General features: G+C 27.5%; 1 protein-coding gene across 1 annotated transcript; it reads right to left on the reverse strand.

Annotated features, from left to right (window-relative positions):
* Positions 1–30025: 30025 nt before the first annotated feature.
* Positions 30026–118226, reverse strand: LOC136985009 (uncharacterized). The gene is made up of 8 exons (XM_067282176.1): positions 118111–118226; positions 52208–52413; positions 51984–52119; positions 37249–37382; positions 36744–36957; positions 36519–36658; positions 34968–35199; positions 30026–31129 (listed from the first exon to the last, which is right to left on the reverse strand). The coding sequence occupies exons 1-8, from the start codon at positions 118145–118147 to the stop codon at positions 31041–31043; spliced, it is 1188 nt and encodes a 395-aa protein (XP_067138277.1). The 5' UTR covers positions 118148–118226; the 3' UTR covers positions 30026–31040.
* Positions 118227–135051: the final 16825 nt, after the last annotated feature.

Genomic DNA, 135051 nt, shown 5'->3' on the forward strand with positions numbered 1-135051 from the left:
TCTCTTACCCCCCTCTTGCAGCTCTTAAGATGATATTCTGTTAAATTTCTCTGATGTATAGTTTTTAGGTTTATGGAGAAAAGGTAGAGAGATAAGGAGATTGTAAAGTAGACTTTGAAAGCAAAATTCAATTCGAAAATTGAAAATTCTCCTGTAATAGGAATGCGTTTGAAGTCAACACTGTAAAATTACTGTTTGAAATTGGCCGAAAGACTAAACAAATTACAGAAACTACAAATTATAGAAAGGTAGATACTCCCATGATTTTAAATATTAAAGTGAAAACTCTTAAGTCTTTTATATATATATATATATAGTTTTTTTCCTTGCTGCTTTTTCTTACCTTATTTTTTCCCCTTCTTTCTCCTTTTAAACTGGCAACATCAACTCTTACAACTGTTTATCACTGATACAATTCTAGTTTAAGAGAAAAAGAAAAAAATTCTATAAATGGAAGACGCTTTCGTGGATTAAAATCATTACTCATAAAGACAAATGCTTTCATTTTCGGTGTTTTATATATTATTATTTCGTTAAAAATAATTATTCTCATTCTCTTTTCTGCTGTAAAAAATAGTTTAAAATTTTCGTAACCCTCTTACTGCCTTTGTAGTTAGCCGTACACGTATATTGTCTACTTGCATGCATTATTTAGTTATACATACAAGAGAGGGGCCCAGAAGGCCCGAGAACCCTTACGTTTGTAAATAAATAAAAAAATAAAAACAGCAAAAATCATTGTGACATCGTCACAGTGCCAGGCTGCAATTTTAATCTTATATGCTCTCGATCTCAAATTAGTAGTGTCTTGCCCCTGTACATCACACTTTTCCTGATAACAACAGAGTAATGCCGGTCATCTAAGTAACTGTTTTTGGGAACATTTTTGAATTTAAATTACGTTCGTATATAATAAATCAGGCCTCTTGTTTCTAAGCTTTCCATACCTGGTCTCGATTTTCATCTATCTACACCATTCTCGAGATTCATTCAGGAATTCAGGAAGGATAGACAGACTGTTCTTCCTGAATTCCTGAATCTCGAGACTTATAAATTCCTGTTCAGGAAGGACAGACAGACTGTTGTCTGTCTATCCTTCCTGAACAGGAATTTATAAGTCTACATTTTTTTTTTCAAATTGCATCCCAACAATCATGCAAATTCAAGAGTTTACCCTTTATCCACGGTGCATCAGTGGTGGATGCAGATTCGCACGTTTCAACTCTGACCCCATGTTATATATTAGTATCACCTACTATATTATAAATATAGCTATTATTCTGTATTATACTAATTATAAACTAAATAAATAACTAATTTACATTATCAGGTATGGCTTGATATAACCTATCTGATATAATGTGCAGAGTGTTTCTATAGAATATATGATGTAGATACTACTCCAGGTCTTGAAAAAGAGATGGGCTTATATCTCAGCTCTAAGATATAATATATAACAGGCCTTTCCCCTCTACCAATTCATGATACATGTAAGAATATAAGGCCCTAAGCTACACATTCGAAACAAGAGACCTTTGGTTGCAGTTTGTAAGCTTTCAGTCGCTAGCAGATATTAAAATTAATTTTTTGTATCTTTTTTTTAGCGTATAATCCATAATTTAATTATATATTAATTTATTCTGTTGATTTTGAATTATTTGCTTTGTATACTGTATATAATACCTAAGCGTATATATATATATACGCTTAGGTATATATAATATTAATATATATATATAAATTAATATATTAATATTAATATATATTAAGAAAATAAATCAAAGAGATGTAATTCTTCAAATATTTTTAATAAAGTTATAAATGTAATGCATAAAAGAAGAAGGGGGAAAGTCAAATAAAGTTGTAAACATCAAGATTACTTTAAAAAATTACAAGAAAAAACACTTACAAACAACAATAATATTACTAGCACTTTTGATATTATTTTTAAATTATTATTATTTTTATATTGTATAAAATATTAAAAATGCCATTTCAATGCAATCTTGAAATATCACAATAAAAATTGTAAACATCAAAATTTTATTTTCGGGTGATTCTTCTTCCTTGTACGACGTTTCATCTGGAAAGAATATACTTTATCAACACGTAATTCGCATCTGGATGTGACAGAATATTGAGCATTTGGTAATATATATATATATCACTAGAAAGTCTGGCCGTAAGAAAAATAGCAAAAATTATCAATAGAAAATCTATAAAGCGAAGAAAATATTGAAGTTTATTCGATTTTGATTCCGTCGTACAAAAATTTCATTTATTTCTACGTAAAATTGAATGGAGTACACACCTCAATTGCCCCTTATACGCTGTTTTTAACTTTATTTTTACATTTGTTAAGGCCCTTGTAAATGTTACGTTCAATGTAAATTGCGTAATTCTTACGTCAAAATTTTCGTAATATTTTGATTTTTTTATTTTGTTATAAATTTTCTTTATTCGGTTAATTTCAACCATCTTTACACATAAATTTATTTACTGTATTTAAATAATATTAAGTAATATGCAGCGCATCATTCGGGTGTTGTGCTGTACAGTACGTTAATTAATGAACACTAATCGTGGGTTCGTACCTCGCCAATGTGGATTTTTTCGAGTTTTCTTCATGTGTTTAACATTTAAATAGGGAACATTTTTCCATGAAAAGTCCTCCCGTAATGCACTCTCATTGGCAGATCGCTCACGTGTTGTCTTGTATCTCGTTAAATCGAGGTCCGTTAAGTCGAGGGTTTAACGTAAATTAAAATTTTACTAAAGTTTTAATTTAAAATATATAAATCTTAATTAAATCTCTTCCCTTTTGCACCTCAGGATTGGATAATGTATTCCTCCTCAGACTACATTATCCAATCCTCAGGTGTGAAAGGGAACAAATTAGCACTCTAATTTAGTGTTTCCTTTGAACTTTTGAATTTTAATTTACGTAAATTTTGATAAAGAATATATTTTTCCGGTTTAATTCAACAAATTATTGCTATTTTTTAAATGAAATTCCAATAAGCAATCGTATAATCATGCGCTATTTTTAAGCAAAGTCTGCATTAAACTGATTAATTCATTATCTTATGCATATTATCATTTGCTTTACATCTTTTATTCATCTCATGTTATCAGTTATATTCTTTAGAAGTAATTTTAGATATATTGCACCCTGTCATAGAACCCTATAATGCATTTTCCGCTATATAAAAGTACAATGAGACTATACATCACGATATAATCATAGATCTATGGCGAAATGGATTTCGTTATATTAAAAAAATATAAAAATAATATTATCTAATTCACTTTAGAATATTAGTATATAAGCTTATAAAGTTATTTTATATTGAATTTTTAATTTAAAACGAAATAAACCTCTTAAAAGAGGCCGTTAACGTGAAAAATGGTCGTTGTTTAGTGGTTATTGGGTTGCAATTTGAAAAAATTGTAGACCTATAAAATCCCACTGTTGTCCGTCTGTTTGTCCGTCTGTTTGTCTGTCTGTCCTTCCTTAATCTCATAAATTTTCTTCAGAAAGAAGTTACATAGTTGACCAGCACGATTCTATTGCTATCAGGAAAAGTATGATGTACAGGGGCAAATCACTAATTTGAGATCGAGAGCATATATTTTAAATTAAATAAATTAAGCATATGATTAAAATTTTTGCATTTTTGTATGCAATTTCATATCAGAATCTCCTTAAAAATGGCCGCTGTATAGAGGTGTCCGGGTATCTTAGTCACATCAAAAACCTTTATACAGTGTAAACTTTACTGTACAGTACTTTATGTTCTTTTAAATTACATCCTGTTTTACGTTCTTAACCTTTTATAAATTATTTAAAATTATATTTACCTATAATTATCACCTCATTTCTTTCCAAAAACCCCTTTTAAGAGTGGAGGTGCGCATTATAAATTCCAATTAATACGGTATACGTAATTACTGTATTATACTGCATATATTTTAAATAAAAATTTCGAGATAACATAATTATTTTATTATACATGTCTAAAGAAAATTCATCATTATTATGAATTTTCCTTTTGACAAGTTATAAAATAAAGGACCTGACATCTATATATCACCATGATGTTAGTAACAAGACATCAGGTGTGTGTTGTGTGACGAGATGCAGGAAGCACACGTCAAAATATCTCATTTAATATTTTTATATCAGGATTTTAACAATTTAAAATGTATTTTTAAGTACAAAAAACATATTTTAAATACATTTTAACGTGTCAAATTATCTACACGACATCAGAAAATATTTTGATAATTAAACTTTACACGAATATGCAATTTAAAGTTTTATAAAGGTTTATTTTTTATATATATTTTTTTTTTGCTTATACATAAAATATATTAATAAATATAAATATGTATGTATTTCGTTTATTCTTTTATACAGTAAAACCTGTCTAAACCGGAATATTTTTCCTGGTTGACAGGTTTCCGCCTTAAACAGGTTTTTAAACAAAGAACATCGCCCAGTTTCGAAGAATTTTTTTTTCGTTTAGGCAAGTTTCTTTTTAATTCGGATTCCGTTTTAGACAGGTTTTTCTGTCCATATAATATTAAATGTATTAATATTATTATTTTTATAAAGAAAATACGAATAAAATAATTTAATATATCAAATTGAATGCGACACAGATAAAGTAAGTGTTTAAATGTAAACATTATATTAGCGAATTATATATAAGTGTGGGTATGAGCGCGTGCGCGCGTGTGTTTGTGTATTGTATCTGTGTATAGAGAAAGAGGGCTAAAGTTATTGAAGAGTTCTTATTCCATTTTGGATCAACATGACAAATAAAATACATCATCTGTCCAAAGCCTTGTGCCTTGTCACCTCAGAAGAGATGTTTACAAAGTCCACAAACGTGTCTTTCTTCTAGCTTTGCCTTGAGTGATGGCATCATAAAAGTACTATATGCTTCGCTTAAGTTCCCCTGAGTAGTAAATTTTTGCTTTATTTTCTATCTTTTGTACTTTTATGTACTGTTTATACTTTTGTATAAATGATTAAAACTTTAATAGAATTCTCTTCTTCCATATCTCTGATGAAAGCCAAGAAAAATAAATATATTATTTTTTGTATTTCTTTTTCTTTTATTTAATTCGACTAAATAAAAATTAAATTGATTTATTTTTTTAAAATAAGTTCAAAATTAATTTACAGTTCTTAATGACTGTTAAAATATGCCCGGAGCCAAAGGAAGACAGTAGAATTTTTCAGGGGGGTTCAGTCTCAGATATAAATACTAGAAATATTTGGGAGTGGTCGGTCTTAGATACAAAAACACTAGAAATTTTTTGGGGGTGGTCAGTGTCAGGTGAGTTCCAAAACCCACTCGCCTTTTTGTGAGGTATGTTGGGCCTAAAACGGTCTTCTTAGCGCCCACACGTAAAAAAGTAAAATTGTTTTAAAATTAAAATTCCCTTTCAATGTTTAAATTTTGATTAAAAGAATATTTTGTGAAAAAGTTTGACTTTAAAAAAAGTACAATTTTTACTGAAGGGATTTTTTTATATAAGCGAATCTTTTATTTGGAAATTTAAAAAAATAAAAGCGGAGTTGAAGTAGATTTCTTTATTTTGCATGTAATAAAAATAGATGAAGGAATCAATAATCTTCGCATTTTTAGAGTTGAATTGTTCATTGATTTCTTGTAGTGTAACAAAGAAGAAAAACATTTAAAAAGAAGCTACAGTTGTCACAACTAGTGGTTTATTGCATGATTTCGCAAAGAAAATGAGCTTATTGATTGTAGTTTAAACGTCTCATTTCTATCCACCAACCTTTGTATCACGCTGAATAATTTTTAAAATTAATAAATTTCCAATAACTCTATTAACAGATAATTAAAAAAATGAGTCTAAAATATAAATAATATTTAACAAAAATTATTGTGACGTCGTCGTAATGCCGGGTTGCAAGTTTTAATCATATTTTTAATTTGCTTAATTTAAAATATATGCTCTCCATCTCAAATCATCAGTGTCTCGCCCCTGTAAATCATACTCTTCCTGATAACAGTAAAATCATGCCGGTCATCTATGCAACTCCGTCTTAGAAAAATTTTTGAATTGAAATCACGTCATTTCCGATCTATACGAAAGTTCGTATCTAGTTAATCGGGGCCTCCTGCCTTTCCATATCTGGTCTCCAAAAAAGCTTGATATATTATTTTAAATATTTAATAAAATTAGAATGCTCTGAAGAGATTAATTGATACCATTATTTTGTATGGGCATAAAGGCCTTTCTGCACTATACAAAATAATATTTACAGAGTCCAGAAAGATGCAGAAAGGTCTTTCTGGGCTTTGTAAATATCTACGTAATTTGACACTGAAATAAATAAATAAATTTCATCGTACACTCTCCTAATCGTTGATAGGATCCATTTTACAGGCTTCCTTACAAACAAAAATATACAGAATTATAAACAATGCATTTTTAAAAGTCATTTATAAACTAAAAAACTATATAGAAAAATATGTATTATATAATATATAACAAAAGCCAGCAGTTTAACTAGGAGCGATATTTAAGGAAGACCGTGTTAGAACGTGCAAGTGTGGATTTATCTATTAATGCTGTTGGTGAAGAGTAAACTCTTAGATATTGTATAAGTATGCTACATTAAAATCTTTATTGTATTTATTTAATTATTTACAAAGGTGAGGAAGTGCGGACCTTCTTCCATTACTCTACTGACACGAAATATAGAGAAGCAAGTGTAAAATATACAATTATTTCGTGCATATTATTTATATCTTCCATGCCTTTAAAACGTAATTATTTTACTTACTTTATATAGCAGCATACTAAATTATTGTAATGTATTATTTAGTTAAAAATATTAAACAAAAGAATTTAATATAAAATAAATCAGTTTAATAGAAAATAAGAATAGAACTTGACATATAAAAGCCATTAATTAATGCATCAGTGTCTGTCTTATGCATAGATAATAAGTAAAAATCCATAAATAAAATAAGCTTCAGTTATTAATTAACAATATTTACACCTTTAATTTGTTAAATAGTTTATTTAGTATTTAATTAAGCGATATTATATATTTTAAAATTTTATTTTACATTTTAAAGTATAAACTAAGAGAAGAACGAATGAAAATCGTTCTTTTATTTTAGTACTAAACCGTGAATGTAAATTCGATCTACAGATTTTTCAATTACTTTTTATTCAATTTCGGGCAGAAAGATGAATAAAAGATGTCTTTAGTTTTATTTTAAAGTAATTAAAATTTAATATAACATTAAATAAAATCACTAAAAATATTTTTATAATAAAATTATTAGAATCAAGCATCTGTCTCCGTATTAAAAGATACTCGAATTCACTGGATGAGATTGTATATTATTAATACTAAAATATAATATGATGTATACATTTCTCTTTTAACACTTTCATAGGCTTCTCTTAATCCATACATTCTTCCATAAACGTCTCTTAATTCATCCACATAAAGCATTTTTAATGCGTTGTATAAATGTTTTATATAAAGCTTTACATACTTAAACATATTTTACAGATGCTTTACATACATATTTTGCAGCCATTCAGATATTGGCTGAATGACTGCAAAATATTTTCCTACTGAATCCTATCTGGATTCTCCAGATATTTCATGGAGTTAGGATTGTCATTCCCCATGCTGGTCTGTTCGATGGCTTGACCTGTCACATACATGTCATCCACTACCTTGCTAGCTCTTTCATTAAATTCTCATTCGTGTTTGTTCGCAGATTGCAAAGTCGAAGAAAATTTTATTAAATATTTATCATTGATGTGTTATTTTAACTGTTAATATTGTTTAAAGTGTTTAACAAATTTACGAAAGAAATTTAATTTATTTTACTAGGATCACGTTGTTTTTTAATGAACTCTCTCTCCATCAAATCGACACGCCAGTTGCAAACATTAAAGTCAAAAAGTTTAGGAGTTAACAAGGAATGAAATCAGGGTGGACGTCCGGTTGACCTATACTTTCCTTTGTTTCTAGAAAATAACTGTAAAAATGTGGTTCAAACCTGTCAAAGGATTCAAGAATTAAGAGGAGAATGAAATAAGGAGTTTATGAGTTAGGAGTATCCAGGTCTCAGGGTAGCCTAGACTCTCTATAATATGTATGGTAGCTAGTTACTGTCTAGAATCTTCAGAAATACACAGGGATCTATATCGTTGGCTCTGTATACCAGGGCTTGATATAGCGCCTAGGTCCTTTTTGCTCCTGGCCACTTTGACTTTTTTTGAACAAATAAAATATGTAGAATGTTCCTTTATTACTAACTAGAAGTCTTGGAGATTTCACTTTTTATTAATAAAAATTAAACGAATTTATGGAGATATAAACCACTACGATCCCCAAATTTTCCCCCGCTTCGTGGGAAAATCTATACTCGATTTCAGAGTGAGAACGAAAACTTTGGCGCTGAACGATCAAAAAGTTTAGAAGTGTATAGAGAACAGACAGACAGACAGACAAATATTCAACAAGAAATAATTGGAAAGAAGATCTGACTAAATTGAAGTAATTTTTGATTAAAATTTGAGATGAAAGACCTCATAAAACGGTATTTTGTTGATTTTTAGTCGTCAGAGAAGTAAACAAATATTCTTTAAACATAAACATTAGTCATTAAATAAGTAAATTGATCTTCTCTTCAATTTTCTTGATAATTAATTTCTTAAATAAGTAAATAAAGCGGCTCTGCTATTCATATATAAACCTAAATATATAAAATGAATGAGTTGATAATTTTACTTTAATATTAAGAGAAATTACAACCTGCTGATTAATTTACATTCTTGTAAATATAATCATCCAGTTTCAAAGTAACGATAATAAAAATCTTGGATACAGAATTGTTTTTATGAATATTTGTCAGAAAACAAATAATAATAAAAAAATAACAGAAGAATTTTCAATTATTTTAATTTCCTGGCCAATTTTCATTAAGAAAAATTATATCTTCAGCCATTTTTTTTGTATGTGTGTAATTTAATTCAATTGTAACATTTTTGTTTACGTTACAGCTTATTTTATGTCTTACAAAAGTAAGGTGAGACCAGCAATTCAGAAACAATATAAAAATATACAAAATCGTTAAAACAAATAGAAAGATTGTATTTTAACCATTTATTATATGAAATTTTATTATTTTCATATCATGTTTCTTACATAAAACACTAAACTTTGGGGTCTTTCTGTGTTTAGGAATTGGACCAAATAAAACAACAAACACTAAACTTTGGGGTTACTCTATATTAAGGTCCTGAACAAACCGTTAGTAAAACCAAAGGGGTTCTACTAACCCCCTTTTTTCTAAAATAAAAGTTTTTTTTTATTTTTACTTTAGTGAATTACAGTATTGACTGAAAAATCAAACACAATAAATAAATCAAAAGGACATTTGTATCAAAGAGTAAATGTTAGAACAGATCTCATGCAAGCTCTACAAAAATATGTCAATACGTAATTCCATACTCAATCATTATATTTTGACAGGTATTTATAGAATCATCCTTTTTACGAATTTAAATTTGATCAATAACATGATTTAATAATAAACTTTGTGCAAAAAATTCCTTTAGTAATTCGTTTTGAATTGCTAAAACAAGATTTTTAAGCTACAATTTGTAATATTTGAAAATTTTCTATTTATTTTATGCGAAAATTATTATATTTAAGAGTAGTTTTCTTATAGAATTGCTTGATATTTTCAATGATTAATTATATATTTATTTTTACTCTTTTCTCTTTGTGGTCACTAAAAGGGCCTATCTTGGATTCTGCCAGGCTCACAATGGGGGAGCATGAAGTGAGGACCAATAACATAAACTACAATTATTAAAATTTTGGGCCTCTGTATTCAGGACCTGGATCAACTACAAACACTAAGCATTGGAGTCTCTAAGTTTAAGACCAACACCAACTACAAATACTAAAAACACTAAATTTTTGGGGCTTATCTGTATTTAGGACCTGAATCAACTATATATACTACAACATTAAAGCGGGCCTGTCTATATTTAAGGCCTAGACAAACTATAAATACTAAGCTTTGGGGTTTTTCTCTATATTTAGTGGGCCTAGACCAACAGTAAAAATACTACAAACACAAAACCAGTGGGTGGTTTGACCCAAAATGTCTTCTCAAAAAATTACTGATGGTTTTCTGACCGCTCATATTCGAACCCGGGTCCCCCCAGAGCAGCAGGCAGACTCGGAATAACGTGTACACTTTATAATTGAGCTATTTCGAGAGCAAGCTGTCGCACGACATCACATAATTATTATATCACATATCAAATAATTTCGACTAATTAGAACATACTTCAGAAATAATTATCTAACTTTTTTGCATAAATATCTTCACATTTATGGAACGGAAACCGCTAATATTCTATAATTATTGGAATTTTACGTGCCAGATCTACTCAGGTTATCGTTTATTCCCCCCTTCCCTTCACTTTTACTTCCTTCCCCTCCAAAAAATGGTGTCAGCGGGTCGTCGAAAATTACTTTCGAATGATAATACACACAGAAATTCACCATAGAAATCGATAATTACTTTAAAAATAATATAATTTTTCCGTGTTTTCGAGTGTACAACAAATATTTAACGTGTTTACGAACGATTCTAACACATAAAATATATCAGATATATTTTCTACTGTATATTACATATGTAAACTATATAAACATATCTGACATGTTTTCGTATATTCCAATTTTTTTCTCTTATTTTTCTTGTTATAGCTTCCAGATAAATAATGTTTACAACAGAAATATGATACAGTCTTCACTCGGAAAAACTTATTACATCTTCCGATACTGTATCTTTAAAGTAATATTACTCCAAAACCATTTTAAGACTTCTCAGCGTGCTGTCGTTAGTCCAGTTTTCCTAGATATTAACGTAAATTATTCCTACGTAGCCTAGTCTATACGATTCTTAATTATATTAATTAATTATTTAAGGGTAATTTCATTTATCAATGCTTCTTATAATTGGCGAAAAGATAGAACGTAGAGAGCTCGGAGGCGAGACTTATTATTATTTTTTTTTTTAATCAAAATTAACTTAAAATTTTAGTTTATTTATTATTTTATTCATTTATAATTCAGTTTGTTTATTGTTAAGGGTATATTTACGATAAATTTATTTATTAAAACTGTAAAATAATGCTTCAAATTAATGGAAGTCTAATGGGGTAGAAGCGATAGTTTGGGAGTAGCATTTATGGGGTAGAAGCGATAGTTTTTATGCAAAATTAAGTTAAAATTCGAGTTTATTTACTAATTTATCAATTTATAATGTAGTTTACTTATTATAAAAGATAATTATACGTTAAATTTATTTATTAAAACTCTAAAATAGCGCTTTAAATCGATAAAATTATAACATTTTGGAGTGCAGAAGTAATACTTTTTTACATGAAATTAACCTAAATTTTTACTGTATTTTTAACAAATTTTTTTAAAAAAAATATGTGCAATTTTAAATATTTTAAATCGTAAAAAAAATTCGCTGGTAATATTTAAAATTAGCGAATTACTTATGGCAGGAGTGAATGAAGACGATAGCGATTTTTAACTTTTAAATGGCTTCATTATCTATTAATCTTCGGAAAAATCGAATCAACGTAGAAGAATTAATTCACCAAGCATCTTTATTATTTATTATTTTTTAATTAGGGGTCGATAATGAACTATTAAAATCATAATTGACGATAAAAGCTTAATTAAATTGAAAAGCGAAGTTCATTTCGATAATCTTCTGAAACTATTGATCTGAATTAAACATTTAATATTCAGATTTAAAAAATAAATAAATAATAATAATAAATTTCCTACAATTTAATAACATTTTTAAAAGAATAAATTTCCTTTTCTTATATTATTATTTTTTTTAATAGAATTTTTTTAAAAGTAAAATCAAGTCGACCCGATACATAAAACATTACACACAGAAATGATTAATGCAAGTTTTGTTAGATTTATGACAGGAAAAAGCTTGTGCAGATGATCATTTTAGCTGTGGTAGACCATTACTGGTAAATTATTGTAACTTGGAATAAGCAGAAATCTTTAACTATATTAAAAAAAAGGAAAGAAATTTATATATTGATTATTCAGGTATTTCTGATAACTTTACATTACTTTCTAACGTGTTTCTTAGTAGAAGGGAATTGCTATTTTTCATAGAAATTAAATCATCTGTAGAAAATATTATTTTTTGTTATTTATTTTATTTTTTTCTTCCTCTTCTTCTCGTGTCTGAAATTTTATGTATAAATGCACTTTCTTTACATTGGCAATAAAGAAAAAAAACTGGAAAAAGTTGGCATATTGAGTGCAGCTTTTGAAGATTGACAACGACTGGTGAAATCGTCTCTCTTAAAAATTCAAAATGACTGAAATACTGTAAAGCACAAATTGTTTTTTTTTATTTTTTTCTCCTTTCTTCCTCTTCTTCTTCTACCCCATTTTAGCCATTTTGATCCATTCTGGTTGAAGACCAATTTTTAAAGATTTTTTTTCCTCTCCCCCTTCGAACTTTACGTAAGAGGCCAAACTAGAAAGATTTTTCTTTCCTACTCGATTAGAAATGGAATTCCTCTGACATTTACTTTCCATATGCTTCTAGGATTTGTAAAATATTTGTTTTACTGTCTGGAGACAATTGACACTTTAATATCTTGTGTTAAACGTATGAAGAAGAAGGAGGAGAGGAAATTAAAGAAATTCGCTTTGATTTGAAGAATACTCTTCAGATTTTGTAGTTTTGTTGGAGGTCATAGGTCATACACACCGTATTGACAACGTGGTATTGATAAAAGTCGCTGTCATGCCCATAAGAGATCCAGTTAGGAGAATTATTTCAGCTGGTTGCTCCTTCTATCTGTACTTGACACAAGACCACATTTCTCCAATTCTGGTCAACAGTTGTTTGTATTTCCTCTTTCCTTTCCCTGTTTTTTTTTCTATCTCCAAATTTAATATATTCATATCTAAAGATCTCAATAATATCTGTTAATTGAGATGATGAAACGATTCGATTTCAAATTAATTTTGTACAATTTTCTATTCACTATAACCTAATTAACATGTGTAATTGGATATTTATGGCGTAAGTCAATTTAAATTTAAATTATTTTCCGACATTTTCGACATTAATTCGTCGAATTTTAATGGATAATCCGACGATAAAACGAAAGTTTAGGAAGCATCAAAGATCCGAAAAAAAGAAAGACAAGTATAAAAAAATAATAATAACAGGGGGAAACGGAGGAGACGATACATCAGAAATGGTGGAAAATGTGAAGATGTACTTCTTTATTTCATTTTTAAGATGAAAAGCAGGAAATTACTCCCATCTATTTGACATGTAAGTCTGGCTCAATGACATCTCTCTGCTTGCAGCCAGGATGAAGTAAATCCCATTGGGAATCAGGTGAAAGACAATGTCAAGATTTTCTTGGATTAAGAGTTGGAAAGAACGATTGTCATCTTCTATACACATTTATCTATCGAAGAAAGCTAACCACTTTTTACTCCTTAAGCTATAATAGGTGGAGTGCAGGTGAGAATAATGCTTTACTACATTTATCTCTCACACACTATTTTGTAGAAGAATAATTCGGTTTTCTTAAGATTCTAAGAGGAGGTAGGTGTTAAAATAGATTATTTTAATTGGCACTATCCAATAAGGGATTAACGTGATAAAGAACTCTTTTTTTTTCCATTGATAAACAGTGAAATTAATTAAATATCTTGCTTAAATTTAAATAATGATAAACTAATTTTAATTAAAAAAACAAATTAGTATAAATAAATAAATGTAGAGAGACGACGGTAAAATGAAAACGTTAACAGTGTCAACAGAAGATGTTTATTGATTCAACTTTGTGAAATAATGTTTAGTGAGCTTTCAGAATGGAAAAAGAAGAAGAAGAAGAAGAAGAAACTGCATAAAATTCTTCCTCGCTGTCACAGAATATCATTCAAAATACATATGCAAAATAATCATTCAAATATGTTATTATTAAACAAAAAAATTTCTTATAAAGTCGAAAGAAGGAAACAACCTTAAGGCTATATTTATATATATATATTGTAGCTTTCTTTTTTCGATAGATTTGATCCGATTCTATTGAATTCTTTGTAAACAACCAAGGGAAAAAATATAAGGAAAAAAGTCAATGAAACTAAATTAAAATGAAACTCCATTGGGAAAGTTTATAGTTGAGCTCTTATAACAAAATGTTTATAACGAAACTTCTAACCAAAGAATCTACTCACGTATAAGATATATGGCACAGAAATAAAATCGTATATTTTATCTTGTTATGGTTGTAAGGGCTTACGATAAAATTTGTTACAAACCACTATATATGTTTATTACTATGCGGTTATACCCCAAACTTTCGTTTGTATACAGTAAGCTTATTCGTTACTCTTGTTATTAATACACTCGGATGGGGTATCCTCTAGGGTATAATTACGGTGTCTTTAGTGAAAATGCTCTTATTGGCAAGTCTCAAATTGTGTAAAAACGTAATTAATGATGTTTTTTTATCATCATCTCGCTCAAATGATTACCCTCTTTTAAAAAAAAGTCACCTTTATTACCATGGTAATAACCACGAAGCGGCTATTTAGGTGTACAGACGTAAATTATGTGTATAATCCAGTATACAAATACATAAAATTGTGTAAAATTTACGCTATAATTCTTAATTTATAAACGGAATTAAATATCAGAAGAAAATTGAAAATTTTACTTAATTATATTAGATAAATTGACATGTAATATTAATTTTAATTATTGGACAAGTTATTACTATTTAAATTTGTCACATAAAACAGATAAATAAAAAAATTCACAAAAAAACCCAACGTCTATAAATGCAAAAACGTTGGGCTTTTTTTTTTTTTTTTTTTTATTATGTATGAATGTTAGTGTGTGGGAGTTTCACCCAATTTAAAGCTTAATAACTCCTGTGTCCCTTGTCGAAAATTTCTAAAATTTAGCAGAGAATTTTGTATATTAGGGAAAAATATTTCTAGAAATTTTCAGGAAAATCGAACTATTGATTCGGGAGATATGGCCCCCAACCTTTTAATATCCCACAACCAATCTGAAGACTTAAAGGTAATGGTAATAATTATTAGAAATGAATTATGTTATTAGTAATAAATTATGTTAATTAATAATTGTTACAAAAGTATGTTTTATGTAATTTTATCATGTAAATTAATTCTTTGTGTAATACTTGTATTTGTACCACCCCCTTAGAGGGAAATTTTCCCTTTGCAAATAAATGATGATGATTATTAGAAATTAAAACAAAGAAAGAATGCCGTTTCCAGCTTGTTTTTTTTTTACATAAACCATAAAATTTTATAATTACTTTATCAATATTTAATAAAGAAATTTAATAAAATGACTTCAATTTATTATCGAAAACGGTTCTGGAGTACGTTTATAACATTACGTGAGTGATAGTTGGAAATAGAAGTACAAGAAATGACCCATTAGGATAGACTACTCGTCTCGACAGATATGACACGGGGTGGGACAATTTTCAACTGTTTCAATAACAGCAGTTAGCAGCTCAATAGTATCCACGGAACTAACACAAGGACATTGACTTCTATTGTTGGATATTCTCCCCTCCTTTTTTTTTCATCTATGAATTATTTAGATGTAACGTCTAAGCAAGCTACTTCACTTCACACATGTTTTTTCAGAAGTTCCGTCAATTATATTTTATTATTAATCTTTAACTACTCGACATATATATTATTCATACTAACAGCATCATACATTTAAAGCAATTAAAATTTTATTAACCTATAAAATAAAGTGTGTGTGTGTATATATATCAGTTAAAAAGGTGAAATTTTATCAAATACTTTAATTATTTTTGCAAAATGTGCAACGAATCATTAAAAAAACAACACTTAAGATCATTTTCTAATGCAGTTTTAAATATTCATCAGGTAGGAAAAAAAGTGTAGGAGTTTTATTAATGCAAGGTTAAAATCCTTGTTGCTTTGCCTTTTTTTTTAAAAAAAAAGTGTTTTTCTTTAATTTCATCTCATTAATTTCTTGTTCAAAATGCCATAAAGCGATTGCTATTTTATTACAAAAGCACAATTTAAAAATCTATAGATACGTCATATCAAATATTTATAATTTGACGTTTATTAATGCACCCTCCTTTGACAATTATCAAGCGTGAAAACCAAGTAAAATTGATTAAGGAAACCCCCCAAAAAAGATTTATTTTTAATTTATTTCATGGAATAAAGAATGGATTTAGAAGAAATTATTCTTCTGTCTTCTCTGATATAATAATATAATCGACGAATTGAAGTATATTAAATTTTTATAATATTAAAAAAAACCTTCGTAAATTATAAAAGAACTGAAATTATTATTAATTTTCGACAAATTATTTTCTGAGAATGTAGAACAAAAATATAAAAATTTATTGATTGATATAACTTGTTTTTTAATATATTACTAGAAGAGAAATTCTACAATAATAAATTATAAAATTATTAAATATATATATATATTCAATAAAGTAATTTTCAATAAATCAGAGAGTATACAGGATCAGATTTAAATTAAATAAATGTATTTTTTAACTCTTCTGTAGGCACTAAGAGGGCCTTTTTTTTCTTTCCTACCATGTATTTCTCTAGGCCCACAATGGGGACTGAACGGCAATGAAGGATAGAGCCCGACAGATAGCAACCTGGAAAAATTCCTAGGTGTTTCAACCTCCCGGATTCGAATCCGGATCCCCAGAGCGATAGGTTTAAACTTTAATCGCTTTAATTAAATATATTAAAAAGTAAAGAATATAACGTCAATAGAAGAAGAGACAATGGCCCGTCATACCTTTATGGGATCCCAAATGAATATTAATTAAGGAGCTCCCTGTACAGTATTGACTTCAGACATCTTTTGAAGAGGGCCTTAAACCAATCTTATATAAGATTGGTTTTAAGGCCCTCTGTTTGTGGGCCGCATACAAATATTTTCCTTTTACCCATTAGATAAAGAGCCACTGAGAGGATGAATAATATTCAGTAAAATCTGTCTATTTTTTTTCGTTTTAGACAGGTTTTACTGTAAATAAATTTTAAAATAATTAAATAATAATAATAATAATAATAATAATTTTTAAATTATAAAACATACAGACAAATAGAATTTTATTAAATTATAATTTCAGAAAATACAGAAAATTCAGATAATATTATATAAATCGTAATAACATCAACTTCTATAATAATAAATAATAATAATAATAATAATAATAATAATTTTTAAATTATAAAACATACATACAAATAATTTTATTATTTAACTTTCATAAAATAAAAGATTAAAATAATACTTTTAAAAATTTATATAGAATCAAAACAACTTAAAATAATCATTTTTAATAAATTATACAAAGAAATAATATTTTATATAAGTTAAACAATAAAATAATCTTAGTAACTTGCATAAAAATAATATTTAATGTCGTTATAACAATTTTTATTATATATAAAATATATATTCCATTTATTAAATTATATATAAACAGAGTATTACAAAATTATACTTTTTAACGAATTAAATTCTTAAATTTTGTTTTTTAAAAAATAAATAAATTTATATAAATTTTTGAAGATTAAATAACGTAACAATTCAATGTTTTTATAATAAATTACTTAAAAAATCTAAAAGAAAAAAAAAGAAATGGAAATTTCAATAATAAAATAATAGAAAAGGCCGAAGAGTTTTCGGTGATTTAGATATAAAAAATAAATAAAAATTATAAAAATATAACTTTATTACAAATCAATTTTCCGAATAAATAAATAATAAGAAGAAAAATTTACTTTTTATAATTAAAAATATCTTATTGATAAAATAATACGTTACAGTAAAACCTGCTTAAACCGGACAATCACGGTTTTAAAGAGGTTTTAATGTATTGGGTACTGCGCCGTTCCGGTTTAGACAGGTTTCGCCGTACAAACAGTTTTGCTACCCGATAAAAAGTATATATTATTAAGCAGTAAATGAGCGAAATTAAATTTTAAAAAATAAAATTGTGTTTTAGTAAATTTAATAAGTTCATAAAACGAATTAGTCGCCAGGACAGTAGTAAATAAAGGTGCATTTACATTATTAGAAATTCATAAGGACTCACTCTGCCACGTTTAATAGCTCTTTAATCATGCGAAACATGATTCCGTCCAGAAAAGAAGAAAAAAAATGGAGGGGAGGGCAATAAAAAATAATAATACGAAACTTATATGACAAAATAAGGTTAATAAAAATGACATATTTTTATTCTTAGATAAGGGGATTCTGCTACATTATTTATAATCATTTTACGAGCCTTATCCATGAATTTAAAGACGACACTTTGGGGAAAACGGTTCTTAAGAGCATAAAACCATCTACTCTTTGGCATACTCCGAGAATCACACCTCTCCATTTCCTATACGCTACTTACTACATTTATTATTTCCCTTGTGTATTCCCTTTCGTGTAATCGAATGCAAGGAACAGTAGCCTGTCATCTATCACGTGACCCGTTTATTGCCCGCTAGAGATTCTCAACTTGCAATGTCTGACTCAAAGCAGGTGTTAGTACAGCTGCCAGTTGTATTCATTCATGCCAAATGGATATAATGAGACTTTGAAACAAAGGTATCCATTTCCCAAAAGTCACTTTATACTGATTTGATACGTACCGGGTCTGTTCTTTTTAACATTTCCAATATAAACTTAGGAAAAGAGTTGGAGGTGTAGAGTGCATTTCAATATCCAATGTTCCAAAACTATATATCTTCATCTGCAATTGGACTTGATCGAACAGTAAAATCGTTTCCTATCCTCTTTTGCTATTTGACAATTTGTTTTCCAATTCGCTTGCATCTTTATATGTTTAACCTTTATACTTTAACCTCTTTCTTCTTTATTCCAGCCTTTTATTGCCTTATAAATAATATATAAATTAATATTTAAATTAATTGATTAATCAAATTACTATTGGGAAATTACTCGTACGAGTACGGTACAACCTGTCCAAAACGGAAAAATTCTTCAAAACGGGACAATTTTCTATTTAAAAAAAAAAAAACAACCTGCACAAAACGGAAACCTACCAAACTAGGAAAAAACATTGGATACCGAGTGATTCCGTTTTAGACAGGTTTTACCGTATTTAAATATACTATAAAGTAATACACGGGCATATATATATATATATATATATATATTTACTTTATAATTTATCAAAATAGAAGAGTTGGTAAGAGGCTTAAAAAATAGAAACTGTCCAAATAAAAAAGGTTAATTCGACATTGATACCTTGTAAATAAAGAACGTTTTCACAACATTGATAAATAATGAAATCCGTTAACGTGTTTGGGATTCAATAATTGGTTTTAGCATGTAAAGAGAATGAAAAAAATAAAATAAAATAAAAAAACACCATTTTCCACAAGAAGACATCAATGAGAAGTCAACATAGAAGAGGAATCAATAGCTCGGGGATGGTCAACAGTAGTTGATTTTTCCACAAGGCTTAAAGTCAAACACAAAGATGCCAAGCAGTGACGATGGTCTGTGTGTGTGTCTGTGTGTGTGGCTTACATTTTTCTCTTCCCCCCTTCTTCTTTTTACATGAAGTGTTACATGAAAAGATATTTGATGGTTGTGACCGACTACTTGATTGATGTTATCTTTCTTGTATTACGTATTGAATTCGAGAATTTAATAGACTTTCATTCAAGTCCATTACACGATTGCTTGACCAAAAGAAAAAAAAAATCTCACCTGAATATTTTCGAGATGTCGTTTGCTACTTTGTAACAAGGAAAGAAAAATAAAATAAGAAGAAAGATTGTAGAGGAAGGAATAAAGAAGAAGAAGAAAGAAAGAAAGAAAGAGGGAAGAGAAATGAAGAGCGAAACTGAATCATTTGCTTTATCAAATTTATATTTTTCAATTTAATCTTTTCCATGTGTTATTTTCATATTCGAAATTTTAGAATTTTGTATTAATCTTCTGAATAAATCTGAGAAAATAGTAAAAAAAAAATTTTTTTCACTTCTGATTTCAATCGCTAAAATTCTTATTCTTATTATTATTATTATTTTCTTTCATGCACGAATGCGTAAAGTGACGAAATTATTAAAAATTGAATGTAAATTTTTTATTAATTTCTTATATATATATTTCGTTTAAGTATTATATAAGTTATTTTAAACATATTTTCAGAGGCTCGTTATAGATTTATGGGGCCCAGAAGAATTTGAATTAGAGGGCATCGTGTACAGTTTTGACTTCACATCTTTTACTTTTGGGGAAAAGATTCCCTTTATAAAATTGATTTGGTTTGGGGCCTCTTCTCATTGGGGCTTCAAGTAATTGTTCCTTTTGCCCGTAGGATAACGCATCACTACACATTCTTACTATTTTCTACGTGTAAAACGCTTTGTTTTTTTTTAAATTTTATTATTTTTAATCTTTTAAACAGTGCAATTACACACTAGTCCCCTGAGGCCTGGGCATCGGGGCCCCGAAATTGGAAAAAATAATTTTAACATTTCTACAGCTACAGTTACACGTGATTAGTTTATTATGTAAAATTATAGAGAGGGCCTCCACAGTTTTCTATGCCTAAAAGGCGTTAATTCATGTTGCTTGTAAGATTCTCAAGTTTTAGAAGATTTGAAGTTACTTTTTTTTATTTTTTATTTTTAAATTTTCACTAATTTAAGTTCTAAGAGTAGAATCTGTTAACTAGGACATTCAAAGTGAATTTAATACTGATTTAAATGACTAAACGTAATTGGAACGGGATTTAGAAAACCTTAATTAAGACTAATTTGGAAATTAAGTCAAATCTAAACCCTGATTTATAAATTTGATTTGATTTTAAATCTTAAAATATATTAAGAAACTCAATTAAAAATTATACAAGCGAATGTTGTAAGACGTTTTTCTTAAAAAGTTTGTTTACGACTTTATTTTTTATTTTATTTTTTTCTTACTTTTTTTATGTTAAAATAAGCTGAAAATTGATATTTTATCTTTAGAATTTTTAAATTTTATTCATTTAAATTAAAAATTCTTTCACTTTTAATCCTTAAAATACATCAAAGATCCTAATTTTTAACAGGTTAAAAGCTAATTTAAAAAAAAAAAAAAAAAAAATTGGTTTTAACCGATTTAAATCGTAAAATAATTCGAAAATTTGAATTATTTGAATTATTTTATTGAGTTAAATCAATTTAATTTGGCTTTTTTCTTGCATAAATGCTGCAAAATGTATGGAAATTTATCAATTTTAGACCTTAGCACACATTTAAAAATATATATATAATAATTATTATAATTATGAATTAACTATTATGTTTATTTTCGGAATTTCTTAATTTATATTTAAAAATAAAGTGAAAAAAATTTAATTTAATTGTCATTTATTCATGAAATATTTTAATTTTAATTAAATAATAAAAAAAACAATATATATATATATATATATACACGTACACACATCTATAAAAAGTTGGAGGGTTTTCAATCACTCATTTAATTTATTAATATCAAATTTGTATAAAAAAAACTATAAGTTTATTAATTTAATCAATCAAAAATGGTAAATTTTTTAATAAGATGCCAAGTAATAATTAATTACAAATTGAATTTCATTGTTGTCAATTTGATTTTTTTAGGGGAGGAAAGATTTTTTTTTTTGAGGGGAGCCTTCGTAAGTACGTAAAGATCTTAATTGAAACGTCATTTAACGTCACCCACTTAAGCAATATTTCAATATATATATATATATATATATATATATTATATTTGTTATTGCTGAAGCCATTAGAAAGTAAAGAAACGAGTCGAGTGTAGAAGCAATTTCTTTGATCAGATTGCTGACAACGTGATTCGAATGCTTTCAAATTCGCTAGATTAGATACCAGCAAAGACATTTTGTAGGTAGATATAGAAGGTATGGTGACGAAAACCTCCTTGGCCATTCCATCTTTAGGGCATATGAAATGTTGAGTGAATATACCAAATGGGATTATAGTATCGAGTGAGAGAAGCCAACTTTGACGTTTCTCTGCATTATCAGGAATGTCTGTGGTTAGCAGCTATTCACCCTTAGGCTGTAGCTAAGCAATTTTATTGATTTTATTCAGATAATAGTTTAGCATCTTTCTTTTTTTCCCCCTTTGTTCTCTATTGTTGAATATCCGGATCCAAAAATTAATTCCGCTTCAAACCCATTGCAAATTGACTCACTCAATTCTCTACCATTCTATTTAAATTACGATATTTTCAGAAAAAATGTGTTTTAAGTGCTATTATATAGAGCATAATTATGTTCGTATGAAAGTTGACTCACTCAAATCTCTACGCTCCTATTTAAATTAACTATTTTAAGGGAAAATAGTGTAGAAAACTTCATTAATTATGTTTTAAATATAATTAAGTTATAAACACAATTACTTTTTTAAGTTCTGTCGTGTTTAATTTTATTATATAAAATAAAATACGTTTTAAATCTGCTTTATGAAATACATTTTTTTTTTAACACACTTAAAAATATTAAAAGAGAAAAATTCCACATAATAAAAATTTAAACTTTGATTCTAGATTTATATATAAATATAAAACGCTTCAATTAATTCAGTGACATAAAGAGGAGAAAAAAACAAACAGAAAGAACATTTATTCATAGGAAAGTTAAGTACTTTTATCAATAGTTTGGACAAACTGCAAGAAAATCAATTGTCTTCTACACGCTTACATACAACTGGATATTGGTACAATTTTTGCATTTTTTTCCATTTCACTTTATTAATATTTCTCCATTACGTATCACCTCTAGTTAAATTCATTTCTGTCTAACAACTCGGTACCATTCCCAAAATAGGGGGGTGGCCAGTAACATTGTCTTTACTGCTTTATTTTAAATAGAGTACTCCCGAGAGTATTACCGAGTTTGCTAGAATTTCTGATAACAATTTTCTTTGCGACGTCATTAGTCGGAAGTAGTTTGCAGCTTTCTTTTCTTTTTTTTTTCCTTTTTTTCCCTTTCTTTCCTGAAGATGTTATTTCACACCCTCTTTTCACCAATGAAACTGTTGTTCGTTATGAGTAACTCAATGCAATAAATGTTAAGATTTTACTGCATTATTATCAGAAAATTTTCTACTTAAACCCAGCTGAATATAAATCAAAGAGATTATATTATGTTATTAAATTATAGTACTGTCATTTAAAAGTTTTATTACAAGTTTATTGTATGATAAATTTTACTGTGTATACACATATTGGGTCACTTAATATTTGTTGAATGCAGTTTTTATACGGTTATCTACGCGTAAAATACTGCTTAATTTTAATTTCTAAATGCAAATTTTTATACTTAAATCAATTTTACGTAGATTATACTTAATTTAAATGGTAAAAAGTGCGTTTTATTCCCTTATAAGGAGCATAAATAATGTTAAAAGCAACAAAAAAAGAATTCTTAAATCGCTTAAGAAACGAAAAATGGATTTAAATTAGATCATTATACGAAAGTAGAGTAACTCTAGATTATTTTTATAGTTAAAAATATGAAATAAATTAGCTAAAGCAACAATAAAACGAAACAGAACAATTTAAATTTGATCTTGCACAATTTATAAAAGTAGGAAACAATAGACTACGTTTGCAATAGTTATTTTCAGATTGCAATTGCAATTTTACTGAATGGAAGATCCTTAATTGCATCTATTCTGTGTAACACTATATCTACTACACCCGTAACAATATATAAAGTTTAGGAAAAGCTCAAGTAACCAATTTATTACATACCAACAGTCGAGTAATTCTTATAATAGTAACGAAGTAACATACGTTTCGCATGAGAAAACACACACTAATGGTTAAATTTTATTTTTATTTTATTTTACTTTTCATTTTATATATAATTTGATGATATTTTAATGTGTTGATACCGAAGACGTCAGCACTCGCGTGTCACGTGCATTTTGTCAATTAGTGTTATATATGATCTGTTGCACTGTTTTTCCCCCTTGTTCAGTGAGCAATACACGTTCCAATATAAGGCTATTTCCTGTTTGTTGTGTTCCTTACAAGTACACGTAATCAACTTTTTGACTGAATGCCCTTAAATCTATATACATTCTGTAAAAATTTCCAATTTTTTTTCTATTTTTTACTCAAAGTTGTCCATCTAAAAACAGAAAAAACATCTGGTTATCATCACTATCAGCATTATCTTTTATCAGATAAAAAAAAGAAACCCTATTACTGAAAATATATTTCATAGTAGACAATAGAGCAATTTAATCGCCGTATCTAAAGTGATTTTAAAGTTATTAAAGAATCAATAATTTTAAATATAAAAATAAAAATAATAATAATAATATATAACAGATGTAATTCACTGTGGAAAATAAAAATTATATCGATAAAAAACATCAGGAAAGTGATAAATTCAAAATATATGGGTCAAAATATTTTCAAATCCAACATTTTGTGTGCTCTTTCAACTCAGATGATGGCCTTCAATATCTTCTGTATTCCTTTGCTTTCAAAGCCAATAGTTCCTAAGAGACAGAATGCCGAGCGATAAAGTGCTGCAAGAGAAAAATACTTTATACAGAGTTATACCTTTTTACTGTATAAAAGGTCAGATATTCACTCTTGTCTTCTAAGATTGAAGAAATCTTCTTGAGAAGAGTAACTGTTGTTTTATAATAGAAATAAATATCCTTGAAGGCAAACACACACACACACACATACATATATATATATATATAAATTCTAAATTGTAATATTGTACATCACACAAATTGCTAGAAAGTACAGTACAGGAACTATTTTTACAACAGAAAAAAATACAATTTTGCTTATACAATAGCAATATAGTCGATTGATCGGGACTATTGTTGAAGTTATTGTTGCACCTCTATCCTACTTGTTTCTTCTTATTTTTCTCCTATAAAAGATACTTGTGGCGTAATTTGTTTTCTATATCGAACCGTACACTACTACACAATACACCACATTTTTCTCCTTTAATCTACTTTAAAGTGCTCTTGAATAACATTTACTTGGTATTTAAAAAATCCGCAATAAAATTTTGATTATGATTATCTTTTTTTTTTGTATTTTACTATTGTTTAATTTATTATTTATTTAAAACGTAGATACTTTTAGTAAAATCGAAGTTTAATCTTACGACGTGTCAGGAAGAAACATGTTGTACATCTTAGTTGAGCTCTTCTAAAACAGAATATTCCCTGTTGAAGAAATCTTCAGGGAATAGTGGTCAGATATATCTTATGTCGTTGGTAAAAAAGAGCAATTGTTATTTTATCCGAACCACACAAGAAAATATACCCCACACCATACATAATTTGCAATTAAAAGTCACTTTTTTATATCTTAATTATTGTATTATTTTTAAAATATTACATTTTTATAATAATGCCGGAAGAAAATACAGTAAAACAAAAACAAATTACAAATTTATAAATTAAATAAAATTTAATTTTCTTTGTTGTAATTAATTTGTGAAATTTTAATTAGCTCAACGAATTATAACTTGTAAAATGTTCGGATATTAAAATATAAATGAGAATAGAATTTATAATTAATATTTTAAAAATTTATTTCGAATAATATTTATTTTTTAAAAATATTTTTCGCAAATGTATGCTTATATTTTTATTTATTTTTATAAAGTCGAACCTTTTATTACGGCCACTTCCCACCATAAACGGTGGGCATTTTAATGAACGTTTCTCATTCAAATACATTCATAATAACCCCCCCGAACAACGGCCACATTTCATGTTTCCCGTCAGTGTCCGTCGTTTACAGGTTTATAACTTTATACAAAAGCGTGGATTGAACAATATTGAACTGTATAAAATTAAAAATTCTAGTTAAATTTACATTTTTTCCCCCTGAAATATAAACCTTTAGGGTGTATATATTACTATAGAAACATTTTTAATATAAAAATACATTGAATGAGACGATGTTGATTAAAATTTTCGATTATTGTAGAAAATTCTTCAAAGAAGAGAAGAATTATCAAATTAAAATTTAATAACAAAAAGAAATTTTCTAAACAGTTTTACAGAGCAATCTCTTTTATACAGAAATTGCGAATTAATCCTCGGGTCATATATACAATAAGACAGTTGCAATACAAAAAGAAAGAATGAGCAAAAAGAAAAGAAAAAAGAATAAAGGAGAAAAAATTGTGATTGTTGCACTTACCACTGCACCTCTCTAGAGACAAATACTTATTCTTTGTATCCTATCAAGTTTTATTGCTAAATTCAAAGGACAGTACAGTTATTATTAAATTCATTAAGTTATATTTAAGATCCACTTAAAGTTATCTAATAAAAAAAATTCATATATTTAACGAACAAAGAAAAGCTCGTTTTTGCTGCGATTTTAAATCATATTTTTAATTTATTTAATTTAAAATATATGCTCTCCACCTCAAATTAGCAATGTCTTCCCCTGTACATCAGACTTTTCCTGATAGCAACAGAGTAGTGCCGGTCATCTATGTAACTCCATTCTGGGCAAAATTTTTGAATTGAAATCATGTAACGTATGTAGTTAATCTATCTAACACCGTTCCGGAGATTAAAAAACGGATAGACAGACAGACAGATAGTGGAAATTTATAGATTCCAATAAGTTTATTTTTATGTCTGTCTTTCTACTCGAAGAACATGCAAACGTGACTTCAACCATCGCCATTATGGCAATGTTCCTTTATTTTTTCTGATGAAATTAATTATTAAACTGTAAGTTGATTAATTTATTTACGTGTTTGTTCGTTATACTTTATGCACCAGCTGATAAAATTTATAAATTACATTACATTATTTTCTACTGTTTTTTATTTTCATTATTTCCTTCAGGTGGAGAAGAATGTCTCTCCATCAAAACCATTTCGTCTGTTGACAGTTATAGACAGATATAAGGAACTGGTATGATTGAGAAGTGGTCCTTCAAGCTCCGACGAAAGCTATGGTGATTTGTAACGTAGCACTCTCCAACCTTCAAGTCTTTACCCCCTCAAGCAAGGTGTTGCTGTTTGCCAGTCTGTGGATAGTAAAGGACGAAAATAAAAAAAAATACCTGTCAGATTAGACCCGTCCCGAAATAACAACTGTCACAACGCTCACCTTTTATCATCAGGATACGTCTCCCTCCTCTCGATGTATCAATTTTCTCCCATATTTTTCACCTTGCTGGTTATAATTATTGCATTTATCATCATACTCTCCAATGAGATTATTTATTACATTTTTTAAAATTTTAATTTCCCTATGGGTTCTATATATGAAATCTTTCATTTTCGACTTATAAAAAATTCATATTTGCTTTACTTTTTGCATATTCCTGCAGGCGAATATTGGGACGTTGACAAGAGATTTACAAAAAGAATTCCTGTTCAACCGTCCATTAACGAACTGACTTTCAATAATAACCAGAACTGATTTTAAACTTTTCGGAATTTATTTTATTTTTTTTTATTTTTTTTTTGAATTTTTTAAAACAATTTTTTTTAAAAGAAACTATTATTATTATTATTTTTATTTTTATTTTTTATTACTTCTTTGCATACATTTAAATAAATATTATTTTACTACGAATCAAAGGACATGACAAAAAAACAGTTGAAAAGAAACTAAAATTAAAATTTTTATTTCTAGCAAATTGCAGTTTTTATAAATTTAAGAATTAACATTTTTTATAATTATTTTTACTCAGAATTTCTTACATATTTTTAATTTAAAAGAAAAACTTTAGAAATAAAAATTACAATTTGCAAACTGAAAAATATATTAGAAAGAATGTAGGAATGTGTAGGAATTTTTTTTTTTTTAAATTCTTATTATTAATTTTTACATATATTGATTTAGAAGAGTGTAACAGAAAATAAACTTCTTTACTTCCTTCATTTATAAAGCTTAGGGTACGAAGTGGAGTACGTATCGATTGATGATTCCTAACAAAAAAAAAAAAGCAGGAAGAAAAAAAGCAAGATATATGTTAAGAATAAACTTATTGAACTGATAAAAAAATCTTTTCAATTTTTTTTTATCCTAATCATTGTCCCAAAGAACTTTATAGATGCTTCAAAGTAGATCTTTAGTTATTAGTTGTATTTACTTTACTTGTAATAAAAAAAAATACATCAAAAGTAATGGCATAATAATAATAGAAAACGTAACTTTTCATACATTTATACAATATTTATAAGTATGTAGACCAATATAAAAAACCTTTCTTTAAAGTTTAGATTTCGATTTTTCTCATTTTTATGTAAGACTTCAATTTGCAAGTCTTTGGTTTCGAACCGCAAAACCCATTTTGCTTGTCAGATTTTGGAAAATTCGATATGACGAAAAAACAAAAATGGAAACGAAGAATTGGTGGAAATAAAATTGAACAATAAGATAACACTTTATATTTCTTCTCCTCAAATAAATACTTATCGTGAATATTCTTTATCGTTTCACTATAAATGTAAATTTTTATATCCAAATATAAATATTTAACACGATTATTTTTCAGTTTTATCGTGTTTAAAGTGTTATTACGGTGTATACAAAGGCTTAATGTGTATAAAAATTACAAATATTTAAGCGCTGTAAACACGTTTTACATCTGTATACACAGTGAGAGGCCTTAAACGAGTGTGGTATTGAGATACTTCACCCCCTTTTTTATATACGTTTGTATACTTTGTTACTCGATATGTAAGGTTGTTTTTTGGAGAATAGATCAGTAGCTGAGGCCTCTAGAAACGAGAGGGCCTACATTTTTTGTCGACACTTTTTTCAATTTTACTGTCTTTTTTTTAATAGAAAAATTTTGTTTTATCGTAAAAAATGGCGTAATTTGATAAGTGAGATAAGAAAAAAATTGCTTTTAATTCTAGAAATTTATTTAAATTTGCATTTAGTTTATTTATTTAACTCGAGTATATAATTTGTGTGAAGGCTACCGAAATTTTCGACGAAGCAAATTATACTTTTCTAACAAATCTTCAGGTATGCATAATTCATAAACTTCATAGGGGTATTCATTTCGTCAGAAAACGTACACACTTTTACGTCAGTTTGACGTCATTTCTGTGCTTTTTTTGTAACAGAGAAGCGTAAAATGACGTCAAATTGACGATACACAATTTGTCATAATGTCGTACGTTCGCACAACATTCGTAAATTTGACATCATTTCTGAACTTTTTGTAATAAATCATTTTTGACGTCATTTTACACTTTTTTATGAAGTGTAAAATGACGTCAAATTGACGTAATATTGTACACTATTCTGGTAAATGTTCGCACAACATTCATAAATCTGACGTCATTTCTAATCTCTTGTGTAAAATGACGTCAAATTGACGTAATACTGTAAACCATTCTGTCAAAACGTTTCCAAAACATTCGTAAATAACTTTTAATCATTAAAACATAAAATAAAACTTAAATTACAATATAATTAATTCATTCAAACGAAAGTATTCGAAATAAAAAAATAAAAAAAAAGTAAAAATTCGATCTTATCAGCAGACTGTCACCGAAAAATCTATAACAAGATTATTCATTTATCATCATTATCCTATTAGTTGATGGATGCTTAAATTATACAAGACAAAATTAAATAATTAATAGGGAATATTGCAAAGTTCTAAACCACTTTTTTCACTACTGTTAATATATTTTAGCGCATATACACGATTCCATCAGCTTAACAATTCGTAATTAGAACACAAGAATTTTTTTTTTTTTCAAAATAACCACTGCATTACACTAGATTTATTATCAATAAAACAGTTTTATTCCTGTTCATTTATCATAACATACAAATCACAGAGAAATTAAACTGGATGCCAGAAAATAAATCATAAATTTCCAGAAAAAATATAAGAAATTAATAAAAAATAAAGTTTTTAAGATCGCTCACTAGTTACACAATCGTGAATTACTCCCATATATTATACAAGATTGTAAACTTCACACTCAAAATAGCACAATAAAATATCACAGGTTATTTTTTTTAATGTTTTTTTCTTTGTTTATATATATAGATATATATATATATATAATATATAATATATTAACTTCTGTTTTCCTTCATTTCGTTGGAAGTAATGCTCATCTTCGTAACACGCTTTCAAATAAATAATAATTATTTTCTTAAATATTCAAAGACATTATTGTTATATTATCGTTATTACATGGAATTTGCGTATCTTAAGATATGAATTTTAATATTTTTTTATGGAAATAATATAGAAATTAATATATATATTATAAAAAAGGAAACATATGTATAAGTAATATAATAATAACATCTGTCAAAGAAGTCTAAATCTATGAAGAATTTGACTAGGAAAAAGGTATTATAACCTGTGATGAAAATAGGGAAATTACATTGATTTGTAACGCGATTTGTGCAAATATTACTTTATCTAGTTGAATGAATGGTGAATATCTTTACTCACACTCACTAAAATTATTCACGTACAGACTCTATCCCATTATATTGTTATATACAAATTTACAATAATTATGATGATGTTTCACAATGATATAGGAAGCGTTATAAGGGAAAAATCTGTGGGGATTTCTTTTCTTATTTAAAAAAATGAGCAAAAAATAAATGGTGTAGAGGTTATAACTTATGCTTTTTGTAAAGTTATACATATCGACCTCACAAAGACTTTATTTTATTTTAAAGTTCTCGTTGGGTTCTTGTCCTTTCAGAAATTAAATTTTGATCACCTAATTATATAATTCTTTTTTGTTTTTTTAATGGGATACGTTCATTGCCAACCTTTTTTTTTAAATTATTTTTTTTTCGATATTTAAATGTGGTATTTTCCTTTTCAAGCCACGAAAAACACGTAAGTTAGAAAAGTAACATATAAATGTATTTTCCATTTAGGAATGTCCACTATCTTGACACCGTTGGAAGCTGTAAATAAAATTAATAAATTAATTAAATTTCTCATTTTATTTACTATAAAATTATATCCAAAATAAACCTAATATTAATAGAATTAAATTAATTTAAGGAGTTAAACGTCAATTTTTTAAGCAGTGGAGATTTTAATACGTTAAGCATTGTGTCACCCCTCGTTACTTTTTTTTTTTTTTGGTGGAGGAAATTTACTCGACTGCTTGTAAAATTAAACTTTTGGTGATATTGTATGAAATTTTAAACAATATCTTTTGAAGTTTACAAAATTTCAAAGTTGTGAGTATCAAGTTGTCAGACTAATGGGCCGAGAAACCATTACATCTGATGTTCGTGCAAAATAAGAATGTTATTAAAGTAAATTGTTTTCTTTTGTAAATAGAAGGAAGTATAATAAATGTATACTTTCTCAATAACATTTTTCTTTTAAAAAATATTTATATACATACATACATATATATATATATATATATTTCCTGACGTTTATTGATGAGTTTTTCAGATCATTTATAAGAATTCGAACGTATGTACAATGCAAAAGAATGTACGTTCCTTGTTGAATAATTTGTGAAACGAAACTTGTAACCTTTTTATAAATTCTGAGGGAGATTCTATACATTTATATATAAATATTTCTTTACTAGATTCAAAAATAGCATGTGCACACGAGAAAAATCGTATCTTCTCTAAGTTGAACTTGGATACAAATTGAACTTTCTTATGCCTACTTTAACCGGTTCTTTATTTAATGTTGTACATTTTCTGCTAAATTTCTGTGCCTAATATAGTTTTATGACTGGACAGAAAAAAGCTTTTCTTTAGTAATACGTGGAACGATATATGATGCAATGAAATGTATGAAACATGCTTATTGGCCATACAGGGGAGGGAGGAAAAAAAACAAAATCTAAACTTACCACAGATGTATATACGTTTAATGATACTTGAAATTTGTATATCAGTAAAACATATTTTTAAATTTACTGAAAATTCAAATTTATGGGTAAAGCAAAATGGGTTTTAAAGTCTTAAATCGTGCAAGTTTTACTGTATTTATACTGTATAATTAAAATTATTCATTATTTGAAAGAGTTAAAATGACCTTTTATATTGAATAAGGAAGAGATAATGCTACTTAATATGTACGATGATGATGATGATGCTTATTTAGAAAACTTCAACATCATTTTTATAAAGAAGTTCCTTTGCATCATCATTATCATCAGCAGCAGTATCAGCAAATTCATTTCTTTGAGAAATTATAAATAAATAGTTTAATAATGACCAGAATTCAGGATTATAATTATAAAAAATACAATTTTTATTTATATAAATATACGTAAATATCAAATCTGAGAGGAGTGATAGAGTCAGAGCCATTTACACGCCCTTTCCTTCTTAAAAATATATAAATAAAATAATTATAACATATTTTTATCACTTAAAAAAAAGCTAAATTTTATCTCTTTTATTATTGTTTTGTACATAATAATAAATTAAATTTGAGGCCCTTCTAGGCCCTCAATGTGAGCCAAATGGTCTTGTTGGTGTCTGCTCAAGCTGAGCGTGCATAAACGAGTAAAAATTTTAAAAATGAATATAAACTACTTAAATACAGCTTAAGCTACTAGTAATTATCTGTATAGTAATAAGTTATGTAGAAACCATGCATTCAAAGTCCCTCCAGAGTATTCCTAAGCTTAATTGAAATCCCCTATTACTTTTATGATTATAATTTATATTTAAATTAATTATATCAAAATTAAATTTTAAATAACTATTAATTCCAAATTAATTTTCACCTTGTTAAAAATTAATAATACCGCTTATTTAAAGATTATATACAGTCGAACCCTCAATAACGACCATCTCTAAACGGCGGACATTATTTCAAGAAACAATAACCTCTCAAAAATGGCTGCTGTTAGAAGTGGTACAACAACAACAGCCATTTTTTTAATGTCTAGTGTCCGTCGTTTAGAGGTTTGACATCAGAATGTAATGTTTCTTTGCATTTATACGGATAAACAATGTCTACACACATGGGAAATTTAATTTAATTTATATTAAACGTATTTATTATAGTAGCTTATGAAAATTATCAGTGATACACATTGATTTATCACATATTAAGTGCGTAGCTTAAGGCCGATGACGGTGATTGACAGGTGCTGAGTTGATCAACAACAATTCTGCATCGGTGTTGATCGATAGAGAACTTCACTCTACCAAACCAGTGTTTTGTACAATGGTCTAGTTAAAAGAATATCAGCGTATCAACTCATTAACGTTGAAAATTAAAAACAATACATCAATGCTAAAATTTCAGAAAGATTTCACAACTCAGCAGGAAGGGAGTATAAATATAATTCAAAATTCCCAGAAAGAAACGGAGGCCATTTTATCAACTGAAGTTTTAAAGTTAAAAATTCTTCAATACAAAGGAAGAGAAAGACTTTAGAACATTGATGGATGCAAATGAAGGAAAAAAAGGGCATGAAAATAGCTATTATGTGGATTTTATATCATTACTAAGACATCTTAAGCTTGGCATTTTGTATTGTCAGTGCTTTTCTCCTTCCTCATTTTAAATGATGCACATTTACAGCAATATGCATCAATTCTTTACACTGAGACTTATTTAAAACGTCAAAAAAATAGTAGAATAAGAAAAAAAATATATATATATATATATATTCTATTTTTGGCTGCTGAATGTTTAAAATGGGTTATTCAAAAGGTTTTAAGAAGCATTTGATGTCATTATGAAAGAATGACAGACAGAATTGACAAATCTGATAAATCGTTTGGAATAAATGACATTATTTTAGAAAATACTTTCTTTGCACTCGTTTTTTATCTGTAATTTTAAACAAAATTTATAAATTTCATCTACATCTGCTAAAAACACTATTTTGAATTTTGTTTTTTATTCGGAATATATAAAAAACACACTCGTTTTTTAAAAAAAAATATGTATTATTTTAATCAATAAATACAGCTTTAATTTCCGAATTTTTTCTCCTTAATTTCAACGAAAATTTACATTTAAATTAAATAAATATAAGCCTACAGGATACACGTATAAGTAGGCTACTGTATATGTAAAAAAATAAATTTCTGAATGTATTAATATGGATACAGTCGAACCTCTAATGATGACCAGCCTAAAACTTGATACAAAATAACCTCCGAACCACGGCCACATTTATGTTCCCGTCATTGGCCGTTGTTTACAGGTTTTATGAATATTTAAATATATATATATATATTCTATTAGTATATTCTATAAATTTAATTTGAAATTTTAACATTATTTAAATGATATTCTTGTATAGCATTTAATAATCTAGCGCATCATTTTCTTGCTTCTATTTTCAGAATTTGCCATATTAATTTGAGAAAAATATATAAATTTTAAAAAATTTAAAAGTTATAATGAAATTATTTATATATTTTGCTTAAACACTTTATTTTTTATATTTTCTTAGCTCAGAATGAAGCTTAAAATAGCGCAAAGACAAGTTCGCAAAGAGAGATTGTATAGAAAATTTATTTAAAAAGGAGACATAAAAGAAAGTGTATTTAAAGAAATTACAACAACAATTAATATCCAAAAATTCCAAAATTTGATAAAATTTTCGAAAAAATAACGCATTTTTCCTTAACCAAGGAAGTAAAAAGAAGACGAAGAAGATAAAGAAGATGAAGGACAAGCAAGTATTGTAATTCTCTAAAGAATAAAGTCTTTTTAAAATTCGCATAAGGTTTACTTCTTTAGCAACAAATCAGATATTAAAGTTACGAGTTTACTAAAAATAGAAAGTAATACCACCCGTTCTGGCATGTTCAGAAACACGCAATCCTGAACTCGGTTGTCCTCCTCCAATAATTTTTTCCTCGCTTCTCTTACTAATAATACTTGTTAATACAGCTGAACACTTCAATCTAATTATATCTCGTTGGAAATGATGCGGTTGGACGATGAAACGTAAGCCAACATTATCAGCTCTTTGGCCATCTGGATACACATGATCGGGATAAACAAACACATTCTCTTCTCTGGCCTGTTTTTAAAAATACAATACAAAAAAAAAAAATTCTTAATGTAATTAAATCCCTCGACTTTAATTTTTTTCCTTACCATTTTCTTTAATTATAATTAAATTTTAATTATTATAGAGAGCAAAATTGATCATTAAGAATGCTAATTATGAGCCGCTACAATCAACTTAGCTTATGTTGTATTATTTGTTGCATTCCAATTATAATTAATTGCACTCGAATCGATTAAATTCCCGGCAAAATATTTAGATTTCAGAACATTTCAAAGGTTTAATATTGTCGTAGGATATTATACTCGAAGGGGGAAATATTATTATTATTTTTTTCTAAATCTGTACACGAGTAAAATGAAAATGTATACCCCTCGCAGCAATTTTTTTAATGGAGAGTAAAGTAGGATGTTACAGATTTATGAGATTTTCACCCCGATATGCCAAGTTTAAAACTCGTCACTGCCGTAATAATAAGATGAGTAGTGAATTTTAACGCATAAATTTCTTTTAATGATCCTGTACGATTTTTGTAACTGTTTGAAGAGAGAAGGGGCGAGATTATTCATTCGTACAACACTTCTTATTTTTCCAATAAAAATAAAAATGCAAATTTATGTCTCCTTACTCTCTTCTTCTTCTTTTTTTACCCCTTCATGCCAATTTTAAAATAGCAACTAAACAACTAAGAACAATAAAAATAATTATAAGTAACGGCAACTAAATTAATTTCCGTGATATAAATTATAATCAATCTCTGCTTTGCATATTAATATTTCAATTATCATTCGTATCAAAGGCAATTTATTCGCACTCTCGCTTGAAAATTCAATTATTTTATATCAATTTATATATTTTTAGAACCGTAACGTCGATTCCTACTCTTAATTGATTTGCATGCCTTAAAACAAGCCAAACTTCTTGCAACTTTTACAATTTCCAATAGTTTTATTACTGTTAATCCAATTTTAGTTTCCATAATCGTTACCCACTTATTTATTTTTATTTTTTATTTAGATTTTACTGTATTGTTCACTGATACCTCCTCCACTATCATCCTTAGAATCTGGCAAGCATTCCCAAACCTGGCATTTAGTTTTTGATATATATATAGAAAAAATTCCTTATCTCTATCTTTCAAAGTCTTCCATTTCCTTTCAAGAGATTGTGAAGTAAAAAAAACTTTTTAACAGTTTATTTTTTATTGCATCTACGTGTGGCTCTACCATAACAGAAAAACTACACTAGCTTAATTAATACTCTAGGGATGAAGCAACAGTTAATTTGAACTTCTAAAGATATAATTATTATTATTAAATATAATTTTTTACCTCTTTATCATTGATAAACCACTTGAGTTGAGTATGGCTAAGTGATTTTGGTGCCGTGCAATTGACAAAAACCAAATCACCAACTTCATATCTTCTCCTTGCTCCACTGATAATAGGACTACTCCTGAATGAAGATAAAGCTGGAAATATTCAACGATAAAAGTTTTCTGTCAATCAAAAAAATAAACCTTTATTCATATTGAAAAATTTTCATACGATTCTTACCTAAATGAGGTCCTAATGGTTTGCTACTGTTAGTAGCATAATATTCGTCGCTGGTTATTGAACTTATGATGGTGTAATTTGCTATGCAAAGGAATTTTAATAGTCCATCAGGAAAGTAGCTTTTATTAGCCACAAATTTTAATCCCAATCTAGATAACTGAAGTTGTGGATGATGATACAATTGTGGGTAGTTGACTACGTATCTTGGAGATGCCTGAAAGTAATTATTACCTGAGAACGAGCGATTAAATTATTATTAATCCACCAATTTTCAGATTACTTTCCCTGATAAATATCACGCCCAGCGGTTAAATTTCCTTTGTATTTAAGGTTTTAAGTGTTAAGAATCGTATTTTCTTAACGAATGAGCCTCTTATTAAATAGATTTTAAACTGACAATTTCGGTTTTATTTTTTTAATTTTAAACTTTATTAAATCATAACAACGAAAGAATTTTCATTGAATATGTCATAAATATTATTTAATTTATTAAAAAAAATCTCACCAGCTTGCCATTGATGTACCAATAGAGAACAGCAGGTGGTTTCGACTGTCCACTGACACAAGTGATATTAATTTCGTCTCCTGTACTGTAATGATTTTTAATTCCCGATATGCTTGGTCCTGTTTCTGGAATTACTAAACAGAATAAAATCGTATGAGTTCGGGTTTCATATTTAAAAAATTCTAATAAAATCACAAATCTTATTAAAAAAGTTTTTAAAAAAAAATCTACTTTATTACTTCTGTGAAAAGTGAATGAGGACATATTTCATCAACTGAATTTAAGCTCATTTTTAATTATATATCAGACGATACATCTTTGTATCGCGTGTTGCAGCAGTAACAAATTACTATAGATAAGATATCGGCTCTTTCTAAATATATTTATCATGATACGTACCATTTCTTATCATGATAGCCGAGTGTAGTACCATCATTTCTAACCAAATTTCCTATTTTTGATGCTTGAGGGGGGATAAAACTAACGAAATTCCTTCTTGCAAAATTATTTTTTGCCCATTGATCATACTCCTTTCCCTTTATCCTTTCTGATTCGAAAACTATTTACCATAGGAAACATTAATCACCTTTAAGCAAAATAAATGAGATGGAAATGTTACATAATTTATAATTTGTTGTAGGTCTAAAGTTGTCGAAACTGCTCATTGAAACCTTCATGAAAAATGGATAGGAATGACCTTCAAGATCGCATATTCTTCGGGCCTCCTATACAGTTTTTTTTCACTGTATAAATAGTCTATCTATCACGTTAATTCGTATTCAAAAAAATGGGAATTTACTATTATTTTTTCTTCCTTTATTCCTTCCTTCATTCCTTGTATCAGTGGAGAAAACAATAAAGCATTTAACTTTATGTAAGTTGAGTAAATCGCCTGGTGTATATAAACAACCGAGATAAAAATTCTACTCGGATATTTGTCAGATATAAGAAAATCGGAAAGGGGCCATCATAAAAGACAAGAAAGTGTGTGATATAGGAACCAGAATGAACATTTTCATGACTTGTTGGATTTGAAGATGATAGAGAAACTGTATCTGAAATAACGATTTTTTTTTGAATATGATATCTCCCGAAGAATGGTGTATATGATGAAGTTTGATGCATGGATTTAAGTGAAATATTGAAGTGATGCTGTTTGGATAATGTCGTATTTAGAAACTAGACAAATGGTTCTTTATTTTGTAATAAAAATGGGAGATTTTTCCTAGAAAATAGAAGAGAAAAGAATATAACTTTCTCCCTTAAAGAAAGAAAATAATTTACGTATTTCATTGCAAACATTTTTAATTATTTCTAATGCAGTAAAACCTGTGCAAAACGGAAACCTTCCAAGCAGGAAAATCGTGCGATTCCGGTTTACACAGGTTTTACCGTAAGCAAATTTCAATGTATTCGAATTTGTACGTACTGTACAGTACGTTGGATTTTTCGTTTTCGATTCAAATTTTAGTTACTTTATACCAAACTAATCATTATACGCGAGACAAAGAGGGTTTTTTAAAAAGGTTATTTTAATGTATTTTAGGAGGAAATGTATTTATACTCGAGTGACTTAGAAAAAAAAATCGATCCAATTATAGTAACTGAACTGTCTCCGTATCAAATCTGAAGAGTTATATGGAGTAATTACTGGGATAAAGAGCCTTTCACAGTTTACTATAAATCATCCGAGGTTATATAAATCGATAAGGTAAACACGTAGCACAACGCAATCAGAATGAAAATTTCGAAATAAAAAACAAAACAAAAAAAATAAGAAGAAGAAGAAGAAGAAAAAAGAAAAGTTCTTTTTAATAGCAGACTTCAATTTCCAGGCCAAAGCATTTGTCCAAATCAAATGCCAGAAACGTCACCAATTGGAATGCTGTTTGAATTCTGATGACCAAAACACATTGAATGAAAGCGGGCCTCTTAATCAACCTCCTGTTTGCCCGAAATGGTCAGTCCAAAGGTATTGCCTGTATGGATGTTGGTGACATGATTAGCCACTAGTAGGAAGACGTGAAAAGACTAACGAACAGCGACCCTCTATCGTTTCTCTATATTGGTATTCAACAAATTCCAAAGGGATGATAAAGCCTGCATTTTATCACTTGATTGAATACGTCCGGATATTGTATCTCTGCATAATAGACTTTTTGTATTCAAGGCGTAACGAATTTTTAAGACTTAGTTTTGACGTTTGAAAAATGCATTATGGTTAATTTATTCATCTTACTTTATCGTGCAATCCTCTCTAGAATGAAATCTAGGATAATTCGTGATGCTGGATTCGCTACTTACTTTCTTCTTCTTCTTCTATTTTCCAACCCTTTCCCCCCGCCTTTTATTGATCTTATAAATTTATCGAGTTACTTTAGAAGAAAGTTTATCGTGTACATCAATTTTCGGAAACGTTTTAAATACTTTCATGAATAAGTCATTATGGCCCATGGTTTAAAATTATAATATTTTATCAATGAAAAATATAAAAATTTATATGTTTATATTCCATTCTTTTAAAGCTTCGATTCGTAGAAAATCGTATGTAAACAATAGAATCAATGGGGTATTTTATTATTCTTGTTTGTTTAGAACACTTTTTAAAAAATTAATAAGAATTTTACGCAAACAAAAATAGAATTTTAATGCAATTTTTTTAATATTAAATCAGGAATTAATTTAATTTTATTTGTTTAAGAATAAATTACTAAATTTGCAAATTTGCAAAATATTTATTCATTTAAATTCGATTTTTTTTAATTTTTAAACAACATATTCAACTTAATTCAATAAAATATCTTGAAATATTTTAATCTTATATATATTCCTATGGCAAAAAAAAGGAATTTTTCTATATTTTAATTTTAAAATTTAAAATTTTTATATTCAAAATATATATTTAGGAACAATTTTTTGCGCGTGATATTTCACGAATTGTCAAATTTTTTTATTTGTAAAACTTGACTTTTAAATGATTTATATTATCCTTCCAAAAATCAATGATATATTCTGATTTATCGAATTCAAAAGATAGAAAGGAGGGAAAAAATATAAAAAGAAAAGTATTTTTTAAACTTATATATATATATATATATATATATATATATATTGGGTTATACAATTTAAAATTCTTTCTTTTAAAAATATATATAGAGTACTATTATTATTATTGCCTTGCTACACTGAATAAGAAAGGGAGAAAAAATGCAATAAAGTTCAAAATTATGTTCTTTCTTTATTCAACTTACTTCGATAATCGATGTTTCTAACTTCTACAACAGAAATTACATTTTGGGAATCAGGAAGCATTTTCACTATCTCCACTAGTAACATTAGTAAACGTATTTATGCTTAAAGTTTGCTGGGGAAAAAAAGGAAAGAAAAAAAGGCAATTTGCTGCCTTTATATAAAAATATACAGTCAGAATTTCGTGGCCAGTGGCATTTTATACATTTATTTTAAGCATTTAGTAATCGCATCACGAAATTTCGGTGAAATTAAACAAAGCTCGCGAGTTTCACCACAATAAATACAACTTTTGTCTGGAATATTTCAGTCAAAAACGGCGCATAAAATGATATTTTCCGTAGAAAATTCTGTTCTGAACATCTCTTCGGTTAATTTAAATATTTTAAACGGTTATAAACAAAACTGTGGCGGTTATATCATGTGTAATTACTAACGAAGATTAATGCAAAATTGATTTATCGATTTTACACTATAAAATATATATTTTTTTTTAAATTAGCTTAAATTTCTGCAATTATGATACAAAAATCAGTTGTTCGGATACTCGAGTCTGATGTATTGAAATGAGAAGTTTGGAAATGATGAAAGAAAATGAAGCTATTTCCTATATTCAGCATTTTCTTACATCTGTTCTCTGAAGATAAGATAAGAAAAAGTCAGATGAGAGGATGAGATTACCAACAAGAAGTAAAATGCCAAATTCTCCTTTCAGGCCACTCTAAAAAAGTATCAAACCTTTAAAAAAGAAACCCTCGGGGCATCCCTGGATAAAATTCACTATTTTTTCCCTTTGGATACGAGTGCAATTTTTTAAGGAGTAAAAAAAAATAACATGCCAATATGCTTTCCTCCTAGAAAAAAAACTAAAAAATAAAATTCTGTGATGAAAATATAGTATTGCTTTCTTTTTATTTTATTTTTTCTATCTATAGGGAAATATATTTCATATTTGGAGATAGTGTAATATTAAATGTTACTGTTGATACTATATCTTTATACGATACTGAATTTTTTGATACTATATCTACTTTTAATGTTACTAAATTTTGATATTAAATCTATTTTACCATACAAATTGTATCTACGCGTTTACTGATACTAAATTTCCAACGAAATTCCGTATTTTATGATACTAACTAGCACTACTTTCATCCCATACTTTACGATAGAACAGCTATTTTAATATATTAGTTTTGTCGTTCCATATCTGTTTCATGGTACAAGATTTTCTTCCTTCAATATTTTATAATGTTAACTATAAATTGAAGCGATTATTTATATTTTTATTCCCTATCTTTAAGATAAATCGCCTATATACTGCACTGTATATTAGTTTACATCATAAATTACTATTTACTCGAATTTAAATATTAATTGTTTATATTCAATTCCGTATATTCGATATTATTGTTTACTTATTCTGATTAATTATATCGTAAATTTATTATGGTAATTTAATAACTATTTTAGAAATTCGAGATGAAATTAAAATTAATTATTAATTATTTCTTTGTGTGTTTATATGCAGTGTGTTTTAATAATACTACTGTTACAGTATAGAAGCTGTAAACAGTAGAAAGAAAAAAGGAAATTAATAGAAAAGCAATATTGCAACTTAAACGATTTCAGCAGAAGTTCATTTCAGACAATTAACTTGTACGTGGTCTTATGGCTATTAAGTGAGGACCATCTCCATGGGATAGTCGTGATGTCATGCTCCATTGATCGTCATGAGTCTAGACAAACTGGCACCGGGCCAATTGCTATGGTAACAGGCTTTAGTCTCCCTATCAGATAAACGTGTTGATTGTGTAAGATAGTTTTGCCTCCCACTGACACATGAGCATAACCAATGCTAAACAGCGAATTATAAGAAGCGTAACATTCATAAATCATGAAAAAATTCGCTGACTAATATATTTAATCTAATAGCAAATTAGTTATGATATTATCTTCTCTTTATTTTTCAAATTTTTATATATACATATATATATATGTATATATTAAACGAAAGAAGCGTAGCCATCTGTTTTTCTTCTTTGCGATAATTATTTTTGAAAAGATGAATTAATGAATGTTATATTTTTTTTTTACTATAAACGAAGAAAAATAATTTAAAAAATCACTCATTACGCTCCTTAATGAATGATTCTTGACGAATTTTATTTATTAAATTCCTTTGATTTCAAAGAGAAAAAATCACGTAAGTGAAAACAATAAACGTTTAAGGAGGAGCAAGATATTTTGTTATCATCTTTTAATATTGTATTTTCAGATGCGAATGCCAATAACTATTGCGTGAGAACGATAAATAATAACTTTTATATGATTAATGATTTACCTTTTTGATCATTCTTCTTTCACATTACCACTTGAATCTTTTCTTACTTTCGTATGAAATTTTTATCGTTATGATTAATTTAATCTATTTTCTTCATTAATTTCAACAGAACGACTTTCAAATAATAAGAATTTTAATCCCAGAGATGACGCTCTTCATAAATATTTTATTCATTTTTTTATCATTATTTGATATTTATGCATATTTATTCAATAAATTGTAATTTTGTGTAGTCTCATTTATAAAATTGGTATCGTTTTTTAATATTTATAAACCCCCTTTTAGAGAATTTATATTGAAAATGTTTTTTTTTTTTTAAATAATATTCTCTTTAAGACTTGAAGTATTTCTTTAATAAAATCGAGTAATAATTTAAAATTCGGATTATATAAATTTATATTAAATTAGCAAAATTGATTTAAAAAAATAAAATAAAGTATTTTCAAAATTGTATCCGTGATAAAAATTATTATTATTATTTTTTTCAAACTTAAAATGAAAATTAAATCGATTTCTAAATTTAGAAATCGATTTCGAATTTTGAAATCGATTTAATTAAATCGTTTCGTTATAAAAATAATCGATTAAATAAAAATCGATTTCGAAAAGTTTTAATCGATTTCGAAATCGATTTAAATAAATTGCGTCGTTTTTAAAATACTCGATTAAATAAAAAAACCGATTTCGGAATCGATTTTTTAAAAAATAAAACATAGAAAAAAGTTGATTTATTTAAAATTTTCCGTTTCGTGTTTATCGACTGTCATTATTCACTCTTCTTTTTTCTTGATTATCAAAATTTTATGAAAACGTAAACGATATAATGTTTGTTTAGTAGGAAAAAATAAAAAAATAAAAAAAAGAATTTTTGGCAAACAAAACTACTTTCTCGCTAGCATATTTATAAATATTCATCTAAAGTAACTTAAAAATATTGCTTTCGTTATAATATTCGCATCAAGTAAAGCAATTTTACAGTAATGTGCCATAATGATGTTAAATTGTAAGGAAACTATAGGAAACACCTTTCGTGCATCTATAAAATTGAAGATAGTATATCCCATTAGCAACTAAGTTGGGTTTAATGGATAAAAATCACACTAATGCTCTAGACATGACAATGTTTCCAAGTTTGCAAAAGATCGAAGCAAGTTTTCGAATAAAAAGATATTTTGAGGCTGGTCAATATCCTTACTCCTTGTTATTCAGTAAGGGCAACTCGAACACATGTTACCATTTCAGAGGGTTAGTGGTATATTTTTAAGAATAACATTCCCTAAGGAAGTTATTAAAAACTATAAAACACGGATGTAGCATTGTTAAAGTTGCTTAAATGTTTTTGACAATTATCTAGAGTGTACTTATCTTACTTGTTTTATATTTTCTTTTTTTTCTATCTTCAGCATTTTTTGTGAAGGATTGCTACATTTATAATACCTGTCATCTAAAATATCGTAATACATTGTCTAAAGTAACATTATTCCAGGTAAAATATACATTATTCTTAAGAAATAAAGTACGAAAATATTTCTTAATGTTCGCTCACAAAGTGGCAAAATATATCTTAATCCTCTACGTAAAAAAATGTATAGATACATTCTAACTCCATTCGAAATACCAAGATATATCTTAAATTTTTTTCTCGACAACTAAATATATCTCCAGTTTCATTCAATAAGTAGAAAATATCTTTATCCAGATGTATTTTAACTTTCATGCAAAAAAATCCAGGAAAAAAACACACACATATATATATATATTTATATAACTTTATTTCTACTTTTCGAAAAAGTGTCAAATTTTATCTTCGTCTTAAGCCAAAAATGGAAACATATCATAATTTGGTGCATATATTTAAATAAAATATCATAAATTATAAAACAACATGCAAAACATAGATTAAAATTTCAATTTCTTTAATAATTCTCAATACCCCTCTCTTACCGTTCTCAAAATTGCAACAACCAAAAATATACCTTATTAATCTTAAAATATGAATTTCCATATATTATGTAAATTCTTAATACTCTAAGGTTAAAGAAAGATATTTTTACGTTACTTTTGGGCATTGAACATTTGCTTAATTTATGCAAATCTGAGATATAATTTCTTTAGGCTGTTTGCAGTGGATGTGGTTTCAGAATTAAAGAAAAAAAAACTTCTATTCTTTATTTTTTTATTAGTAAATTGAAGGATTGTATTACATGCAACCAGTTTATATACAGTTAACTAGGGGATAAGAAGTAAATCATTATCTAGCGTAAAGAATTAATTATCATTTCTGATCTTTTGAGTGATGTGTGGTTAGTGTAAACATTTCTTTTTTTTACATTCTGCCTTTTCGTAAGAAATATTACGAAGGTCATCCATCATTTATTTTTCTTGCCATCTGTTTCTTTTAGTCTAGAACAGCAGCATAATTAAATTCACTTCTCAAGATACAAACATTTTTTTTTTCCTTGTCTTTTTTTTTAACTTTCACAGATCGAAAAACAAACGATGCGAGTTGCAACTTCGATAACATTCTCCCCCCATTACATTTTTATAAAAATGCAACATTACCTGTAATATCGATTCTGTAATATTTGAAGAAATGTCTTGTGTGTATTTGTAATGGATACGTTAAAAAATACGAAGTAAGTAAAAGTATTCATAAAATGAATACCGGGTTAAAAAAGTACAAAATGCAGTTTTAAGTTTTTGTGGTAGGTTCTTATACACCTTTTTTTAAGAGTTAAAAATTTTTTTAATTGTGCCAGAGAAGTGGAAAGTAATGTAATTTATGATTTTTTATGCAAGAAACCCCTTCCAAGAACACCGTTTCTGCAACAGAAAAATCTTTTAAGGAAACAGAGTGGTATAATTCAACGTTTTTAGACAGTATGGAGTTCAATATCTCTTCGCAACTTCCAACAAAACCTACAAGAAGTGACAAGATAGATCTTCACTTTCATACCAGAGATTTCAAGGTGCATTAAAAGAAGCCATATCTTCACCTTGCTATTCCTGAGACTGAGAAGACTAAGAACATCCTCAGATAAACGTATCTATAATCTTAAAAACAGAAGAAGAAGAAGAAAATGCATTAAATCGGTGTATAAAAAATGCATCCAGAATTCAGTATAAAAATTATTTATATTTTCTTGAATCTGATTAGTAAGCACTAATAAAATGTATCCATAAATCATTCTTCTATACATTTATTCCTCTATTATTTAAGCAATGAAAGATAAAGAAACTTCTACGTAAATCGGCTTAGATTTATACAACTGAAATGTTCAGGTAGGATATGTATATAAATATATATATATATATACAATTTTTTTCGGTCGTTTTAAATTTTACATACATATATATTCCCCGAACATTTGTCAAATGCACATCAAAACGACATGCATAATTCAGCGTATGTAAATGCTTAAGTAAGTATTACATTTTAGGCAGTATGTAGTTCAAATTGTCATGATAATGTTTACTACCAGATATTAATAGAAGGCAAGCATGATATTGATTTCCGTTCACCAAAGCAAACAAATGATAAAAGAATGAAATTCATTAAACCGAAAACAACTAAAAACCAATCAACAGAATGGCGATACTCGTGTCTAATCGATATTTAAATCAAATTGCATGAATTTTTGCTTCAAGAAAATTTCTTTTTGAAACTTTGCAGTCAGCTGAAATCACCTTTTACAACTTATATATTTGAATAAAAAGAATTCCAAATATATATGTACTGTGCTTTATATATATATATATATACATTCTTCATGTTTACACGAATAATTCTCAAATTAAATTTATGTAAATTTAACTGAAAGGAAACTTATTCATTACCTTTTAGTCTATTTCCAATGAGGAAACCAACAAATTGGATTTATGCTGATTTGCAGAGGTAAATAATAAATTAGATTTTATGTTCTTTTTATGAAGAGATTAATGATACTTGTATTACTCTATCCTCCTCAGGAGTTTAAAGCTTTACTATTTTTTTTTCCTGTGTTTGTAATGTGTTGTAAAGTAATATTACGTACAGTACAGAAAAATATTAGTTTGTAAGATATTAAAAAATATTATTAATATTATTTTTTTTTTCCTATCGAATTTTTAATACTTAGTGTTTACCACTTTTATGAAGGAACTATCACGTTGCACTTCCTGTCTATATCGATTTTTCGTGTTGATTTAATAAAGAAAATAACAATGCAGCACTCTCTATTTTTATTTTGCAAAGTAACACAATGTATATTTGTTTTATCTCCCTTCTTTCCTACGAAAAAAAAAGTATTTCGATTCCCTTAGAAAGGTAAATGCAGTCATCTGACGTCATTGAGTAGGAAACAAAGGATCAACAGTACTTGCGGTATTCATTTAGGTTGATAGTTATACAGAGTTGGTGGATGTATCTAGGTCCTATTTCTTGATTAAATCAATTGAATTTATCTAGGTCGTTCCGTGTATAAAACTGATTTAGATCAAATTTAGCAAGCTGCATCAGTGAAGCAAAAATAGAGGGGAAAAAAGTAAGTCGTAAGAAATTTTTGTGTGGGTTTCATCAATGAAATCTTCTGATTCTATCATAGAAATCGAATTTGTTTGTGAATTCGATTTCGAAATCGATAAAAATTTATTTAAGTCAATTTCATTAATGAAATTGAGCAAAATTTTCTTTTTCTTGAATTTTTTTTTTCAAGAAAATAAAATGAGAAAAATTTATTTTTTTACACAATTTCGTGAAAAAATCGAGCAAAAATACTTTTTTAAATCGATTTTTGTTAAGAATTAAATCGAATTGTTATTTTGTAAAAATTTTAAAAATATTTACTTTTTAGAAAATTCTTTACATTCTCTTTTCTACATCATAGAGCACAATGGCAGAGTCTCTTTCAGGTGTGCAGGAGCGACAATGCTGTATTAAGACTTTCTAAGACCCGAAGCATAGAAGATTAAAGACCCTGTACGTAATTTTATGACATAAACTATTGTAATTACGGAATTATTTATAAATTATGTTATACAATTATTATACCTAGCCCATTGCCTAATTGTAGTACTTATTTTGTTTACTAACCAGTACCTGAGTTCCTGGGCTAGGTATACAATCTATTAGGTATATATATTGTTAAAATATTTCGCTTTAAAGTTTATTTTTATTTTTAAAGATATTTTTGACAGAGGACATGAAACTTGAAGGAGTTTTTATCATTAAAACTTTTTTACGAACCCCTCTAAAACTTATCGTACAACAAACTGATGTTTATCAAGTATCATTTTTCTTTAATAAAAACCCAAGTATATAAATAAAAAACAATCAATAAAACATCTTTATAGGTGTTTTAAACGGATAAAGTATAACATAAAAATAGATACACACGTGGAGTAAATTAATAAAACATAAAGCAAAAATGCATCCAATATATATTAATTTTAAAGCATCGAACTATAAAATTTATCCATTTAGCTTTATATGGAAGGGAATATTCTTTTGAGAAAGTTGCATAATACATCTTGATTTGCTTTATTGATAGAAAAGTAGTATCGAAGAAGCGTGTTCTCTTCCACCAACAAACCATCGAATGAATATTTTACAAGATAAACTGACAAAATAAATTTCCGACGTTTCCCCCGACTGAAAGATTGATTTTGGTTATATTTGACCGCAACAAATTTATATAAACGGAAACAGGAAAAAAATATATATATATTAAAATTTAATGTATTTTTTTTTCTCTTCTTTCCTCTCCATCCTCCCCTCTACACTAATTGATGAGGAAACAAACATTTGAAAGGTGAATAAAGTAGTCTTTCATGCAAAATTAAATTTACGATCAACGTTAAAAGGAACATAGACAGCAAACAACATTTATATTCTTAATACTTAAAATTATAATGAAAACTTAAAGCCATTTATCATATTTAATTTAAATATATTAATCAAATTTAACTTCCGTGTAATAAAACTTAAATAAATAATTCAAAGAGGGGGGTGAGAGAGAAAGAGAGAGAGAGAAACGATATCGGCTACGAATTCCTGATAATATCATACTTGTCTATCTTATGTTATTAATTACTAAAATTAACAATTCAGATTACAACATTTAGGAACCACTTCTCTCCAACATTTCGTAATAGTAATAAACTCTACCAGCAAACATTATTGTGCATTGGCGAAATTAATATGTTGCTTCGTATAGTAACTCTTGTTGCTCTCCCTCCTCTTCCTCCTCCCCGCATTCTTATCTTAATAACATTAAACTGGGAAATTGTTATTTGTTAATAATTAAATATCTTTTCGAGTAAGAAAAATTAATATCGTCTTGAGTACAAAAGTAAAATAAATTTAGCAACCAAGACTTTAGCTGATCTTTTACATCTGGCTGAACAAACTAATGAAATTACCTTTTCATTGTTGCTGTCAAATGAAAACTTTAGCAGGCTTCATTCAGTGAAATACAAAAATTTCGAACTGTTCTCTATCCCTTAATTAATGTAACGAATGTAATGAAATAAATAAAAAAAAATATATATAAATAACATTACGGTTTTCCCTGTTTTTATAATAATACTCGAGTTATATTATTTAATTAAATCTGAATTAATTTCGTGTGAAATTATTCTTTTTGTCTTTATCTCTTGTGTGTGAATGGGGAAGAGGTTAAGTTTAAAAATACAATATATATATAAAGTTAACTGTAGAGATAAATATTAGATATCACGTGGGATATCTTCATTTACGCTTGAAGAATTGCTTTAAAGCTTTAAATAGTATTTTAAAGTTTAGACAAAACTTTTACGTTCGACTGAAATAATGGTGTTGAAATTTCAACCAGAATCCGCCATTTACAGGAAGTTGCCATCGCCAACTCAATGGTTTGGCAAAACCTTACTTTTCCAGTTCTTTCAAGTAAAGTAAGCTCTCTCTCTCTTTCGCTCCCTCCTCTTCTCTCTCTCTCTCTCTCTCTCTACTTGAGTCCATTCCATGCATGCGAGCATTGATAATATAGCACAGCAAGATGGTGCCAGGTGGTAGTTTCACATTGCTTCTGCCGTATTTCCAGCCAAGTACATCAGAGAAGACCTTGCTAGCTAGATATTTAGCCTTTACTATCGATCCAGTGTCATTTGCTTAGTGGAAGATAAATAAAAGAAAATTAAACGGTTCTAATAGAAGAAGGGTATCCAACATTGGTCAGCCAAAAAGATTCTCTCCTAGCGCTTTATCTCCCAATTAAATGTGTTCTTAACCCCCAAGAAAATTCTTCTTGTTAAAGAAAAGAAAAACATCTCAAACCTGTAAAAAGAATATCTCGAAAGTAATCACTTTTAGGTTGGGAAAAAGGGAAGAAAAAGAAAAAAAAGAACCACCAAGTTTGGATTCTTATTTAACAGATGGATGTGAAGCGAAGGAAATTTCGTCACGCCATTAACAACAGATTGATTTCAGCTAAATTAAAAAGTAATTTATTATATAAATAAATTCTAAACAAAAGAGGAAAACACTTCTTCTCTCTTCAAACCTTTTACAGAAATTCCCTTATTACAATACCATAAAAAATATATATATTTTTAATAAGTTAATATACATAATTTGTCAATATAAAGGCTTGAAATTCGAGAATGTTTTAGGAAAAAAAATTTAAAAGATTTACCACAGGGGAAAAAAAATTTAAGGCGATATTCGTTAAGAAAGGGATTATTACGAACATTACTAATTTGTTTAAAAAGTGTAGTATATTTTTTTTAATAAAAAAAATTACAGTATTAAAATTAATCAACTTTGTAACAGCTGTTAAAGATTCACTGAATGGAAAATTAAACGTCTTCAATCGATTAACATAAAACAGTTGAGGTATGCAGTAATGGTTGTTACTGTTCTTCAATGTATGAACATGTCGTTTACCATGATTGTCGATTGTTACAAACTGAGAAGTAGATTTGCATTTTTTCTTTATTTTTTCTTTATTTTTTCTTGACACAAACATTCAGAAATTATTTAATCCGTAAAATTCGACTATTCTACTTCGATAGTTTAAGTTGAATTTGCATGCAATCCGCTTACATTTTTGTAATGACTGCACAGTACTTCCTCTTTTTTCCCCCTCTTCCTCCTCTTCCTCCTCCTCCAACCTCATCTTAAGAGAGGAAGGTAAGACTTAAAGGCATTATAAAAAAAAAAGGATGTGGGGATTTTTATTTCTTATTTGATATTTTAATGAATTGGTACTTAGGTATTTAAGTATTTATTAAAAGTATCGATCATGGTATTCTATTAGTAAACGTTCAAAATCGGATATTTAGTTGCAATTATCGTACAAGTGCAGAGAAATCATTGATTATTGAAAGCTATTTCGTAGAAAATTGTCTATAATGACTATTTCAAACTTTAATTAGAAAATCATTTTGTAAACGTTATACAAAATTTATTTGTGATATTTCCATTTGTGAGAAAACTCCTCTTCATTTTCCCTCAAAAATACAATTTATGATATCGAAATTCTTTAAAAAAAATATATAACATATATATATATATATATATATATATATATATACGTTCAATTTTTTAATTAAACACGCATTTGAAGCTTTTAACTTGCTTTTAAGACGATGTATTTTCTTTTTTCTTCGGTTTTTTTATTATAAAAAATTTAAACGTCTATTCACTTAAAGTACAAAAAATTCGCCAATAAAAGTAAATAAATGGATAGAAAAAAAGACTTTTTGAGTGATAATTTGGAATTTCGCGAGGATAATTTATTTATCCACTTCATTTATTAAATTACAACTTGGCTCACTTATAAAAATTATATTTCGCGCATCGTTTCGTTAATTGTGCATCTTTATAAATGTTTAATTTATATTATTTACACTTTAAAATGTATTTTTAACGTAATTTACAGTAGTTAATTAATACAGTAATTATTCTGTATGGAGTGTAAAAATGAAGTAGGTAAATAGGTGTTTAAATTCGCTATAATCTCAGCTTATCTTCTATAACTTATATATAAGGTTGCATATAACTAGGTTAGGTGCTTAGACACATTAAAATCTCAGGATATTTTACCATACATGGCCTATATATATAAAGTTGTAGATGATCAGGGAAGGTGTTTAAGACACGTTAAAATCTCACAGAACATCTTACCATAAATACGTATGTCGTTCTCTTCTCGTATTGTTTGGAAAGATGGAGATTCTGCAGATACTTCGCAACGATAAGTACCTTCTGTATACAAATCCGTTCTGTATAAATACAAGTGGCCTTGATAGGATTTTGCTAACTGAAAAATAGAATAAGGAAATGGAATTTAAATTTCCTAAATAGGATTTAGAATATTTTACACAATTTTTAAAAATTCTACTACTTACATCTAAGTATACTCCCACTTGTTCATACTTCTGTGCTGGAGGTTGGTCACTTGGTAAATATCGATAGAATTCGACGTTGTTTTTGTACCACTTGACCGAATACAATTCGTCCGATTCCAAATCGAACGAACAATTTAACCAAACTGAATCACCTCGAAAAACAGCCCCAGGCACGTCTAGCTTCACCAATCTTAATCCAAATATACCTAGAAATTAAAGGTTAAAAATTTCTTAAACAAAACTTCTTACGTGTACATGTAAGATATAAAAGAAAAAGAAAATAAAAGAATATAAAAGAGATAAAGGTATATAATATAAAAGTTTTGTAAGTAAAATTAATAACGAAAGGGAAATTATTCAGGAGAGAAAATCGATACATTCGTAATCTTGCTGCAATGATACTTTTAAGAGAAATTGGATGATAAATGGAGAAGTGCAATTAACCAATAAGATCAGGAATGGAAGTGTGGATTTATACATATATTTTAATGTATTTGAAAGGAGAAAATGTGCGAAAAGGGAATGAGATATTAAGTCGTTCTAGAAGATAATTACGGATACAACAATACTATTTTAACTCGGATTTCTCTCTTTATCATCGCATTCTTCGTAAAAATAATCATTTTTAAATGCGCTAAATTAAGCATTTCATACTTATTTTATCTAATTTACAGAATTATAATTATCCTCCACCATTTTAATGCATTAAGTATAAAATATACCAAAGTTTATTGAAGAAAAAGAAAAAAAAAATATATGCTTTAGTTCGGTTCTTTTAAAGGAGAATAAATAGAATTCTCTTGAAAGACTTAATACAAATGTATATCTCTTTAATTCTTCTACTATATTGTATTGCTATGCGATATGAATTTCGATTCTACATGAAAGACATTTTGAGAAAAGCATCTTCAACTTCATTTCATATTTCAAAGATATTCTAGAATGAATTTCTACTTTGCAATATGGTCAATAGAAATACCACCGCATGCCACATACCATCACAACGATACCATTATATAAAGCATATTCTATCGTAGAATTGTATATAAGAAGAACATATTTACGCATAGGCAAACATCATTTTTTTCCCAGATCTCTCCAGCATTTTTTACCTCTCATCATTTATCCACTGCTCCATTTTCAATATAGGAGACCCACACTTTGAAAACATACCATAGATCTAGAATAGATCTTTTCAAATCCTTTAAACACCCCTTCTTATCAAATATATAAAACTGACATGTTTGATATATGTTACATTTATTCAAAGAAACATGTCTCTTACATCTCATACCTGTAGACCCCTCTGAAAATCGAAATTAAACTCGTACAACGTGATCCATCTTCTACAGAATTCCTATCCCTTATAAATATATACTGTATAATTAATTATATATATACATGTATAAGAGGTTTACAATTATATTTATTTATTTATTATATAAGCCAATATATATTCCATTCCTCTATATAAAAGGAATTCTCTAGAGTTGTTACTATTGTAAAATTTAGTTTATTTTGGAGCGTAGTTTGATCGTCTTGGGAATTTTTAAATATTTTTTTCCTATTTTTATACTGTAAAATTTGGAATATTCTGTTAAAGAAACATAATAGAGGGAGGGAAAAAAGAACTCAGTAAATTCTATACGTGATTCAAAATTTCAATTTAGTTTCTTTAATATATTTTCCTTATTATTATTATTATTATTATTACTATTATTTATTTATTTATTTTTTTCCCTAAAAAATCATAGATGCATTTCTTTTGTAAATATTATAATAGTATCCCCCTACAAAATTCAAAATAACTTTTTATTGTACTCCTGAATATATTTATGAAATATTCTAAAGTGCAGAAACGACTTTTATCTGAATTCTAGAATAAATTTTTTGACTATTTCTTGTATTTTTTGGGTGCTTTATATTTATATTTATATTTATATTTAACACTATAGTAAACAATATGCATACTTTTTCTCCGATCTAAATAATGAAGTTTGCATCTCGAAGTCTTCAGCTAATTTGGAAGTAAAAAGTTTCTATGTTTATTTTAAGTCCATTATATATATATACAGTCGAATCTCCCATAACGGCCACCTCCCAACAAAGGCCACTTTTAAACGGCAGCCATTTTTTAAATACAGGACCGTGCCTATTTTGTAATGGCATGATCTTGTACAGAAGAATGGATATAAATATACACTAGTACAAATTATAGAAACATCTGTACAGGTATTGAGCAGGGATGGAGTTTATTGAAGTGTCTAGGATGAATAAAGGAAGAGGGTGAGAGAATAAGGAAGGACTCAATAGATTAGTGAGCAAGAAAAGCCTAATGAATGATCTGGGCTGAAGACAGGAAGAGAGTGAAGGAATAAGAAAAGAGGAAGGCTCAGTAGGGTATCGAACAGGGAAAGAGCCTACTCAAAAGTCTAGGCGGAAAACAGGAAGAGAGTGAGGGGATGAGAAAGCGGATAAGAAAGAATAGAAAAGTCTTGGTAGGTCTCAGTAGGCTCTCTTCCTACTCGAAGATCCAGGCTGAAGAAAAGAAGTTAATGAGAGAAGAGAAAAAGAATAAGAAAGAGGAGAGTAGAGCACTGAGCAGGGGTAAAGCCTATTTAATGGTCTAGGCTGTAGATAGGAAAGGAGTGAGAGAATGAGAAAGAGGGAAAAGAATGAAGAAGGTCTCAGTAGGATAGGAGATAGAGAGCCTACTCAAGGATCCAAGCTGAAGAAAGGAAGGGCGTGAGGAAGTGAGAAAGAGAATAAGATGAGCAAATGTATGCATCATATAAATGAAATAAATAAATAAATAAATTTGAACTAAAAATTAATAAATTATATAATAGAAAGAATGGAATCATGCCATAAATATTTTTAAAAAAGATAAATCTTGTAAGGAACGATTAATAACTAAGGCAACGGAATATACAATACTTTCTTACGTAAGAAATAGAATAAAAATTTCTTAATCAGTTAAATTTTTTTCAAAAAAAAAAAATAATAATAATAATCATGTAAATAAATAAATAGATTTAAATGAAAAAGAAATCAATTACGTAGAAACAATGGAATTACAACAGATTTGAATTACAAATGTAATGGAAATGATCACGTGGTCGTTGATGGAGAAGCAACAAAAGAAAGATTAAAGATAAAAAAAAAACAAATAAAAGTAAATGAAATGAGAGTTGAAATTTGTTAAGTGAAAAACTCGAAAGTTTAATTACAAAGATAACGCAAGTAGAACATACTTTTATGGAGTTATTTTCTTTTTATTATTATTCAATTTTTGTAAAAGTTGAGTTCCTTTCAATTTTCATCTTGTGTTTAACACAGACAGAAAAGAATGGGGAATGAATAAATAGGATTATTATTGATTTGGACATTTAGAACTTGCTAGATTAAAAATAAAATAACGGGGGAAAAAATAATTTTTCTTAAAATCTAAGCAATGATTGCTAGTAATTCAACAGAAACTCGGAAGATACCAAGATTTGTTCATAGAGGAAAATTAAATTAATATAGACAAAGAAACAAGAATTTCTACCATTTTCAGCTCTCGAAATAAAAGAATTTGGAGAATTTCAATAATTAATGAGAGTGATTAGAATGTTGAAGAATGTTTACCCATTTTCTATTCAAATCGGAGAATTCGGGATTTTAAAAATATTTTTTAATCCTCAAAATGTTTGATTACATTCTAACCATTTTTAAACTTTGTATATACGAAAATACTTTTTAATCTAGAAACTCTAGAAGCTTGCAGATCTAATCTACAAGCTTATATACATTATGTAAACCATCAGAGATGCTGGAAGAAACTTTGAATTTGCATTGTTTTTATGTATTGCCTTTAAAAATTTCTTCGAGTAATAAAGAGGGTATAAAAACTAACGTTATGTAATATTCCATCATAAACTGTTTTTAGAACATTTATTCCATCTGAACAGACAGTTTCTATCCAGATATATGACATAAGAAGACATACAATATATCCAGACTTTTGAGAAGTTACCTAGAGAAAGACGCCACAATTCATGTTTCTTTGTGTTCCTTTGCTCATATACTATCTTCTCTTTAAAGAGAACAAAGGAAATATATTTTACGACATCAATAAGGAAGAAAATGATACTAGAAAACTGTCCCACCTATATCTAGATCTACTAAGAGTTATAGCTTATTATATCTGCTTTTTCTACTTCTAATCTCTTGTCTCGATAATATTATAAATTAAAATATTTTAATAGTTTATTTTAAAAGTTTTCGACTAAAATAGAAAAGTTTTTCGTGCATTCACCCGAGTTTATTTTATTTGTTTTATAAAGTTTTTGATTGGGCTACAATTTGAAAAAACTGTAGACACATCCTACTGTCTGTTGCCTGTCTGTCCTTCCTTAATCTTAGATATATGAAAACCGAAACCAAATATGGAAAATATAGATGTCGAAGGCCCCGATTAACTATATATAAACTTTGTTACGTGATTTAAATTCAAAATTTTTCCCGGAACGGATGACCGGCACGACTCTGTTGTTATGAGGAAAAGTATGATGTACAGGGGCATGACACTAGTAATTTGAGATGGAGAGCATATATTTTAAGTGAAATAAATTAAGAATATGATTAAAAATTGTAGTCCGGTAATTTGACGACGTCACAATAATTTTTTGCTCGTTTATGTCATAAACAAATGTTATTTTTAGATAAAAAATTAATTAACTATATATATATATATATACTCACAATAGCGTAACTGATAAGGGGCTCCTTTCAAGGCTCCTGTCCCCTTTCAAAATAAACAAATGAAGAGATGTGACAAGCCCATTTACACATGTGTATAACTCTTCATTTATAGTACTGGGGGCTGCATGTAAGGGGTTTGCACGATCTAATTCGTCCCTCCCCAAATATTGGTTCTAGTTACGTTACACTCAATCTCTAAACGAATGAATATATTATTTTTTATGAATAATTCACAAAGATTTCTTTTATTAATAATGAAATATTGGTTTTTTCCTAACGATGATCTTCCTCCAAATATATTTTTTTTTTCAGAAGAAGAAAATTTATACAAATAATTTTAAATTTATTATCTTAATCATTTGTTCTGGTTATCAAATAACACAATTTAATCTCAAAGAACCTTAATAATTCTATCAGAAATAAATTTAATTACTTATAATTGTAAGATGAATAAAGATTTAATTTAAAAAAAAATAATTAATTAAACTTTTAGAATTTTTTAAAAATAATATCAAAATAAAGATGTGATTTTAATTAAGTTAAGAATAAATTTTAATTAAGTTTCTATAGGAAAAACATTATTTCTGCGTGGAAATAAAGAGCAAGAAAATCCTTAAGTATATTTAAGTTAAGCTGATTGTATTTACAGTAAACAGGATTAATTTTCATTTAATAAGAATCAAAATAAAGAAATCTTAACTGTAATTAAGAGAAAAATAGTAAAATTTATTCTGGTTAATGATAATTTCGTTTAAAATGCTTTAAAAAAGACACCTGATCAAAGTTTACATGAATAGTATTAAATGTTAATTGTAATTCTTCTATTGATTTTATTATATATACACATAAAAACAAACATAAATTAAAATTGTTATAAACAATTTTTGCAAATAATTATACTATATAATGAAGTATTATTTCGAGCATATTTTAATAAATTTACATCGATTATTCTGTAACAGGCAAAATAAAAAAGGAAACTAAATTTCAGACAAACAGTTCAAAGTAAATATAATCTTAAGTCAATATATAATTCACAATTGATATTGAAAGTATACCGTGACAAATAAAACTTAGTTTCATGAATTAAGTAATGAAATATAGCGAAGAAGGTAAGGTATTTGGAAATTGAAACGATACCTGGAAACACGAGAATTGAAAGATACCTGATTACTTTACGATTCCAATTGACAAAGTATATTTTTTTTAACTGTCTTTACCTTTTAATATTTAACAAGTAGATTTATGAAGGCAAAGTTTTATTTTTACTATTACTACTGTTTTCTACTCTGACCACTGTTGTCTGCTGCTAATGCTGTTATTACTTGTTTTCTATTATAATTGCTGTTACTACTGTTTTCTACTATTACTCCTTGTTTCCTACTGCTAATACTATTACTACTTGTTTTCTATTGCTACTGCTGTTATTATTGTTTTCTACTGTTACTACTATTTTCTCTTGTTAATAATGTTACCGCTGTCTTCTACTGTTACTCCTTGTTTTCTATTGTTTACACTGTTTTCTACTGCTAATAATGTCACTGCTGTCTTCTACTGTTACGGCTGTTTTCTACCATTAGTGCTGTTTTTCTTATCCGGTTCTATACATTTATAAAATGTTTACAAATAACTAAATTTTAAAATTCTTGAAAGAACACTTAGTCTGCATCTTCTACGTTATTAACTCTACCTAAATAATTCATTACAGTTTGATAGAAAAACACTACGTACTGTACTTACTGCAGCAGGTTAAATGTTTTTCTTAATTTAAGAACTTTCGATCAATACAATTCTATTTAGAAATGACGACAGTAAAATTTAGATTTAAATTTATTAAGTAAAATTATATATATATATATATATATATAACATCTACAATCCGATAATTGCAGAAACACACAGCAATGCTGGAAACATGCGTGAGTCATTGCTTAACGTCACGCATTAACAGCGGATTTGCTTTATTGTTTCCGGTAAAATATAGAAATATTTTAAAGAAATTTGAATGTTCTTAACGGAAATTGAAAAATAAATAGACCATTTCCCGTTTCATAGGTTAAAAAGCGTGTATATGTGACGTGAAGACACTCGCTCTTTATTGAGCGACAATGATTACATTGTTTCGTAAAAATTCTCTATTCTGTAACATGTTTTAAAATAAAGTTTAAGGTATAAAAAAGCTGAATAATTTAATTTTTTTAATATATATATATATATATATTTAAAAAAAAACAGTGTATACAACAATCGGAAATCAACTGCGCTCACCGGAATGCAGTAGCATACATTAATGCGTTACGTACAGACATTAACGAGAAAATTACTATATAATTATTTAAATAAGAGGTCATCTCCATTGGACTTTATATAAATAATGAATTTAGCCTTAAACAAATAGGAATGATGGCCATTTCCAAATTGCAACAAAGGAAGGAAATTTTTCTTTTCTTTTAAATTCTTTTGTTAGTTCACCATAAGAGGGTAGAGTTTAATAATCAGTGTTGCAGAATAATTAACGTTGAATTTTCTGCAGTACTCCATTTTAATTCTTTTTATTTACCCGCTTCATATAATCAGAATTTCGTTTCTTTGTGGATCCCTTTAAAGCAGTGGCATTAATTTGCAAAGCGAGACAGGTAAATCTTTTAACTTCTCTAAATTAGATTTTATTTAGATCCTACCAAGAATTATTTGTGCTTAATTTTCTAATATTATTAAACGTAATTAAAATCATTCTTCTTTCTTACTCGAAGTTTCTATTCAAAGTCTACGTCAGCGGCATCGCTCCAAAAATAAGTAATTATTTATCAAAATATCGATTATAACTTTACGAAAAATTAACATTTCACATTATAATTAATTTTTTAAAGGGAAATATTTATTGATTTATCAAAATTTATTAATTTTTAAGTAAAAATTTGTTATTAATTCTTCCAAACTGCATAAAAATCTGAGGTTCTTCCTTTATGTTTAATCGCACATCGCCTTATAATTCGATCGATAGAAGAAGGATATAAATATAAATAAATAACTTTCTGATCGATAAATTGTACAATTATGTCCTTTATAATGTTTACATATTCTATGTAATGCTCTAAAGTATTTATAGATTAGAAAAAACAGCCATTTTATTAAAAAATAAGTATTTATCCTGATGCGGTTATACGTTAGTCAAACGGATAAAAATTTTTAATTGAGACAAATATATATATATATGCTAGCAACACATTATTGGTGGACTTTTCCGTTATTCTTCATTTGTTTCCATCCCTAATAATTGCTACCATTACTTTTAAGTCTTCAGATTTTTTAGGAGACACTAAGGGGATGGGGCTATATCTCCCAAATCAATGATTCGATTCTCCTGAAAACTTCCAGAAACATTTCTCCCTAGTACACAAACCTCCATGCCAAATTTCAAAAATTTTCGAGAAAAGGTACAGGAGTTATTAAGCTTCAAATTGAGTGAGCAGAATCGTTCCCCCCACACTAACATCCATACATACAGAAAAATCCTCAAATTTTTAAACATTTCTCGATATTTTAGAGTCCAAAAATGTAAAAATCTTGAAAAGGGGGTCATCTCTCTGTTGTATAACAGCCGGGAAAGTAACACACACCCAAAATTTAATCAGATTTAAACAGAAAAGGCTGGATTTTAATGCAATAAAAAACGTAAGAAAGTATTATTTTTAATACTTTAATCTGTTTTCTTTAATGAGATATTTATACGAATTTTAAGTCGGAAGTTATAAATTTAAAAAATATACATATATATATTTACATAAATACCTTTCACTCGTTAAGAAAAACTAGATTAAGTTAGACCCCTTTAACTAACGACTAAGGTGAACTTTTAATCTTGCTCATTAGGGGTAAAGCAGCTTTAAAGAAAATTCTTCCTGTTAAATTGTGTCATGAATTGCAAGAGTCTGAAAAATATGAAGGGGAAGTGAAGAATTCTGTTGACGTTCTTTACTTCAATAGAATTCTGATAGACTTAAACAGCTACGTCTTAACCTTAGCAATTTCTTTAAGAATTAAAATTAATATCCGGTAGTATATTAATAGGAGAGCCAAAGAGGGAGAAGAAGGGGGAATAAAACGAATTTTTTCGGAGGGGACAATAAAAATTTTAGGGAGACCTTAAATATAAATAAGATAGAAAGAATTGTTCCTGGTGATTGGACATGACAAGCAGTGAAAATAGGACTATAGTATCCATCTGTAACGTATTTTTACTTTTCATTAAAAAGATAGAAAGAACTTTGCAGTAGGATTGAAAGATGCAAGACGTGTTGCACTTTTATCGATTGAAGAAGATTAAAGAAAGGAGGAGACATTTCTGATTTATTCATAAATTTTAACAGTCGAAAATTAAATTGAATTAAACAGTAGTAAAGTTTCTAAAAATCGTCCAACCTCTCTAAAAAATTAAATGGTAAATGGCAAAAATAAACTCGTTCGGATGATAAATTTTATCAGCTTAAATGTGTCCTATACGCAATTTATTATTAATTATTTAATATATATTTTTAATTTATTTGCATTCGAATTAAAACGAAATTATTCGAAATATATAGGCCTATATATTTTTTTTAATCGATAAAATCGGAAGCAGATGTAATGATTTTTTATAGTTGCATAGAGCTTCAAAACATTCGAATTTATCTTTATTTTCTGTAGAGGATAAGATAAAAAAATTAATTTAGAAATTTAAATAAAAAATAGATTGTTTGTTGCTTTGACTTTTAAGTTTATCAGCTCATTAGTATGCAAATTTAAGCTGTTTTGTGAACAAACCATCTGGGAGTGAAGAGGCTTCGATATTATCCTAACGAAAGAATTCTTTATTCATCTCTAAATTACATAATTATCATTCCAATTTATGAATTGATGAAATCAATAAAATTCTCCTCTCCCTTTTTTCGTATCCTAACCTCCCCTTAACTAAATAATTTCTTAGTAAAATACAGAATTTAGTGGCACCTATCTACCTTTTATATATGAATATTTGCTCATCGGATCATATATTAATTTATCTGTCACAAACAGCAGCAGATAAATAATTAATAGCCGAAACACATTACACATACACATGTTATAAACTAGTATTTAATGATATCTAATTACGAATAAAAGATCTCTGAACTCAATTGGAGATAAATGAGACTAATGCATTGGAAAGCCAAGAGAAAATATTTGTTCGCCAAATAATAGGATTAAATTAAAATATAACAAATATTTTAATTTCATCTGCTTAGTTTTATTTTCTAGCATTTTCCAATTTATTAATTTTTATAAATTTACGATATTTTAATCACGTTTTGTTTACGATTTTGTTATTTAATTAAGCTCATCGTCAACCGAACTAATTAAAAAATTGATTTATACATACGTAATATTTAATATTGTCACCGAACTATAACCTTTAAAATTCTTCCTACTTTTTTTAATCCTTCTAAATGTACTTATTATTCTTATCTGTACTTAATTACATTCTAAAATTTATCCTTACTCCTTCAACGTCCTTCTTCTCTAAATGCACTACACAATAAATTCTTTCTTCTCCTTCCTTTACTTCTCCTAAATATGCTTCCTCGTCCTATTATATGCTTAATTATATCCTAAAACCTATTCTTACTATATGTTTTAGGATATAATTAAGCACACAATAGGAGGAAGAAGCATATTAAGGAGGAATAAATGGGAAGAAGAAATAATTTATTTTATGGCATAATTATGGAAGAAATAAGGACGTTTAAGGAAGAATAATTATAGGATTTAGGATATAATTAAGTATACAATAAAAAGAAAAAGCATATTTAGGAAGAGTAAAGGAAGAAGAATTTACTCTTCTTCCTTTACTCCTAAATATGCTTCTTCCTGTTTTATATACTTAATTACTTATTCTTACTCCTTCCCTAAATATACTAAACAATAAATTATTCGTAAAGAATAAAAATATAAATATTCTTCTCTACATCCCGATTCTCTATATTTACAATCTTTAAAATATAAGTAATTTCTGAACGTTTGATGTATTTTACACCACAAAATACCCAATTTTTTACATAAATAAATGGCCTATTTTCTTTAAAATCACTCGCTATATTTTTTACCATTCTTTAAACGAAACTTATTAATTTTTAAAAGGGGGGGGGTGTAAATCGCTGGTATATTTATTAAAATTGATATTTTTAACCATTATTTTTATTATTTTTACTTGTAAAATTGATGCAGTTTTGTCAGGAACTGTACAACTTATTGAAAAATTTATTGTGTTGGCGAAACTCATCCCAATTTTCGAAGAAACGAGAAAAGAATTGAATGTTAAGTCTGTGTTCACTATGGGAATGTAAGATTATAGATTGAATACGTGATACGTATTCATATTTAAGTACGTAAATACTGTTATCATAAAAATCTATGATTTACTTTTATCCACGTGACTCAATCTGTAAGTTAATCTCGAGGGGGAGAGGGAGAGGGGGGAATTTATTATCTTTACGTAGGCAGCAATATTATCACGCGTATAAATTTTGTACAGGTTAACGAATATTTAATAAAATAATAATATTATTATTATTATTATTATTCTGTTTTTATGAATTTTAAAACGATAAAGTTCCTTTTTATGCCGTGTCAAAATATTTTAAATTTTTTAAAAAAATCTTCTTGTAATTTGATTCACTTCGACAGTTTGCAAGAGAAATTTAATATTCAATTTATTACTTTGTAATATAGTTTGATGTCAGAAAGAATTTCGATCTTAAATGAAGTTTGATCACGATTTAATTTCTTATAAATTTATTTTATTTTATTTTATTTTTATAGGTGAATAAATTTTTGTATTGATTATTTGATATATATCGTGTGTGATATATTTTTATATGTAGAAAATTTTGGGGAACCCTTTTCGCACTGTAGACACTAAAACGGCATTTTTCGCGCCCATTGTGGGTTTGGTTTAGCCTACAATAGGTTGGGAAAGTGTCAAAAGGCCTTTTTTCAAGCCTATTTTGGGTTTGGTTTGGCCTGCAATACGGTGGGAGGGTGTTAAAAAGCCTTCTTTCAAACCTATTTTGGGTTAAATTAGGTCTACAATGGGGAGGTTGAATGTCAAAAGGCTTTTTTCCAGCACATTGTGAGTTTGACCAGGCATGCAATGAAGCGAATGGGTATTTTTCAAGGCCCACGCTCTCAATGAGGCGGCGAGATAATGAGGGTTGGACCCCCGAAAAATTATTGCAATTTTTTCACCCCGTGGATTCAATCCCAGATCCCACCAGAACGGTAAGATGACTCCTTCACCGTCTTCCAGCTGGCATAAAATTATATTTTAATAATAAAATTATATAACTTAATTTACATTCTATATCATTTTAATTATATTATTTCTGTCATAACTCGATAAAAATTGAATTAAATTAAAATTAATTATATTTCATCTTTCAAAAATCTTCTTCTAAACTTTTAATAATAATTATTACTTTTTTAATATAATAATTATGCAAATATTGATTATCTGAATATTGCTTACAAATTTATTTAACCTAATGTTAATTAATAGACTAACTATATGTAATTAATTATAACCATTATCTTCACATATTAATTAACTTTGCGGAAATATTTTCTAAATATTCACTTAAATATTAATGCAAATGTGCCTAAAATATCAGAAATAATGTAAAAAATTAAAAATATAACTGTAAAAATATATAATAGACGAGGGGGTAGGGCACTGGTTTACAACTCTGGGGCCCATCAGTGGCTAAGTAGATAAAACTGCTGAACACTGGTCGTGGGCTCGCATCTCGCCAACGATCTGGCCACGTGTTTTTCGGATTTTCTTCAGGTTTGTAATACCTAAATAGGGGTCAATTTCTCACAGAAAAGAGGAGCACCCTCGGCAGATAGCCCACGTGTTACCTTGCCATATACCAACAAACAAACAAACCACTCTGGGGGATCCGGGATCGAATTCGGACCAGCAACATCAAAGATGTTTTGGAGTGGCTGCAGCGCCGGATTTAACAATCAGAGGCCAATGGGCACAAATAAGGTGGGGGCTCCCTTTAAGAGTAGACAAATTTGATGATTTAGAAAATTTATACAAAATACTGTACTTAAAAAATATGTTTTCAAAAATTTTACTTACTATTGTAAAGGTGTTAAAGCTTAAAACATTTTTATAAATTCATATAAAATTTAATTAAATAACGCTCTTTATTTTATAAAATATAGACAATATACACTAAACGTAATACATTTAAATTAAACAAAGCAAACTTATAAAAATTATATAAAACATTTTCGTGCTTTTTTATCTGGATTTACATAATGGCCCCCAATGCCCTTATGTAAATCCGGCGCTGGGTGGCTGTCCGGATACAGGCCCCAACCCACACTACCCATTGTGTACAAAGGTCCCTGATAAAAGGCCCCTTTAAGGCCCACAGGGCAGAAAGAATGTAATTATTTTATATTATTATAGAAAATTTTTTAAACAGATCTTCCGTATATAATTACGTAAAGATGTAAGGAATTAATTTAAAATATTCTCGTTCAATCTACATAACGAACACATTTATTCTGTTATTTGTCCAGAAAATTAATAAACAAAATTATATAATTAATATTTTGACAGATATAGATGTTATATTTCGTGAAAATTAATAATAATTGCCAAAAATATCTCAAAATTGAATTTTTTTCAATTAAAACAATTAAAACACGTCACTACCTTCAATTGACACATGTTTACATAATTTGTCAAATTAATTTATTAATTTGCCATAAATTTTTTTTGTTTATGAATAAATTTATGAGGTTATAATTAAAGGATATAAAGCCAATTTCACAAAGAGAATAGCAACACTTGGACGTCTTTAGTAATTGAATTCGCGATTTTACGGATTTTTCTCAGCATAAACACTGAAGATTTATGGTTTAATAATTAAAGAAATTACGTCATTTTCATAAAATATTATGGCATATTTTGTTTAAAAGTAATCAAGGCTTTGTTTCTGTGACGTAATCAACCCATTGTCTATGTAGATTCGTGACGTTTATACATTTTCTCGAAGCCTTTTAACCGAGTAATTCATAAAGTTATAATTAAAGAATTTTTAAAATTAATTTAGGATATAAAGTTTTATTACTTTATCGAAAATGGAAATTATCTCACTTCAAAATATTTATCTAGAGGAAAAGGGGATTTACATTTAAAGTTTTCACGAAATTGTTAACATTGAATTAACTACTTAATGCTACGATTCGGGAGCGAAAAGTTATTCAATCGTACAACGAAAAAGTTCCATTAAATTTACAGTGAAGTTTAAATTACACCTTGATTACATAAAAGTAAACTTAGGTCAAAGATATTCCCACTAAACTCCATTAGCAGATACTTTACCAGCTTTCGCTTTGTACTGATTCCTACTTAGTCAGTATTGACATTGAAAAATGTTTAGTGAACCGGTACCGAGACATGGTTAAACCTCTGTCTGTTTACCATCAACTTCCTCCTATGGAAATCGCTCGAGTTACAATACAAACTATCTTCACTACAGAAGTTCATTATAGGTTACTTATTGTTCATCAATTTACCTGACACGCAATTGGCAAATTGGAATTTTTCTTATTTTTCCAACCTTCGTCGTTAAGAATTTTTGGAACTTTGCAACCGGAGAAAAAACGAAATTACCGCGCCATCTCGCTCATCCGGCATATCAATTTTCCGCCGTAATCCTTTTTTTATGTTTGTCTATTATTTATGGATTTTTTTAATACGGTAAAGCTATAACATTAAATTTAGTAAACAATTAAACGTACAATTACTGTACACCACTGTACAATAATAAAATCATAGGAGGACAGCACTCATTGTCTTTAGATAGGCTTTAAACTTGTGCGTTCTTGGTAATACGGCATTTTCGCTAATTAGTGCAAGGAATTGCCGAATTAGCGAGCGTGGGGAGTAATTTACGTGGCAAAATATTTAAGATGCAATTTGAAAAAAATTGTACACCTATAAATTCCCACTGCCTATTCTTTCTTAATCTCGAGAACGATGTTACGTAGACGAAAGTCGAGACCAGATATGGAAGGCCTGGGAGCGGGAGGTCTTGATTAACTATTTACGAACTTCCGGTCTACACCGAAAGTCACGTGATTTCAATTCAAAATTTTTCTCAGAACAAAGTTACATAGATTACCGGCATTACTCTTTTGTTATCAGGAAAAGTATGATTTACAGGGGCTAGACACTATTAATATGTGATCGAGAGCATATATTTTAAATTAAATAACTTAAAAATGTGACTAAAAATTGCAGCGAGTCACGATAATTTTTTCACGTATTTTCTATAATTTTTTTAAGGTGGAGATGGGCGAAGGTGGCAAAATTAGAACATAAAACTTTCATCAGACGTGATGTCAGCGATGTTATTTTTCAAAGCTTTTCTTAATAATTCCTCTTGAAAACTTGAATATTTTAAAATCGTATCAGTCATTTTGATCTGTTTAATAATGAATAGTGTTATGTATTTAACAAGAGATAAATATTTCGTCAGTAACACTATCCCGTGCGATCATAATAAGATTTTCATGGAAACATTCTGGAATCGAATCTTGGTTTAACAATGATGTTTGTCATTTGAAATTCAATTATGATTAACAACGATTTTGTCAGCAGCACGATTTAAAATTCAATTAGGAGATAACAACGAGTGTGAATCTTAAAGTTTGACAATCATTTTGACAAAATCCTGTTTGAAATTCGGATTGGGAAAGCGAGAGGTAATTTCGTCAACGATCGTTAAAAATCGAATTAAAATTAACTTATTGATTTTATTAGCTATTAAAAACATTTTATAAATTCTCTTCGAATTAAAATAGACTAAGATCGGTTTAAATTTATTAAATTTCTGTTTAATTTTTTTTATTTTCTCTAAAAATAAATCTAATTTTCGTGTAGATTATTTTCTGAAAAATAAATTAAATTATGGTAATTTAAAAAAAAAATTATTTAGCACGAATTTTTATTTATTTTTTTAAATAAATGAATAATATTTTTATGCCCTAATTGAGCTGAAATTTGAAAATTGCAGCCCAGTTAGGATAATGGGGAATGCACAGTAGAAAACGTGCAGAAGGGAATGTACAGGGGACCTGTACATTCCCACTGTCGTCCGTCTGTCAGTCTTCGTTAATATCCATAACGGAATTAGACAAACGACAATAAGGTATGGAAAGCGATTCGAATTGAAATCACGTGACTTCCGGACCAGCCCGGAAGTCACGTGATTTCAATTCAAAACTTTTTCCCGACAGTGGAGTTAGATGACTGGCATGACTCACTTGTTATCAGGAGAAGTATGATGTAGAGGTGGCAAGACGGTAGTAAAATCTAGAGCAGGTAAGGAAAGCTCAGTTTAAATTATAGTATGATTTATTTAAGCTTTAAATACTTTTTAATTGTAGCTTTCAAAAACCAGCAAATGGGCAGGTAGAATTATTGGAAATGATTAAGTTTAGATTTTTAATTATGTTGTATTTAATTTAAATTATATTATTAATTAATTTTTGTTGTAATTTAAGGTCTGAGACCCGGGTTAATGACAAATGCAGCAATTCAGGCCTCTCCGAAAGCTGTAAAAATATACGGGGGAAAAATCAATAAAACAAACAAAGATAAAATTTTCATCGTGAATTTTAGATTAAAAAATTAAATTTGGGAGCCCCTGTGTCTGGGCCTGTACAAATTGCTCTACTGGCATCTTCTCTATCTGGAAGAGTGATGGAGAGAATACCAGTAGAGCAATTTGTAGAGGCCCAGGACACAGAAAGGCCTAATTTTTTTTTTTTTTAAATGTTAATATCTATTTACGTTAACATTTGGATCCGGTGTTATCTTTAATTTTATTTAAGATCACGCATTATTTTACATGAAATTAAAGTATAGTATTCTTTTTCAGCTCTAGAAACTTCCAAGATCCCAAATGTGCCTCCATTTTGTCGTGGTGGGATGGCTTATGTGTCTCTTGGCTTGGATGCGGTGGTATCCTTACTCTCAAGGGTTTTCGTTTCGGATAGACAAACGGACAGGAATTAAACGAAGATAGAGGGGCCCTCATCTCCCAGGTGATGCTAACGATCTCATTTCATAAAAAATATAATATCTATATTTTTATTTAACGTTTATTTAAAATTTTATCGTAAAATTGTAAATAATTTGGATATTTTTGTCGATTTTTAAATTATTTTAAATAAATTTTGTATATTATCTGGTAGAATGATAAATATTTAATTATATACAAAATTTTAATTACAGTATTATATAGATTTCCAAATTATATTTATTACCATCAATTAATTAGAAAACAGTTTCTTTAACCCTCTGCCTGAAAAAAGACCATTAAAGAGGGCTTTTTTTTCTTGATACATATGAAAAAAAAGACTTTTTCCCTACATCTATATAGAAAAAAGGGCCTTTTTCAGGTACCATAGATATGGAGGGCCTTTTTCCATATCTATCATTGGTTCGGCCAGGCTCATAATGGAGGCTGACGAACGGTGAGGGCCCCACAAACCACCCGAAAAATTCCTGGAGTTTTTTAGCTGCTGAGATTCGATCGCGGATCCCTCAGAACGGTAAGTTGATATCATAACTACCTCGATCTTTCGGCCGTCAAATTTAATTATATTTATAAATTTAATACATTAAAGAATAATAAATCTTTAAAAAATAGTAATTTTAATATTTACATTTAACTAATTATAATTAATCTAAGTAATTTCCATTAAAATACCTGAATTTTTCACAACACACGCGCTTTGATTCTCAACGAAATTTTTTACTGTTTTATATAATAATATTAATTTAATTTAATTTAAAAAGATTATTTAAAGTAACAAATAATAAAAGGTAAAACTTTATTAAGAATATTTTCAAAAATTATATTAAAGGAAAAAGAAGAAAAAGAAAAAAAAAATTAATTGTGAATACAAAATGTAATATGAAGCTAGGAAACAAATTTCTATCGATTTAATAAGATGTAATTAATATTAAACATAGTTATTATAATATTTTACTCTAATGTAACGATAATTAATTAATTAATTTTATAATTAAAATTTCTCATATTAATTTACTGTATAATTTCTTTTTTTACAGCAAAATGTAACTTTGCAAAAAAAAAATTTAGTTTAGATTATTATAAATAATGATATATAATCGTTGCAGATGTCAACAACATGAGTTTCCCTTTTTTTCCTCCGCCAGAAAAAAGGTAAAAATAATGTGAAAATTATTCTTTATATTAAAAACAAATACTTTAATATAAAATCTTTAAGTTTACCAAGATTTATATAGATTAATTATACGGAAAAAATACCATAATTTTTCCATTAAATATAATTTTTTTTATCGAATTAATAAGGAAGAGAGAAGTAGAAATTTAATTTAAGATAAAAATTGTATAAATTTAGCTTGTAGAATTATTTAAATATTATTTCTTGTAGGTTAATTAAAGCAGAGGGCAATAATATAAACAAATCTGTGATTTTTATCAGATTTTTTTATAATAATAATAATAATAAAAGAAAGATATAATATGAAGCATTACTATAATTGTACCATTTTGTAATTTTATTGTATTTCCTTCTACAATGAGGATTCCTTTACCAGAATTTATTGAATTTTCTTAGAAATGCACATTTCAAGGCCTGAAGGCAAAAATGTAGCTAGAGACATATTGCAGCCATAAAAGTTGAACTCTGAATTCTTAGAATGCACAACTTCCACTTTTGTCTAGAGAATGTTTACTAAATACATACATAAAAATAAATTACGCGTCACGATTCAACCTTTTTCTTTACCTTTATTTTCCACCCTTTTTTTCCACCCTTTTTTTTCTTTCTACCAAAGTTTAAGATTAAGTTATGCTTTATAACTTAGTTTTATAATCTCTACACTCTTCTATTTATTTAGATAAACAAATCTTAATAATATTATAAACATGCTTTCGTGTATATAAATATTTACACCGGGTAAGATAATTTATTAAATGATTTAAATATATCTAAAATTTCTCTGGTTATCCGATCTCTTGTCAAAATCAATAAAGGTAAAATCTCTGATTATTCTTTAATTGTTCTTGAATGTTTAATGATAACATTCTTTGCATATTTTATCAATTATGTTTACATATAAATTATATTTACTTTATAATAATTATAGCCTATACTTTATTTAGAAACACGACGAAGCCTTTAGTGTTATAACTTTATAATTAATTTGTGTATTTATTAATTTGTATAAGCGTTTTTAATGCTAAATGCATTAATAATTAAGCAATTAAGTGAAAGGATTGGCTGCTTTAAAATTTCATATGATAAATAGTGGATTACACTAAAGATATTAAACGGTATCAAGTAATGGATTACAAAGTATAAGGAATATCGCGCTACATTAACACACTAGACAATACATTTGTACGAAAGCAATTAAACAAGATAACAGACATTAACTGAATCTGATTATATGAGTTTATAGTTCGAACTGTGTATTAATTACATTTACAGTTTTTAAGCCGGTTTCGATCCCTTCCTGTTATGTGCTGTAATGTACTGTTGCAAACGTCCTCCCCCTTTAATTACGTGCAGGAGTTCGTGGATCCTCCTGACATTGAAGGAATGACTTTAAAAGTTCTGCAAATATTTTCTGATTCGCATAGTAGTAAATACCCTAAAAAGTCCATGTAGAAAATGCCTTGATCTCCTACTTCTCTATTGTTACAATGATGTACTTTCGACCCCCCTAAACTGTACACGTAATTAACAAACAGATCTCCCTTTCTTACTATTGGCATCAGATTAATGAAAGTATTAAATAATTGTTGTATTATTTTGATTACGTGAATATCATCATTGCTGTAAATAAAAATAATATAATTAAACCTCTTAATAACGGCAAAACATAAAAAAGGGACGTCGTATAGAGGTTATTTCGTATGAATTTTGTGCGAATTTCCTGGAAAAAAAAATAGCTGCCAATTAGAGGTGACAGTTATTGGAGATTAATTCAGTTCTAATATTTTGAAATGAATTAACACTTTTCATTCTTTAAATAGCTTTGAAATTTTTCAATTGTTATTAAATCCACAGAGCAATTAAAATGCTTCTAATTGCATAAAAATAAATTACGCTAATGGTGCGAAACCAAATCAAACAACAGATTACAAAGAATGAAAGATAAACACATTAACTGCAAAGTTTTGCATCGATGAAAAGAGATTGCATTGTTAGAGAATGTAAAATGACACTAAATGTCATTATTTAATAAACACCAGAACCACGGAAGAGAAAAACAATTAAATTCTTCTAATTTCTCGTATATAAAAGTCTCTATACGTTATAAACGGGTAAAATAAATCACATTATGTAGAAAAGATAAGTCGGGAATGAATTGGTAAAAGTACAAAGCAATTTAAAATTTCGAATAATACTAAAATAATATATTGTGTTAAAGGTATTAAAACGTATCAAACAATGGATTACAAAGTACAAAAGATGTTACTCGACGTTGAAGCGAGATAATGCTTCTACTCAAGAAAAATTGAAAATGGCAGCAAGGGCCATCACGTAAAGAATTAAAAAGAAAAACAAATAATTGACGTACAACTTTTATAATAATTCTTATAATAATAATAGATTAAAAATATATTTTTTATTATTGTTATTATTATTCCTCCCCTACAAAATAGCCGATCAATATAAAAGGAATCTAATAGAAGTAGATAGATATTAACATAATCTACTTTGTGAATGCGAAATGCATGAATTTTTACTACAGTAGTAAAAACACTATTAATATTTAATAAATGGGGAAGAGGAAAAGGAAACAACAAAAATGGGACACAGAGATTAAAAAAGTGCAACGAAATGAAAACATTTTTTTTTCTTTTTTTTCTTTTGGCCAACGTCAAACTGCCATCTTAGGATCAGCACCCATGGAAGGATACGTCATAAACGTGACGCGTCATTCGCATTACTCCCTCGATTTCAGTTATATCTTAACGGAAATATGAATTGTCAGGAACTGATGTAGAAAGCCATTCTCATTCACAAACCACATTTCGCCTTATCAGCAAGTCTGCCGCTTGTTACAGAATAAAATGTTAAGATGACATTTACAGTGAACCGTAAATTGTTTTTTTTCATTCCTTCTTCTTCTTCTTTCATATTTTTCCCTAAATTGTTTAAGAATCAGTTTATACAAGGGAATTTCTTAAAACAAATTAGGTTTTGATGATACCGCGGTGGTGCCGGCGTTTAAATTACGCTAGGACCTCGATTTAACGCGCCCGTATAATCGAGGTCTTCTGACGTACTCTTTGCAACCACGATAAAGTGTTATTCCAAGACGATTCATTGTGGTTACAAAAGGAAATGGGAGACAAACACATGGTTCCAAATGAAAGTTTTCTACTGTATTTTGTACATTACAGTAAGCTCTCTCGATTTAACGTGCCATTGCCGGAAAATTGAGGTTTTATACTGTATTCTCTCGCAACCCACGATGAAGTATTATTTCAAGCAAATATCGTAGGTTACGAATAAGAAACAAACACACGAATACAGATAAAAGTTTTTTTTTTTTTTACTGTATTTTGTAAATTACAATAGACTCTCGATTTAACGTGCTATTGCCGGTTAATCCAGGTTTCCTACTGTATTATTTGCAACCCACGATGAAGTGTTATTTCAAGACATCATGGGTTCGTAAAGAAAATAGGGAACAAAGGTTTTCTACTGTATTCTGTAAGCCCTCGATTTAACGCAATATTACCGAAAGCCCGATCAATCGAGGTTCTCTAGTGTATTTTAGAAACTTTATTCTTCTTTCTCCTTTTCTAGATTCGTTGTTTATGTCAGAAGAATTTTACTAGAATAAATTTGGAAAAAAAACTGCATGATGCATTATGATGAAACGATAAAGAAAATATACATTATCTATCTTTTATTTTCAGAAAAATATTACTAATAGTAAATATTACATTTAAAGGAAAATAATGATAAGGATCTTATAAAATTCAAAAATCACCCGACAAAAATTATATATAGATCACTGTATTTGATTGCATATAACCGAAGAGAAATGATATCTTTCTTCGATTTAGTGCTATTTTCATGATATATAGCTATGTCAACCAAATAGGAAAATCTCCGAATATAAATGTCGAATTTAAATCCTTTAAATCTTATAAAAATTTTTTATTTTATTTTATTTTATTTTAATTTTTTAAATAAAAATATAGTAAACAAGTACTTGAAAGTAGGGCATACGTCATAAATTAAATATAATTATATTTAATATATATATATATATATATAATATAAGTTATATTTTGTTTTTATCAATTATATTATTTTATTGTATAAAATATTGTGCGGGGCACTAAGCAAGCGTGAGCTTTCGGGTGTTCTTTTAAGTTTATATAACGTAAATCATATGTATTGTACGGGTCAAGGGTGAATATCGGTAAGTATATATTTGTGCGTGTACGAGATCCCTAGAAATACGAGATCTTGGGCATGGTAATGGAACCTATCATACATACGTATTTGAAAGTATCGTTGTAATTGTTTCGGATAATGATTTATATTTTAGTTTTCTAGCAAAATGGCGTTGTATTTATCAATAATAGCCCAAATTTATACAGAAGAAGCCGTCAGATATAGTTTAAATCCCACTTAACAATTTATTTTATATTTTGGTTTGATGGGATCATACAACAAACGGGCGATCTGCCAAGGGGAAATGCCACCCAGCCAGACTTTCTATGGGAACTGACCCTATTTCGGTTTCAGACACGCGAAGAAAACTCAGAAAACACCACGTGACCAACCCGTCGACTGGACACGAAACCCTGAACAACCACAGTGTCCGGTAGTTTTATCCACTCCGCCATCTTTTATTGTATTTTATTCAAACTTATATCAGTCAAATTGAAAGTATCTTGTCACTACGAGAAACTTAAATGTTCCAAAAATAAATTTTATTTATTTTTTCTAGTGCAAGGCTCGCAAAATATTTTTTACTGCCAATAAACACGTGTTGAAACATGTGCTATATTTATAAAAACAAATGAATATCTATTGTTGTATACGTGTGCATTTGTACACATTTGATGTAATTTAACATCCATATATTTTATACTCGTGTAATTTAAACAGGGAGATCGACTTGTTTGATACAAAGTTATTACACAGGAAATGTTGTATCAACAATATTTGCTCTTACATCAAACAGAACAAATCACGAAAATTTCCAATTCAACGGTTATCAATAAAACATTTATTTTCAATTTTTCACAATTTATAATTTATAAAATTTAACTTTATAAATTTATATAATTTTTTTTATATTTTTTCTCATACTTTAATGATTATAAATATAGGCTTGGCTAATAATTTCTTTCTGATATAAATAAATTTAATAATGAAAATATCTTTTTAGTCAATAGAAAATAAAATAAGCTTGAATATTATATATATATATATATTTTTCTATCGGATGTAATGACGAAAATAAATAAGTTCATGTAGAAAAAATGGAGAAAATAATACGAAAAAAATAAACAAGCTCGGAAAATATAAAAATAAACTTAAATAAATATATATATTGTTATTATTTTTAATGTAATTTAAAATATTTCCAAACTTACAACTCACAAATTTTATTAAATTTAAGTTTAAGAAATATGTTTGTTTATATCTTTAAAAAAGTTATAATTAAAAGTAAATATTATTGAATATGAATAAATTTAATATATGTAATATAATTTTATTTCTTTTAATGTTAATTATAAATTAATATTTTATTTTGTACACGTTTTAAATTAAAATGATAACTTTATTACTATTAATGCAAGTTAGTGTGATTACTTAAAGAATGATCGTCGATAATACTTTCGCATCACGTAATTTATTTTGTAGTGGGTGATTATATTTTTATATTATACTTTATCACGTGATTTAATTCGTACGTGTTAGTGTCGAATAGATTTTCGACTTTGGGCCATCTAGTGAGTAAATTTGACTTTTCATTAGTGGCAAAAATTATTTTTAGCGGTTATTAATTATAATTATAATACTAATATAGAGACAAGTTGTAATTATTAACTAATATATTTTTATTTAAGAACAAATATATTTTTTTAACTCTCCTACCCATGGGCACTAAGAAGGACTCTTTTAGCAAGCCCATAATGAGTTCGGCAAAGCTCACAATAGAGCGGGGGCCTGACATAACCGGATAGACCACCCCCAAAAATTTCCTGGGGGGTTTTTGATCCATCCGGATTCGATTCCGGGTTCTCCAGAGTGGAAGGTTACCATCTTAACCGCTCGGCCATTCAGATGTTATTATGTAGATGTATACAATTTCGATAGAATTTTTTTTTAAAAAAAGCTATGTTTTAGGTACTAAGTGGGCCTTTTTTGTATAATTATTGTATGTTCAGTCAACCTCATAATGGCGTTGCCGGGTGATGAAGAAGTGGGCCTGATATATCTAACACAGACCGCCATGAAAAATAGAGAGTTCGGATTCAATCCTGAAGTCCCCAAAGCGGAAGACTGACACCTTAACCTCCTCAGTCGAATCTTAAATAGGTTAATGCCTTATTATAAATATTTTAAGAAGGAAAAATATGTAAAATTAATTTTATAGAGCTAAGATGGTTATGGCGTCAACCTACCACTTTGGGGTCGAATCCCAGCAGATTTTCATTGCCAATATGTTCTGAATATGTCGGGCCTGGTGCTTCATCACCTGGCATCCCCCATTGTAGGCCTGGACGAATACACAATAGATATAATTTTAAAAAGTCCTCTTAATGCCAACATGGAGGAGAGTCGAAAATAAAATAACGAGCTTAATTTGATATAAGAATAGATATAGAGATTAGAAATAATCTTGTTTTATTCATGAAAATCTGTGAAAATTTATAATTAATTAAAAATAAAATTTTCTTTAACATATTAAATCGAATTTAAATCTCATGCATAACGTATAAACATATTTACGTTGTATTGATATATACCCGTTCAAACTTTAAAAAATATATATTTTAATCCTATGATAAATTTGTATAAAAATAACAATATTTTTTGTATATACTTCATCATTTCTTTATTTTTAACAGAATAAATTTGATATTCTTTTTTTTCAAATTTCTCTTGTTTTTTACAAAGATTTTAGTATTTTATTCGCAAGAAACCACTAATTTATTCTCTTATTTTTCTCGATGTTTTAATTATAATTGATATCTCATTCAATTTTGTTTGTGTAACTTTGCAATTGAATACGCTTGATTTATTCTGCCTGTATACAGTAAAATTAATGATATTCTATAGCTATATTGACAGCAATAGAATTCTAATATTGTATAAACCTTTAAGAATTCGATTAAATTACGCGATAATTAAAAATATATGATAGAAATATATATAATAAAATATATATATATATACACTGTATTTGTGTAATTTAAAATTCTGTAAGGTTAATATTGCATATTTGTATAGCTCTGATTGTAAACATGATAATTCTATCTTTGCATAGCTTATTGTGCATTAAGGGGTATTATAATCTATAAAGGAACCTATACATTATATATACTATTTACTATACTATTCTAATCATTAATGCTGGTAGAATTTAAACAATTATCCATTAATTAGACAAATTTCTAGGAGAAGCCAAGTGTCATTTTATAACAACATTTATATTTGTACAAGAAACCAACTGTAAATCTCATTTACTAATTGTTTAAAATTGTAAATTTTTTCTACGATTTTTTTCATAAAGTTTTGCAATTTATTCTTGAAATTTTAATGATTTTACTAACAATTCGATTATTTTTTTCCTAATCCGAATACATTTAATTGGCAATTTGTTGTAATATTATATACTTCGTTATTTTAAAAGTTTTTATTATAAACAACTATGAGTAAATATATATATATATATTAAGTAAAAAACGTCTAAAAATCGATATAAAATAATAAACAAACTAAAAATGTTATAAAATGTATTTAATATCGAGTATAACCCGCAGCAACTATCTGAGTAAATATGAATATTTATAGGGAATTTTTTGAAAACTTTGAAGCATTGTATATACCAACGATTTATTGAGTTTGTTTTTGAGTAGCGATTCAATGGAAACTAAACTTCCTATATATGTTAAAATTTTATATTTTGGACTCCTGAAATTTCCGACAATAAAGAAACATACAATCCTTCTTTAGCACTTGATAGGTAGCCATTTTCATTTGATGTTTTTAAGAAATACCTCTTCAAAATTGAAAGGGATATACCCGAATTTCTCGACAAAAATCCCTGTTTTGGTCACAAAACTTAACAACTCATCCAAAATGTCGAAACTATAAAAAAATAAGGAAATCATTCTGAGAGAAACAGGAGAAACTTTATGACTGTAATGATTAATATAAGTAATGATTACATTTAGTTTTTCGTTTTAAAAAAAATTATAATTTAAAATATTAAATAACAAAAATTTTGATATATAAAATTTTTAAATTACAGAAGAAATTTATTATTTTAATGATTTTAGAGTTCGTTAATGTTTATATATCGTTACAGCTATAGTTAATTATATCTATTTGGGGAAACTGCTTGATGTGATTCTGTCTCAAGAAAATAGATTCGAGCTTAGGCCTATAACAAATGGACCTATGTAATCTATAACAAAGGGCAATAGAAAAGAACAAAGCTCTGACTGTTCCTTGCTTGAGAAACGACACTTAATTATATGATCTGAAATAACGAAAGAAAAAGACAGTCTAAGTAAACAAGCACTCAGTTTGTCAATATGTGCTTTTCTTTTATGATGTAGACTTATAAAATATGCTTAGATCTGGCAAAATAAATTATTATTACGTTGTTAAAATTTTATAAATTTTATTTATAATAAGTTTATTTTAATTTAGTAAAATAATTCAAATTTGGGACTATAATACATGCAAAAATGTCTTGATATAACGTTTTTACTAATTTTTTTCTTATTTAACAGGATTTTTCCCTATTTAAGAGAATTTTTTTCTATTTTAGGGGTTTTCCTCTAAAGAAATTTCCCCCAAGAAAATTTTTATTCTTGAGATATTTTCCCTACTTAAGGGAAATTTTCCTCTACTTAAAGGAATTTTCCCCGATCTAAGAAAATTTTTCTATTTAAGGGTATTTTCCCCAATCTAAGAAAATTTTTCTATTTAAGGGTATTTTCCCCAATCTAAGAAAATTTTTCTATTTAAGGGTATTTTCCCCAATCTAAGAAAATTTTTCTATTTAAGGGAATTTTCCCCAATCTAAGAAAATTTTTCTATTTAAGGGAATTTTCCCCAATCTAAGAAAATTTTTCTATTTAAGGGAATTTTCCCCAATCTAAGAAAATTTTTCTATTTAAGAAAATTTTTTCATATTTAAGGAATTTTTTACGCATTTAAGGGAAATTTTTACGTACTTTTTCCATTTAAGTGAATTTTTCCTACTTAAAGGAATTTTTAAAACTACTTAATTTTTCTCCTTGATTATGAGAAAATTATAACATTAGTAAATTAATTTAGTTAATAAGTGATAATTATCAATAAAATGATTATGCTATTAAATAAAACATTTTTCTAAAATCGATAATTATCATCTGCGAAGCCTCAATAGTAAGTGGTTATAGAATAAATTGAGATCACCCGTAATCTCAACCACACTATTTGTGTTTATATTAATTGGTTTGGTTAAATTAGTAAAATTACTTTTCTTAAGTAAGAAGAAAAATTAGGAAAAAAATGTAATATTGTAAAAGTGTTCATTACAAACATTAAAATAAAATTGATAAATAATGTTTTTTTGAAGATATAAATTCTTTTTATCACCCAACAGAAACTATGTAGCGTTAAACACACATTTTGAATGGCGGTGTGAACATTTGCTGCTGTTTGTCTATCTGAGGAGATAGAAGCTGTGACAGTTGATAAAGTGGTTCTGTGGCAGTTCCTACTCTCTCACTGTTGAAGTGCTTCAGTAAAAATGAACACTACAGCGAAAGTTTTAATCCTGAAACAGTTTGGTCAAATCACGCAACAGTAATAAACAGTTATAATATTGTTTGGTTCCACCTTTTCTGATTTACTAAGAGAATTTAACAGAGTTACGCTTTTTAAAATAATTAAATAAAGTATTTTAAATGAATTTTAAGTAAATCGTTATTAATAGTCAACAAAGGAATATTTAATACTGAAATATGATCGCATAAATTTAGCATTTAAGATTATCATATGTTAAGGATTAGGAATTCACTTAGAAAGTTTAAACAAATAGAAGGAAAGAATTGTTTATAAGTGATAAAATATTAAATATTTTAGTGTTTTATGCTTAATAAGATTCTCTGTAATTAAAAAAGAGCGATGGTGACGTAAGACAGTAATGTAATGTAAGAACGACGTCAGAAATATATAAATTGGCAACATCATAGGGAAGGGAACTGTTTTGATGATGTCATTATTTTGTGCCATCTATTTTGATGACTTTGCTGATTTATGGCATAATTCGGTATAACACTATCAATTCTTTGTCAGCTTTGATGACTATGTAAGTGTTGTTTCATCGAATTTATCATTATACCAAATGATTCACATACCGTTAAAATTATCTCTGTTTTTAAAAAAAAATGAAAAATAAAGAATAAATGGAAATTAATTCAATTCATTTTTAAAATATATCTGTTATTAAAACAAAGCAAAATACCTCTTAAACAAGTCGAATAATGAGAAAGATAAGTGCAAGCATGAATGTATTATTAATGAAGAATGCAAACACATACAGACACACAAGACGTATTTTCTGCATATCTGTTTTAATTTCATTCAATTGATGGGATATAAAATTTCGTTTTAATTTCTCAAAATATAATTATTGTCGTCATTAAATTCTTCTCTTTATATTTTGCTCACTGTAATTATTATCTTGTTAACAAGTTCTCTACTTGGCCAATTTGTTAATGACGTCTTCAATACTCTGATTTGCACTTTTCATGACGTTATTGTCATTTTAATGATATCATTTGTCTAATTTTCGTAATACGAGCATCGATTCTTTTTTGATGACGTTACCACACTCGATTTGATGACGTGAGTTTTTTTTTTTTTATGGTTTGCAGTGTTTGATGAGGAATTCTTTTTTTTCCTTCTGTTCTACGTAATTTACTCTGATTGCTTATATTTGATGATCTTAGATGATTGTTGTCATATTCCCTTATAACTAATTAATGGTATTTTTTGGGTAGGGGCTTGTTTAATTGACGTGACGTCACTGATACGTGTTTAGATTGATTTTATTTCCTTTGTTTTTTTCCTCTCGGTGACGTATTTAGATTGAATCGTCGTTTCGGTTATTCGTTTTGTTTGTAGACAGTTTTTGATAACGTCATTTATTTTGTATGGTTTTTTGATTAGATCATTCTTCCGATTTAGTAGACTGAAGGGGGATGCGTATATATATATATATATACATTTTTTTTAACATGGCGATAACTTTAGTTTTATTGACAAGTGAGGAAGAAAGAAAAATGCAAATAGCTCCGTCTGATGTGTATCGAAATTATTTCCACGACAGGTTAAAATCTGAGTTGAGTTAAATAGACAGTTTCCGTGATTACATCTCTATCTCGCTGAATATTTCTGTTGATTTATACTGAATGGTACAGTACGTTATCTCTTGATATAAAGAAAATTTGTTTGCTAGAGAAAATTCGTGTTTGAAGAACGTTTCTTTCGCTAATTTGCTTTCAAAGAAACAAATATTTCTTTTAAATTTTAATATAAAATATTGCACGCATAATGTGAAAATTAAATAAATTGTATGAGAAATTTCCTTATATGCTTTTTACTATAAGGTTAATATAGAAATGCTCGGTTTTTTTTTGTGGCATGAAAAGATCCAGCAGAGTACCAAAAGGCAGTTTGCTGGATGCCTTTAAACAGGGGTCGATATAGACACCGTGGGAGGTCAGTGGAATTTTGAAAGGGGTCAATTGGGGGTGATGAAACTCGAGGGATCGAATGGAGGTTGATGGAAATATTAGATATTTATTGCACTTTTTCGAAAATTTCAGATAATTTTTAAATAAAAATAATAATAATCATGTGGGAATTTATTAACTGATTTAATTTACTTGATATATTATGCAAAATCTTGGAGAATAAAATAAAAATTTTAAGGAAAATCTACTGAAAAGAATATTTTAGGGGGTTAATGCAAGAAAAAATTTGAAACTTCTGTCTTTAAACATGGAAAAGGCAAAGCTTATTCATTTAAAAAGACATCTGCTGGAGTTATTCATGGCACAAAAACTATTTTGAGGAGTTATTTCCTTAGAAATTATATTTTTAATGCACAAGAAAGCCAATTATATGGAAATATAATTATTAAAATGTTAAAGTATCTACGGCAGAGTAATATATGTGCAATTTTTATATATAAAAATAAATGTGTCTTCTATAGGTGATAAAGTATGCTGATACTGCTGTGGTAATTGATTTACGTTTATAACTGAAAGAAATGCTAAATTTCAGTCAAAACAATAAAAAATTTTATTGAAATTTATCACTTCTGGTTTGTTATTACTCTAATTAAAGGAAAAATGTGATTTTTCCCCACCCAAGTTCACAGCATCCCTGAAATCTATACACGAATCTCAGGTTAACAGTTACTGATTATTATCAAAGATATATATTTTAGGAAGATTTTTTTTCCTTTCAAGAAGAATCAATTTATAATTATTGTCTTATCTTTTATCTCTGCTTTTATTTTCAATTAATTATTTAATAAAATGTAAACGATTGAACATTAAGCTTGATTTCAAAATTTATTACAGGAATTATTGATGAGTAAATAGAAATTGTTTCTGATATATTCGATAGGATTTAAATTACTGATTTAATTTAATTGTTTGTTCAGTCAAACAAAAGTCTAATCAAATTAAATTAGCTACTCAATTAGTAACAGGGTCTATATAAATACTGTATATAGACTCTATTACAGCGGATAGGAGTTCATACATATATAAACTTTTTCTGCTCTGTGGGCATTAAAATGGTCTTTTTAATTATACCCATCGTGGGTTTGGCCAGGCCCCAAGGAGGATCAGGCGATTAAGCACTAATTTTCTTATTACAAGATTTATAATTTATACAAATTATATAGTAAATTTTAAATATTATTAGTGCCTTATCAAGAGTGTAGACTGAAGAAAGGAAGAGATGAAAAAGAGGATAAGAAAGAAAGAGGAGGATACGAAGTTTTATTAAATTGTTAAAGCAGAAAAGCTTTTTATTATATTATTATTTTATTAATTCATAAGCTTATCGGATAAAGAAATTCATTAATTTATAAAAACAATCTTAGATTTTTAAAAATAAATTAATTATTTTTAATTCAATAGACTCAAATTAAGATAAAAGGATTCCATACGTGCAATATGTACTTGATAACTCATCATAAAATCTCTGTCTAATGGTTAACAACATATAATTTCTTAATGAATTATATTATAATTAAATGAAAATAATTTACTTTTTATATACTGCATTATAAAGTATTTATCTTATTTGTTTTTTTTTAAATTATTTAACTAGTAGTTAAACCGCGTAATAACGAATATGTCTAAGAACTTTGTACGAAAAAAGAAAGAAGAAAATGTTAGTAAATAAGTGTTCATTTAGGAACTTCCTCACTGTAACGAGGTGAACTATTCAGATAATTATATCTGAATGTTTCACCTCTTTATAGCGAACAAGTTCTTAAAAGCACTTATTCAAGAAGATAGTTAGGAAGGAAGATGCATTAGTAAGATATTTATTTGAATTACTCAGTGCATCAAAACAGAAGAAAAATCAATTTTCTTGATTTGCACTCGCTTATAACTAGCAAGTCATTGGTTTCCGTTGTAATTACCACCTTTTGCGCTTGTAAATTTCCATCATAACGAACATTTTACCAATTTACAATATAATTTATCGATTACAGAAATGAAAATTTAAAAATTTATGCTTTCCGGATGCATAAATCGAGATTAAATAACGATTATTTATATGAATTATTCCGTCCACGGATGTTAACTGAATTTTGGTTTAATTAAAAATCCCTTTACGGCATCTGCATTATGGGGAAAAAAAAGGCATTATACTACTATAATCAAACAATTTTTAATATAAAAATGGATTTTCTATAAACAATTTTTTTCACATTTTAGAGATTATTGAACTATTACTTGTGTGAAATAAATCTCTTGGATTTTCTTCCAGAATCTCACATAGGGATTTGTTTCCATTTCTTCACAATAAATCTTTCCAAAGATGAGTTTCTATTTTGTAAAATTCAGTTCAAAATGGCATTAAGAAAGGAAGAAAAGAAGAAAACAAAAACTGCATGCAGTAATGATATTTTAAAGACTATTCAAGTTCTTATAGTATAGAATTTTTACGAGCAGGTAAACTGACTTTTTTATTTTTTTATTTTTTCCTTTTCTTTTCTTTCTTAGAACTTTGCAATTTTATGGATCATTCTAACGATTACAAAACTGCAATTTTTCTATTTTTATGAATTTTATTTTGCTTTTTTTTTCTTTTACGTTTCACTGCCTTCATTCGATAAGAGCATCCTAAAAAAACCAAAGTTCTTTGTTTCTTTTGGAAAATGACAATTATGCCAGATTAATTATGATTAAAGTTTAAGTGTTTTATACATTTACCAAACGAAAAAAAACGGAAATTCTGTTTATATCTCCGTAAATTTAGCTTTTTTAAAAAATATTTTAAAACTTTATTTTCTTATTTTTCTCTTATTTTTCAAAACGATCAATTGGTAAGATAAGTTACAAGTCCATTATTTTTTATATTTTGTGGAATTTCAACTGTTAATTTTATTTTACGCCTAAGGAAATATTTTTTTTTGTCGGGAAAAAAGTACAAATTATGTCTTTTTCTCTTTAATTTTTTTAAACAAAATTATAATTGTATTAAATTAATCAGTAAAATTTACTAGTTATAAATAAAGTTTTGTTTCGTTACAAGAGATAATCCGATGAATTTTTTTTAATTCCGTAAATTACTAGCAAATTTGACTGGAAGAAAAGTAATAAGAGAGAGCATTAAAATTGCTTATTTTAGCCTACCATTATTATGTTTATCACGAAGTGTCAAGAGAGGAATGGGGTGTCCGGATTTTATGGTAGCTTCTATTTTCTGCATGGTCCTAGAGAGTAACTATGAAAAATTTGGTGCTGATCGGTCGTAAAGTTTAGGAGGTAATAGGAGGGATTAAACAAGGGAAGTGGGTGGGATGGTAGAGTATATTTTCCACAGGGTCTTAGAGAATAAGTATGAAAAATTTGGTAGTTATCGGCCAAAGTGTATAAGATTAAGGCAATTTTCACAGGGTCCTGTTGTCACAGGGTTTTCCGTATTTCACAGGTCCTATATTCACAAGGTCTTAGAGAAATTTCGGTGCAGATTGATCAAAGTGTTTAAAAATGTATATAGAACAGATAGGCAGACATTATATTATATATAGATATGTAGATTTTAAAAAATGATTGAACAAATTTTTATTAAAAGACTTTAGCGTGCTCGTTGGATGAAAAGATCTTTAGAAAAAGGAAGGAAATGTTTGCCATTCTTGAAATTTACAATCCAGCACAGATTAATCACAGTCTGTAACGTTTGAAATATTTTGCATATTTATCGGGCCGAAAACTCTTTTAATTCCAACTGTATTTCCCGCCAGAGCAGGAAATTTTGTTCAGCAATTTACTTTTTTGGAACTATTCCAAAATGCTTGGTAACTTGCCTAATTTGGCATAACTTTCCAGGATATTGAATTTTAAAATTGTTGAAATATCCATGATTCTTCAATTTGCGATTTTCAAAAGTGCAATCAAGAATAAAAGTTAAAGTAGTAGAAGAAGAAATGAAAAAAAAAAGTCACTTCTCATAAGGATAATAAATACCAATATAAATACAAAATATTGTTTTCGCTGATTTTTCTGTGTGATTATTTATTAAAATACCACGATAAGAAATTGTTTATCTGGTTTATTTGATGATTACAAAGAGAATTATATGGTTAATTTTAAAATTTCGATCGTTCGCCCAGTACAATATCCTGATGATGATGCCGTTTTAACTAGATAATTCTGCTCGAGTGTATCATATATATAGTTTTAATGTGTCCCTTAATTAATACATCATCCTTCAATAAATTATCATAAGAGGCTATTGTTGCTTTACATAATGATGTACGCGCAATTATAATAAGATTATCTACATCCATACTACTGCATGGTATATTTATCGAGTGCTCCCATTCACTTGCACATAAATATTAAAGCTGATCACACGTTAGCAAGTTAACGTTATCGAAAATGCCAAAATTTATAATGAATTTTCATAAATTTTTAATCCGAAAATACCCCCTAATCCCTCGATTTAGCATAATACATTTTTTTTTAAAAGTTAATCCACGCCAGAGATTATCGCAGGGGGGTTTAATTTGCATACCTAATCAACGGAATTAATGTAAAATAATATTAATTAAATTAACTTTAATATATTAATAATATTGATTATATAAAATTTAAGGATTAAATTCGATAATCCTTTAAATTGTAAATGCTAGAAAATTGAATGTTATATACGGCGCCATTAGAGAAAATTCGAGGAAGAATTTCAAATTTTAATTTTAAATGTATAAGGATGAGAGGGGGAAATCGATAAGAAAATGATAATTTAAGGATTAAAATATTATTAATTTAATCCTTAGATAATTTAAAGGATTAAGAATATATTAGATTTACTTAAAAGAGATCTCGAGGAAAAAACTTGAAAGTTCTGATCCTTAGATAATCCCCCTTTTAATCCCTGATTATCTAGAGATTAAGATTTTAATCTATTTTCAATTGAATTTCATAAAATTCTAGATGTTTGGGAACGTCTTCCTTTAAAACATGAAGGGTTTAATAAAAAAAAATAATAATAAAGATGCAATTTATTTACATATTCCAGTTGAAAAAATAAAGAGGTGCTAATTTATAAAATTATTTTATCATAATTTTTAACTTTTACAATTTAAATTCTGCTGTAAAAGAAAACCTGTATCGTTCATTAAATGGCATAAGGATATGTCTAATGCTATTAGTAAATGGATTGCTAGAGGCAGCAAATGTGTTCTGCTCAGTTAAGCAATTCTAATTATTATGGTGGAAAGTAGTCTTGACACGTGACTTCTTTGATGGATTTTGAAAACCTCTAAGGATTTAACCTTTTAAGGAAATTTACAAAGTGATCTTTCTCTCTCTCTGTCTCTCCTCTCTCTCTCTGCTCTTGCTCTTCCTCTTCCCCCTCTCTCTCATTTCTTTTGTTATTTTTAATTTTAAATTCATAAAAATTACAATTGAATAGTTTTATTAATTAAAACCGAAATAGAATCATTTAAGAAGGATTTTTATCGAATGAAAAATTCCCGTTTTAATCGAATTAACAAACATACTTACTCTTTTAACAAACTTCTAATTTGTCTTACTTAATCAATTTTTAATTATGTTTGATAATAATATATTTATAATACAATTTGAAAACTTTATAATAATTCTAACTGATCAAATATTGTTTAATTTATTTGCTACATTAGACGGAAAAATAATTAAATATTCATGTTTAAAAATTAAAATCCCCCCTTATAAGATTTCAACTTAGCTCGTTCTCTCTTAATAGAATTAATATAAATGCGAAAGAATTTCGAATAATGGATTATGTTTATCGTTAGTTTTACGTAGAGTTAACTCAATTTTGAATATATTTAAAAAGGAAAATAAATATATATTTTTTGAAAAGAGGTCAAAGGTCGCACGTAGGCTTGAAAGAAGAGTTTCAAGTGCATCCCTCTTTTCTTTCAAATGAGATATTATTCATCCATATCGATTGATCCGTTTAGAAGAAGTACAGCTGAAGGAGAAAGACAAGCCAAAGGTCAAAGTCATGCAAAGTCAAAGCAAAAGTACCATTGAATGCAACCCATTGAAAGTATCATTTCTATCTGGCAAATAAAAACTAACATTATAATAAGGTATAGAATAATAATAAATTATTAAATTTATATTTATTATAAGGTAGTTTGCATTAAAATCTTTTTTTCTACAATATAAATGATCTGATTTATAAAAATCAATAACTTTTAACACTTATAAAGCGTATTTATCATATAAAAATAAACCTTGTCTGTAACTCTTAGCAATTTACATAAGAAATTATACTTTATAAATTAATTTATATCAGTATAAATATTACTTTATACATCTATAATTCCATATATGTAAGAGTATATTCATTATAGTAATTTTCAATCGATAAATTAAATTTAAGCACTTAATAATACATAAAACATAATTTATATAGTTTATTTTTCATAAAATTACACAATTTATCTATCTAAATTCACTAATATTTAGGCAATTTATTCTAAAACAGAGGGTTTTTAACTATTTTTCTTGTCGACTCCATCCAAAATTATATTTAATTCAATAGATTAAATTATGTATAAGAATTAATTATATATATTTTTATAGAACACAATTAAATTATTATTATTATTATTATTATATTTTAAAATAGGATAAATATAAATTCCTCGAACGATCGTATTAATTTATCGATCTAGTAGATAAATTTATTGACCCTTGAGGGTGGCTAGCCACCATTTTAGGAACCTCTGAAATGAAATATTAATTTTTATAATAATAAATAAAATAAAATTCAAGCTTTATGAACATAAACAATTCGTCGGTAATTGTTTATATGCCAATTTATAACCGTGTAAACAGTTCATTTGCAAATGCTTATCCAGTAGTGCATTCAAGCAAATTTACTATAGTATGTTCACTGACCTGTCATAGAGTAATACAGTAATTAATTTTCAGCAAAATACTTTATTATGCATAAACGTAGTTACCGAAATCTGCAGGAATCACCGTAAATTACAACTATACAAAGCACACATCTTAATTCTCTAATTAAAACAGTGATTTTCATTATTATTATTTTTATTTATTTTTTAATCTAAAAATAATAAATAATACTTTATTAATTTTAAAAAAATTCATATATATTTTATTTTCTGTTATAAAATTTTATGAAGGAACAATATTTATAGCCTTAAAAAATAATAATAATAATAATGAGGGAGCATTAAAATTTATAAAAGGATCAAATTTTGAATTTTTAATTTTCATAAATAAAAATTTAAATTGCTATTAATATTTAAAGGTGAAAATAATACTTTTTGTGTTGATTATATATATTTTTTTTTCCAGGAAGGAAATTAGAAAAAAAATTAAAATATAAAAAAGAGCTGCACTAACAAAGAAGCAGGAGAATAGGAGTTGCAGCATAGCTAAAGGTTGAAGTTAATTACCATCTGTATTTTTCATCAACCTTTCGGTCATTTTCTTCTCCTTTATTTACATCCGAGGTAATTTTATTTTGGCAGCATGTCACTTAGTTTCTATGTTATAATTTTGATTATCTAAATAATTAAATTTACTCCAAGTCTCCTCTTTCTCTTTAACAAATGTAGTAGTAACCTTCTTCATTATAGGAAAGAAATAATTAATCCGTTAAATTAATTGTGAAAAAGAAAACAATGTTAATGATCTAAGATGGATTCATTTATTGAACTAAAAACATTTTCGATTTAATTAATTAATTAATTAATTTTAACATCGTTTAATATAAATTATAAATTCAGCAAGTTGAAAATTTTCTTATGTATTTTACACCATTTTTCTTTTCTTTGTACGTACTGTACGTGGTTTGCGTTGTGTTGTGTATAGAAATTTGTATTACAAACGGGATTTGTTTATAGAATTTATAGAAAAAAAGACATTATAATGTTATAAAAATTATCCATGTAAAGTGGAAATTATTCTTTTAGGATAGAAACATCCTGAATCTTTCAATTGTGAAGTCTGCAAAAATCCATCTTTCTTGAAGATGAATAGATGTTTATGTACTATTCAATAGTTGTCATGTTTTTGGATTTTACTTTTTTTAGAAAATCCCGAAAATATTTATTCGTACATTGTGTAGGGAAGAAGAAGAAGAGGAGGAGGAAGACGAAGAAGAATCTCTTTCGTGGATCAGGAGAACAATTCTAAGTTGGCACCAACTAATTGAAGACTTTATTATAATTCGTGATATCCTGTCCCTTGTGAACCCTTCCTATATCAGGATAGAGGAGCGCTTTACTTTTTTTTTAGGATAAAGCGCTACTGTGTATCTTATCTCTGAATACATATTGTCTACATCCTATCAGGTCCTGTATTCTATCTATATGCTGAATCCTATCTTCTCTGTCCATATATCCAGTATTACTATAAGTCTATCGTCTACACCCTTGGGATATAAGGGCTTAGATAAACAGATGCCTTCTGAGTGACTGATGCTATTTGCACAAGCACTAGCTATTGACTTTGAAAGCTAATTGATGTCTCTAATTTGTCGTGTAGTATAATTATTAAATGTCTTAAGTAGACAATTTTAAAGAAAATTTTGTTTAATGACTTTTGCGAATACGTTTAATCACAAAATTTCTTAATTTATTTTACATTTATGCAGATGATTTTCAAGTTACAACCCGCAATATGTGGGGAGGATATTATTTATTTCTTATTTTAACATCGTTTATCATTTAATTACTCTAAGTGATTTTGTAAATTTGACGTAAAATCTCTTCAGATTTTATTAAAATATCGAAGAAAGGTATAACTTTAATTAATTGTATATATCGTATCCTTAAAATAAAGCATTTCGGAATTAACAGTTTCGTAAAGGCTCCCTTGAACGAACTTGTTTATAGCAATGTAAGAGCATTATCCATTTATAATCAACATTTACAAGAGTTGTTACTCTCCGAAAAGGAAGTGAACCGTTTATAAATTTATTAATTAAGTCACTCGAATCTTTCAGAGTGTTTTTATAGATAAAATAAAATAATAGTCATAAGTAGAAACAGAATAAATGGTTATTTCATTAGTGAATATCACGTTTCACTCTTCACGAGGCATTATGTATGATGGCATTATTCATCCACAATGTATTTCCTGTAACAATAAAGCTTCAGGAAACGTAATATCAGTCCAATCATATTTTGTATTAAAGTTGAATTACGAAACCGTTTTCCATCCAGCATCCTATCATATAACATGATGCTGCGGTATATATATATGTGTATTTTTTGTACAGAATTCCTGTTACTATATTTTTCAATTCTTAATTATTCCTATGTGATATTTCTCTTCTATTTTCAAAATTATAATAAGACAAATTCATTTATAAATCCAGAAAAAAAATTCTGTTTTTAATTCATTACAATGACTTACTGTATACAAAATATATTAGTTTTATCTTATAAAATAAAGGAGAAATTACAATTTTAATTAAATTTATGAGAAGAATTTAATTTAAATTGATAACAATGAGCTAGGTAAATGTTATTATAGTCAAACCTCTTCAGAACGCCCACTGACGGGAACATAAGACAGTGTTGTTCGGAGGTGACCTTTATTTGGAGGCTATTTTAAAACATTCCTAAAAAACTGGTCGCCTTTTAGAGGTGGCCGTTATTACAGGTTCGATTGTATTGTATATATTAACACGAGGTTGTTGTAATTTCAGTGATACTGTTAATTGCAAGCTTAATTCTTAAAGGTTTTGTGTATTAAATGTTAATTTTAATCTATTTTTAGATCCTTAAACTGATTGAAAGTGGTAACAAATGAAAGAAGAGGTAAACTGTATTCTATAATAGAAATAAATTGGATACAACTTTAAAAGTTAACCCACATATGTTATAGTTATAGCTTTTATATGTGTACAGATATTAAAATTAAGCTGAATTTTGCATAAAAAAAGTGAATTATTTCTTTAATTTCCATAAAGGCAAAGTCATTAAAACTTCAACCATTAAAGATTATAAAAACAATAATAACAATTACAGAGCACAGACATCATATCAGACATCAATTAACCAATGAAAATGTAATATTGAAAGCACGTATTAACTAAAAATGTTAATTTAAATGTTAAAAACATTGATTAGAATCATTTACATAAATTTGTTTAACAGAAATTTCGAAGATAATTGAACATTAAACGTATTATACTGTAATTACTTAGAGTAAAACATTATCTTCAGTCACAAAACATTATCTGACTACATTCATTAAGCATAAACAATACCAGTTAAATCACATGCCACTCTTGTTTATGTAATAGAGATAATAAAAGCTTAGCACTTTTAGGAAAATTGAATCACTATGTCATCTCTAACTGTTCGAGTTGTCTGTGGTTTATGAAATAATACTCCCAATAGAAATATAATGTCTCCGATTCTGCTGATATGTTGTAACGTAGAGGAAACAAGCGTAACTTCCCATTCTACAAATTATGATCGTTGGAAACAGGAGTATGACTCCCTTCCTCTTCATCTATCTAACATATTTTACATCATCTACGTGCTTGATTGCATTGGGAGAAAATCTAAACCCTCTTCCTGTTTAGAAATTAAAATTTAATGTAAATATTCTTCTAAAGTTTCTATACATTATAGAGATTCGATAATGAATGTATAAGTTTCCTGTAAGTTTAGAAAATAAACATTATGCCACCCGAATATTATCTAGAATTGAAAGATAAGTGACAACCTGACCACGCAATAACCTGTTAAGATAAGGAATAAAAGCGCTATCCTGGATGCTGTAAAGAAGAGTAAGATAAGGAATAAACTAGGATAGATGCTCACAAAATTGCTTCAAGCAGTCGACTTACAATATTTTTTTTTAAATCATATTTTTAAAGGTGTTTTCTCGTCTTTAAATCTTCGTTACGTCGGATTTAATTAAAGCCAACACGTATTAAGTACGACAATAAGAAAATTTAATTAATGAATATTAAGATTAATTCATTTTTCGATGATCTATTCGACGATAAAAATAGAAATTTATATTTTAAATGCTTCTAATCCTCGAGAATACAGAGAGGGTATGATCACAGTTGTAAGTGGATCAATTTGATATTCTAATGCATCTTAATTAGCCAGAGATGCACACCATGGAAACTTAACTAGAAACTAAAATGAAAATTTATTGGAGAAAAACATATTTATCAGTAGAAAAGGCGATACAAGAAACTGCAGACGATGATATGAAGCTAAATTCCTAAATGATTACACATTCGCTATCATTTTCATGGATCAACATTAAGTATCAAATCATTTTTAATGTAACTTTTAAAAAAGGGGGAAAAGTTTTTTCGATATGTCCTCTTTTATAATATACATTTAAATTCGAGTACGATATACTTTATAGGAGATTTTTTCCTCGTTTCACTTGATAGATTTTTTTCCTTCTTCTTTAATGGTTCTTATCTTTCAATTCTGCTTGAAAATACTTTTATTATGCTTGTTATTCAGTTAATAAAATCAATCAATTTTCCTTTGTGCGCAAGTCTATCTCAATACTTTCTTTAACTTCACGAAACTCTAAGAGGTCCACTCCCAAATTTTACAATTTTCTCACTTAAACCATTGCCACAGCGATTATATCTTTGATAATTTAAGATCTATACCTGAAATCGTCGATACGTAAAATTTAATATTCTCAATTCTCCAAAATCATTAACAAAATACCAATATCATTTTCCTTCCTTTCTTCCACCTGGAAAAAAATAAGGAGAAAAAAAAATTAAAGTGATATTGCTTTCAAAATCATTGCTACAACGATTTCTTCCAAATCACGATTGAATTCCCAAACTGGTTGGTATATTGCGATTGAATTTTTTTCATATTTTTCTGCACGATATTACTTTATTTTTCAAATGTCACTCCAGTCTTACGTCCTGCGAAACCTTACAAAACTGTATTTTCTTTCTAAATTACCATTGTTTCGTATACAGGCCAACTACAGTAAATCGTCATCAAAGTCATTATCAATGCTAAATGTTTCCACTCTAGCAAAGTTTGTAGTTCTCACCAGTTTATATAAACTTCCTGGAGGAAGTTATGAACATTTCTGCAGCGAAATGATCATACATCACAAGAAAATTATACTCATTTACCAACATTTTGCGAATTTATCCATTGCTGCTTTCTTCTTCATTGAATTGTAACCACGACAGAAATTTATATTCTACTGAGCAAAAAATAATAATACATCTTTCAATTCTATTCTTAAGCCTTCAAAAATAATTTAAGCTCAGGCAGATCGTATGATATAATATATATATATAAAAATATATGTACATTATTCATTATTGATTCACCAAACGTATACGTTATAAAACACCAAGAAAATGATTGTATATCATATATAGTAAATCTATACAGATGGCCCACTGCTATTCCGTAATCATTCGTCAATGTTATTCCAAGTGTATCTTTTCAGAAAGAAGCACAGAGAAAAAAAAACAACGAGATTCTCTCGGTATGTAGAAAAACTGATGTATTTTTTGATATAACATGTAGCGTGATTTCCATGTAGTCTATCTCATTTCTGTCACTGCTTGTCACAAATGGAGCTCGGTCTATTTCCTGTTGTGTTCCACATTGAGATGGTTTTTTGAAGATAAAGCATAAGGCCTTCTTTACTGGGAAGTAGTTGGTGAGAGAACAGAGTGCTGCTATAGTTCTGTATCCAACCTCCTCTTGTCATCCATCACAGTTATCTAGGCAACGGATAGTTTACTCCAAAGTTTCTCTTTCCTTATACAAAAGGAAGAGGAGGAGAAAAAAAAATGAAACCGCAACATTCTTTTAATCAGTTTTCCAAAAAATTTCCTTTTTCTTAAATCCTGTTTAATAGTTATTATAAACTTAAACTTTTCTTACTGTTTCCTCCCAAAAAATAATCTATCTGAATATTGCAATTAAAATTAACAAGCAATTAAATTTATTCGGAAATATTATAATAATATTTTTATTTATTTATTAAGCTATTTATTTTTAAGGCTTTATGTGTATAAAACATAAAATAATCACATTTATTGCGCTTCAATTGAAAAAAATCGAATTCCCACCGTCTATTGTTCCTTAATCTCGAGAACGGTGTTAGATAGATAAAAGTCGAGACCAGATATGGAAAGCTTAGGGGCAGGAGGTCCCGATTAACTATATACGAACTTCCGGTTTAAACCAGAAGTCACGTGATTTTAATTTAAAATTTTCTCCAGAACGGAGTTAGATGACCGGCATGACTCTGCTATTATCAGGAAAAGTATGATATACAGGGGCAAGACACTACTAATTTGAGATCGAGAGCATATAGTTTAAATTAAATAAGTTAAAATTGCAGCCCGGTAAATAAATGTTTGCTCGATTTTAATAGTATAAAATTATTTTTAAAATTATAATTATTTATATATCTTGATAAAATTTTTATTATTTTATATTTATTTTCTTTTTAATTCAAGAAGTAAGTAAATTTCTTCCTAGTTTAATTATTTTCAGTGGAAGTTATCCAGTTATATTTTAAGGTTAAATATGATTAAAATTATTATTATTTACATTTGTAATAAATATGCGTATTTATGTATAAAAATCTGCTGAGGATAGCAGATTTTGTTACCGAGTTTATTTTGTTCAAAAATCAATGACGGAAATACCAACATAGACTATTAAATTCTGTATTGTGGAATGGAAGGACTTTACTGAATATCTTCAGATTCACTTCTGAACAATGATCATGGAAGCTTTTCAATCACATATTCTTCACATACCATTATCGTACTATTCACGATAAAGCATCTATCAAAGTTCCATATTCCAAATTCTTCATACTTCCTGTTATGCAGCCTTCATTTTTCTACGGAACTTTGTATTATTGTAATTGTATTAAATCGAAAATAAAATAAAATAAAAGAATTTTGAACTATATATTACTTATATATATATGGGAAGATTTTTATAATAGAAAAGTTGAAGAAAGTTTAAAACTTATGTAAGAAAAAGCCACTCGACTATCAAATTTTATCCATCTTATCTGTGGATATCAGAACTGGAGACTAGAAAAAATAAAATAACAAAAAAATAAACTCATCAAAGAAGAAAAGTTGTCCTACTTGGCATACTTTTAGCGTGGAAGGAAAGGGAGAAAAAAAAGAAACAATTGAGAGGAGGACAGTAGGTGAAGCAAAAGGCAAGAACACAACTCGCAAGAGATGCTAACAAAGTCAACAGTTTTATGGTTAGGAGGTCAAAAAGTAGAATGATTTCGATTGTCAGATACCATATATACTGTCTTGCATGGCTAGAAGATTTGACAAGTCGGGTTAAGTCACACGCAATAGATTCGACTCACTATTAGAAGGATCAATAAGAAGATCGAAGGAAATTGCCATTGTTCTCCAAGGACGAAAATTGCTCAAGATGAAAGATATGCTCGTGTGAAGGACAGACAAGTTGGGGTTACAAGAATTAAAGAAAGTTATCAGGAAAAAAATAAAATAAAATAAGAAATAATCTCATTTTATCGGGAAAACGGTTTTATTCCAGCTTTCTGTTAAACTCGCTGCTTTAATTATTAAAAAATAGAAAAAAATTATGAATTTCTTTATTATATTTACATATTTTAAATGTCTTCTTTGGGTTTTCAATATTTAATTTTTAAACGTTTGTAAGTTGGTTTCGCCGTTTGATTATCAATATTAATTTCCTATTAATATAATTTTTAATTAGTTTCCTGTTTAAACTTCCTTTTTAATTACTTTCCTGTTTAAATTTCCTATTTAAATAGAAGTAACATAAATTTTAAAAGCACGTATAGGAGATTGCAGACGATTTTTTAAATAGAAACTACATTAATCCTGGACGAATTTCTAATACAGTATCTTAAAATATATCCTTTTTAAGTGTAGAAAAATGTATTTTTTTTATCTCGCGCTTTTAAGAATGGTGCTGCAATTCTCTAATTGCTAGAGTACTTCAGGCATCACAACCCTGCATTGATCTATTCAATCAACACCGAAGAAGGTAAAGAAAAGATGTGGTTTCTCTTCTTTTTCTTCCAATATTTTCCCTATAAAAGTCTCTAACTTACAAAAGAAAATTCAGACTAAATCTGAAAATACATTTTTAAACAAAAAATTTTTTCCTCTTCCCTCTTTCTTCATTTTTAAAGGAAGATAGTAAAATTGAAGAGTCCTTAAAATATTTTAATATTTCATGCTAATTTATTCTTTATTAACTTTCTTTTAGTGTAGTAAAAAACTTCAAACATTTTTTAATAGAAGAGAAAGGTAAAAACGTTTACTTTCATATTGTAATGTAAGCAAAATGCAAATATTGAATACAAAATTCAAGTATTGATCCGTAGGTTTCTATTCAATTAATGTTATTCAGGGACATAGTTTTATGAAATTCTTTACTACAAAACTATAAATATTCCGACTTTACTACATTAAAAAAAATCAATTTTACTTTCCCCGCTGTTTATATATAACGGAGGGAAAGTATGGCCATCGCTCAAAAAATAACCCTCCTTCTTCCAAGATTTTTACATTTTTGGACTCGTGAGACTATCGAGAAATCAAAAAAAAAAAAAAAAAAAAATTCTGGGATTTTTTCCTCTGTGTGGGGGCATGATATTTTTTCCCAATTTGTAGCCTAATAACTCGTGTGACTTTAGTCGAAAATTTCTGAAATCTTACAGGGCGATTTGTGAATTAAGGGGAAAATTTTATAGAAATTTTCAGGGAAATCGGGCCTTTGTTTCGGGAGATATGTCCCCCAACCTCTGAAAACTTAAAGCAATGGTATCAATTATTAAGGATGGAAGCAAATAAAGAATGGTTTTCGGTAATATAAAACTCTGTTGTATGGTAAATTTAAATATAAAATTAATAAACGCTTGTTTGATTTAACTAGATTTTTTCCCCTAAAAAATTAAAATACTTCCAAGCTATTTATAACATTTAAATAAATAACTTTAAAGTTTGACGATAGTTTGGAAAATATTAATAACCAAAATGATTTTATAACAACCCTTTCAATTTCAATATTTACATATTTAGCATAATTAAGTAATTAATAATTCCTTTTAATTATGCAAATATCTTTCCTTTTAATCGCTTCCGGACCAAATGTTCTCATACGTCAATAATTAGGTCACAAGATCTATATTTAGGAATACTTACAATTGTCTTATAAACACGAATTCAAACTGGACCTTTCCAAAAACTACATATTTTATTCCCTGTTTGTTTAAAAGTTAATTCCTGGTGTATTCCATTAGCTGTTAATACTTAACAGATAATTAAAGAAAGAAAAATCCCGCTAATTAAATATGTAAATTTGTACCATTAAACTTTGGGAATTTCTTTATTTTTATTTTATTTTTTGTCCTTGTTTTACAGTTTAAGATTCTGTTTGCGAATAGAGAATTTATTCGTAAGTGCTTTCCCGAAACGAAAGTGGATATTCAGATTTGAATTTTCTTTTTCGTGCTTTCGAACTGTGATCCGAAATGTGCATTTTCCATTCCTATGTGCTTTTTGTCCGTTTTTAAAGTTTGCTCACAAATTCCTCTCTAGAAGATGACTCTGAAAGAAAATAAACATAAATTCTACATGTTTTTTTCTTCCATGTTTCACGTGATTTACGAACACTACATGATCTTACGTGTACAGTACGTAAGTCACTACCAATTACGTCTCTTGTTTCGGTTGTTCGGATAATTAATTATATGTACATTTTATAATTAAAACATAATATCTTTTATACCCTTTCTATAAGAGGGCCCTTTCTTTTAATCCTTTCCATAGTAAGTTTGACCAGGCCCATAATAGGGGCTCAACACATTTGAGTCATGTAAACGTATTGGGGCTCTCACGTGGTATCATCTCGTTCAGTGAATGGTCTAATTTAGAGGTTTTCTCAGGTGGTATGCGAGTGAAAAAAGGTCGAGAACCACTGACCATGGTACCACGTGAAACTCTCAAGACATTCGTGTTGCTAGTCACGTGACTCGAGACTAAACATTTTGAGTATTCTCGATGGCCCGGATTCGAACCAGGATCCCTAGAGCTGTAAATTCGAAGCTTTAATCAGCGAAAAGTTCATTTTTAAAGAGCTAATTTATAAAAATTCCTTATCTGTTAATGAATATTTGTAATTTATGCCCGTGTGTAGCCCAGAATATTACAACTGACCCCATAAATACTGCAATCGATCTCTCAAGTGTATGTATTTTTATATGGATATGATGAAAAATAAATATCTTATTTAAAATTTATTTGAAATATAATATATATATATATATATATATACTTTTTTTCCGATAAAGAAAATTTTATTTCACAATTTTTACTGTTTGATATTCCTTTTGCAAAATCTTCTTCACAAATAACTATTTTATTCAGCTTTAAAAGTCATCTGATAGTCTACCAAGTTATAAAGCTAACTTATATTTTTCTTTTACTTAATCCTTTCTAAATAAAATCATACGTTCAATCCTTTTTATATTAAAATTTCTTTGAAAATTTTATAAAATAGAGTCCATTTTTAAGATTTAAATCACATTTTTAATAGCTTAAAAAATTCAAATTGTTAATATTTATAATGTAATTGTTATTAATAATACATAAGTTATATAAATGCAGTCGAACTTCTAACAGCAGCCATTTCTAAACCATTTTTTCAGGATGTTTTAAACAAAAATGCATAGAAAATAACTTCCACCTTCCAACTACGGCCACCTGTAAATAGCGGCCAATTTTTCGGGAAGTTTTTTAATCAAAAAAGCACACAAAACAACCTCCAAACACGGTTACCTCTAAATAGCGACCATTTTTCAGAAACGTTTTTAAACAGAAATGCATACAGAATAACTTCCAAACAAAGGCCACGTTCATATGCCCTCTTGAGTTGCAGTTTTTCAGAGGTTTAAACTGTATAAATGTTTGTTATTATTTTTTAATATTCAGAATACATTTAAAATTATATTCTTCATAAATTTTACAAGATTTCACACTAGTGCATTTTTATTTTTTAAAAAATCTCTTTTTTCCTTAATAAAAAAAAAGTTCACTTTTCAGAAAACATTTGAGTATTTTTTAATTAAATTTTCAAATGAAAAAGGAAATTCTTCTAACTAAATTTTGTAATAGAAGAAGCATCTTTAATTCATTTGTTACTTCTTACTCCTTGTTTTTTTTTAAATTCTCCTCTTCCTCTTCCTCCTCCTCTTCTTCTTTTAAATGTATTTTTTTAAAGTTATAAGCATAATATTTCATAAAAGAAAATTATAGCATTAGTAATTTCTGTACATTAAATTAATCATATTTTGAAACATGTGATACATTCGCATACATTACAGAAAAGAAATGGGGAAAATATTCTTTTCCTTCGGGGGAAAAAATAAAATTAAATTCGTAAATTTACTAGGGAAAGAAAAAAAAAAGAGAGAATGATTTTCCATAAGTGCAGTAGGGAAGTAGAAGGGGAGCATTCATAACATATTCTAATAAGTAAGCACACTACAAACTCTGTTGATAGTACACCTCTTAATAGATGTACTAGTAAGGGAAATGCATTAGCGATGCTCTTCTATTAAGGAAATGTGCCGGTGAAATATTATAACAGGAAAGTACGCTAACAGTATTGCAGCTTAGTGGAGGAAAGCATTAAAAAAATGTAATAAAATAAAAGAAAAATCGAATGTATATTGTCGTGACGTCGTCATAATGTCGGGCTGCAATTTTTAATCATATTTTTAATTTATCTAATTTAAAATATAAGCTCTCGATCTCAAATTAGTGGTGTCTTGCCCCTGTACATCATACTTTTCCTGGTAATAACCAAGTCATGCCGGTAACCTATTTAACACACTTAGAGAAAATTTTAAGGTAAAATCACATGACTTCCGATCCGGACCGGAAGTTCGCATATAGTTAGTCGGAAACACCGGCCCCTACACTTTCCACATCTGGTCTCAATTTTTATCTATTTAATTCCGTTCTCGAGTTAACGAAGGATAGACAGACGGACGACAGTTAAAATGTAATGGTCTGCAATTTGAATTACAGTTCAAACAGAAAATGAAATAAAATTCAAATATTTCAACGAATAATTTTACAAATTCGTAAATAAAATTTTGAATTTTTATTATTATAATTTGATAATACTTTGTAAAGAAGGGAGTGTATTTATATTATTTATTTTCAACGTATCTTACTTCTCTGGAAATATTTTCACGAAATTTTATCTAACGAGTTGTTTTATTTTTCTTTGTAAATAAGATAAAAAGAAAACTTTTAATAAAGAGATAATATTAATAAATTCTATACGGATAAAATATTATTATTATTATTATTATTTTCCTCGGGCGTATCATTTTTGTTCATTTTCAATCTAATTTTTGAAGATCTAAAGGGAGGAAAAATGGCCGTAAGTCTTTTAAAAAGTCTCCATTGAAATGATCAAAGTTTGTTCTGGAAAATTTATATTTTTCTAACTTTTTAAACAGTAAAATATAATTTGCATCTTCTCGATTACAGTTCATATTTTTATTATTAAATTACAAAAAGTGTAAACCCGTATTAAATATTATTTTAGTCTATCTTTACTGTATTTATCACGAAGTTTCAAGGGGAAGAAATCAGGGGAAGAGTGATGTGTCCAGTTTCACGATGGCTTATATTCTCAGCAGGGTCCTAGAGAGTAAGTATGAAAAATTTGGTACAGATCGATCAGAGAGTTTAGATGTCTGATAGAGAACAGACAAACAGACATTCGATTAAATTTGTCTATTTTCATCGCGTTGAAATTATATTATTTAGCACTTTGTATTAAAATTTGTAATTAAGCTTAGGGAGGTCCGTATTTTGTGCATGAACTAAACGAGCTGCAGATTAGGGCCTCGTATCTGTATTTGGTAGAGGTAAGGGCCTGTTATATGTTATAGTTTAGGACCATAGCAAGTCTAACTCCAGAGCTTAGTTAATCTTTAATGCACTTTATTGACGTATTTTTGAAATTAAGATAGGTACAGTACGTCTTAAATTCCAAGTAATGCTGTACTCGACCATTTATGAAATGTTTATGCTCAAATAATCTGATGCATATACTACATTATCATCACGTACACACATTTTTCAAGATAAAAACAACAAAAAATTAATATGTACATACTAAATTTGTTGTTTTTACTGTGAGTCAGTTGCTACTTACGAGGATGCCACTTGTAAATAAATAAATAAAATTTATAATTTTCATGTTTACATCCTTGTAGTAAAGCCGTTACTTTATGTAATTACGACTACTACGTAAACATTTCTCAACAAATCTCATATTTTTTTCATACGTTCTCATCTAGTACTCTACCTTCTTTGCTTTTTCTTATTCTCTTGCTCTCTTCTTCCATCTTCCCCCGTGATATTGTTTGATAATGCTAAAAATTACTGTACTTAAAAACTGTATTAATAAGTAACTCTTAACATAATTTTCTTCTACATAAAAATAAAATACATTTAAATTTATTTTTTTTTAATTTGCTAAAATAATCCAGATTCTAATAGTGATGCCAATTTATTGTATTTGCAACTGCCATTAAATCACCAAACATCAGTAACGATTACTGTTTACTGATTTACAGTTAAGTGATGGCTGATAGACCATTGTAAGCAGTTTAATGATGAAAATCAACATTTATCCCGATAAACTAGAGCATATTTTTAAGCATAAATCGAATTAGTCGTAATCAAGAAATAGTATTAATGATTATAATACCCGTTGACTAAATCGTATTAAAGATAACCATCACTAATCACTAAATTGAATTACTGATGACTATCGTCAATCAGTATCTGTATTAGTGATCCTTATCGCAAATCACTAACAGACTTAGTGATCAATAACACTACCAACTAAACGGAATTTAGCGCTTTATAACTTCGTAAAGTCTTCCAACTGTTACAAAATAATATCTTATTATTTTGTATGCAATTTGTATGCTCAGGCTGCAATTTTTAATCATATTTTTAATTTATCTAATTTAAAATATATGCTCTCGATCTCAAATTGGTAGTGGCTTGCCCCTGTACATCATACTTTTCCTGACAACAGCAGAGTCGTGCCAGTCATCTACCTAACTGATTTTTGAGAAAATTTTTGAATTAAAATCACGTGACTTTCGGTTTAGACCAAAATTTCCTGTATATTTAATCAGGGCCTCCTGCACCTAAGCTTTCCATATCTGATCTCGGTTTTTATTTAACACCGTTCTCGAGATTAAGGAGAAACAGACAGACAGATGTACGACAGTAAGAATTTATAGATCTACAATTTTTTTCAAATTGGAGCTTAATTAAATAGTATCTATAATCATTATCACAATTAGTAACAGTATTTCTGATAAACGTTACCACGTAATGATAGTGATCGTTAATTGCTACATTAATGATAGTAATTCTGTTTACTGTTTACTCCAGTAGTCAGTATCATTAATTATTTAGTAATATTAGTGACTATTATTACTATTCATTATCATAGATGATATAATTACAACGTATAACATATAGTGGATGATATTTACTTTCATAACAGTGCTATATCGTAACAGATAAGAGACGTTGTAATTATATCTTTTATCATTATAATTTTTAAGTATCGTGATAAGTCATTAGCTTATAAATTATAGTAATTTTTTCTGTTACGGGAGTAGATACATCTCTAATTTAATTAGAGTTAGTGATTATCTATGTAATTATCATTTATTATTGCTATTCCAATAGTTATTCTATATTGGATTCTGTTCCAAATGATATATGGGGGATTGGATGCTAGTTTTGCGTAGACTTTTGTGTGTTTCGTCTTTTTAAAGCCTTAATTCTAGGTTAAGGAAGTGTGCTATATTGTCTATAATTTGTCCTAGTGAGCCTTAATTAGTTTTTGTTGACCAGGCTAGTGAACTCTTCAATGTTGGGTTTGATGATCCAAATGTTATAGAGGGGTAAGATATGTGTATTTTGCCTTATTAAAGCCTTAATTCTAGATCAAGAGGGTTGAAATTCTTATTTCATGTAGCCCTTTGTGTGTACTAGACAAGTTGTGACAACAAAACATACTTCCTTCATCTCGATTTGAGGCTTAAAAGAGTCAAAATACAAATTTATACTTTATTCTACACAGTAAATATTATAAATTTATAACTAAATTTACATAAAAATAACTAAACAACATCAAAAAACAACATCCCAAATCATATTTTAACTTGTTATAATTGTTTTAAATGCATAATTACCGTGTAACAATTTCCGGTCGATAAGGAGAAACGTATGCAAATCATAAAATAAAATCAATGTGCTTCGTAACGATAAATATATTTAGATATAGATATTTGAATTAATAATCTAATATATTATTATAAAGTTAATATAAATTAGTACGAAGGCAATACAACGTTTATAACATTAAAATTAAACACGAAATCCATTTTTAAATAGAATGATAACGCATTGACTTCTATATATAACACACCCTTTTTCTTAATTAAATTTAAAGTTTAATAGTCTTAGAATATTAAACAATTAGATATATTTGGTTAGTTGATTAAGCTCTTCAAATATAATAGATTATTCTATTTATTGATAGAAGTTATTCTACTATTGAGCACAATCAAGTTCCTTCTATACATTTCGCTTCTATCAGTTTCCTGTTACAGAAACGTAATCACTTTTCCCATTCACTCTTATATAATATATTTTGAAGTCAATCGATATTATTTTTAATCTTCTACAAAATAAAATTAAATAATTAAGATTATATCTCAGTTATTATTAATATTAGAGACACGTAATTAAATTTTAATACAGGAGAAAAAAAATATATACACTAACACAAGCTTCATAATCTTCTCTTTGTTGAGATGTTAATTAGATGATTAATCCCTTTCTTATATCAATTTTTATGTGTATTATATTTATTAAATTGTTTTTATAATCTTAATTACTTGTAGATCTATCATCAGTAACGTTTTAAGTAACGATCAGAAGTGAGGTTGTATGTTTGTCTATCCGTGCGGATAGACAAACATACAACCTTATCCGGTTGAAATTTTATAGTATTTATATTTAAAAAAGTAGGAAGACTTTGTTAAATGCTTAAAAATATTTTTTAAAATCAATTTAAGTTATAATTTTAATTATTTTTTACGCTTGGGTAGAGACTTTTATAGCTAGGTATCCTTGAAATTAACTGCTAAAGAGTTATATTTAAAGGCATTTTGGCAATTTTTAAATCTAAAAATACCGTTTTTTCTAAATCTAATTTCACCCGTTTTTTGTTCTTTCACCTACTAATTTGTTCTTTCATTTATTTTTTCTGAAAAACTAATACAGTTAAGCTTTAGAGCTGAGTTATATTCATGAGAAAAAAATTAGAAAAAAATATTGTTAAATTCTGTGGACAAGGAGAGGAAAATAATTAAAAAAAAAAAAAGGAAACTGTTCCTCTTGATCAGCAATTATTCATCCGTTAAAAGTTTGTAGACATTTTATAAATAAGAATTTTCTTTATTCAGTCATTCCCCCCTTAACATATATATAGTTTTTCCCCCCTCATCCCGATTAACCTAAAAATATTTTACTTCTTTAAAATTAGATCATAAATTTATTTTTAAAAGTAATTTCAAGATTAAATTTAAAGCGATATTAAAATATTCTTTTTAATTTATTTTATTTTACTTATATTGAAGCAGAAAAATTTTAAAAAAGGCTATTTATAATTTAATTTACGGATGTTTTAAGTAAAAGTTGAAAATTCTCTAAGGGGGAGGGGAAAAATTATATAAATTTTATTATAAATTTTAATAAATTCTTTAATTTTCGGACGAACAACTGGATTTATGCTACAATAATGTTAGCATTAGAGAAATTAAGAAGAAATAAAAAATGAAAATTTAAGCATATAAGTCTCGATATAACGTTTTCTTAAATAGCGCTAATGAATACTAGCAAACTGTTTCGTCCAGCGTATCACGTATACCTCGATATAGCGCTCTCTTAAATAACGCCACTCTCATAAAGCGCTAATCACTGTGTTTCAGTAAACCACGTGTCATTTATTATACAACAATTTTTATTGTTTCAACACTTGATTTAATACCAATTTCAGAAGTGACTCTATATAGCGCTACCCTTCTAAAGCGCTAATGAATACTAGATAACGATCCTCCCTCCGGTTTCTACTAGCTACTAAAAAGTACTGTTTTGTTTAGTAAATGATATTGTTTCAGCAAATCACGTGTGTACTGTACATAGGTCATTATTATACATAAATCTTATTGTTCGAGATGGTTTAATTTAGCGCCAGTTTCGGGAGCGAAAAATAATAATGCTAAATCAAAGTTTGATCAAAAAATTAATTTACGTTAATAATAATTTTAATAGTGGACCGACAAACATGACGTTCTCTTTGCTAATGTTATAGTGACTTGGAGAAGAGAGGGGAAAAAAAGGATGAAAGAGAGGATTTTTTAAACTTACTTAATTCAAAATTTAAAATATATATATATATATAGGGCCTACTTTTTATTTTTATTTTTTTGATAAATTTCACGAACTTTTCATCAAAAGTGAACAAAGTTGAATTTGATGAAATTTATAAAAAAAATAAAGAATAATAATAAAAAAAGGAATGATGATAGATGTATCAGAGATTCCATTTTCACTAAAGTTGGGAAAAATCAAAATCTCATTCTCTTCGCAGATAACATTTTTCAAATTTTACTTTCTTTTTTTAATTTTTCTCCTTCGTATCTTATAATAATAATAATAATAATAATAATTTTTTAGAGTTAAATAGTTTAATTTTATTAAATTATAAATTTAAAAAAAATAATTAAAAAATTAATAACAATGAGAAATTATTTAATGTGAAATCATCGCAATACCTAGCTGAAATTTTTAATCATCTTTTAATTTTTTAAAAATCCACGTGACTTCCGGTCCAGACCGAAAGTTCGTTTACAGTTGACCAGGGGCTCTGTCTTTGCATATCTGGTCTGGATTTTAGCAGTGTCTTGCCCCTGTACATCATACTTCTCCTGATAACAATCGAGTCATGCCAGCCTAGTTAAAAATTTTAGAATTAATCTATCTATCTAACAATATTCTTGAGATTAACGAAGGACAGACATCGGGAACGTATGTCTGAAATTTGAAAATTGCATCCCAATAAAGAAAGATAAATATCGCTATTTAGATAATGAAATTGTTAGTTGAGGTTAACTTGCGGTTTTGACAAAGAAACAAGACAAAAATTCGAATTAAAATAAAGAAATTGTGAACGAAATTCTTCAATTAAGATAAATTTAAAACCCGCATAAAATGCTAAAAATAAAATTCAGTTGATAAATTCGCTTTACTGATAAGAATCTGACAGTACAAACCATTGTAAACACAACCGGAAAGACTCCCGCTTACCTTAAAACTGATAAAATTTTATTAATAATCAATACATTAAATAAAAATTATACAAATATTTCATACTCCTGTACAGTTCATACAATTGATTAGTGTATAAAAGAATAAAATATCGTAGTGTTTATTTCTTTTATTTCCACAGTAAATTACTACAGAACATTTCAGCCATATCCTTACATTTATAACGTTATAATCTCATTTGTACTGTATATAATCGGTTTTGATTTTTATGTAATTTTTCACTTAGACTAACCGAAAAAATAAGGTAAAAATAAAAAATAAAAATGCCAAGAAAGGAAGCTAATACATTACAATATTTCTATCGACTACCTTAATCTTATTTCTCATTTTTCATATTGATTACACAGGCTCATGTTAGATAACATCAGCAAAGATTTTTCTGTTTACAAGAGCATTAGAAATAATAATAATAGAATGGTGGACAGGGGAAAATATTAAATAATTTGTAAATTATCCAAATTATAATAGGGACATAGAAGACTTCCCATTGTTTTGTTTTAAATTTGGATAAGTTTATTGTTGCAGTTTATTTATAAAGGAGTTTCATCAAGAGCTGATATCATTTACAAGCAATTGTAAAATCGATACCATCTGCGAATAGCTTGCTATATATTTTCAACAAAAGTTTTCTATTGTCAACTAACACAATGAATTCATTTATCCGGGTTTTCGGGTTTGTTTTTGACGTTTGAAGATTTACCTGATAATAAATTGTTTATTGGAGAATTTATTTTCTTCCGCCAATTTTATATAACAATTGTTTTTGTATTCTTCTCTCCCCCGTATTAAGGCAATTTGTAAAGTCTCTAATGGAAAAGCTTGCTAATGTTAATGCTGATTGGTAGTGTTTGTCACTTGATTGGCATTTACGGCAATGCCTGAGGACGTTTGCCTAAATGACGTAAAGTAAAGATCACATAGAGCAACAGTGATACTGAAGTTGTACTGTTTAAATATATCGATTGTATGCAGTGAGGATAATGCCGAAATCTACTGATTTACAACTTGGAATATCTTTTTGGGGTCTTTATTACTTTACAATGTAAATGTATTTTTGAGTTCTTCACACTTTCTTTACAACTTTTCAATCTTTTGCTCTTCTTTATGAGTCCCAGTTTTGCTTTATACGATGAATATATTTTATACGGTTTCGTCCCTTCTCTACCCTGTCCGCATGCTAAATTTTTTTGTATGTGTGTGTAAAATGGAAGAGCATACGAAAGAGAAACATTGTTTCGTGAAAATTTCAGCCATACTGATCGCGGTTCCTGTTTTAATGCATGAAAAGGCGACACGTGTATTCTAGACGAAGAGTTAAAATGTATGTTTTTCAGGATGAAAGGGACTGTTTTGTGCCGGGCAAACACACTGCAAGAGTGATATATTGAAAAATCTGCAGTGTCAAAGAAAGCATAAAATTTGAAGCGATTGGTAAAAATATCCGTGCGTGATTAATATGGCTTTAGTGAATGGAGGAAAAATAACAGATTATAAATAAACCATAGAAAAAATTCCAGCCGTGATGATATGTGTACATCACTTAACACATATAAATGCATCGTCATCATTAAGAAGAAGCGATTATCGATTCGGTATTAATCGATACGGCACTAAACTATCTTCCTTAATACTAATCGAACTTCACGGAAATTTACTTTAAAAATCGATTAGTAAAAAATGTAAGTGTAGTGATAATATAAATAAATCGATTGGTAAGAAGTGTAAGTGTGGTGATGATCTAATAAATTGATTAATAAAATGTGTAAATGTGGAGGTAATGTAAATAAATCGATTAGTAAGAAGTGTTTGATGATAATCTAAATAAATCGATTAGTTAAAAGTGTAAATGTGTTGATAATCTAAATAAATCGATTGGTAAGAAGTGTTAGGATGATAATAATCTAAATAAATCGATTAGAGGAGTAGAATATTAAATCAAAAAAATTATTTACAAGATTTTTATGCACGGTAATTTATTACTGTTATAAATTACATCGTATTTTTGTGGCTTATAAAAAAGTGAGACAGAAAAGAGATAAAGAATCTTTCCATCAAGCACATTTTGAAAAAGGGGAAAAAAAAATTATCCAACTCGTGGAAAGAAGACATTAAAATATATTTTATAACTCGTATTCGTGAGTTATCAGATACGAGATTTAAAAAAAAGAATGTTGAGTAGATATTAATTTACATTATGTCTAAGAAAAAGGAGTTCTATTAGAGAAAACACGAGTGTAAAAAAAATTGATTTATGTGCAAAGTTTTTTTAATCTCATTGAAAATATATTATATATTGATAAATTATGAAAAAAGTAGTTGCCTAATATATGTAATGCGATAGCGCTTTATTATTTACCTTTATAATAAACATATAACTAACCTCAAGGTGTAGAATTTATCAGCATGAAAAGTAGTAATTTAGAGTTATTCTATGTATTATTATTATTAGGAGGAAGGGGAGGAGGAGGAGGAAGAGGAGGAAGAGGTGGTATAGCCTGGTCAGGAGTCTAGGTTGAAGAAAGGAGATTAAAGAGATGAAGAGGATAAGAGGAGAGAAGGTCTCAATAAGGTACTAAGCAGCTAGGATGAGTGAGAAAGTATAAAAATAAATAAATTTGTTGAGATAATTCGAAGCGAAGATTTTTATTAATGCGTATTTAAAATATTCTTAAATGCGTAATTAATGAGTAAAATATCCTTTTCCGTATCAAGATTTATTGCTAATAATTGCTAAATTTTTTGAATTTAATTAAAAATATTTTAATCTAATTAGCGAAATATTATTTATGTACTGATTTAACATTACAGATTTTTTCCTGTTTATTTTTATTATATATATTGTTCATGTGCAGCTGAATATCGAAAGATGAATTAATTTTATCACTAATTAGGTGATTTTTATGTCACGAAACAAATTACGTATCGAGTTACAATCTTGTTAATTTTGGCATTGTTAGCCATTTTGAAGAAATTTGATTATCTTTTTCTAAGAAATTGCTTATATTTTATCATAAAAAAGTGTGTATTTTTGACACGTTCGACGTATTTATGTACTTACATTCAATGCTTAAAAATGTAACGAAAATTGAGCAAAATTATGTTTTAAAATTGAATAAATAAATTAAATAACTTCAATTTTATAAAATTAATAAGTTTAAAGCTGAATAAATTGCATTTATTTTATTTAGGTCTGCACGAAACACATTTACAATATATTTCATTAATATTTTAAGAGATTTTATTAATTATATAAGATGAATTGTTAAGTAGAGTGAAGGAGAAAAAATATATATGTGAATAAAAAATAAAATGAAATCAAGTAGAATAGAGTCTGTCAATATTAATGGTTGGGGAATTAAAAAATGAAATATTAACGCATAGAATGTAACAAAATCCTATATCATTCTTCTGAGAATAGATAAATGCAAGACAGCTTAACTTTTCCCTATTGAACATTTTTGGTCGAGATATTATAAAAGAAGATTGGACCTTCTGTAGATAACATACATTCGTTTCGTTGATTGGCTAGAAACGGAAAACAAGTAACGATGGTTGGAGATATGAATCATTGTGTGATTGGTCAGAGCACCAACAATCGCATCTATTGTTAATTGTTTTCTATTTCGAACTAATCAGAAATATTAATACAAGTAATCTGTAAATGATCTTGTTTTTCTTATATAATATCGTAATTAAAACATTCCATTAAGAAAAAGATGGCAACGTTTTTGTTGGACTTTTTATTTTTCGTCCCTAATAATTACTACCATTACCTTTAAGTCTTTAGATTGGTGGGGAGATATTAACGAGTTGAAACCATATCTGACGAACCAACGGTTCGATTTTTCTGAAAATTTCTAGGAACGTTTCTCCCTAATATACGAACCTACCTGCAAAATTTCAGAATTTTTTGACAAACAGCTCGTGAGTTATTAAGCTTTAAATTGGATTCAAATTTTTCGCACCCTCCACATACAATAACATCCATATACGTAGAAAAGACCATACACTAACATACATGCGTGTATTTCTCGACATTTCAAGGCTCCACGAGTCCAAAAATGTAAAAATATTGGGGTAAACATTTTTGACTTTCCCTCTTTAGCCAGGAAAATAACATTGTTCGGCCATCTTTCATCATCTTTTAAAGGATAATTTAAATTAATATTTGAATCTTAATTCCAAACAAAATATAATTAAAAAATCCTGTAGATTTTCAAAATATTTTTTTATTTATTTATAACGGAGTAACTTAAGATTCATGTACTACCATGCCCTATTTTATTTTTAGTACTTTCATTTGAACTTTAATTTTTTTTATGTCATAAATTTATCAACATTAAAAGGATAGGAGCTTTAATATTTTCAAATTGTAACAGCAAAGAAAGATTAATTTTGAAAACTGGAATAAATTTATGTTCTAGACCATGATTTTTATAAATATTATCTTACTTGGTTCGCCTTGAATTAAACATAAAGTCGGTCACGTGGAGAACATAAATTTTAAAGGTAAAGTAACTTTTATTAATTTTTAAAATTATATGTTTTAACTTTGTATTAAATTTAATTATGGGAATTTCCCAAAAATAAGATTTGAATAATGCTAACAAATATTAATTACCTTTTATAAAATTATAAGATTTCTTAGGAAACTTTAAAAAAAAATATATATATCAAGTAGAAAATGATGAACAACATTAATTTCGTGGTTTAAAATTTCAAGTTTTTTTGCACGTTACAACAGAAAATTTTCGATTATGCACTTTATTTTTTAATTATTTAATTGATAAAGATGAATTTCTCGCCGCTGGAAGGTCACCTAAAGGTCAAAAAATCATTGACCGAAAGTGAAAGGTCAGCGCTAAAGGTCATAACGGTGAGAAAAATTGTAAAAAAAAATTTATTAAAACTGTAGCCAGTTCATAGAATATAATAATTACTTGATTAGATAAATTAGGAACCATTGGCGGGATAATAACAATTACAAGATAGTTTCCTGCCTTAAAAGATAATTATAAAATCACTATTATCCAGTAATTTTCTATTACTCATCAAATAATCTAGTACATTTTTCTCCCTCTTTTTCAACTTAATTTAATAAAAGAGATACAAAATATATTTATTTTAAGTCCCCCCTTTTATATTTTAATTATAAATTTAGAAAAGAGGGGAAAAAATCAACCATAACGAGTTAAAGAAACAAAAATTTCGGATTTTATTTTTATTAAATTTGTAACTAAAATGAAAAGAATTCAATTGGGAGTGGATTACAATGAAAATTTTATTTTAATTTATTTTTTATTATTATTTAATTATTCTTGTTTAATTAACTTGGTTCAATTTTCGGAAAATTAATTAAAACAATTAATTAAAATGGAAGATTATATATACATAAGCTATACATATCTCAGTTAAAATATGTATTTAAATATATATATATATATTTTACAGTTTAATTTTGTGGCAAAAATTAAAAAAAAAGACTTGTAAATTTTATATTTATTTAATCTATAAATATTCAGAATCAGTATCCATTTTAATGGAAATTTTTTCTTGTAGCCCACTTAAGAAACTTTTGATTGATACGAAATAAGATAAAATAAGCCATCTTCTCCTTCTTCTTCCTATCAGTTATATATATAAATAAATATATATATATATATATTCATGTCAACAATTGAGATAAAGCAAAAATATAGGAATATCTTGTAGTAAAGTCACTATCTTACATGTTATACATGCACAGTGTTTTCATTTGCAAACATAAATATCACTTCAGAGCTCACGCTATACAATGGCTTAATTTGCATTTGTCATGAGTCAATATATTATCCGTTGAAAGTTTTGTAAAGATTCAAATGTTTTTAATTATTCTTCAGCGAAATTTCAATTCTGCGTAACACTACTTTCAATTGCAGTGTTTTATTTACTTCCATTCACTTTTACCACGCTTCGATAATAACAAAATTTTAATATTTATTACGATTGGTTGATTTGAAATTAATTTTTAATATGAATTTCGTTAAAAATCGAATAAAATAAACCGTCAAATTTCGTTAATTTTATTCAAAAATTCAAACCATTCGAAAGTTCCAATTAACGTTAAGGAATTTGAATAAACCAATAAGCGTTAAGAAATTTAAAACTTAAATTAACCAATAAAAGGGCTTGATTATTAATTTCTTTTAAAAATTTGATTTTTGTTATTTCTTTTAAATTTTATTTTTACATTTTTTCGTATTTATTTTTTATAAAATAGTATTTTAAAGATTTAGCATTTTTTAAAATGCGAATTTATTACTGAAATTTAGTTTTTCGAATGAACTCAAGCGATTTTTGAATAAACCAATAAACGTTGTGGAATATGAAATTTTGAATAAGCCAATAAACGTTAAGAAATTTAAAACTATAAAAGTAACCAATAAAAGTGGTTAGATTTGAGATCGCATTCCATCGCGTTTGAATAAAAGAACACGGAATGACTAAATTTAGTTTATTCATAATGTTTCAATTAATCAAATATTGAATTAATGTTAAATTCTGAGCATTTTAATACTAGTAAATCGTTAAAGATTTTAAAATATAAAATGGTTGTAATCGATTGGTCAATTCAAAATCTTGAAATTTATAACGACCAATGAAATTCGATTTAATTTAAAATGTACTCTCGTGTAATTCTCCGTGATAAAAATAAATCCAGTTTAACTGATTATTTAAAAAATAAATAAACAAACAAACAAATAATCAAACGTAATTCAATAGATAATATGCAAATTAATTTAAAATTATGGATTTTAAAACTGGAATCAACTCCGAAATTTGCAATTCATACAGATAATGTAGTTGAAATTAAATTACAAAATGAACTTTCTAGTATGATATTTTAGAAATTTCTGTCATTCTTGAAGGATGATAATTCCGTTTATCTTGGGATAAACTTCAAAGGGATTTAATGTAATTATTCTCAATTTATCTGTTAAGGTAATCATTACCTTAAAAGAAAAAAAAACAGGTGCTTAGATATAATCCTTTGTAGTACAGGAAGTAATAGCCGATAGCTGGAGCAATTATACCTTTGAGACTCTACCGTCCGTTCTGGGATAATGTAATTTTTCGACAAGTACAGCAAGGGAATGAAGTAGATTCCAATACAATTGTTTGTTATATTTAATAGCATAATCTCTTAACTGAATTATAAGTAAAAGGGATAATGGTTAAAGTACAAGAGCAGCATCGAGTTTAAGATGAGAGGAATAAAAACAATTTACAATTTACTTATTTATTTCTTTTTACTTAAATTGTTGTATAATCTCATTTTGTTGCTTGTTTATTATAAATTTTAAAATTCCGGAGACGAAGTTTTGTTTTATTATTATTATTTTTTAAATACTAGAAGACATTATAAATGCATTATCGAATATTTTGAAGTGACAGAATGTTACGATGATAGAAAAGAAATTAGACAATTTTGTTGTCATCTCAGATTAAATATAAATTATTTTAAGCATCACTCATTCGTGTTGAAATTAATAAAAAATAAAATAAAATATTCTCTCCTATTTTTTCCCTCATTAACATTATTTTTCCTTTAGAAATATTCGCATTCGTTCCAAATATCTTTTAAAGTGTAGGGAAATATTTTCATATTTTCAAGGAAATTTTTGGAAAATATCCAAATTAAATTTAAATATTTTTCAAATTAATTATTTATTTATTTTTTATATTGATATCAATTTGATTATTTGTCAAAAATCGAACGTAATATTAATTTTATTATATTAATTAATTAAATAAACTTCGGTATTCTTATTAGATTAAATGTTTGAAGTCGTTCCTAATAAAATCCACGATGTAGTGACTTAATAAAATCGTTTATTACTACTAAGGTAATTAAATATAGCAAGAGTGTCAATTAACCGAAGCTAACAATAAACCGCGTGTTATAAAGTTTCTTTAGATTCACTGGGGCATTATATATTGTTCTAAGTATATCTAGTCTAAAAGTATATACAATAATAATTATTAACCACATGTCAGTGGTTTCTACGAAATAATGCCGAAAACTCTTATTTCCAATATGAAATCCATCTTATCGTTACATGATGAGATTAATTTTAAGTTGTGTTTTGCTATTCTGATAAAAATAATGAAATAAATGTCAATTAATTAATTAAATTTATATAAACTATATTAAGAGACGAGTTAATTAAGTCTTTTGCTGAAATTATTATTATTATTTTTATTATTTTTCGAAGAGTTTATGAAAACAATAATGAATTTTCGCTTTGGGAATCTGATTAAATTTTCTTCCTCTCATAATTTTCTACTTAAGATTTGGAATTTTACTGTTAAAAATAAGCAATTTTATATAATAATTCGCGTTTTGACGCTGTTTAAATTTAAAAATTTCCAAGCGAAAATAATTTAAATTCTAGATTTTAAAGCATTAATGTCAAGCATATCTCAAAGACTTTCTGCATCTTCACACGCTTTCGAACAGTAAAATAATATTAATTATACAAATATTTTAAAAAAATTTAAATATATCTAAAGCTTTAATTAACTCGAATAAGCTCATTTTAATACAAAAAATAATTATATTTAGTTTTTTTTAAAAAAAATGCATAAAATATACGTTGGATTATAACGAAAATTTGAATAACAAAGGAGAAATTTTAACTGAATCGGTACAACTTTTATTTTCACATTAATTACAGCAAAGTAATTTGATTATAATGAACCTCTTAATTAAACTTATTAACTAAATATATTAACATATTTAATAAAAGTTTGCAAAGGGGGTTTTATAACTCGACTACAGTATAACACACTTATAAATAAGGTAATGGATTTTATAAGAGGATGAGTCGCGCGAGAGGATTTTTCTTTCAAATTTTCGCCCCTCCCCGCCGGCCCCCCGAGAGAAAGAGAGGTAGAAAAAAAGAGAAATAATTAATTAGTAACCTCTAGTATTGTATCGCATTAAAAAACTTAGTGACGTCATTTTCTTTTAAGGAAAAATTTGGATTCTAGCCAACATAGTTGAAAAATATAATTAGGAAGAAAAAATACAACGTTTTCTAAACTTCTTTGAAAATGTACTTCAAAGCAAATTTGTAATTAAAATTCAGATATAACTAATATAGATGGATAAGAGAAAAGATTGAAATAACAGCCTTGGAAGAAACACAGGATATCAAAAATATTGAACAAAATAATGAAAACAGGATTAAGGACTTTCGCCTCTCGAAATTGGAATTTTAAATTTTTATTTAAAAAAATAATAACAATAATAAAATAAATAAATAAATAAATTACATATAAATATATTATATAAATACCATAAAATTTATTTATTTATTATTATAAAAAAAAAGAGAAAAGAAATATTTTACTTATCCTTACTTAATATCTTCTATTTATTTTTATATTATTTATAATGATAATTTCTATTTAAATCTTTATATAAGATCCGAGATTTTATATTATTTAAATTTTTTTATGGATGATTTTGTGGTGAATTTATCATCATAAATTTTTATCAATAAAGTGATGACCCGAAATCTATTTTCTCTCTTTGGGAGTTGTAAAAGTAATGGAGAAATTTCGTAAATTGTGAAAAATATATTTGCACAAATGATGAAAAATTTTATTATTTTTATTTTTTTTTAAATGGAATGAAAAGCCTTACTCAATTTTTTATTTATTTATTTTTTTTGAGAGTGATAAACTGTCCATTTTGACGCAAATGACAAACAATTGGTTATTTTGGAGAATATTTTTAAAGAAAATAAACTAAGGAAAATAAATGAATTTTTGAATATTTCATAAATTAATTAATTTTTCAAAAAAGTCTTATTATTATTTGTCTAAAAATAAAAATTGTTTTCACGATACTTCCTTGCGTATTTATGTATTGGCACTTGGCATTTTACGACGCGTTATAAGATTTAAATTTAAAATTTTCATAAAGTTTAATTTTAATAATATAATAACCACCTGTTCGGATAGGAAAAAGAGAAAAAATATTCTTAATTTTATAAATATTTCGTCGTGCAGAAAGAAAAACGAAACAAAAAACAAATATTCTTTTCGAATTTCTTTTATAATCTACTAGAACAAAATTTGTTAATGAATAATATCCTTCGATAAGTAAACTCATCGACGTGCCATAAATTATCAGAGATTTGCCAAAAATGTCCAAGCGTATCTGCAGAATAAGATTATTGGACTTTAGGAATGGAAACAATGTCCATCCCTCACCAAAATAAACATCAACTTCCCTTACGCCATTGGAAAGTTTTGTAAAAATGACTTTAATAAAATTTCACGCTTGGTAATTAGAAAAAAAAGAAGAAAAACGGGATGATTTTCTCTGTTTAAAAAAATTATTTCCATAAAAGATGTAGAGCAGAGAAAAAAGGGGGGACGTGGAAATTACAAAAGAAGAAGATTAGAAGAATACCGCGTGCATGCCAAGTAAGAGAGATGCGAAAAAAATAAATAAATAAATAAACTAAACTTACCGGTAAAAAAGTGAAGTATTAGTAAAATAACCAACATTATCTAGCATTATCCTGCAGTAGAGCAAGTTACGTACATCCACATTGCCAGCAGAAAGCCGACTGAAGCAATGTCTCCGTTGAAGCGAAGTATTCACACAGCAGGAACTGGTGGCGCCCTCGTACGGCCACTTCTCCATTTATGTGTCTTATCAATAAAAATCAATTCAACTGTTTGTCATCGTGGCCATATAGACTTTGTTGCTTATCCATGCGAAAAGGATTTGCACGTAAACATTCATTGTTCTCATCAGTGTCATGCTATATATATATATATATATATAATACTAGCATTATGTTTTCTTTCTTTAATAAAATATCACAGTGATGGTGATGCTACATATAAGAGAAAATTTCATATTTACATACCATTTACATATCTATACTTTACCTTACACTTGGAAATTCGTATTCTAAAGAGGGAGAATTTTTATTTTATATTCACAAAACCATACTTATTAATTGAATATAATAAACAAGAATAAAGTGTAATTATCAAATATAATTAAATATCGATTAGAATTTCTCGTATATTTTTTATTTTATTTTGTGTGTTTAAGAACTATACAAATTCTCTCCAGCTATCATTTTATTGGAAAAATAATTTTACAGGGAATATTTTTTAAAATTGTTCTTATAAGTTTACAAAAATTTGCGCTCATTTACCAAAAAAAATAAATAAATAAATTTCATTCTTGAATTTCGTTTTTGATATTTTACAAAATTTTTTTTTTAAAAAAAGTCATTAAAAATTCACTTTTTTTCTGTAATTAAATAATTTTTTTACTTCATTTTCAATCGAGAAATCTATAAATTTAAAAAGTATTTCTTTAAAAATACAAATTTATTCCGAATTTACTGTATGAACCACCTGAAAATTCTATAGAGGCCAAAGCCACTTGCCTTTTTTTAAGGCCTCAGCGCATTAAAAAAACGAAGAATTAGCGATTTTTATAAATAATAAAGAATTTTCTCTCGACTCGCAAGAAATACAACGAAGTAAATATTGTATAATGAATATTTTCGAGAGACCCTCCAGCGAAATTACCCTCAAGTTACATCTGTTGTAGCCTGAAACCATAACATAAAAGCGGCCCTCCCTCTCCATAAAATAATAAATAAATTTAAGGCCTTGAGTTGAAGCTTATTTGGCTTATTTATAAACTCGGCTCTTCGCGAAAGGGCCTGATCATATTTTAAGAAAAAAGAAAACACAAAAAGGTCTAAAATTTTTGAATTTTAGTTTACAAAATTACATTCTGTATCCGTTAGTTCAATAACTTTTTCGAGAGTCTGATGCTTGCAGAATTTTTCGCATATCTTTACATCAGTAAAAAAAATATATATATAATTTATTATAAAATTTTTTAAAATATATATATAATACATGTCATTTAAAGGGCAGAGTAAAAATATTTTGCATAACAAAATACATACAATTCTTGTATTATTCATCACAAGAATAGAAAACAAGAATATCACAATTTTTCACATGAGATTCCACATTTTACTTATATTTATATACTAAAATTAACGTTATAATATTATATATACTTGGTAAAATATATATTAAAATACTTAGCATCTGATTTTCACGTCTAATTTTATTCATAATATAATATAATTAAAACTTAAAAGCAATCCGTCTAATTAAATTTTTAAGTTGAATAAAAATACAGTAAATTTATGTTTAAACTTGTCTGATTAGATTTTTCTTCGCCTTTCAATTTAAAATATCCATTAATTAATTTTTTAAGACTAGATTTACTTTAGACGTCGTTTCACATTTGCATGACACCAAAAGTGAGAAGTCGAATTGACAAAAGAAAGCTTTCAATTCTCTCAAATGTCAAATTTGTATCAAAAATGGAAACATTTCGATTTAAATCTGAAAGAATAAAAAGGAGAATATATATATATATATAAAATAAAATGTAAATTCAAACTTGGAATAAATTTCTCCTTTTACGTTAAAACAAAATAATAAATTGTCACTCGTAACTGAAAATTCCGTATTTAATTGCGAGCTCTCGAGATTAATATCTGGAGTTAAAGCGCATGTATACATTTAATAAAGTACCTGCAAACACGATACAGCCGGGTTCAAAACACGTCTTGCATGTTAAAAAAAAAAAAATATATATATATATGTATATATGTATATATAAATCTCCCTCATCTTTCCAGCCAACCGCTCGAAAATCACTCCAACAATTACGCTGCACTCTTGCTAATCCGGCTTTTTTTCCACGTAGGGGTGATTTTTCTGGAGCACGGAGTGTTGGTTCCTACCCCCTATAAATTAATGTTACTTTTACTAACAAAAACTTAGCTTTATGACCGATTTTTGTTAATAAAGAAATATTTCAAGCACTTTATTTGTTTAAAAATGTAATGGTAAAAGGATCCTGCTCTATTCTAGACCTTTTGAAAGCTCTCGAGACCCTGCAGATGGATGCTAGATTTACGATAATGCCGGATTACTGAGAGTTTATAGACCTAAAGGCAACGAATGGAATCAACTATCGCCTTTCTGAGTCGATTTCTTTTGCAGCTGTACTGTTTTTGTTGTGAAATTATGTACTGTACAATGAGACTCTACCTGTAGACTTAATTCTTCATTAAATTCAATGCTACAAGTTCATTAAATGTATTTAAAACAAATGTGAATAACAAACAAACATATATTACAATGGGGACGTTGGCGAGTAATTGAGATGCCGGATTAGCAAGAGTGTATTCTAATTATTTTAAAACTGATCAAAACTGTCATTTATAAAAGAATTTTTTTTTTTCATTTTGCGGGTCAGTTTTCTAAATTATAGATTTTTCAGACGAATCTATGAGAATTACACAATCTCAATCCTGATAGATAATTGAAGTTTCAAAAGTAATACTCTAATAAACAAGCATTAGAACTATGGAAAAATCCGAGGTAAGATATTGTTGTAGTTATAAGCTAAGAAAACAAAGGCATAAACCAGAAATTCCACTAAAAGTCTTCTTTTCTTCTTGTAGAAAAAAGAAAAATTCTTTATTATTGAGTAAGATTTTTTTTTCTTTAGATTATTTCGAAATAGAATAGATCCACACGTTAAAGAATTGTAACTTATAACATTTATATTTAAATAATTAAGTTAGATTTAAAATGAATTAATTAATCAACGTTTAATTAAAACTTTAATTTTTTTTATTTAATTTTCTAATGAGAAATTTTCAATGGCATTCTTCTAGAAGTGTAATTTACCCTTTACTAAATTAGAAATTTACCAGTAATTTTATTTAGTTCATAAAGTTTACGTATGAAATTGTAATATTTCATGTAAAATTCTTACTAAAATGTATATATTTTTTATTTTAAACTTTTACTAGAAATAAAGTTAATTAAGAAATAAAAATTCCATAAAAATAATGTTAATGAAGAAATAAAATTCCCTAAATGAAGAAATAAAATTTTCCTAACGAAGAAATAAAATTCCCTAAAAATATAGTTCATAAAAAAATTAAATTCCCTAAAAATAAAGTTCATAAAAAAATTAAATTCCCTAAAAATAAAGTTCATTAAAACTAAAATTCCCTATAAATAAAATCTACTAAAAATAAAGTTTTATAAATTTTACGTATTTAATTGCATTATTTCATGTAAAATTCTTTTTAAAAAAGTTTTATTTTAAAATTCTACTTAAAAAAAATAGTAAATTTTACCTATTAAATTTTTTTTTTCAATAGGCAGGAAGACGAATAGAAACCGTAAACATCAATTAAAATTATCCAAATATTATAAGAGAAACAAACGTCCATTAAGTAATTTCGATGTTTGAAGTCATCGTGGATTAAGCAAACATAAAATATTGCATAAATATTTACCAAAGAACAGTTAGCGGAAAACAATGTCTCTCCAAACTAACAAACGAATGCTGTTGGAAAAAATAAACGATGTATAGTACCCTAGTCCAACGAAGATTCAAGATAAGTAGACTGGAAGTAAAGCGCTTACTGGAGAATAAATAACTATTTGTTTCTGACGAGAGTAAAGAAAATGGCCTCTCTTCAGCTGTGAAGATATAACCAAGTGAAAGTAAAAAAAGAAATCTCCGGATTATACATCTCAAGTTTATTGTTAAGTATGATTGCTGTTGAACGTCGTCTTGTATAACAGTTTTTTTTTTTTAAATAAATCAGATTATATATATATACAATTTACGCATGATAATCTTTACCAAAAACCACGAGTAATACCTCTTTGGTGAAGACTCTAGCGTGTTCAATGGGGAAATTTATACTTATCTGAGCATAGAAAAATTTATGAACAATGATTTCTAGAGCTTATGTATTTCTATCTAAGTCTGTGAGTTAGGCTTTACAGGGTTCGATAAAGAAATTTTTTACGTTAATTACTGAAAGAATTAAATTTATACCCACTAAAACATGAAAGACAAATAAGTTAATAATTTTATCTTAAAATACGATCATTATAAGGTGTACAAATGAATTAATTTCTACCTTGAAACCACCTCTTCATCAGGGCTTTTGAGTATTCAATAAAGAAACTTTATACATTAACTATTGAAATATAATTAAATTTATACTTACAAAGCATGAAAAACAAACAATTTAACATTTAAAAATTGGAGCATTACAAGCTTTACAATTTAATTAACTTCTAAACTAAAAATATACCTCATGCTGTTTGGTAAAGAATTTAGCGTGTTCAATAAAGGAAATTTATACATTAACTATTGAAAAAAGCGAAATTTATATGTATCAAACTATAAAAAATTGAACAATTCGACAAATTTATTTAAATAAAATATGATTTTCCAATGAATATTAGAAGATAATTCGCCAGATAATTTAACGATTGCTCCTTTTTTCCCTCCACTTTAAAAAAGAAAAAGAATATGAAATTCATACGATAAAGGAATTAAAAATAAGAAAGGAAAGAAAAAAAAAATATGCATCTCGAATTTGCAATTTTCTCATCAGATCGGGGCGAAGATAAGAAAAAAATTTGGCATTTTAAAGTTGCTACTATATAAATATATGAAAGGGGATAGCAGCAATCTAGAAGTTTGATCAACTTAATCTGCTGTAGTAATTGCGTATTCTATTGATGTAGTGTGTTGTTATCGTAACAAACTTATGCTATTTGCGTGTTTCACATACCGAAATAAATATATAAGATGCGATCGAATTCTACTATTTAGAGTATTTGTATCTTATGGGCATGATCGGAGGGTTGTCAACAGTTTACTATGTGATGTTATAACATCAAACTTCGTGCTTCTGATAGATAAGGGATATGTAATTCTTGTAACAGTTATCTTTCGTGGCACGTACATCACTTCGTTTGATCACTTCCATTGGTGAAACATGTTTCCCAGATAATCCAGATATGTTCTGGGATGATAGTCCTCAGGTAATGGAGGGGATACAGTTCATGAACATAAGAGTATTACTTAGAAAAGACATCTTTTCTCGCTTAACAATCTGTTGCCATCGTACAATAGTGATGACCTTATATTGATTTTTCTGTCATTAAAACTGACGGCATTAAGTGTTTATTTACTAACTTATAAAATATTCAACGTAATTCATTTCCTAGTTAAAATTATTTACGGATATTTACAATTTTATAGCCGTATATTTACACAAAAATATCCCTCAAATAGTCACGGAATTCGGTTATATAAAATTAATAAATTCGTCTGTAAAAATTCGTTTTTAAAAATTAAATTCTCGTTTGTTTTATTTATTTTAATTATAAATTTTAAAGTAGATGCAATTTTATACATTTTTAATCGTAAAAATGGCATTTATAATGAATAATTCTTAATTATAAATAATTAAATTTGTGTAGAAATTAATTTCATTTATACATAACCCCATATTTTATTACATTGTTTTAATGTTTTAAATGATTTATTTATTAAATTAGTGAGTAAATTTGGCATTAAGTAGAGACAAAAAATTTAAATAAAAACTAATTTAATTTTCTTAACATTATTAAATTTCACATAATTACAATGATCAAAAACTCAATAACAGTCTCGAAATTGCTTATTATATTTACGAAATTACAAATATTTATCAAAATTAAATCCAAAAAAAGGTAAAAAATATCACGCGAAAATCATTAAATTTTTAATTATATATTTAATAAAAGTAATATTAATAAAAATCCAAACAATTATTTATATTTATTTGTTATAATTTTTATTGTTATTATTATTATTTTTCCCTTCGTCTTCGTCTTCTTCTTCTCTCTCAAGAGCACATATTTAAATATATTTTGGCAATTAATTCACTTCACAAAACTAATTTTTATTCATGAGAACTCGAACACATGCCTGTAATTCTCACGAAGACAACATTTTTTTAAATGGTTCAAAGTTAGATTTAATCTTTTTAAGCAAGTTTATCACGTATATTAAATGAATTACATTTTATTTACATAGCAGTTCACGTTAACAGAAAGTTAAATTCTTTTACCTTTTAATGGCATAAAGTTTAATGGTCAAAAAGAATCTTTTACTTCTTCACTTTTAATCTTTCCAAATTGTAGTTTCGTTAAAGAACTAAAAGGGTAAAAAGGAAAAGAAAAAGAGGGAAAAGGATGATGAAGAAGAAGAAAGAGGAGGAGGAAGAGGAGTAATTTATTTTCCACTTTTTATATCACGTCAGATATCTACTTAAACACTTTTTAACATTCAATTTACAAATTTGAATAAAAAATAAAGAAAGAAGATGAAGAAGAAGAATTAGGAGAAGGAGGATGAGGATGGAGAAGAAGAAGAACTAAGGAGGAAGAAGAAGAAGAAAGAAGACGAAGTAAGAAGAAAAATAAGAAGAAGTAGTAGTAATTTATTTTCCACCGTTTAGATAGATGAACACTTTTTAATACCCAATTACAAATCTAAACGAAAAAGAACAAAGAAGATGAAGAAAGATGATGATGAAGAGGAAGAAAGAATTCATTTTCCACCATTTAGATATTTAGATAAATACTTTTTAACACCCAATCTACAAATCCGATCATCTGTTTTAGAAAACCTCTTAACAAGCAAGTAAATAGAAAAGATATCATCCGTGAAATGACACAAAAAAATCGAAATTTTTTTTCCTAGTCTTAAAAAAAAGATATAACAGCGGTTAGAAAATAGTCGAGTATCGATGAGTCTTGTATTTAAATCAACTCGATTACAATCCTTTAATATCTTCCTTTTTACTCTGAACATTGTCAATTATAAAAGGTTTCTCAATTAATGAGAAAATGGTCGGTAGAATTTAAGAAAAATAAAAGAAAAAATTCAACAAAATAAAACCTTCGTAATTGCAGCCTTCCGCAAAGTTTGTTTTAATCGAAATACAACAATAGAAAAGTCATGGCACAATCTAAATGACAATCTATGCCTTTGTAAATAGAAAGGTATTAAAAGGAAAACTTGCTTCCTTTTTTTTTTAACCCTTCGAACTTCGAATTAGGGTCTGTTAGGATGGAAAAAAATAAAATAAAATAAATAAAAAGAATTTAGAATAAATAAGTTGATTCATTCTGATGCGACTCTCTTGTTAATCAAGAAGTGGTAATTGTTAAAAACATTTGGGAATTAGTTAAGAAAAAACAAGACTATCTTCTAATTGTATCTAGTTTCATGTTAAAAGAATAGATTAAGAATTTATTTTTGTGCTTATATCAGTCACTTTTTTTCGTTTAATTGCTTATATAAATTACTAAATAGGATAAAATTCATTTTTTGTGTATTTGTTAATTAAATGGATACAAATATTTATTTGAATAAGTTCCGCACCAATAAAAATTTGTTCTTTTTTACTTTTTCGCTCCTGTGAAGGTCATTTACTTATTTGTAACCATTATGGGTATTGTCAGGCCCACAAGAGGCTCACCCTCAAAAAATTCCTTGGGTATTTCTTTTACTCGAATTACGGAGGCACTCGAATCCGGACCCTTCAGGGTGGTAATCTGATAAATTAATTGACTCAGACATTCGGCTGTCTGTACGTTTGCAGATAAAAACCTATCTATGTATGCATAGTAATACACATCATAGTATCAATCTGTCGTGTTACAGATCTATAAATATATCTACATCGTTGTTTTACATGTTTATTCAAAACCTTCATTCCTTATTTAAATATCTGAATTTTCATGCACAATTCATCAAAAAGGTAAAATATATATATATATATTAAAAATATCTAGGTAATTTCCATAATAATTACTTGTAAACTTTTTAACAATAAAAATAAACTGATCAAAAAACACTTATTGATCGCTTCATCCACAAGTAATTTAATTACACAGCTGTTTCATACTATCTATAACAGCTTTGTATATGTGAAGTTTATGATAAAATCCATTGTCGTGTATTCAGAATAATATATTTTATGTATTTCGACGTCGTTAAAAGCGGTATCTTATCATGACAATTAATTCGTGACTATTTTAACAACGTTCCAAACATATATTGAGATTGTTAAATGTTTATCTAAAGTTTTCCCCGCTGCTTCGTACATCTCTTGTGTTGTATTATAACGTTATAATACAGAATTTACTGATTTTTACTTAATATTATCATCACTAACAGAGGAGAAAACCGCTAAACACTAGTATTTGATCGTGGGTTTCCGTCTCACCAACGGCTGCCCACGTGGAGATTTTCGTGTTTTCTCCACGTTGTCTAACACAAAAATATGGTCCAATTTTCCTTAAAAAATTCTTCCGAAAGACACCTCCCCTTGGCAGATCGCCCACGTGTTACGTTGCCATATCCCATCAACCCTGTACATCTGTAATATATTTTAAATAAGCTTTAAAATATTTAAACAAAGCTTCTGTTAAATAAATTTGAAGTTATTTATTTATTTTTTTTTATAATAGTGTTTAGATTACGTCAGAATTTCATACTTATTTTTGACATATGCTAGTGTCAAAAAGTCAATGAAAATAAATAAATAAATAAAATATTCCTTAAATAGATAAGCCACGTTTGTTTTGTCTAGAAAGTGTACGTTTTAACGTCAAATTGACGTCATCTCTTCAGTTTTACAATGAGCAAATCTAAAAATGACGTCAAATTGACGTAAAAGTGTATACACTAGATGTTCATTCGTGTTGTCTACTGATACACACTCTTACATCAATTTGAGGCCAGTTTTCTAGCGAAAGAGTGTGATAATGACGTCAAATTAACGTAAAAGTAAACACTAGAAATTCATTCGTTTCGTACGAATAACGTAAACCATTACACCGATCTAACGTCATTCTTGCAGTTTACTTACGAAAGAGCGCGTTAATGACGTCAAATTGAAGTAAGAGCGTGTAGTATTTAAACAAAACGAATTCACGTCGTCTCAACCAACCCCCGTTAAACCAATTTATATTTATTTCATTAATTTATTAGTCAAAAAATTACGTAAATGCCGAAGATCCTTGCACACGAATCCTTCAATTACCTGTCCGTAAATCTTCAAAAAAATGCAAATTTAATAAAATAAAATTCTTGTATTTTTTCCCCTATTTTTTTAGCTTACTTAAATCAATTTTATTATTATTATTTTATTTTTACTTCGCACGTTTCTATAAAATTAATTTTATCTAACGTCAAAAAGATTTGGCATATACCACACGATTTATTATCTTAATGCAATTTCCTAGCGATTTGTATTCGTCCATTTGCATATTTGCATTGAGATAATCGATTCTAGGAACGTATCGTGTGTAATATACAGCCTCCCTATTGTAACAATTGCATAGGGCTTATACGTAAATGCGACTGGAGGAAACTTATCGAATGCATTTCACTGTAAGCCTGTATTATAAATAGCTGGTGCACGTTACCGGGCTCAATATCGGGCGCACAGCTGAATCATCATGAAAGAAAACAGGTGACAAACATTTGAAAAATGGCAGGTAAAGTCAAACTTTCAAAAAAAATAACATATGTATGAATAAACATGAATTTTTTTCCTATATATCTGGGTGTGCTTATAGGGAAAAAGTATAGTACATACAATTTTCTTACGCTATTTTTTTTTTAAATGCGGAAGGCATTTTTAGTTGATAATCGATATTTTTTCAAAAATATGACATCAAGAAAGATGATGTAAATCCCTTGAAATAGTTGAACTATTTCCAAACTTTATTTCTTAAGAATATAACTCTATAAAAGGTTTTTCTTATGAGTTTCCAACATCTCACAAAACTGTATAAAAACCAGCGACAATGTGACCTATATAATGATTTACGATCCAGATTGTTATAAAAGTACTTTATAGGAAGGAGAGTGCAATTCCATTCCCCTGATTAGTATATATACAGTAAGCAAACCGTTGGTGTATGATTTTCTTATTTTTGTGTGTGTGTATTTTTTCTTATCATTTATCATATTATCTGCTGAAAGAAAATAGCAAGCGTTTATAAATCTAATTCTAAAATATACAATATACTTTTCAACTGCAGAGATTGCTCCACCAATCATCGACTGAAGATTGCCTGTTGATGGCTCCAAGATGCTACCACCGTTGACGTAACTATGACTAATGAAAACGGTTTTCTTCCTTCTTCTTTGTTTCTACCCTTCTTTGTATTAATATAAACTGTAATTAACAATAATATACTCCTAAATATAGGCTCTGAATACAGTAAAGGTCGTCTAATTATAATATACACGAATATACAGTAATATACACTACACAAACATTAAAATAGCTCCGTGTACCGTACAATGAAGGCTGTGCAATTATAAACTTTTAACGCTAAAATTAATACAATGAAGTGGAAACAAGAGTATAAAGTAGTAAGAAAAGGTATGTTTACACCATAATACATAATTACAACCGTGCTACGTTTGTGATGATAATAAATTATCGTATGCTAATGCTAGAATACAACATTTTCCGAATGCATTATAAGGAAAAGGATTATTTAAACTGAAAGAAACTGGATGTGTTAGTAAAGTAGCAAAACAAAGACGTCAATGCAAATGTGAATGCATAATCAACTGGAATTTTTAAGGTAGTCTGATGCAGATTGCCTATAGAAACACGAAAAAACTTTTATGCACAGCATCAGTATATTAAAACATTTTCATTTATTCATTAATTAGCAATTTACTTCTTCAATCATGCAACTTTCCGGTTTATAATTATAATATTTAATTTAATAAATAAATAAATCGAGTAAATAATTTCGATGAATATATAAATATATATATTTAATAATGTAATTGAATTTAGAGGTGTTTTAGGTTGTTTATTTATTCATTTCTTCCGTTGTAAATTTCGCTTATTTTATCACATTTTTCTAGTTTGCGCTTCTTTCTTCGCTGTATTAAACAATTTGCATTGTCTGTATATAAATTTAAGCGTGTATTTTTATATGTATACAAATCAATTTTACATTCTAAAGCACCATTTTCTTTTTCTTCGTCTTGTAAATGACGTATTTTTTAAGGCTTTTTTCCTCTTTTGTTACTTTAAATATTTTTTTAAAAAGCAGTTTCTTCTCTTGTTTATTTACTTTTTTACATTTTTTTTCTTGTTAATCTAACGGAAAAAAACCGAAAATTTGTTAATTATTCTACTTCATCACTCTTGTTACTTATGCAATTTCAAGAGTTAAATTTGATCATTTATTAAATTATTTTCTTAATATTATATTTATTTATTTATTTTCTCTATTTAACTGAATAAATAACGTGAGAACTCTCATCATATAATAAAACTTTTATGGTTCTTCTACTAACAAATTAAATATTAAATTAAAAAAATATATATATTTTTCCCTTCTTAATTTAAATATGTGTGCATACAAAAGAAACCAGAATCACTTAACAGAAAAAAAAAATAAATAAATAAATTTGCAAATGAGAAATTTAAAAATAAAAAATAATAATAATAAAAAAATATAATTTAATTCACCAAATGAAAATTTCTTTTCGAATTTTTATTATTATTATTATTTTAATCAAACTTGAAAATAAAAATATGAAAGAACCAAAAAAAAAATGATTTATTTAAATTTATAAATAATTAAATTTCCCTTCGATAGAAAGAAATTCAATATTTTAGCATCGTTGAAGCAATTATGTTCATTTTTTTTAATTTTAATTTAAAATATCTAATAAAAGTTTTGAATTAATGTAATTTATACTAGAAAATTAACTTAAATTCCTTATTTATTATTAATAGAAACGTTATAAACTACATAATATATTTTATATAAAAATTATGCCTGATATACACGCTTGAAAGCCTGAAAAATATGATACTGGAAGCGTAATAAATTAATTTATCATTAAATTTAAATGATATTTAGCTATTTAATTTAGTTACAGCTTAATATATATATATATATATATAAGAAAATTGTATAGTATAAGATTTAGAATCCACTCAAAGAACTCGTGTGTCAGCGAAATCCTTTAAGTTACCCATTACATCCAGTTGAAAAATACTTTTCGAGTTGAAAATAGAACATTATTTCCAAAAAAAGGGAAAATAATAGTTGGAAAGAAAGAAGAAGTAACAGGTTTAACGGTAAAAATTTAACAGTCATCGCGTAACAAAGTTAGAAAAGTGGTAACTCCATTCTTATAGAAGGTGTAACGCAGCGTATTGTATTGTCGTTAAATTCCAACATTTTCCTAAGGAATGTTTTAATGAGCAAATTCCCACGGCTATAAATATCTTCCTTTACTATTCTTTTTAATATAAATATACTGAAACGATTAATTTTAAAGGCGAGGAAACGTTTACAAGACGTTTTATATTGTATAACGCGCAGGGTTAATTGTTTCTCTTACACAAAATACCCACAGTAAAGTTTTGATCTAACATTTACATAAGAGCTAGAAAAGTTTTTTCGAAAGTGAAAATAAAAATAAAAGAAAATGGAAAGTGAAGAAAAGGAGAGTGAAAGTCCCAATAGGGAACTTTTCTCAATATTTTTCTCTGAGGATAGACTAAAGTATTCATGGAAGGGAAGGTAGAGGAGATACTACGCTGCATGTTTTTCATCCAGATTTACTCTGGAGAAAAGACCCATTAGATTGACGTGATACTTGTGGGCTTATTTATAAACGTGAGGACACTCGCGATATGTGATCTATTTTATTTATTGGGCGCAGCGTATAGATGTATCCCCTTTCTCGCATTACGTTTCTTTAAAGATGAAAGTTTCGACTATAAAAAGAAATATGTCTCGATTTTATAATGTAGTAAATAATAATAACTGTTTTTAATCTAAATATTTAACAGTTTGCGTGGGCATTTAATAGATTTTCCACTTTGGGAGGCAAACATCTTTACATGCTAGTGAACACTAAAGCAATTAAGTGCCAACAAAGGGCGTAAACACTAATGACAATTTGCTCGATACCATGACATAAGTTACTGCAAATATATTCGAATATAACTCATAAAATTTCTTAAAATCTATTTTATAAATTTAAAAAAAATTGCGTATAATCGCTCAACAATTAAATTAAATACAGTAAAACCTGTCTAAGCCGGAATCGCACGTTATCCGATATTTTTTTCCTAGTTTTGCAGGTTTTGAACAGGCAGTTGAACAGGATTTTCAATTTTAACATAGAAAATTGTCCCATTTAGAATAATTTTTTCCGTTTAGGCAGGTTCCGTTTTAGACAGGTTTTACTGTATAATTTTTCGTAATAATAATAATAATAATAACATAAAAAATACTTTTATCGATTTCTAATTTAGCATGTTTCTTCTTGTAAACGTGTAAAAGAAAAAAGACATTTGAAAGATTTAATTTCTTCTCCTTCAAGCTTTTACCTAATTAAATACTAAATACTTAATTGCCATTAATCATTACGTAATTAATATAAAACATAAATAACGTCGTTTCATTAATTTCGAATTAATTATAAATAATAAATAAATAAAAAAACCCTCATAAATTTTCATTAACCGCTATCATTAACAGTAATTTTATATGTAATATTAACGATTTTCTTCCATCGTAATTCGATTAAAAGGGTCTAAAATAAAGTAATAAAGAAGTATTATATTGCAATTATTGTCACTTGGGGGTTTTCAAATCAAGAAGAAGATCCCTATACTTTCTGAAATTGTCACTAACAATATGGTTCATGACCCTGTGGTGCTTTATTAATTATGAAGCAATGCTTACTTATGTATTGATGCATTAAACTTAAATTACCATGAATTGTCGAGGGATTGAATTAGAATATATTTTCTGCAGTTACCTAGAGAATAACCATATTTGTCCGCAGGATCCTAGAGATTAACTATGAAAAATTTGGTGTAGGTCGGCTAGAGTTTAGAAGTGTATAAGGAACAGACAGTCAGACAGACAATCTAGTATATACGGGCATATATATATATCGATCTCTGTATTAATCAATCGTTAATCTATATGTATATATAGAGAGTAACGATTTTCATTCATGACAATTCGATTAAAAGGATGTAAAATAAAGTAATAAAGAGCATAGAATTATATAGTAATAATTGTCACGAAGAGGAGCATCACTAATAATAAAAATATATGAATGACGTATAGCAATATCGAAGAAATTCTGCAATACTATTCATGGTTATTACAACATTCCTCGGATAGTTTTCAAGAGGTAAAAGTTCAAAACATATATTTTTCTACGGATATTATCTGATTAAACTGATATAAAAAATTGACTCGAACATATTTTAAAATTTGGGGAAAAAATTGAAATAATATTTTTTAAATTTATAATTTATTTAATATTAGAAATAAATGTTTTTAAACGTTATTACTGTAATATCTATTGTTCTGTTTATAACAGTAGAAATTACAATTTAAATTCTTAATGTATAAATATAATTTGTAAGACGTCAAAGTTAATATATATTATTATATTTTTTTTTATTCTAGAAAATGATATAATAAAAAATTCATCTGAGTTATTTAATTTCTATATTTTAACTATTTTAATACGTTTAATAGGTGTTTATCTTGTTGGAACGACGGTTGAAATTATATTATATTATTTATTTTATATTTAATAATACTGATATTATGTGTCTAAAATACAAATAAATTTAATGATTTTTTAAAGTAATTTAAAATCTATTAATATTATTTCTTTAAATTTAAACATGAAAAAATCGTTAGAACGGTATTAAAATATTTATTTTGTCAGCTGTAATATAAATATTTTTGAAATTTTAGTATTAATATTATATTTATTTATATGTGTATATATATATATATATATATATATTTTAAACATTTCTCTTTCTACCCTGTGGGGCATTAAGAGGCCTTTTTTCATTTCCATCGTGAGATCGGCCAGGCCTACAATAGGGGTGGCCGGGTGATGAGGGACGAGGTTTACACCAGACCACCCCAAAAAATTCATGAGTTTTTCGACTGCTTGGATTCGATCCTGGATGCCCCAGAGAGTCTATTTATTGCCTGAACTGCCTTGGTCATCCGATGGTCGAATTTTTTTATAACTTATTTAAATTATTTCTTGGGTGGTGGGCCTATAGCAACTTAGTTCCTGTTTTTCCTATTTTTCTTCTTACTTCTTCTTTCTCTTTCTGCTCTTCTTTGTCTTCCTCTCCCTCTTCTTCCTCCTCCTCTTCCTCCTCCTCATCTTTACTTCGTCTTCCTCCTCTTTTTTCTCCTTGTATATTATGACATACAGCAGGGAAAAGGAAAATACCACAAGGAGTGTTATTCCCCTCTTCTCTTTGACTACTCAAACTGAATAAAGCTTTGAAATAATTTTCAATAATAAAAATTACGCAAATCCTACCACAATTTCTCTTACAATTTTAAGAATTACGGGATAAACAGTTAAATTTTAAATATCTTTAATACAATTTAAATATATATATGTAATTAATAGCCATTTAGTGAATACTAGAAAACGGGAATGCATAAATCAAATGATAGTAGATAAAAAAACATATACAGTTATTGAAAATACCATGAAATATTTCAAAAACATTCGAAAAACAAATTCATAACATTCGAAAAACCTTTTGCAGAAATTGCAGGCAACTGATATATAATAAATAATTTCTGAACACTTTTATATTATTTGAAAGATCGCCCTGACGGGTTTCCTAGTTTAACCAAGAAAAGAATTTTTGAAGATATATTTCTAGATGTGGATCTACCGCTTGTCGGGTCAAAGACTTTCATAAACAAGATTTTTTTAAATCTATATATACGTAATAGAATTGATTCGATAAAGCAATATAGAAGGGTATTAAGAGAAAAGAACGATGACAAACTACAAATAGTAAATCGTCTTCTCATTACTGGAGTGCTTTAAAGAAACTTAAAAGAAAATAAGTTATGATATTACAAGGATATCTTCCTTATCTCTTTGTAAACTTGATCAAAAAATTGAGTTTTCCTAAACTTCCAATAATTTAATATTTGCATTTTAATTAAATTATGTTATAAAATTCAACTAAGTATTATTTTCTTCCAACTTTTACAAATAACTGATGAAGAATATTTTTATTAAAAATGGTGGTTTCTTATGTTTTCATTTCCCCAAAAGACTCAGAAAAGCATCAGAAACAATTATTTAAACTTCATTACATGATTTTATGGTGAATAAAATCATTTTTATTCATTGTGAATACAACGTTTCTCTATAGGAAAATTAAATAATACGTACGTAAAAACTCAAGAGTAGTGAAATTTGATAGTATTGTGTTTATTTCCTTGCCAAACTATTAAAATATGTCTTTATTTTTAAGGTAAAAAATGCATTTAAACAGTAAAGATATTACACAAATATTTATAAGAAAAAAAGGGCAATAAAGTTTTTATTATAAGCACGACTATAAAGCTTTTTAAGTATTCGAAGTGAGGTGTTAGACATTATTATC

This window comes from Centruroides vittatus, unplaced genomic scaffold (assembly GCF_030686945.1).
Source record: "Centruroides vittatus isolate TY-2023 unplaced genomic scaffold, ASM3068694v2 contig_941, whole genome shotgun sequence".
Taxonomy (NCBI): Eukaryota; Metazoa; Arthropoda; class Arachnida; order Scorpiones; family Buthidae; genus Centruroides; species Centruroides vittatus.

What these genes read in the sequence shown, in the direction of transcription:
- LOC136985009 (XM_067282176.1), bottom strand. Translation starts at nt 118,147, where the DNA reads ATGTTGGTTATTTTACTAATACTTCACTTTTTTACCG. An exon ending in AAGTGGGAGTATACTTAGAT is followed by an intron (nt 52,120 to 52,207) that starts GTAAGTAGTAGA and finishes TCTATTTTTCAG; the next exon opens with TTAGCAAAATCCTATCAAGG. An exon ending in ACCATTAGGACCTCATTTAG is followed by an intron (nt 36,659 to 36,743) that starts GTAAGAATCGTA and finishes GAATATTTCCAG; the next exon opens with CTTTATCTTCATTCAGGAGT.